This window comes from Phyllobates terribilis, unplaced genomic scaffold (genome assembly GCF_046119375.1).
Source record: "Phyllobates terribilis strain yellow unplaced genomic scaffold, ASM4611937v1 Scaffold_1__5_contigs__length_1240528914, whole genome shotgun sequence".
NCBI classification, from domain to species: Eukaryota; Metazoa; Chordata; class Amphibia; order Anura; family Dendrobatidae; genus Phyllobates; species Phyllobates terribilis.
Genome location: NW_027362761.1, coordinates 565,833,028 through 565,977,206, shown reverse-complemented (window position 1 = coordinate 565,977,206; position 144,179 = coordinate 565,833,028). Strand labels below are relative to the sequence as shown.

At 45.8% G+C, this 144,179-nt stretch overlaps 2 protein-coding genes across 2 annotated transcripts; both read right to left on the bottom strand.

Moving 5' to 3' along the window:
- Positions 1–24,135: 24,135 nt before the first annotated feature.
- Positions 24,136–68,975, bottom strand: CPLX4 (complexin 4). The gene is made up of 3 exons (XM_073655089.1): positions 68,696–68,975; positions 30,896–30,983; positions 24,136–24,896 (listed from the first exon to the last, which is right to left on the bottom strand). Exons 1-3 carry the CDS (start codon positions 68,860–68,862, stop codon positions 24,669–24,671), a joined length of 483 nt encoding a protein of 160 aa, XP_073511190.1. The 5' UTR covers positions 68,863–68,975; the 3' UTR covers positions 24,136–24,668.
- Positions 68,976–90,792: 21,817 nt separating this feature from the next.
- LMAN1 (lectin, mannose binding 1) lies at positions 90,793–141,660 on the bottom strand. The gene is made up of 13 exons (XM_073680759.1): positions 141,394–141,660; positions 135,842–135,996; positions 135,197–135,304; positions 122,038–122,099; positions 121,628–121,727; positions 121,408–121,531; positions 119,622–119,680; positions 118,433–118,565; positions 117,066–117,256; positions 116,741–116,811; positions 103,990–104,137; positions 101,099–101,214; positions 90,793–91,356 (listed from the first exon to the last, which is right to left on the bottom strand). Exons 1-13 carry the CDS (start codon positions 141,590–141,592, stop codon positions 91,320–91,322), a joined length of 1,503 nt encoding a protein of 500 aa, XP_073536860.1. The 5' UTR covers positions 141,593–141,660; the 3' UTR covers positions 90,793–91,319.
- Between the last annotated feature and the right edge of the window lie 2,519 nt (positions 141,661–144,179).

Below are 144,179 nucleotides of genomic sequence, written 5' to 3'. Positions count from 1 at the left end.
CGTCTCCTTGTAATTGTTTATCTGGTAGCCATGCAGTTTATTCAAGTAGTGCCTGATTGTTGTGATCATAACTATCATCATCTACTGAATTTTGTATTCTTCATTTTCATTCTGGGTTGTATCATCAGTTATCCATATGTCTGTCCCCACTTTCTACTCTCTAGTAACATATGCTATTCCTTGGTATTGTCATTGTGCTGTACGGTGCACACCACCATCGAAAGCAGCAATTACGGTCATGGACAGTACATGTCTTTCATGACCCCTTGGGTCATTGCTTTGAATTGCGACGATGCAGTCCTGCAAGTGGGCCATGTAGTGACACCTCCACGGGTGGGGACTAAGTCTGGCTCCATCACCTCCTTCACCTTTTCCTCAATGGAAATCTCACCATGCCCAAGAGCAAAAAGGCAGACCATTGCATCAAATGTCACGCTTGAAGACACCTTGTCAACAACAACAGGGTAACTTGGTAAGCAACAAAGCCAGAAACATTGTGGCTAAAATGCATTTGGGAATAGTAACCCATGCTCGCTGCATGGTGCCCATCCTCAATCTGATCATGCAACATTTATTAAAAAAATATATCCGCTTCTAGAAGGTGGTGATCATTTCCAGGAGAGCGTGCAACCATTTTGACATGATGAAGAGCGGCCTTCAGAATTTGCAGCGATAGATCAGTTTAAATGATCACCATCTGATTTGCCACATTGCAACCTGATGAAATTCAATGGTACATATGTTGGAGCACCTGTACGAGCAACGTAAGGCGGTAGCTGGTTATATCACAGAGCTTGTGTTGCCTTGAGATAAACCATTGTCAGGTGATGAGGGAAGAGTGTCGCTCGCTTAGACCCTTTAAAGTGGCTGCAAAATTTGGTAGTAGGGACAATTGTGGCATTTCCACTAATAATTATATTGGAATAAATGCTGAAAGGGGTGCAACATGGGTAGGAGGAAAAAATGCACATTTCAAACTCTCTCATTGCCGTGGGTCTGTTGGGCTTCATGGTGCTTCCCATTGCTTTTTCATTAGCCGCAATGCATAGAGCTACCCCTGCTTTTTTCATGGGTCTTTCTTTGGGATGTGTTGGGGAGGAAAATTTAGATATTCTATTGCTGCACTACAAAAAAAAATGTTTTATCACAACTTAAAAATAAGCCATTGATTGCATAATTACTTATTTACTATCTTTATCATTTTTGCTACAAATTAGGATATCATGGGCATTGACTGGTATGAATTCCTCAGACAAGTCCATGAACAAAACTGAGCACAAATAGCTGTGGCAAGACGATTCACTCGGCTGCATTCGGAAGTAGACACAGGAACGGTTTCGTCTGCAGGTTTATTATGCCAGCATAAAGCACTGCAGACTTCAGCAAAAATAAACTCAGCCTTGCTGGCATAAAGGTAAAACAAAAGACAAATAGTAACACAGTATGTGTGCGGGTTCGCCCTGCACCAATTTACAGCACCTTCAACTCCTCCTGAGCTGAAGTTACACAGCCTGGAGACTTGTCTCTCCAGACTCACCAACAACAGAAAAAAAACAGGACTGAGCATTTAAACTTCCTCAGCCACACCTTGAGGGGAGGTATGGTGAATGACATCCCTCCCGTCACTATGTCATTCACACCAAACCACTCCCTTCACAATGATGAGTTAAACCCCCAACATATAACATGCTGGAGAGTAGTTGTAAGTTCAGTTCACTAAGGCTAGTAGCCGTAACGAAACATACCTTACCTCACATATAACACCAGTGACTCTAACACATGGCTTAGATTTAAACCCCCAAAAAAAAGATCATTATTTTATTTATTGTCATCTCATTTTTTTTTTTTTTTTTTTAAAAAGTGGATTTTCGGGTGTTGAAGGATCTAAATTTCCCCGGCAGGCACCTAAACAAGATTTGGCACAAAAAGCAAAAATCATTTGCAAAAATAATCCATGCCATCCATGATTATTAGTTTCTTTACTGTCATCCTCAATTTTCTAGAAAATTTTCCATTAAATGGTGTGAAATTTCCAGATAGTCTCCTGTGCAGTATGGGCACAAAAGGCTTATATTTTTTTCAACAAAAATCCATTGCTTGCACGATTATTAGTTTCTTTACCATCATCTTCATTTTTGGTAAAAAAAAGTGTGGTCAAAGTTGTTTCATGTAAACCAACCCTCAAAATACAAGAGGGTAATCCCTCTGTCTGGTATATAGGTTCAACCTCCAGTGGAGACAAGGCTTCTTTACCATAAGAACTATTCATTTGTGGAGCATCCGACCTCAGGAATGGGAACAGCGGGAACCATCAATGGTTTCAAGAAGGGCTTAGATGCTTACTTAGATAGGTACATGTGTAAAATTCTTATTCTGAATGTTGTTCCACATTTGTGATCAGGAAGGAAAAACTTGCTCTTTAGGACAGACTGGATCACGCATATTGGATGTACCTATACTTCTGTGAGGAGGTGGCCACTTACTAAAGGCTATTGGGCCAATGCATGTAGAGCGGAATTCACGGCTCTAAGGGATGCAGACTTTTTCCAGCATGGAGCATCGGTTCCATTGATCTTATTGTTGTGTTTTATTAGAGATTTGCTTGCTTGTCAGTTTAAGTGCACTAATTTCACCTGGAAAGTGTTGAGCTGCAGGAATCAATGTTTACGTTCAGTGACAGTAAACAGAGGAAGACGTGCGGGTTGGATCTTATGTATACATAAGGCCAAACATAAGATTGGTAAAGGTAAAGATAAAAGCAATCATTCCATTACTCTCGTCAGTGTCTTTCTCCCAGTCATTAGTCCCATTTTGTGGATGGGGGAAGAAGTAGACCCAGTGGAGCCATCATCACAATGGATCTCAAATGCAGTCCCAGGTGATGGGCTCAGCCTGAGGAAATTACCTCCATCAATTCACAGTTAGCTTTGGGAGGGGTGTTTCCCTAAAGCTCAATTCCGGGGGAAGGCGCAGCTTGGGGTGTAGGACACTGACGAGGAAATGGTGAGGTTGTTACTGGCTGGAGCTGGATACATGTGCTTTGGTCATGATATCCATCGTCTGGAGGAACATAGGCTGTGACTGCAGACTATACCGGTGGGAGATATCAAAAGCTGTGGGCCATAAAAAGTTGGGAGACAGTGGGTATCACCAGGTACGAGGGCAGTGGATCTACCGATCCCCGGTTGGGAACTTGTGGACTGAGGGCATTGTATTTTGGCCATCTACCTGGAGTTGCTATATGACCGTGGATGGAAGAAATAAAACTAATTGCATCGTTAACCTGTTTAAGTAATTATTCCAACCCATAACCTTAGATCTTCACAACCTCAATCCCTTTTGAAGGCTAAAATTAAAGTTAGTCCTGACAGATGGCTTAAGTCTTGTGAGTTTTACAGTCTAAATGTTGGTAAGTATGAGACAGCACTTTTTTTTAGCAGTTTTTGCTCATTATCATTAAACTTTAAGAATCGACTGTAGTTGACTGGGTGAGATGTCTTTGGAGCAGAACTTTCTGATTCTCTTTGTAGAGATCCATCAGATGTAGGGAGTGTTTGGGCTCCATACACATTACATAGGTATTGGTTGAATGATTGTTTGGCCGACAGCTATCTCTCCCGAGTCTCCAATGCACAGGAACGCTTGGCTCATTGGGGCACTCCTTTGTTCTCTATAAGAGACCTTCTGCTAGACCCCTCTGGTGATGGCATATGTCTCTGGCAAACAAAAGGATCGGCTATTGAAATTCAAAGGGCCGGATTCTTCAGTCTCCGGACATCACCTAAGGGTGCAGTCAGACTGACGCATTACTCACGTGAGGAACGCATCGCAGTCCTCAGACTGGCAGCCAGCTCTCCTGACCTGAGCGTGACAGCATGTTTTTCTATGTAGCTGTCACTCTAAGGTCGGGAGAGACGATGGCCAGTCCGAGGTTTGCGATGCAATCCTCACGCAAGTATTATTGGTGTCTCATTGCTCCTTAAGAGAGGGAGCTAGGAGGCTTCCATATATATTAGACTGTCTACCAATCCCACCTATATTGGCAGGTTCGACCAACTTTTGTCTAATTTTTTATGGGGTATGCTCTTTGATTACTTTTTTATGTGGATTTTGAGATGGATCTGCTTCATAATCCATGTAATAAAACTCAGAGTGATACAGATGACTTCGTACACTTGCTGGATATCCACAAGAAGAATCAGAACATTTTTCCATGGGCCTCCAGCTTTCTCGTCCATGTTGGATGCAGAGTGCACTTTTTAAGTGACGTTCCCTACCACTATGACAGATCCTTTTCATTCTTATCTTTCCCTGACCTCCATCACAGCATACAGCATTTTTTTTTTCAATATATAACCTGGTCTGGGATTTAACCTTGGACTGATATTTCTTCTTTTCTACTGTTTCATGCACACTTCTGTTGTGTAAGAATATCAGGCATTGATCTTCTGTTCACAAGGGCGATCTTTTGGTATCCTGAATCTCAGGGTCACAACATACAGGACGTATACAGAACAATCTGTATTGAGTGTTGAATAATATTTAAGCATTTGCTGAGTGATGTACAGAATGCCCGCATTATTCACCAACCGTGACAAAGTGACCTTTACCCATTGTGTCCTCCCATTATTTTCTCCCCTGTATTATTAACACTGGGATTATCAATAAACAAGTAGCGTCCTGACAATAAATGGAAAAAATGTCATCAAATTCCCTTTGATACTGAGGTATGTGGAGCAGCAAATACTTTCCACCTTGTTGACATGACGTTTTGTTAAATGTATATTATGTGAATACAAACCCCAATCTTCAGATCAGATCCTTCATAAAGGACATATAGATTGGAAATCAATTGTATTCATCAAAATCGACTCTAAGTATTTATGTTAGAAGAATTGACTAAAGCATTTCCTTAAGAAAAATAAGAAGTCCCCTGCCTAAAACTTCTTTTCACTATTTTGCAATTCGCCACTGTTTAACCCCTTCCCGTCTAAGCCAGTTTTTACCTTCTTGACCAGGCTAAATTTTTCCATTCTGACATGTGGTAATAATAACTCTACAACGCTTCTACACATCCCAGTGATCCTGAGATTGATTTTTCGTGACACATTGTACTTTATGTTAGTGGTTAAATTTAGGTTTATACGATTTGGGTTATTTATGAAAATATCTAAAAGTTGACAACAGTCATACTGCACAAAATACCTTATAAATAACATTTACCACATGTCTACTTCACATCAGCATCAACAGGTTTTTTTTCTTTTGTTAGGATGTTGGAAGAGTTAAGTTAAGAGAAGGAGAGAGTGAGAGATGAAAGCTTCATAGTTGGATATTGTAGGATAGAGCTTGTAGTTTGAGGGTCTGATCTTTGGTCACTGTTTAAGGGGGTTGGTCTGGGGTCTGTATTTAATTAGAGGGCCTGGTCTGTATTTAATTAGGGGGTTTAGTCTGGGGTCTGTATTTTTGGGCTGGGGTCTGTATTTATTTTGGGGGTTTGGTCTGAGTTCTGTATTTAGTAGGGGGTTTGGTCTGGGATCTGTATATATTTTAGGGGGTTTAGCCTGGGATCTGTATTTAATTAAAGGGCCTAGTTTGAGGTCTGTATATATTTAGGGGGTTTGTTCTGGGTTCTGTATTTATTAAGGAGTTTAGTCGCTGGTCTGTATTTACCTAGGGGGTTTGGTGTGGGGTCTGTATTTAATTAGAGGGCCTGGTTTGCGGTCTGTATTTAATTAGAGGGCATGGTCTGGGGTATGTTTTTAACTAGGGGGTTTGGTCTGGGGTCTGCATTTAACTAGGGGGTTTGGTGTGGGGTCTGTATTTAATTAGAGGGCCTGGTTTGGGGTCTGTGTTTAATTAGAGTTCGTCCTCTGGGGTCTGTATTTAAAGAGTGGGTTTGGTCTGAGGTCTGTATTTATTTAGGGGATTTGGTCCGGGGTCTATATTTAATTAGAGGGCCTGGTTTGGGGTGTGTATTTATATACAGGATCTGAATTAGGGTTAATATTTATTTAAATGATTGCGTGTGTCTTTTATTTATTGGGTTTGATGATCCAGAGAGTCTGGGCACTGAATTAATTTAGTAGTCTGGGGTCTATATATATTTTGGGATTAGACAGGGGTTTATATTTATTTAAAAGTTCTAGAGTCTCAATTTATTTAGGATCCTGGCCTGGGGTTTGTATTTATTTAATGGGTCTGGTCTAAAGCCTGATTTGTTTAGGGGGTCTGGTCTAGGGTTTATATTTTATTTAGGAAGCCAGATCAGGAGGTTTGTATTTATTTAAGGAGTCTGTATTTATTATTTAGTGGTCTGGGGTCTGTTTTTATTTAGGTGGTCTGCTCTAGGATCTGTATTTATAAGCTCCAGAATCTAAATTTATGCAATAGGTCTGGGGTCTGTATATACTTAGAGGGTCTATATTTTTTTTAGGGGTTATGGTTCAGGGTCTGTATTATTTAGAGTGTTTGGTCTGGGGTGTTTTTATGTGGTCGGCTCTACATTCATCTATTCATTTATGCAGTCTGGGGTCTGTATTATGTAGAAAGTGTGGTGTCTTTTTTTTATTTAAGTTGTCTGCTGTAGGGTCTGTATTTTTTTAGGGGGTCTGGTCTGTAATCTTTATTTATTTAGAAGGTCTGGAGTCTAAATTTATATATAGGTCTAGAGTCTGTCTGTATTTATTTAGGGGTCTGTATTAATATAAAGGGTCTTGCCTGGGTTCTGTAAATATTTAGGTGGTCTGGTATTTGTGGGTGTCTGATGTCTGTGTCTTTTTGGGGTGTAATGAATGGGGTCATGTGCGTTACATATCATTGATACCCCTTAGGTTTGAGAAAGTTCCATATAAACATCTGCAAATCTCTCTGAATCTCACCTACTTCACTTCTCTGAATCTCACCGACGTCACTTCTCCAAAGTTGGCAAGTATAGCATAGGGATATCTGAATTATACCATATATCTTCCAAATTTAAGAGAACAGCAGGGGCGTAATGACCATTGTCGCAACTGTTGCAACTAGGCCCGTGCGGGTGGGGGGCTCGCCGACGTCTGCACTGGATGAACATTCTCGGATGCACATTCAGCTGAAGTGTATTGTGGCGCAGAGACCCGTTGGGTCCATGTGCAGCAATACTCGCTGTCAGCCAATCAGAGGCCAGCAGCTGACTTCGGCATGCACGTGACTGAGGGCGCATGGCAGTGACGTCATGCGCTCCCGTCACTTGCATACTGAAATCAACTGCCGGCCTCAGAAGAGTACGCTGCATGGCGGGGGAGCGGAGGGAAGGTGAGTATAATGGTTTATTTTTTTCTATGCATTAAAGAACAGTGGCAGAACGGGGAACATATACCAGGAAGGGGGATATATATACCAGGATGGGGGATATATATATAGCAGGATTGAGGGCATATATATATAAGGATGGGGCCAGGATGACATATATACCAGGATGGAGGACATTATATATATATATATATATATATATATATATATATATATATATATATATATTCCAGGATGGGGGGCCCCGGTCCAAATCTTGTATTGGGGTCCATCAGACTCTAGTTACACCACTGGAGAAGAGGACAAGGTTTTCCATGAATTTCCTAATTCAATGTTTGCAAATGGGCTGATGCTGATTCCTCTTATACGTGGCATAATTAGGGTTAAATGTACGTTTCCGCACTCCTCACCGTAGGTTGTGTCCTGTCGATGGCAGTTCATTAAGGTGAACGGGTCACAATTGTTACATACTGTATGTAGTTGCGCTCGTTAGACGCATCACTTCATTTGAAAGGGATTAATGGGGTTTAGTTGTTAATCACTTTTGGCTAATCCCCCAGACACCTATTATGGAGCCAGTTCTACCTCTCCACCATTGTTACTAAGCAACACCTGTGTACCAGGCCCCCCTGACAATGTGATCAACGTACGTATACAAATGTGAGCTGACACCGTGAGGTGGAGCATCACTCCTACCATCCGCAGGAATTAGGTAAGCAGGTTCCTATAGTTTAGTAGGGGATTGCATAAGGTAAAGGGGCACCGATAACACGTGTCTAACATTACACATATGCATTTTATAAAGTGAAAAATCAGTCCAGGAGGAGAAAGAAGCAGATTTCTCTGTTCAGATATATTACAAAGTTTATTTTCATGTGTACTATTGATTCTTGAAATAAAAATTAAAATGACAACTACTCTCACCATCAAAATTAAAATTCTCCAGTCTTACCTAATTTTGCCAGGAAAAAAATCAATTAGCCGCAACTTAATAGTATTACAGAGCCACAAATTGCCCTGGAAAGATGTATATAACACTTGGAGGTCTCTTGACACTATATCCGTCCCCTTTCATGCTCTTTAAAGGGGATCTTTCACTATTTTTTTTTATTTAAACGTAGTATCCCCTCCAGTTGCCGCTTCTCCAATGATTCTGGGACAGTTTTTCTTTTTCTTCTGTGTTCCATGGTTCCAAAGTTATGCCTCCTGGAAATAAATATGAAAATTTTGCCTTCAACCAACTGGGCGTATTCCACAGAACTTCTCTGTGGGACTTTGCTTTTTCTCCTCTGACACTGGCCAATCAAAACACGGCCCAGAGAAGTTATGTGATATACGCCCAGTTGGCTGAAGGGCTGTGGAACAGAGGGGCACAGAACAAAAAGGAAAAATGTTCCAGAATTAGTAGAGCAGCAACATTTGGAGGAAATACTAAATATTCAGTCTAAGACCCTCTTTAATGGAAAATCCAGCCATGGATAAGGGTGAGCGGATGACAACTGGTGGTAACCCAACAGCTTGATTAATAACACACTGCATCGTCAGAATTTTATCGTTTTTTAAAATTAAAAATCGTTCCTAAAATGATTCATGTATGGGGGGGGCAGATGCCAGCCGTGCTTGGTTGTAGGGATTCATTTGCTTTGATAGGCATTAGTCATTAGACCTTAGGTAGCATTCATACAGGCACTGCAGTTTTGGTCCAAACATGTGCAGTTTTTAATGCCTTCCACAGGTTGCACAGCACCAAAACAACAAAATCATGAACATAAATCCCTAGCGTTGTCCAGGTGCTAACAGTATATAACCTGATTACTTCAGACACCGCTGAGATAGCCCCAGTTCGGTCAAACAAAACCTCTATCATTCATAGCAACCACTGAAACTTGCAGTTTCGTGTACATTGCCTGTGGAGACTCTTTTCAAGGAGATTCTGGCTTCTTTCTTTGTTCAACTTCAAGACCCATCCAGTCTGCTCAGACTCCCCAGCAGACTGACTCAGAACACCTAGCCTGTTTATATACAGAGCTAGCCAGGTGTACTAATCAAAGCCTGCAGAGCTAGGATTTAACCCAAGCCTATCTGGCATTGCTAAATGGAATACACGGAATAAGTCATGGCTTTTTAGCAAGCAGTGGTCCAAAAATTATCCTTTTTTTGGGGAGTAGCAACAGATTTGATATTTGAAAACTAAAAAATCAATGGCTTGTTTTCACTTAGCTGTCAAAAAAAGATTAATTATTCCTTTTGTGGAGTAGACAAGTTTGATGTTTCAGCTGTGGCCCTTTGACAAATTTTTTTTTAAGGTTGCAGTAAAAGGTTTGTTACATTGTTTTTCTTGCCTACACCAAAAACAATTAAAAAAATGATAATGAAGAAATAGCTTTTTTCAGTGACTTGTGACAAGAATATTGAAATTTTTTTGTGTATCTGTGGCACCCCTGCGGGTTCAGTCGCCACAGAGGTACTGCATCTCACCCAGAGGTGTGGTATCTCACTCTCAGGTAAGGATAGAGTGCTGCCCGGGACCCTAACACCTGCATCCAACACTACACTACTCCAGACCAGCAGGAGGGGCAAGATGCGTTGCTTTCCTGCTGAGACCTGTCCCTGGCTGGAGTGGGGGGAACCAAGAGAGGGGGAACCATGTAGTGGGTGTGGGTGAAGAATGTAAATCAGTGGAGCACTTGTTAGGGATAGTATAAAGAGGGAAACCATCTTGGGTGTGTAGCCAGTCAGTCGGTGGAGTCTGAGAGGAGAAGCAGAGGGAGCAGGAGCTCTGCTCAGGATGAGGAGGGCCTAGCCAGTAAGGCCAAGGACAGACTGAGGAGGAGAGGAGCAGGAGGAAGGCTTCAGGAAAGAAGAAGGGATCCCAGGGGTACGGGAAGTGCTGGAGGCCACCCGAGCGGTGGGAGCAAATGGAGGCCCGGAACATGGCGGCCAAAACCCGGGCCCGCAAGGCAAGGTCAACTACCCCCATTCCCCGTCTGGAGGGGATAGTGGTGAAGTTCGACCTGGACGCCGTGTGGGGCTTCGTCAGGGAGCCGCAGACGGATTGGGACGTCTTTGTCAATCGGCGGGACGTCGAGCCCCATCTCCAACAGGGGCATCCTGGCCGAGACCTCTACCCCAGTGACCGTGTCACCTTTACCCGACACAAGGGAGAGCGCGGGTGGTATGCCCTCCAGGTGTACAGAGTGGTGAAGGAGAGAAAGGACATGCCCCCACAGTACGAGGCTGATGACCCGGCTGGGTCAACCTGTAGAAACCAGGAGTTCCCCTGGAGGGAGCTCCAATGTTAAACTGTTTTAGTGAACTGAACTGTATATAGTTACCCGGAAGGGTATAGCAGAGACACTGCAAGTTTGAGAAAAAGTTTAATGGTTTTTGTGTGCATAATTACCCGGTAAGGGTACCAAAAAAAACCTGACAGGCTGAGAACTGTGAACAGCCAAAAACTTTACTGTAAATAGTTGCACTTCTTAAAGTGCCCCTTATTGGTTTTATACAACAAGACTGACCTCAGAACAAAAACCCGTTTGACGTGGCTGAAGACGTGGTCCAACACCTGGATCACCTATGCCCTGCAGCCACGCCCAGGGCCTACGTTGAAGGTTTTCGGACGGGTCCCTCATGTTGCACAGATTGCACCTGGTTTGGTGGAATGGACAACTGGTTACAGATGACGCTGTAACCTGTTGAGAATGTTTTATGTGAAGAATGTTTTATATGTGTGAAGAGGGAAAATGTGTTCTTTAAAACGTTTTATATAGTAACCTGCAACGTTTAAGTAATGTGCCTCCCATAAAGGGAAGAAAAGTTGTTTGAAAATTCTTCTATGTGATGCATCTAAAAATTGTATGTCTAAAATGTGGTTTTTACTCTGTTCCAGCCCGTGGACGTGCTGTGTTTTACCAGAGGGGTATGTTGCGCTCCTGCGGGTTCAGTCGCCACAGAGGTACTGCATCTCACCCAGAGGTGTGGTATCTCACTCTCAGGTAAGGATAGAGTGCTGACCGGGACTAGAGATGAGCGGTGTTCGACTAGAACTGTTCGCCAATCTCAAATTCGAGCTGTTTTGGGCGGTGTTCGAGTTGTTCGACGAACCCGAACGATTTGCAAAAAATTCGGCTGTTCGAGGTTATGTTCGATAACTGTTCGTGCACCAAAAGCGTGTCCTGCATGTCTGGCGCTATTTAGAGCACCAATCATGCAGGGATTGTCTGCCACTCACTGTAATGCCACAGCCATGGTGGTTGTGGCATTACAGTGATTGCCCAAATCGATGGGAACAGTGCCAACAGTGAAACATGAAAAGCCGGCAATTCAGCAGCGGCATACACCTGTACCCGACAATTTAGAACCGAAAGAATAGAGCTTCACACATAGATTAGATAGATATAAACATGTCAGCCACATATATACGAAGTACAGTGAAAGTGCTGCTTACTGTACTTGTCATTTAGCGTAAAGGATTTATCAAAAAAAATAATAGTGTTTTCATGCACCGTCTCTTTAAAAAAGCCGGCCGGCAATTCAGCAGCGGTACCCGACAATTTAGAATAGAAGGAATAGAGAATCACACATAGATTAGATAGATAGAAACATGTCAGTCACATATATAAGAAGTGCAGTGACAGTGTTGATTACTGTACTTGTCATTTAGTGTAAAGGATTTATTTAAAAAAATAATAGTGTTTTCATGCACTGTCTCTTTAAAAAAGCCGGCCGGCAATTCAGCAGCGGTACCCGACAATTTATAACAGACAGAATAGAGCATCATACATAGATTAGATAGATAGAAACATGTCAGCCACATATATACGAAGTACAGTGACAGTGTTGCTTACTGTACTTGTCATTTAGCGTAAAGGATTTATCAAAAAAAATAATAGTGTTTTCATGCACCGTCTCTTTAAAAAAGCCGGCCGGCAATTCAGCATCTGTACCCGACAATTTATAACAGACAGAATAGAGCATCATACATAGATTAGATAGATAGAAACATGTCAGTCACATATATATGAAGTACAGTGATAGTGTTGGTTACAGTACTTGTCATTTAGTATTAAAATAAAGGATTTATTATTAAAAAAATTGGCGTGGGGTTCCCCTTAATTTTAGGCTCTAGCGGAGGTTAAGCAGACGACTGGGGCAGATGTTTGAAGCCTGGGAAGGGGGTAATACCCACGGAGCTTCCCAGTCTACTAATATCAGCCCCCAGCTGAATACATAGCCTTTACTAGCTATTAAAATGGGGGACCCCCCCAAAAAAATGACGTGGGGTCCCCCCTAATTTAATAGCTAGCAAAGGCTAGGCAGACAGCTGGGGGCTGATATTAATAGCCCAGGAAGGGAGCCATGAATATTGGCCCCCTCCCAGGCTAGAAACACCAGCCGTCAGCCGCCCCAGAAATGGCGCATTCATAGGATGCGCCAATTCTGGCACTTAGCCTCGCTCTTCCACGCTGCCCTGGTGCGGTGGCAGGGGGTAATAGGGTTGGGGTTGATGTCAGCTTATAATGCCAGCTGACATCAAGCCCAGGTTAGTAATGGAGAGGCGTCTATAAGACACCCCCATTACTAACCCCATAGTCAAAGTTAAAAAAACACAAACACCCAGAATAAAGTCCTTTAATTGAAATAAAGACACAATCCTTTATTGTTCTAAATTAAACCATACTTACCGTCATGCCCATTCCAGCTGAAGCCAACGATCTCCTGCAATAAAAGAAAAATAATAAAGCAACCTCATCCTTACCTTTCCATGGTTCCCACGACAGCTTCAGCTCTGCTACATCGAGATGACAGGCTGGACCGCAGCAGAACGCTGCCATCCAGCCTCTCATCCCGCAGACACTGAGAAGCGCAGGCATGCTTGCGCTGCTCAGCGTCTCTCTGTGACGACATCCAGATGAGCCGAGTTCATGTCCAATGAACTCGGCTCACCTCATGCACGTCACTGACAGCGTGGGAAAATTCTCAAGCTAAAGCGGTGAGTGCAGGAGAATTCTCCCACGCTGTCAGTGACGTGCATAAGGTGAGCTCATGTTCAATGAACTCAGCTCACCTCCTGCACGTCACTGACAGCGTGGGAGAATTCTCCTGCACTCAGCGCTTCAGCGTGAGAATTCTCCCGCTGAAGCGCTGAGTGCAGGAGAATTTTCCCACGCTGTCAGTGACGTGCATAAGGTGAGCTCATGTCCAATGAACTCAGCTCACCTCCTGCACGTCACTGACAGCGTGGGAGAATTCTCCTGCACTCAGCGCTTCAGTGTGAGAATTCTCCCACGCTGAAGCGCTGAGTGCAGGAGAATTTCCCCACGCTGTCAGTGACGTGCATGAGGTGAGCCGATTTCATTGGACATTAACTCGGCTCATCTGGATGCCCTCACAGAGAGACACTGTGGAGCGCAAGCAAGCCTGCGCTTCTCAGTGTCTGCGGGATGACAGGCTGGATGGCAGCGTTCTGCTGCGGTCCAGCCTGTCATCTCGATGTAGCAGAGCTGAAGCTGTCATGGGAACCATGGAAAGGTAAGGATGATGTTGCTTTATTATTTTTCTTTTATTTCAGGAGATCGTTGGCTTCAGCTGGAATGGGCGTGATGGTAAGTATGGTTTAATTTAGAACAATAAAGAATTGTGTGTTTATTTCAATTAAAGGACTTTTTTCTGGGTGTTGTGTTTTTTTTAAATACTTTACTAGAAATTCATGGTGGTCATGTCTAATATTGGCGTGACCCCATGAATTTCGGGCTTAGGGCCAGCTGATAATGCCAAGCTGGCCCTAACCCCTTTATTACCCAGTGAGCCACCGCATCAGGGCCCTGGATGAGTTGGGTACAGCGCCAGAAGATGGCGCTTCTATGAACGCGCCATTTTCCGGGGTGGCTGCGGACTGCAATTTGCAGCGGGGGTGGCCCAGAAAGCTTGGGCCTCCCTGCGCTGCGGATTCCAGCCCCCAGCTGCCTAGTTGTACCTGGCTGGACACAAAAACAGGGCGAAGCCCCATGTCAATTTTCTTTAAATTATTTCATGAAATAATTAAGAAAAAAAGGGCTTCCCTATATTGTTGTGTCCGGCCAGGTACAAATAGGCAGCTGGTGGTTGGGGGCAGCCCGTTCCTGCCTGCTGTACCTGGCTGGACACAAATATAGTGCGAAGCCCCACGTCAATTTTTTTTAAATTATTTCATGAATTTCCTGAAATAATTTAAAAAAATTGAAGTGGGGCTTCGCACTATATTTGTGTCCAGCCAGGTACAGCAGGCAGGAACGGGCTGCCCCCATCCACCAGCTGCCTATTTGTACCTGGCCGGACACAACAATATAGGGAAGCCCTTTTTTTCTTAATTATTTCATGAATTTCATGAAATAATTAAAAAAAATTGAAGTGGGGCTTCGCACTATATTTGTGTCCAGCCAGGTACAGCAGGCAGGAACGGGCTGCCCCCATCCACCAGCTGCCTATTTGTACCTGGCCGGACACAACAATATAGGGAAGCCCTTTTTTTCTTAATTATTTCATGAATTTCATGAAATAATTAAAAAAAAAGTACGTGGGGCTTCGCCCTATTTTTGTGTCCAGCCAGGTACAACTAGGCAGCTGGGGGCTGGAATCTGCAGCGCAGGGAGGCCCAAGCTTTCTGGGCTCCCCCCGCTACAAATTGCAGTCCGCAACCACCCCGGAAAATGGCGCGTTCATAGAAGCGCCATCTTCTGGCGCTGTACCCAACTCATCCAGGGCCCTGGTGCGGTGGCTCACTGGGTAATAAAGGGGATAGGGCCAGCTTGGTATTATCAGCTGGCCCCAAGCCCAAAATTCATGGGGTCACGCCAGTATTAGACATGACCGCCATGAATTTCTAGTAAAGTATTTAAAAAAAACACAACACCCAGAATAAAGTCCTTTAATTGAAATAAAGACACAATTCTTTATTGTTCTAAATTAAACCATACTTACCATCACACCCATTCCAGCTGAAGCCAACGATCTCCTGCAATAAAAGAAAAATAATAAACCAACCTCATCCTTACCTTTCCATGGTTCCCACGACAGCTTCAGCTCTGCTACATCGAGATGACTGGCTGGACCGCAGCAGAACGCTGCCATCCAGTCTGTCATCCCGCAGACACTGAGAAGCGCAGGCATGCTTGCGCTCCTCACTGTCTCGCTGTGACGGCATCCAGATGAGCCGAGGTCATGTCCAATGAACTCGGCTCACCTCATGCACGTCACTGACAGCGTGGGAAAATTCTCACGCTGAAGTGCTGAGTGCAGGAGAATTCTCCCACGCTGTCAGTGATGTGCATGAGGTGAGCTCATGTCCAATGAACTCAGCTCACCTCCTGCACGTCACTGACAGCGTGGGAAAATTCTCCTGCAATCAGCGCTTCAGCGTGAGAATTTTCCCACGCTGTCAGTGACGTGCATGAGGTGAGCCGAGTTCATTGGACATGAACTCGGCTCATCTGGATGTCGTCACAGAGAGACGCTGAGCAGCGCAAGCAAGCCTGCGCTTCTCAGTGTCTGCGGGATGACAGGCTGGATGGCAGCGTTCTGCTGCGGTCCAGCCTGTCATCTCGATGTAGCAGAGCTGAAGCTGTCGTGGGAACCATGGAAAGGTAAGGATGAGGTTGCTTTATTATTTTTCTTTTATTGCAGGAGATCGTTGGCTTCAGCTGGAATGGGCGTGATGGTAAGTATGGTTTAATTTAGAACAATAAAGGATTGTGTCTTTATTTCAATTAAAGGACTTTATTCTGGGTGTTTGTGTTTTTTTTAACTTTGACTATGGGGTTAGTAATGGGGGTGTCTTATAGACGCCTCTCCATTACTAACCTGGGCTTGATGTCAGCTGGCATTATAAGCTGACATCAACCCCAACCCTATTACCCCCTGCCACCGCACCAGGGCAGCGTGGAAGAGCGAGGCTAAGTGCCAGAATTGGCGCATCCTATGAATGCGCCATTTCTGGGGCGGCTGACGGCTGGTGTTTCTAGCCTGGGAGGGGGCCAATATTCATGGCTCCCTTCCTGGGCTATTAATATCAGCCCCCAGCTGTCTGCCTAGCCTTTGCTAGCTATTAAATTAGGGGGGACCCCACGTCATTTTTTTTGGGGGGTCCCCCATTTTAATAGCTAGTAAAGGCTATGTATTCAGCTGGGGGCTGATATTAGTAGCCTGGGAAGCTCCGTGGGTATTACCCCCTTCCCAGGCTTCAAACATCTGCCCCAGCCGTCTGCTTAGCCTCCGCTAGAGCCTAAAATTAAGGGGAACCCCACGCCAATTTTTTTAATAATAAATCCTTTATTTTAATACTAAATGACAAGTACAGTAACCAACACTATAACTGTACTTCATATATATGTGACTGACATGTTTCTATCTATCTAATCTATGTGTGATGCTCTATCTTTCTGTTCTAAATTGTCGGGTACAGATGCTGAATTGCCGGCCGGCTTTTTTAAAGAGACGGTGCATGAAAACACTAATATTTTTTTTAATAAATCCTTTACACTAAATGACAAGTGCAGTAAGCAACACTATCACTGTACTTATTATATATGTGACTGACATGTTTCTATCTATCTAATCTATGTGTGAAGCTCTATTCTTTCTGTTCTAAATTGTCGGGTACAGATGCTGAATTGCCGGCCGGCTTTTTTAAAGAGACGGTGCATGAAAACACTAATATTTTTTTTAATAAATCCTTTACACTAAATGACAAGTGCAGTAACCAACACTGTCACTGTGCTTCTTATATGTGTGACTGACATGTTTCTATCTATCTAATCTATGTGTGATGCTCTATTCCTTCTTGTCTAAATTGTCGGGTACCGGTGTATGCCGCTGCTGAATTTGCCGGCCGGCTTTTTTAAAGAGAGTGTCTTCTGAGCAGTTTGTCAGCTTTTGGACACCTTTGCAGGTGTTTTCTATGTGTTTCTATGTGTTTTTGTTTGCCTGCCATTGGTTTTAACGGTGTTCGACGGTGTTCTAAGGTGTTCGACGAACAGTTCGACGAACAGTTCCTCGAACATCCCGGTGTTCGACGAACCGAACCGAACCCGAACACTACGGGGGTGGCTCAACACTACCCGGGACCCTAACACCTGCATCCAACACTACACTACTCCAGACCAGCAGGAGGGGCAAGATGCGTTGCTTTCCTGCTGAGACCTGTCGCTGGCTGGAGTGGGGGGAACCAAGAGAGGGGGAACCATGTAGTGGGTGTGGGTGGAGGAAGTAAATCAGTGGAGCACTTGTTAGGGATAGTATAAAGAGGGAAACCATCTTGGGTGTGTAGCCAGTCAGTCGGTGGAGTCTGAGAGGAGAAGCAGAGGGAGCAGGAGATCTGCAGGAGCTCTGCTTAGGAAGAGGAGGGCCTAGCCAGCGAGGCCCAGGACAGACTGAGGAGGAGAGGAGCAGGAGGAAGGCTCCAGGAAAGAAGAAGGGATCCCAGGGGTACAGGCAGGGAGGCCACCCGTACCCCCGAATCTGCCAGGTGGTGGAGGGATCGAGCCGCAGAGGGTACCGGCCCCTAATCAGTGAGAATTACAAAGTTCAACTGGAAACCAGAGGCTTCTGTACTTTCAGGGAGTAGTTGCCACATCCGCACTCAAGTCGCCAAAAAGGTAACCATATAGGATCCAGGGAACTCCAGGTTGCCCAGAAAGATCCAAGGATACTGGCTTGGGACATTGTTTGGCGAGGCGTAGGGCAAGAAGGGTGAGGGCCAGTGCAGGAAGACGGCTGAGAAGGGCATAAAGGACAGGGTCCTGTCAGGCACTCTTGAAGCACCTGGGAGTTTGCTGAACCCCTGCCTGGTGAACGCAGCACGGCGTGGGAGGTCGTAATCCGGAAAGTGCAACCTGAGGAACTTAACAACTGTGAGTAAACTCTGAAGACTGCACCCCACTGTCTCTGTCAATTATTATTGCTGCGCCATCACCCCCTGTACTACATAGCAACATCTTTAACATCTACACTGCCCTGGAGCTAAGCTCTGCCTGTGGAGAGCTAAACCAACTCTGCTGCACCGACATCAGCTCCAGAGGATCTGCTCCGCAGCGGCGACTCTATATAGCCGCATACCACAGGTGGCGTCACAAACTGTATATAAAAAACTATAAATCCCCTTTAAATAATATCCGCCTTTTGATTGACCGCCCTGGGTAACGGACCGGGTCACCGCTACTGTGACATCTCCCCTAGCAATGACCGGCCCGGCACCGAGTACCCCACGGCCCAGGGGGCGCGTCATATCAGAGCTGTAAGATGTCCATTTGTGTAAGGACATCAACACTGGCAGCAAAAGAACAGTATCACACACAGTGGACAGTCAGGTAGATCATTGGCATCAGTCATAATGTAGCGCCCCGAGGGTTCGGCCACTACAGGGGTATTGCACCTCTGCCAGAGGTGTGGTATTCCACTCCCGGGTAAGGATGGAGTATGGACCAGGGCTCAGTTAGCTGCATACACACACTCACCCCATTTCCGAGGGACAGCTGAACGGTGCTCCCACTAGACAGAAGTGCAGGCACGACCGACTATGTCCCTGGCTGGAGTGGGGAGGTGGGTGGAATACCCAGTGCTGTAGGGGCAGATAGGGGTTGGTTCCTGAGCGTAGGAAGGAGCCCATTGGTTGCTGGTCACCTGGGCTCATGGTCAGAGGGAGGTATATAAGGTGGGCACCATCTTAGCTCTGGGAAGTTCAGTCTGTTCAGTCAGTGAGAGGAGAAGACCGGGAGTGGAGGCTCTGTAGGAGCTCCACTCAGGAGCGGGCCTAGAGAGAGGCCGAGGAAGAGAGAGTGGAAGAGAGAGAGAGGAGGTGAAAGGGAGCTGTGATTACGTCTCATCCCAGCTCCACGAGAAAGGAACAGAAAGGAACAGGAAGGAACAGAAAAGGAGAAGAAGAGACAGAGAAACAGAACGGCTCAGGAACAAGAAGGTGGAAGGGACCCTAAGAACCCACGAGAATACAGGGTGAAGGGTCAGGCAGATTAAGGGTGCTGGATCCCAAGTTGGTGGAGGAGAAACTACCCTCAGCCAAAGACCGGACGTCGTGCTAGGAAGGCACCATATAGGACAGCGGAGAACGGGGCCCATATTTACCCGCACAAGTCTGCGGCAGCTGGACAAAAGTGGGTCACTGGTGAGGCAGGCCAGAGAAAGGAAAGAAGGGGGTCCTGTGCCATATTCCTGAGCTGCCTGGGAGTTGACCGAGCCCCTCACCTGGTGGACGCAGCACGGCTCAGGCGGTCAGTACCTGTACAGAAGTGACCCGGAGTACCTGAACTGTGAGTAAAAGACATTGGACTGCAGTACGTTGTCTGTGTGCTCTTTCGCTCCTCCAGCACTAACGGTACTGGGACTCTCACCACCATCACTCCCACCATCCACTACACTGCCGTGGGGCCGCACTCTTCCCGTGGGGAGTCACACCATCCCAGCTGCATACATCATCGGCCCCAGCGGTCTGCCCTGCAGCGGCGGTTCCTAATAACCGCAATCCACGGGTGGCGTAGTCGGACATTATCTAAAACATCTAAAAGACTGCCACTGGTCTGACCACCCTGAGCCACGGGACCGGGTCGCCACTGCTACCCCCATCGTCTCCCTATTGCCCGGTTCCGAGTGCCCCACGTCTCAGGGGGCGAGTCAATAACCTTGGGTAAAATGATCATGGCTGCAGAGGATGCAGCAATGACTGGGCCTGTGGAGTCAGACGGCCACCAACACCAGAGTGGATTTCAGCTGAAGTTATGTCCTCAGACGCACATGCAGTTAAAATGTATTGCGGTGCACAGAGCCACTGGCCCCCTGCACAGCAATTGCTGTACCTGCCAATCAGAGGCCGGCAGCTGATGTTGGCATGCCAATCGTGCATGGCGCATGACATCACTGCCCTGCACTGCCGAGCCCTCCTACACTGTCTACGGGGTAAAGGACATCAAGCGTCATGGGAACAGGAAGAAGTAAAAAGAATAGAACAATTATTTGCTTTTGTTTTTTTTAATGTGTTTGAAAAGAATGCCAGGATGGTGTACATTATTAAAGCAAGGGACCAGGATGGAGGACAGTACTATAGAAAGGGACCAGGATGGGGAACAGTACAATAGGAAGGGACCAGGATGGGGGACAGTATTACAGGAAGAGACCAGGATGGAGGACAATATTATAGGAAGGGACCAGGATGGAGGACAGTATTGTAGGAAGGGACCAGGATGGAGGACAGTATTATAGGAAGGGACCAGGATGGAGGACAGTATTGTAGGAAGGGACCAGGATGGGGAACAGTATTATAGGAAGGGGCTAGGATGGGGAACAGTACTATAGGAAGGGACCAGGATGAAGGACAGTATTGTAGGAAGGGACCAGGATGGGGGACAGTATTACAGGAAGAGACCAGGATGGAGGACAGTATTATAGGAAGGGACCAGGATGGAGGACAGTATTGTAGGAAGGGACCAGGATGGGGAACAGTATTATAGGAAGGGACTAGGATGGGGAACAGTACTATAGGAAGGGACCAGGATGAAGGACAGTATTGTAGGAAGGGACCAGGATGGGGGATAGTACTATAGGAAGGGACCAGGATGGAGGACAGTATTACAGGAAGGACCCAGGATGGGGAACAGTTTTATAGGAAGGGACCAGGACAGGGTACATTATTACAGGAAGGGGCCCTGTTTCACATATGGTATGTGCTTTTTATACTGCAATGTAGTTTTTTTTCTTTCTCCAAATATAACGCTTCTCATTTAAACGAAAAAGCTCTATTTTGCTTTCATCCATCCACAAAACATTGTTCTAATAGCCTTCTGGCTTGTCAAGATGATCTTCAGCAAATTGCAGATGGGCAGCAGTATTCCTTTTTGGAGAGCAGTGGCTTTCTCGTCACAATCCTGACATGTACATCGTTGTTGTACAGTGCCTCCTGATGGTGGATTCATGCACATGAACATTAGCTAATGTGAGCGAGGCCTTTAGTTGCTTAGAGGTTACCTTGGGTTCCTTTGTGACCTCGTTGATATAATATATCTTGTTCTTGAAGTGATATTTGCTGGGTGACAAATCCTAGGGAGTGTAATAATGATGTTGAATTTATATGTGTGCATTATCTGTCTTACTGTAGAGTGTTGGGAGTCCAAATGCTTTAGAGGTTGTTTTGTTCCTCTTCCAGTCTAATGAACATCAAATAAAGTTTCTTCTAAGGTCCTCAGACATCTCTTTTGTTTGTGCTATGATGTGCTTCCACAAACATGTTGTGAAGATCAGACATTGTTGTTAAATAAAACAGGTCACACCATCATACCTGATTGTCATTCCATTGATTAAAAACACCAGACTCTAATTTTACCTTATTATTATTATTGTTTGCTAATCTAAGACTATGTGCCCACGATGCAGAAATGCTCCGGATTTTTCCTGAGCGTTTCTGCATCTCCCTGGCAGAAAAAACGCATGCGGATTGTACATGTGGATTGTACATGCGGATTGTACATGTGGATTGTACATGCAGATTGTACATGCGGATTGTACATGTGGATTGTACATGCGGATTGTACATGCGGATTGTACATGCGTTTTCCTGCCAGGGACTTGGGGATGTGAAGAGTTCTTCACTTGCATTTCCGCATGCGGGTTGTCAAGCGCTTTCCAAGCAATTTTAGCATCACTTGGAAAGTGCTTGACAACTTGGTCACACTATATAAATCCATGCAACCGGCATGGATTTATATAGTGTGACCGTAAAAGAATAGTACCTGGGTTTGGAGAAGAGGAGACTCTCCTCCGGACCCGAGTACCATAGTATCTGTAAAAAAAAGAATAAAATAAAAAATATACATTATACTTACCTTTTGATGGCCCCCGGTGTCCTTATCGATCCGTCCTGGTTGCCGGCAGCTCACGGTGGACTAAAAGGACCTGCCATGACGTCATTTAGTCATGTGACGGGTCACGCGACCACCGACGTCAGCCGTCGCGTGACCCGTCACATGACTAAATGATGTCACCGTCATCAGAAGGTAAGTATAATGTATATTTTTTATTTTATTCTTTTTTTTACAGGTACTATGGTACCCGGGTCCGGAGCAGAGTCTCCTGTCCTCCACACCCGGGTACCATCCGCACATTGAAACGCATGGAATGCGCATGTACAGATGCAGTGATGCGGAATCCATGCGTTCCAATGCAAGTCAATGGCGGTGAAAACACCGCGATTCTGCAAAATAATTGGTAGTGCTGCGGATTTTTCCGCAATGATAATCCGCAGCGGAAATTTACGCTATCATTAGGGAACATGGCAGGCCTTCTACCATGCGTTTTTTAAGCGTTTGGCTATGTGCCCACACTGCGGAAATGAAGCAGAAATTTTCTGCTTCATTTCTGCATGTCCTCTCCCGGATAAACGCATGCGGAATTCCGAACGCGTTTATCGTGCATTTATCGCGTGATTTCCACATGCGGAATGGCCTTGCGTTTTTTATTGCACTGCAAAGGCAATTCCGCTTGCGGAAACGCAAAATTAATGAACATGCTGCGGATTTTTTCCCGCAGCAAAAACGCTGCGGAAAAATCCGCAGCATGGGCATTGAACTTGCGTAATCACATTGAGGACCATGGGGGGCGGATTACATAGCGTTTCACAAGCGTTTACGCTGCGGAAATTCCACAGCATATCCGCTTGAAAAATGCTACGTGGGCACATACCCTTTCTGCAGCGGAATTGCCGCTGTGAAAACGCTTAAGCGCATAGTGGGCACACAGCCTCACGATTCATTTATATTTGAAACTCAAAGGCATGGGATGTTGGATCAATTTCCTAAATAAAAAATACCACAATGTCTAATATTTTTCATTCATTTATTTAATTTCTCTTTAACTATTTTTGAGACTTTTGTGAAAATCTGATGTAGTTTTATAGCAAATTTATGCAAAAATATGGAAAATACTGAAGGGTTCACAAACTTTTAAGCACCACTGTGTACATACATTACATTACTTATCTTGTACTGATCCTGAGTTACAACCTGTATTATACTCCAGAGCTGCACTCACTATTCTGCTGGTGCAGTCACTGTGTACATACATTACATTACTGATCCTGAGATACATCCTGTAATATACTCCAGAGCTGCACTCACTATTCTGCTGGTGCAGTCACTGTGTACATACATCACATTACAGATCTTGTACTGATCCTGAGTTACATCCTGTATTATACTCCAGAGCTGCGCTCACTATTCTGCTGGTGGAGTCTCTGTGTACATACATTACATTGCTTATCCTGTACAGATCCTGAGTTACATCCTGTATTATACCCCAGAGCTGCGCTCACTATTCTGCTGGTGGAGTCTCTGTGTACATACATTACATTGCTTATCCTGTACAGATCCTGAGTTACATCCTGTATTATACCCCAGAGCTGCGCTCACTATTCTGCTGGTGCAGTCACTGTTTACATACATTACATTACTGATCCTGAGATACATCCTGTAATATACTCCAGAGCTGCACTCACTATTCTGCTGGTGCAGTCACTGTGTACATACATTACATTACTGATCCTGTACTGATCCTGAGTTACATCCTGTATTATACTCCAGAGCTGCACTCACTATTCTGCTGGTGGAGTCACTGTGTACATACATTATTTATTATGCTAATACAGAATTGTGAGTGAAGCTCTGATTGATCGATTATTATAACATAATAGATTGGTACAAGTGAGAGGTGTTTTCCTTCTCCGGCTATCGATGTGCTGCCTGCAGTGATATTAGAATACACATACATGGATGTTCCCTCATCTTTTTTCAGGTCACATGACCAGCTCACTTTGGACAATGGCCGACTAGAAAAGAAGCGCGTAGTTCTCCTCTGGACGACTCAACATGTCCGTCAATTATACAGATAGATGACCTATTGGCTCCAGTAGGCGCCATGCAATGCTCTATTTCTGCTCTAGAGGGAAATGTGGACTTTCTGACTGTTTCCCCCCTGCAATGACAAAAATTTTTGTCACTAAGACTCCAGTGATTAGCTTAAACCTCTTAAATGAAACAAGTAAAGTTGTAATGAAAGGGACTGTCCAAGATAACAAAAACATGGTTACTTTCTTCCAGAAGCAGTGCCTATGGGTTAAGTCTGGTACTGCAGCTTTTTTCCCCTGATTGCTTATGAGGTGCAGTACCACACATAGCCTGTAAACAGGTGTGGCGCTAGTTTAAAACAAATAAACAGTCAAGTTTTTCTACTCATATAACTTAGTGCTGCTCAACAATTCCCACATAGTCCTGGTAGGAGAGTTGTCGGCATCAGGTTCTCCATCCATTGGCTCCATATTACAAGCGATACAGTTCCTCCCGCAGCTACATCACACTGCACTTCTCTTCAGCCGCTTGCTTCATTTCTGTGAATGTCGCTGATGCCTTTTCTTTAAGTGTATCCATGTCCATATTCTGAATATTTTGCATTTGACCAATAAACGAGCCTTTCTCCTCCTCTTCTACTTGATCTTCGGCCACCATCTTCTGGAGCTCCTCGGGAAGCTCGATATCATCTCCGGCCATCTGTATCTGATTATCGTCCTTCTCACTCTAGGAAAATAATAGCACAGACATTAATAGCGATTCCAAGACAGATCAGTTGTGATCTGCAGGAAGGATCTAAGCACAATATTTCTGTGTTGCCACCATAGAGCAAATCCGAAGAAATTACCCACGGTATCATATTTTTGTGTTCATTTTTTTTGTTAATTTTGGTAATTTTTTTTTTAACAAAACAGCAGTAGCCACCCACAAGGGACCCCATTTTTCAAACTACACCCCTCATGAACTTTATCTGGGTTTGAAGTGTCCTTTTCGGACCCACAGGTCCTTCATGAAAGTTCATAATATTGGGACGAAAATGTTGGTTTAGCCTAAAATTTTTCCCTTTCATGAGGGAAAGCACTATTTGACTTTTAGAGTGCAATTTTGGGAGGAAATGATTGTGGACGCCACTTAAAGATCTGAAACCCCCCTAAGTGACCCCACTTCGGAAACTACACTGTTTAAGAAATTCATCTAGGGGTGTAGTAAGTATTTTGAACCCAAAGGTGCTTCACATAACTTTATAATGCTGGACCACGGAAAAGAAAAATGTTGTTTTCGCCCCCAAATTTTTTATTTTCACTGGTGGTAATAGGCAATTTCTCCCAAATGTGGCAATACTTTATATGTGGTTGGAAACTACTGTGTGTGCTCACAGGTGGTCTCGAAAGGACAAAATCACTATTTGGCTTTTGGAGCCTAAATTTGGCAGTAACAGTTTGTGGCTGCCTCTTGCAGAGCCCCGGAGGAGCAAGGACATAAGAAAACCCACAAAATGGCCCATTTTGGAAAGATGGCTTTATTATTATTTCGTTATATTCATATTTTAAATATGAAGGTTTGTTTGTTTGCAGGATGTGTTGACATTTTTAGTAAAACTGTAAAATATTATACAGTATATATATATATATTTATATACAGATTTTTCTGTATTTTCATGACTATGAAAATTGGACATTCACACTGAAGGCATCAAAACTATGAATTAACACATGTGGAATTATATACTTAACAAAAAAGTGTGAAACAACTGAAAATATGTCTTATATTCTAGGTTCTTCAAAGTAGCCACCTTTTGCTTTGATGACTGCTTTGCACACTCTTGGCATTCTCTTGATGAGCTTCAAGAGGTAGTCACCGGAAATGGTCTTCCAACAATCTTGAAGGAGTTCCCAGAGATGCTTAGCACTTGTTGGCCCTTTTGCCTTCACTCTGCGGTCCAGCTCACCCCAAACCATCTCGAGTGGGTTCAGGTCTGGTAACTGTGGAGGCTAGGTCATCTGGCGTAGCATCCCATCACTCTTCCTCTTGGTCAAATAGCCCTTACACAGCCTGGAGGTGTGTTTGGGGTCATTGTCCTGTTGAAAAATAAATGATGGTCCAACTAAACGCAAACTGGATGGAATAGCATGCCGCTGCAAGATGCTGTGGTAGCCATGCTGGTTCAGTATGCCCTCAATTTTGAATAAATCCCCAACAGTGTCACCAGCAAAGCACCCCACACCATCACACCTCCTCCTCCATGCTTCACGGTGGGAACCAGGCATGTAGAGTCCATCCGTTCACCTTTTCTGCGTCGCACAAAGACACGGTGGTTGGAACCAAAGACCTCAAATTTGGACTCATCAGACCAAAGCACAGATTTCCACTGGTCTAATGTCCATTCCTTGTGTTCTTTAGCCCAAACAAGTCTCTTCTGCTTGTTGCCTGTCCTTAGCAGTGGTTTCCTAGCAGCTATTTTACCATGATGGCCTGCTGCACAAAGTCTCCTCTTAACAGTTGTTGTAGAGATGTGTCTGCTGCTAGAACTCTGTGTGGCATTGACCTGGTCTCTAGTCTGTGCTGCTGTTAACCTGCAATTTCTGTGGCTGGTGACTCGGATAAACTTATCCTCAGAAGCAGAGGTGACTCTTGGTCTTCCTTTCCTGGGGCGGTCCTCATGTGAGCCAGTTTCTTTGTAGCGCTTGATGGTTTTTGCAACTGCACTTGGGGACACTTTCAAAGTTTGCCCAATTTTTCAGACTGACTGACCTTCATTTCTTAAAGTAATGATGGCCACTCGTTTTTCTTTACTTAGCTGCTTTTTTCTTGCCATAATTGAAATTATAACAGTCTATTCAGTAGGACTATCAGCTGTATATCCACCTGACTTCTGCACAACACAACTGATGGTCCCAACCCCATTTATAAGGCAAGAAATCCCACTTATTAAACCTGACAGGGCACACCTGTGACGTGAAAACCATTTCCGGTGACTACCTCTTGAAGCTCATCAAGAGAATGCCAAGAGTGTGCAAAGCAGTCATCAAAGCAAAAGGTGGCTACTTTGAAGAACCTAGAATATAAGACATATTTTCAGTTGTTTCACACTTTTTTTGTTAGGTATATAATTCCACATGTGTTAATTCATAGTTTTGATGCCTTCAGTGTGAATGTACAATTTTCATAGTCATGAAAATACAGAAAAATCTTTAAATGAGAAGGTGTGTCCAAACTTTTGGTCTGTACTGTATATATACATATATATATATATATATATATATATATATATATATATATGACCTTTTGATCCTTTTTTATTAGATTTCATGTCATTGGTGCGTTTTTGTGTTTTTTTTAATGGTATTCATCGTACAAATTAAATAATAGGACGAAATTATGTGTACTTTATTTTGTTCACTTTTATTATTACAAAAAAAGTCGTTTGTAGTTGCAAATCATTTTTCTGTATTTTTTTTTTTACTTTGTTTACTTTTTTCATATTTTTACAAATTTCACCATGTTCACCATACAGTAAAACTAATCTGGCAATATGATTCCCCAGGTCAGTACGAGTACGCAGATACCAAACATCAATAGTTTTTCTTTTATTTAAATGGTAAAAAAAATTGTAAATTAGTAAAAAAAAAATTAATTTTGCTTGTGTCTTCAATTTCCGAGACCCATAGCTGTATCATTTTTGGGATCTGGGGCTGGGTGGGGACTTATTTTATGCACCCTGAGCTGATGTTTTTACTGATACAATTTTGGGGTAGATACAATGTTTTGATCGCTTCTAATTGCATTTTATTGCAATGTTGCAGCAACCAAAAACGTAACTCTTGCTTTTTGATTTTTTTCTCGTCATGCTGTTTGCCAGATTAATTTACTTTATATTTTGATAGATCGGACTTTTAAGTTGCTATAAAACGTGGGACCTGAACAATTGAAAATGGGCTTTATAAGCTAGACATCCCTTTTAAGTCTTTTTTTTTTCTGATATAAATCCTATTCAGCCATGTTATTCATTTATTTAGTACCAGTAAAAGTTTGGACACCACTGTTCATGCAATGGTTTCCTTGGTCTTGTTGGAATGTGCACATTGTAGATTCAGAATGAAGGCAGCAAAACTACAAACTAATACATATGGAAACAAGAAGTAAAGAAATACGTGTGACACAACCCAGAATATGTTAGGCTGCGTGCACACGATGCGTTTTTCATGTGTTTATGCTGCGGAATTTCCGCAGCGGAATTTCCGCAGCGGAAACGCATCAAAAACGCATGGTAATCCGCACCCCATAGTCCCCAATGGCATTCCGCAATGTCAATGCACATGCTGCGGATTTTTCCGCAGCGTTTCTGCAGCGCTCATAAATCCGCAGCATGTTCATTAATTTTGCGGAAGCGCCGCCATTGAGACGCATAGAATCTGTGTCTGTACATTTGTACAAGCGGATTATATGTGGTTCAATGTGCGTATGGTACCCAAGTCTGGAGGAGAGAAGACTCTCATCCAGACCTGGGTACCATAGAAACTGTAAAAAAAAGAATAAAATAATAAATAAAGTTTATATTCACCTGTCCGACGGCCCCAGCAGCGCTTCTCCTTCCAGGACCTGAGATGACGTCGCGGTTATGTGACCGCAGGCTGTCTCGCGAGATGCCGGCAAGCCAGGAAGGAACCAGGAAGGAGCGCGACAGCACACGCGGCGGCATCGGAGGTAAGTATAGCTTTATTTTTTTATTTTTACGGTCACACTATATAAATCCATGCCGGTTGCATGGATTTATATAGTGTGACCTAGTTGTCAAGCACTTTCCAAGTGATGCTATCGCCTGGAAAGTGCTTGTCAGTCCGCATGCGGAAACATGCGTTAACGCATGTGGGTACGCATGTGAATCCGCATGTATTCTGCAGGAAAAACGCATGCACGATCTGCATGCGTTTTTTCTGCCAGGGAGATGCAGAAATGCTGCAGAAATTTTCTGCTTCATTTCTGCATCGTGGGCACATAGCCTTACACCTTAGGCCACTCACAGTAAACCCTTTTACGCTGATGACTTTACAGCCCCATTGTTTCAAGCAGCTTCATCAGGTCGTCACCTGGAATGGCTTCCAACAGACCTGAAGGATTTTGCAAAAGTGCTGAGGACTCTGTCCAACAAATTCCATCTCTCTTGCATTGAGGTTGGGTGATTGTGGAGGCCATGTCATCTGAGCAGCCTTCACCCTTCCCGTTCTTGGTCACATCACCCTTACATTGCCTGGAGGTCTATATTGGGTCATTGTACTGTTGCCACACAAATCATAGTCCCACTAAGAGAAAACCAGATAGGATGGCGGATGCTGCCGAACTCTGTGGTAGCCCTGTTGGGTAAGGGCACCTTGAATTTGATATAAATCACAATGTCACCAACAATGCACCCCCACACCATCACACCTCCCTCTCCATTTTTCATGGTGGGTACCACACATGTAGAAACCATCTGCTCATCTTTTCTGCCTCTCACAATGTGGCACTTAGTACAAAATATCTCAAACTTTGACTCATCAGACTAAAGTACAAATTTCTACTGTTCTAATGTCCAGTCCTTGTGATGCCTGGCCCCCCCAAAAAATCTCTTCTACTTCCTCAGTCCTCAGTAATTGCTTCTTTGCAGCAATTCAACTATAAAGGCCGCTCAACGCAGTGTCCTCTGGACAGTTGATGTTGAGAAGTTACTGATACTTGATGTCTGTACATAAGTTGTGAAGGCTGTTATCTGAGGTGCTGTCAACTAGTGCTTTCTAAGGTTGGTAACTCTGATGAACTTATCCTCTGCAGCAGAGGTCATACTAGATCTTTCTTTCTTGGGGCAGTCTTGAAAAGAGCCAGCTGATTGATGGTTTTCATGACTACACTTTAGGATAGCTTTAGGATTCTAGCAATTTTCTGGATTCACTGACCTTCATAAATTTACTTAATTGAGTGGTTCTTGCCATATTCTGCCTTTGAACAGTTGTGAAATAGAGCACAGGACTGTAGCGATCTATGACCAATACTATCTCAGCAAAACAAACCCGATGGTCGCAAACATTTCTGAAGGCCGTAATTCCACAACTGAACTCTTGACAAGGCATACCTGTTCATTGGAAGCCTTTCCAGGCATTGATTCGATGACATTACTTAAGGGATGCCAAAGGGGTATAAAGCTGTCATCAGAGTAATAAGGGGGTAAAATTAGGAATCTAAGGTTTAACACACATTCTGATTTGTTTCACACATGTTTCTTTACTTTTTGTTGTGATATGTGTTGCTTTGTGGCTTTGCTGCCTTCAGACTGAATCTACAATGTGCACATCCCAATAAGAACAAAAAGAACCATTGCATGAACAGGTGTGTCCGAACTTTTGACCAGGGCTGTATGTTTGTAGAAAAGGGGACAAAGAACATGATCATTGGTAGAAATCTACTCTGACTTTTCCAAACTTCTGAACACCTTATCTACCTATCTAAATGATTTGTTAGAAAGTTATCACCAATCCCGAAAACTGGAGATAAGTTAATGTGTCTTGTTAATGGGCAGGTTTTGTCAGAATATACATTTTTTGGAATATTCCATATAAACTCTGGTCAGATATTGTCATACAGTTATTACTGTGAAACATTTATGATATCACCATAGATTTTAAAAAAAAATGTTGCCACAAAGCAGGAACAATAAGGTCTCCATTTAAGCCTTGACTAAATTACTACCATACCTGTGGTAATCTGTATTTTCCCCTTAAATGTACCCGCAGGGTGGCTCTCTCTGCTTTTTTCTGAATAAACTTGGCATCTCTTTCCATCCTGCAAAAAATATGAAAAATATTGGTCATATTCACAGAAAATGATTTTTATATTTTCTTTGAAGCAGTAATGTGACATCGCTGTGTGTATTATCCCTGTACTGTGACATCGCTGTGTGTATTATCCCTGTACTGTGACATCACTGTGTGTATTATCCCTGTACTGTGACATCACTGTGTGTATTATCTCTGTACTGTGACATCGCTGTGTGTATTATCCCTGTACTGTGACATCACTGTGTGTATTATCCCTGTACTGTGACATCACTGTGTGTATTATCTCTGTACTGTGACATCACTGTGTGTATTATCCCTGTACTGTGACATCACTGTGTGTATTATCCCTGTACTGTGACATCACTGTGTGTATTATCCCTGTATTGTGACATCACTGCGTGTATTATCCCTGTACTGTGACATCACTGCGTGTATTATCTCTGTACTGTGACATCACTGTGTGTATTATCTCTGTATTGTGACATCACTGTGTGTATTATCCCTGTACTGTGACATCACTGTGTGTATTACCCCTGTACTGTGACATCACTGTGTGCATTATCCCTGTACTGTGACATCACTGTGTGTATTATCCCTGTACTGTGACATCACTGTGTATATTATTCCTGTGCTGTGACATCACTGTGTGTATTATCCCAGTACTGTGACATCACTGTGTGTATTATCCCTGTACTGTGACATCACTGTGTGTATTATCCCTATACTGTGACATCACTGCGTGTATTATCCCTGTACTGTGACATCACTGTGTATATTATTCCTGTGCTGTGACATCACTGCGTGTATTATCCCAGTACTGTGACATCACTGTGTGTATTATCCCTGTACTGTGACATCACTGTGTGTATTATTCCTGTGCTGTGACATCACTGCGTGTATTATCCCAGTACTGTGACATCACTGTGTGTATTATCCCTGTACTGTGACATCACTGTGTGTATTATCCTTGTGCTGTGACATCACTGCGTATATTATCCCTGTGCTGTGACATCACTGCGTGTATTATCCTTGTGCTGTGACATCACTGCGTATATTATCCCTGTGCTGTGACATCACTGTGTGTATTATCCTTGTGCTGTGACATCACTGTGTGTATTATCCTTGTGCTGTGACATCACTGCGTATATTATCCCTGTGCTGTGACATCACTGCGTGTATTATCCCTGTACTGTGACATCACTGTTTGTATTATCCCTGTACTGTGACATCACTGTGTATATTATCCCTGTACTGTGACATCACTGTGTGTATTATCCCTGTACTGTGACATCACAGTGTGTATTATCCCTGTACTGTGACATCACTGTGTGTATTATCCCTGTACTGTGACATCACTGTGTGTATTATCTCTGCACTTTGACATCACTATGTGTATTATCCCTGTACTGTGACATCACTGTGTGTATTATCTCTGTACTGTGACATCACTGTGTGTATTATCCCTGTACTGTGACATCGCTGTGTGTATTATGTCTGTACTGTGACATCACTGTGTGTATTATCTCTTTACTGTGACATCACTACGTGTTTATCCCTGTACTGTGACATCACTGTGTGTATTATCCATGTACTGTGACATCACTGTGTATTATCTCTGTACTGTGACACAACTGTGTGTATTATCCCTGTACTGTGACATCACTGCGTGTATTATCCCTGTACTGTGACATCACTGTGTGCATTATCCATGCACTGTGACATCACTGTGTATTATCCCTGTACTGTGACATCACTGTGTATTATCCCTGTACTGTGACATCACTGTGTGTATTATCCCTGTACTGTGACATCACTGTGTATTATCCCTGTACTGTGACATCACTGTGTGTATAATCCCTGTACTGTGACATCACTGTGTGTATTATCTCTGTACTGTGACATCACTGTGTGTATTATCTCTGTACTGTGACATCACTATGTGTATTATCTCTGTACTGTGACATCACTGTGGGTATTATCCCTGTACTGTGACATCACTGCATGTATTATCTCTGTACTGTGACATCACTGTGTTTATTATCTCTATATTGTGACATCACTGTTATTATCCTTTTTCTGTGACATCCCCATGTTTATTTTCTCTGTACTGTGAAATATCTGTGCTTATTTTCATTAGTGTTCTGGTTCTCAGATTTGAAAAGGAATTGATGGAGGTTTTCGAAGCTTCTCCTAGAAAACATTCAGTGAAAAACAGATAACACTAGGATACTATCTGGGTGCTTGCTGAGTTTTTCATGGACTCATACATAGGCTTACATTGATGAGTTTGATATGTGATGCACATCAAAAAGGTCTTGTCTCCATTTTTTTAATGAATACTCAGACATGTGAACAACCCCGTGGATTATAATAGAAATGTATACCTTCCAACTTTGAAAGACCAGACATATACTGTGGCACTCATGGTGCCATAACAGTTTTTATGTTACGTCACTTCCCTAACCTCACACTGTCCTTTATATGCACTCTCAAAGAAGTATTGCTATTAGTGAAGCACACAGTAAAATACCCTTTGCGTGCCCCCACACATTACTCACCAGTGCAGCACACACTATGATGAATCTACAGCCCTCCAAAGTACACCCCCCCCACACAGTGTGATGCCCCCTCAGTCCACCACACATTACTATCTCACACACAGTAGGATGTCCTCACAGCAAGATGCTCCTCACAGCCCACCACACACCACACAATAACCCACGCACAGTATGATGCCCCACAGTTCACCACCCACAGTACATTCCCCCAAAGTATGATGCCTCCACAGCCCACCACACACAGTAAGATGCCTCTAAAGCCCACCACACACAGTAAAATGCCTCCACAGCCCACCACACACAGTATGATACCCCCACAGCCCACCACACACAGTATGATGCCCCCACAGCCCACCACACACAGTATGATGCTCCCACAGTCCACCACACACAGTATGATGCCCCCCAGCCCAGCACACACAATACATTCCCCCAAAGAAGGATGCCCCTACAGCCCACCACACACTGTATGTTCCCCCGTATGCAGTATGATGCCCTCCCACAAAGTATGAAGGCCGCAGTACATTGATTTCACAAAGATTGATGCCCATCTCAGTCCCCCACACACATAGTAGGATTCTCCCACAATGCATTCCCACTGACCTCAGCAATATGTCCCCACAGCCCCGTCACACAATATGATGACCCCTCACATAATATATTCCCCCACAAACATACAATATGATGACCCCCACATAACACATTCCACCACAAACAGTATGCTGTCCTCCCACAAACTAAGATGCCTACAGTGCATTCCCCCCAAACATTACAATGCCCCCCACAGCCTCCCTACATGTAATGATTCCCACCATAGCCCCCACCTAACGAATTATGATGCCCCCAGACAAGCACCACACTTTCCTGTCAAATCCCTGCTCGTTGCTCCTGTGTTGAGTCCTGGTCTCTGCTGCAAGTCTCAATATTTTGCACACAACGTCATTTCCAGGCAGGTGAAGCAGACAAATATTTCAAGAGGAAGACACTTCAGGAAATACCTTTGTTTTTTTTTCCCCTGAAACATTTTTTTTTTTCATTATTTTTTTTTTTTGTCTATTTCTGAGCGCTTCATTGATGTTTTTGGCCTTTGGCTATTTTTTTTTTCCAGAATATTCACAACATTTATTTATTTAACTCCATTAAACAATGAAGAAACTAAAGATTATTAAAGCAAAAATGCTGCCAAAATGGTCAAAGAGATGCCCGGGCGTCTTCTGAGCCTTGCCATTGACTTATACAATAAAGTATAAAGTGTTTTCAGTGCGGAAAATACCTGAAGAATGGTCGGGTCACTTCTGCTTGGCATCTTTGGAAACCTGAAGTGGTTAAAAAACGCTTGAAAGCCTGAACATGTGAACAGCAAGTTGTTTTTACATTGAAATATGTGTTTGTCTACTGTACTACTGTGTTCCTGCCCATGAAGTCACCAATCATGTGTAATATAGTGTGAATAATACTATGTGTCTTTTACATATATTGTGTCATGTGAAATGTGAACTATGTCTTGCGGTTTTAGTGCATATTGTTATTTAGACTGTGATATGGTAATACGTATAGTGCTGGTCTTGTAAGATATAGATTAGGTATTAGGACATAGGGTAGATAGTGACTATAGGGTAAGCATTATAAGTATACTATATTTAGTGCATAGAGTGTAATAAGTATTGCTAGTACAATATGCAGAGTTGCACCAGGAATTCCCTAAAAAGTGAAGATAAGTGGTATATTACATAGTTAAAGTTTGGGACTAGCCCATAGTAGGAGGGACAAGCCCCAGTAAAAAGGGACTGCTTCCTGATAGTGTCGGATCGGTGATCACTTATTTATCGTTTGGGTCCGAATATTGAAAAACGCACCTATCGGAATAAGTTTTATCCCTGACAAGACACTTATCCCCATCTTAAAATGCAACGGCAGGTGGGACATCTGACAGCAGCTCCATTCATTCTCTTTGGGGCTTCCAGAAAAAAAACAAGAACAGCCACTGAGGGAATGAATGGATCAGTGGTTAAGTCGCACATGAGCTCCAATCTAATGGGGATAAAAGCTCCATATTCTACCAATCGGTGCGGGTCCCAGCAGTCAGACCCCACTAATCAATAATTTATCACATGTCTTGCGGAGAGGTGATTACTTGTTTTCCCTGGAGAACCCCTGTAAGAGCATCTTGTTCCAAGTATTTAATAACTAATGGAAATAAAGAATCTTCTCCTAATTAATATCAGAGAGAACAAATGACCGCCATACACAACACAATCCACTATACCAACATCAATAGTAATATGTAGGCCAATAGTACTGGCCTACATATTACCACCACATAGTGACCAAGTAATACCACATACAAGGAAGAAATGCCACCACATCGTGACCAGACCACATATTACCACCACATAGTGACCGAATAATACCACATACAAGGGAGAAATACCACCATACCGTGACCAGACCAGTTATTAACAGCATATAGCGTTCAAATAATTCCCCATCATTTCTCTCCCCCACCTCCATCATTGCTCTCCCCACCTTCTCCAACATTGTCATATCTCCCCCACCTTCTCCATCATTGTTATATCTCCCCCACCTCCTCCATTATTGTCATATCTCCTCCATCATTGCCATATCTCCCCCAGCTCCTCCATCATCATTGCCATATCTCTCCCACCTCCTCCATCATTATTGCCATATCTCCCCCCACCACCTCCTCCATCATCATTGCCATATCTTCCCCCACCACCTCCTCCATCATTGCCACATCTCCCCAACCACCTCCTTCATCATCATTGCCATATCTCCCCACCACCTCCTCCATCATCATTGCCATATCTCCCCCACCTCCTCCATCACCAGTTCAATGTCTCCCACCTCCTCCATCACCAATTCCATGTCATATCTCCGCCCACCTGCTTCATCATCATTGCCATATCTCCCCCACCTGCTCCATCATCATTGCCATATCTCCCCCACCTCCTTTATCATCATTGCCATATCTCCCCCACCTCCTCCATCACCAGTTCCATGTCTCCCCCACCTCCTCCATTACCAGTGCCATGTCATATCTCCCCCCACCTCCTCCATCACCATTCCATGCATATCTCCCCCTACCTCCTCCATCACCATGCCATGCATATCTTCCCCCCACCTTCTCCATCACCATGCCATGCATATCTCCCCCCACCTTCTCCATCACCATGCCATGCATATCTCCCACCACCTCCTCTATCACCATGCAATATCTCTCCTACCTCCCCCATTGCCATGCCATATCTTCCCCCGCCTCCTCCATCATCATTGCCATGCCATATCTCCCCCCACCTCCTCCATCACCATGCCATATCTCCCCCCACCTCCTCCATCACCATTGCCATGTCATATCTCCCCCCACCTCCTCCATCACCATGCCATATCTCCCCTCACCTCCTCCATCACCATTGCCATGTCATATCTCCCCCAACCTCCTCCATCACCATGCCATATCTCCCTCCACCTCCCCCATTGCCATGCCATATCTCCCCCACCTCCTCCATCACCACTTCTCTCCCTCATCTCTCTCCACCTCCTCCATCACCATTACCCTCCCTCATCTCCCCCACCTCCTCATCACCATTGCTCTCTATCATCTCCCCCCACCATCACCATCGCTCTCCCTCATCTCCCTCCACCATCACCATTGCTCTCCCTCATCTCCCCCCACCTCCTCCATCACCAGTTCCATGTCTCCCTCACCTCCTCCATTACCAGTGCCATGTCATATCTCCCCCCACCTCCTCCATCACCATGCCATGCATATCTCCCCCTACCTCCTCCATCACCATGCCATGCATATCTTCCCCCACCTCCTCCATCACCATGCCATGCATATCTCCCCCACCTCCTCTATCACCATGCAATATTTCCCCCACCTCCCCCATTGCCATGCCATATCTCCCCCATCTCCTCCATCATCACTGCTCTCCCTCATCTCTCTCCACCTCCTCCATCACCATTACCCTCCCTCATCTCCCCCCACCTCCTCATCACCATTGCTCTCTATCATATCCCCCCACCATCACCATCGCTCTCCCTCATCTCCCCCCACCATCACCATTGCTCTCCCTCATCTTCCCCACCTCCTCCATCACCACTGCTCTCACTCTTCTTCCCCCACCTCCTCCATCACCCATTGCTCTCCCTCATCTCCCCCCACCTCCTCCTTCACCATTGCTTTCCCTCATCTCCCCCCACCTCCTCCATTACCATTGCTCTCCCTCATCTCCCCCCACTATCACCATTGCTCTCCTTCATCTCCTCCCACCTCCTCCATCACCATTGCTCTCCCTCATCTCCCCTCACCTCCTCCATCACCATTGATATCCCTCATCTCCCCCCACCTTCTCCATCATCATTGTTCTCCCTCTTCTCCCCCACCTCCTCCATCACCATTGCTCTCCCTCATCCCTCAGTGTGGAGTATTATCGGCCAGGAAGATAAGGACTGGATAGAAGCCTGTCATAGAGATCATCTCCCTCATCACACCCTTCCCCCCTCCATCTCCATGCAGGATAAAGAATGCTGTGTACTATTGAGTCCTTATGAAGGAAAAGCCTGCGGTTGTGTATGCATTAAAACTGTGCTGTACTGTGCTACCGGATAATAGACTGTGTACTGCTGTGCTGCAAAGGAGACTGTACTGTTATTACTGGAGCCTGTTGCTCAAAGAGACATTTGCATTGCACTGGCCGTGCCTCATTAAATGTTACTGTTCTACCGTTTATGAAGACTCTTGTCAGATGTGTCTGGTCAGCAACTGAATCTATCGTGTGCCTGAGAGAAGCTGCAGCCTATGGTCGCTCTGAGTAACGGTTCCCCCAGGATTCCAATGAATTCATGTAACCGGTCATCTGAACTTAGGCAGCGTGCGTGTAACAAGTACTTTGTCAGCACATGAAGTGACATCACATGCTAATTTGGGAAAAGCTAGTTCGTCACCAATCAGAGCAAGGCTTTAGATGTCCGCCCACTTCTCCTCACGGTCGTCTTTCTGGTAGTCAGGCTGTATGCTCAAGTAGTGTCTGGTCATTGTCATAATAACCATCTTTTCATAACCTTCCTTACTCTTTTTCCTATTCCTTCATTGCATCGTCAGTTAGCCATGTGTGTGTCCAGGAAACATGCATCCAGTTGTCCAGTTGTATGGACATGTCCAAGTTAGCCACAATCACTGCTTTACCACATGAATTGTACTGCTTTTTGTGTGTAACAGCAGGTGACAATACTCCTGAAGAACCCGGGAAGGTTTATCATTAGTGCGAGAAGGCTGTCACCTACTTCCAGACGGGACCATGCAGAACTAATCGGAGCAGAAAGAGTTGGAGGGGGGATGAGTTCAAATGTGACACCCAATAAGGTGCCATTGATGATGAAGTCCCCAAATATAAAGGGTCTGCGCACCAAACTGGAGTGGCTTTTAGCATCAAGAGAGAGAGAGGTGCAAACGTGCACAAGAGAAGATGCTGCAGTCGGAGTGACAAGCCTCAGCGCGAAGCGTGTGCCAGCAGGGTACTGGCCGCTTGCAGACAAAACCCAGATGGCACCAAGTGAGATCCAGAGCCCCGACTATGCAATTCAAGATTCAGAGCCAAAACAACACCATTCAAGAGCCGCAACGCAGCCCCCTTCTACCCAGACCTGGGAGACACTCATCGTCGGTCAGGCACGGAAGATCAGTGAGGAGACTCTGCCCAGAAGAGGATTCCTGTGGTAGTGGAAAGAAGACATGAGTGAGCCGTGCCATTGCTTCCAGCACTGACGTATGGTACAGGTGTTGACCTGGGCAAAGACAACAGATAGGGTGGGGGTCAATTGGAGCAAAGGAGGATCAACGTGCTTTGGTAGACTTTCTTAGGAGGACTTGCGGCCTAGCAGGAAAACCTTCAGGAGGAGCCAACGTAGTAGCTCCCATAGGAATAGGTGTATCACCCCTGTAAGAGGCACACAAGCATAATCCCTAAGAGACTTCTCTGTCATTCAAATTGAATGCTAAGATTTATTATGTGTTGCATATTGTATAACTTACTGGTGATTACTGTTCCACACTGTTTAACTGTTTTCTAACTACTGTAAACTACTGTAAACTACTCCGCCATATCGGAGGAAATAAATAGCTCATTGACTGTTCCCGCTTCGTGTCCATCTGTGTGTTGCATCCGGTCACTTGCTTTACATTTGGCGTAGTCGGCAAGCTGATACAGTTACACTCTGGGGCAGAGCTGAGAGACTCGATGTCCCTGCACTGCCATGTGGCCGCTATGGGGCCCTTGAGCAGGAGGGTGGGGGGCCCCCGGTGCCAGCATCGTGCCCCGCACGCGTCACCACATGTTCAATGATGAGAGAAGGAGCGCGACACTCCCTCTCCCATCAGTCCCCCTCTGCGTCTGACTTGACTGATGCAGACACTGACCGGGCGCTATGACGTCATCACTTGACACCCTCTGTCCTGAGATGTGAGGGTGCTCATAACAGTGTGGGGAACGAGGAGAAGTAAGTATTGTATATTTTTTTTTTTTTTATGGGGAGTGCATAATACTATAGAGGCCTATGGGGGTGCATTATACTATATAGAGTCAGCCTATGGTGGTGCATTATACTATATAGAGTCTGTCCATGGGGGGTGCATTATACTATATAGTGTCTGGCCATGGGGGGTGCATTATACTATATAAAGTCTGCCTATGAGGGTGCAATATACTATATAGGGTCTGCCTATGGGGGTGCATTATACTATATAGTGTCTGCCTATGAGTGTGCATTATAGTATATAGAATCTGCCTACAGGGGTGCATTATAATATATAGAGTCTGTCCATGTGGGTGCATTATACTGTATAGAGTCTGCCTATGGGGGTGCATTATACTATATAGAGTCTGCCTATGGGGAGTGCATTATAGTATATAGAGGCCTATGGGAGTGCATTATACTATAGAGGCCTATGGGGGTGCATTATACTATATAGAGTCTTCCTATGGGAGTGCATTATACTATATAGAGGCCTATGAAAGTGCATTATACTATATAAAGTCTTCCTATGGGGGTGCATTATACAATATAGAGTCTGCCTATGAGAGTACATTATACTATATAGAGGCCTATGGGAGAGAATTTTACTATATAGAGGCCCATGTGAGTGCATTATACTATATAGAGTCTGCCTATGGGGGGTGCATTATACTATATAAAGTCTGCCCATGGGGGTGCATTATATTATATAGAGGCCTATGGGAGTACAATATACTATAGAGGTCTATGGGGATGCAATATACTATATAGAGGCCTATGGGGAGTGCAATATACTATAGAGGTCTATGGGAGTGCATTATACTCTATAGAGACCTATGGGAGTGCATTATACTCTATAGAGACCTATGGGAAGTGCATTATACTATATAGAGTCTGCCTATGGGAGTGCATTATACTATAGAGGTCTATGGAGGTGCATTATACTATATACAGTCTGCCTATGTGAGTGCATTATACTATATAGAGGCCTATGGGAGTACATTATACTATAGAGGCCTATGGGGGTGCATAATACTATATAGAGTCAGTCTATGGGGGTGCATTATACTATATACAGTCTGCCCATGGGGGGTGCATTATACTATATATAATCTGCCCATGGGGGGTGCTTTATACTATATAGAGTCTGCCTATGGGGGTGCATTATACTATATAGAGTCTGCCATGGGGGTGCATTATACTATATAGAGTCTGCCTATGGGAGTGCATTATAGTATATAGAGGCCTATGGGAGTGCATTATACTATAGAGGCCTATGGGGGTGCATTATACTATATAGAGTCTTCCTATGGGGGTGCATTATACTATATAGAGGCCTATGGGAGTGCATTATACTATATAGAGTCTTCCTATGGGGGTGCATTATACTATATAGAGTCTGTCTATGAGAGTGCATTATACTATATAGAGGCCTATGGGAGTGTATTATACTATATAGAGGCCTATGGGGGTGCATTTTACTATAGAGGCCTAAATGAGTGCATTATACTATATAGAATCTGCCTATGGGGGTGCATTATACTATATAGAGGCCTATGGGAGTGCAATATACTATAGAGGTCTATGGGAGTGAATTATACTCTATAGAGACCTATGGGGAGTGCATTATACAACCTCTGGCAAAAATTATGGAATCACCGGGCTCGAAGGATATTCATTCAGTTGTTTAATGTTGTTGAAAAAAAGCAGATCACAGACATGGCACAAAGCTAAAGTCATTTCAAATGACAACTTTAGGGCTTTCAGAAACACTAAAAGAAATCAAGATTAAAAATGTGGTACTCAGTAAGGGTAATTTTTTTCAGACCAAGCAGAGGGAAAAAATTATGGAATCACTCAATTATGAGGAAAAAATTATGGAATCACCCTGTAAATTTTCATTTCCAAAACTAACACCTGCATCAAATTAAATCTGATCGCTAGTCTGCATCTAAAAGGGAGTGATCACACCTTGGAGAGCTGTTGCACCAAGTGGACTGACATGAATCATGGCTCCAACAGGAGAGATGTCAATTGAAACAAAGGAGAGGATTATCAAACTCTTAAAAGAAGGTAAATCATCACGCAATGTTGCAAAAGATGTTGGTTGTTCACAGTCAGCTGTGTCTAAAATCTGGACCAAATACAAACAACATGGGAAGGTTGTCAAAGGCAAACATACTGGTAGACCAAGGAAGACATCAAAGCGTCAAGACCAGAAACTTAAAGCAATATGTCTCCAAAACAGGAAATGCACAACAAAAAATGAGGAATGAATGGGAGGAAACTGGAGTCAATGTCTGTAACCAAACTGTAAGAAACCGCCTAAAGGAAATGGGATTTACATACAGAAAAGCTAAACATAAGCCATCATTAACACCTAAACAGAAAAAAACAAGGTTACAGTGGACTAAGGAAAAGCAGTCGTGGACTGTGGATGACTGGATGAAAGTCATATTCAGTGATAAATCGCAAATCTGCATTGGGCAAGGTGATGATGCTGGAACTTTTGTTTGGTGCCGTTCCAATGAGATTTATAAAGATGACTACATGAAGAGAACATGCACATTTCAACAGTCATGGATGATATGGGGCTGCATGTCAGGTAAAGACACTGGGGAGATGGCTGTCATTACATCTTCAATAAATGCCCAAGTTTACATTGATATTTTGGACAGTTTTCTTATCCCATCAATTGAAAGGATGTTTGGGGATGATGACATCATTTTTCAAGATGATAATGCATCCTCCCATAGAGCAAAAACTGTGAAAACATTCCTTGAAAGAAGACACATAAGGTCAATGTCATGGCCTGCAAATAGTCCGGATCTCAATCCAATTGAAAATGTTTGGTGGAAGTTGAAGAAAATGGTCCATGACAAGGCTCCAACCTGCGAAGCTGATCTGGCAACAGCAATCAGAGAAAGTTGGAGCCAGATTGATGAAGAGTACTGTTTGTCGCTCATTAAGTCCATGCCTCAGAGACTGCAAGCTGTTATTAAAGCCAGAGGTGGTGCAACAAAATACTGGTGATGTATTGGAGTGTTCTTTTGTGTGTTTGTTTTCCATGATTCCATAATTTTTTCCTCAGAATTGAGTGATTCCATATTTTTTTCCCTCTGCTTGGTCTGAAAAAAATTACTCTTACTGAGTACCACATTTTTAATCTTGATTTCTTTTAGTGTTTCTTAAAGCCCTAAAGTTGCCATTTGAAATTGCTTTAGTTTTGTGCCATGTCTGTGATCTTCTTTTTTTCAACAACATTAAACAACTGAATGAACATCCTCCGAGCCCGGTGATTCCATAATTTTTGCCAGGGGTTGTACTATATACAGGTCTATGGGAGTGCATTATACTATAGAGGTCTATGGGGGTGCATTATACTATATAGAGACCTATGGGAGTGCATTATACTATATAGAGACCTATGGGAGTGCATTATATTATATAGAGGCCTATGGGAGTGCATTATACTATAGAGGTCTATGGGGGTGCATTTTACTATATAAAGGCCTATGGGAGTACATTATACTATTGAGGCCTATGGGGTGCATTATACTATATAGAGTCTGCCTATGGGGGTGTATTATACTATATATTGTCTTCCTAGGGGAGTGCATTATACTTTATAGAGGCCTATGGGAGTGCAGTATACTATAGAGGTCTATGGGGGTTCATTTTACTATATAAAGGCCTATGGGAGTGCATTATACTATAGAGGCCTATGGGGTTGCATTATACTATATAGAGTCTGTCTATGGGGGTGTATTATACTATATATTGTCTTCCTAGGGGAGTGCATTATACTATAGAGGCCTATGGGGGTGCATTTTACTATTTAAAGGCCTATGGGAGTGCATTATACTATAGAGGCCTATGGGAGTGCATTATATTATATAGAGTATGCCCATGGGGATGCATTATACTATATAGAGTCTGTCTATGGGGGTGCATTATACTATATAGAGGTCTATGGGAGTGCATTATACTATAGAGGTGTATGGGGGTGCATTATACTATATAGAGGCAAATGGGGGTGCATTATACTATATAGAGGCCTATGGGGTGCATTATACTATAGGGAGGTCTATGGAGAGTGTATTATACTGTATAGAGGCCTATGGGGAGTGCATTTTACTACATAGAGGCCTATGGGGAGTGCATTATACTATATTGAGGCTATTTAGGCGGCCATCATACAGTGTGGGGATTACAATGAGGACCATCATACAGTGTGGGAGATAATGTTGGGTCTTTGTATAGTGTGGGGGCCATTATACAGTGTTGGAGCCATCAGTTTGGGAATACTAAGGGGTCAGTATATTGTGTGTGGGTACTATACAGTGAGGGGGCATTATACTGTGTGTAAGAGAGCATCATAATGTGTGGAGGAGAGACTCAGGACATTTTTAAATGTTAAGTGGGCACTTATTGTTATAGGGGAACTCAGGCTATTTTGGCTGTCAAAAGGGCACAAAGAGGGCATTATTACTTTCTAGGGGGCAAAATGAGGGCACTTTTTTCTACGGCACTTGCACACGGCATTACTATATTGTAGAGGTTTGTTTTACCATCTAGAGGGCACACACTAGGTGCAGTAATAGGGACACATGGCAGCAGCGGCTCAATATTGGGGTATCAGCAGGATGAGGCGTTTGTGCAGGTTGGGAATAGATGGGGACGGTGCCTGAAATGTAAGGAGTCAAATGTGTCTTTGTTGTAATCTCTGCAGATGAGTCCTGGATGGAGAAGTTGTCATGTCGGTCTGGGCCAGATGGAAAAGACAGGAAAAATGAATGACTCCACCAGAAAGAACGTCATCTGTAAGTCACCATCTATAACTGTACTGTAATCTCTTATATGTTCTGCAGGACGGGCATCTATCAATATATGGTCACCAAATGGCAGTAATATCAGTGTTGATCTTTGTATAGAGATTATTTTCAGTAACAGCGCGGTCATCTTCTGAGGTTCTCCTACATCCACTATTAGGGTGCACCACCGTAGTTGTAATCAGGGTTACCTGGTTAGGGATTCACTGACTGAGGACCAATAACTCATAACAGCCGGGAGGCTGAGTTTAATGGGCAACGTATTCGCTGCTTGATGGACACGGGGTCCCAGGTGACCACTATGTCTGAAGAGTACTTTCAGATCCACTTTCCTGAAGTCACCTGCTCCAAGAAGGAGCCAACCATTCGACTAGTGGCGGCCAACTAATTGCCCATTCGAGTGGCCGGAGTAATGTGGATGTCTGTATAGGTGTGCGGAAAAGAGCCGGGCTGAAACGGGATAGTGTTGGTAAAGGGTTCCCGAGGAGGTGAGCCCATCGTGACATTGGGGGTGAATGTGTTGAAGGAAGCAGGGCAGTTCCTGGATGGTGGCCCAGACAGAAACAGTTGGACTCATGCCACTCATGACCAAGCCAGCAAGAAAGTGTTCCAGCAGTTTGTGAGGGTCAGTCAAATTCAGAAGTTTCCCGCTGCTTCCCAGCGCCTCTGCAAAGCTATGGTGACTTTACCTGCAGGGCAAACTGTACTTACCATGCCAGTACTGGTTCATGTACAGTATCATTAGAAGGAGTGGATATCCAAATTTAACCTATAGAAGGGGATGAAGCGATGTCCGGACTATTGGTTGCTCGTATCCAAGCCACTGTTCAGCAGGGACGCGTACCCGTGCGTTGCATAAATTTGAGCAGAGCAAGCCTGCAGTTAATGTCACAGCAAGCAGTGGCACAAGTTTACATGATGCCAGAAAATCTCACCAGGGCCGATGCTGTAGAATTAATGCCTGTGGAGGGAGACCCGTGGACCCTGTCCGTATCACTCGATGGTCAAAAGGATAGAGATGAGCCATGAGCCGGCTGCCACCTTTTAGAACAAATGGAGGCCAACCTCACGGAATTCTCCCCGAAGCAGGTAGGGCAGGTTGAACAGTTGTTGCATCGATATCGACGAGTGTTTGCACAATGCGAATATGACTTTGGACGCACCCAGGCCATACAGGAAAAGATCTCAATGGTGACCAGAGCCCCCATTTGAGAGAGATATCAGCAAATCCCACCTCAGATGTACCAAGTGAAAGAACTGCTGTTGCACATGCTATGTAATGGAGTGATGCGCAAAAGCCAAAACCCCTGGGCGGCACCCATTGTGTTATTTCAAAAGAAAGATGGTACGCTGAAGGTCTGAGTAGACTACCGATGGCTGAATGCTTGCACCGTGCGAGACTCCTACCTCTTACCCAGTATTGAGGAATCCCTGTCCGCTTTGGGAAAGGTCAAGTACTTCTTCCTCGATCTAGCCAGCGGCTACTGGCAGGTTCTGGTGGCTGCCAAAGACTGCCTTCATCCTCCGTATGGGCCTTTTTGGATTTAGCCAGATGCCTTTTGGGCTGACAAATGCATCAGGGATGTTCCAGCGCCTGATGGAAAGATGCTTGGGGGATCCAAATTTTGAAGCGACCCTGATATACCTTGATGACATTATCATCTACTCGCCCACGTTCGAAGACCATCTTATCCACATAAAACAGGTGTTGGTCCACTTTGGAGACACAGGCTAAAAGTCAAACCCTGGAAGTGTCACCTGTTTCAATGGGAGATTGAATATCTGGTGCACACTGTTTCCAGCGCCAGAGTCTACCCCACCACGGAGAAGGTGGCCGCAGTGCAAAAATGGCCCACTTCTATCAACTTGAGAGAACTAAGAGCATTCCTGGGGCTGGCTGGGTACTACCCCAGATTTATCAAAAACTTCGCTAAAATCGCGCCACCATTTAACGAGTTGCTAAGGGGAATCTCAGGGGTAGCCAAGCGGCAGCCAATCCAGTGGGGTCCTAAGCAAGAAGAAGCCTTCCAGACATTGAAAATGGCGTGGATGGATGCTCCCATTTTAGCCTACACTGATTTCTCTCAGCCCTTCGTTCCGTACACCAACTGGAGCCTATATAGGGGCAGTGCTGGCCCAAGTGCAGGAAGGGAGAGAAAGGTTGATCGCCTACGCCATCCTTTCACTGAGGGACTCTGAAAAGAACCCAGGATAATTACAGTTCATTCAAGCTGGAGTTGCTGGCGTTGGTATGGGCTATGACCGAAAAATTTGCAGAATACCTGTCACTATCGGGCATGCATGTGCAGACGGATAATAATCCCCGGGCTCACCTGGAGAATGCAAAACTGGGTGCCCTGGAGCAAAGATGGGTCGCGAGAATATTCAAGCATCGGTATAAAATTTCCTACCGGTCCAAATCCTTGAACACGCATGCGGATGCTCTGTCCCGAGTCACTCAAGCAGGACCAAAGAGACATAGATGAAAAACTGGAGGGTGACGAGATTCCAGATTTCAGGCAGCTGGCCCCAGCTGTAACCACTGCCCAAGAGTCTGGAGGAGAATCCAGACCCACCCAGATCCTGGGCCGTACCAGGGATGAGTGGGTACATCTGCAGCAGTCTGACCCTGAATTAGTGGAACTGGGAAAATGGGTCACTCTGGGACAGAGACCCGACCAGGAGGAAAGGACGACTCTACCAGCAAATACCCTGCAAATCTTGGGCCAATGGGAAAAGCTCTTCATTAGAGATGATTTACTATGTTGAAGGATCCAGCTCCCTTGAGAATTTGATGTCACCTGACAAATGGTGGTACCAGAGGGGTTTGTGGTGCAGCTAGCCAAAGATGCCCACTTTGGTGCTGAAAAGACCTTTCGATGGTTGCAGGGGCTGTTGTATTGGCATCAGTTGCAACAGGTGGTCGAAGACATCTGCCGAAGTTGTTGATGATGCAAGCTGAACAAATCTTCAGAACAGAGGGCTCCTATCCAAGCCATCTGAATCTCCGCACCCTCGGAGGTGTTGATAACTGACTACCTGATGATCGGGATGTCTCACAGTGATATGAGTATTGCTTGGTGATGACTGACCACTTCACCAAGTTCGCGGTGGTGACCCCAACTCAGGACCAGACAGCAGAAGCACAGGCCAGAGCCATCTGCTGAGACTTCATTTGCATGTATGGATGCCCAAAAAAGATTAATTCAGATCAAGGGGTCTGCTTCTAAGGAAGGGTAATGGGGGAGCTACACCGTCTCTACAGAATTGATAAGTCTTAAACCACTCCACATTTCCCGCAGGGGAATGGGGCCTGTGTACGCTTCAATCGGAAGTTGATAAAGATGTTGCAAACCTTGGAAGAAGAAAAGAAGATGAAGTGGCCCAAATTCATCTCCAAGTTGGTGTGGATCTGCAATAATCAAGTCCATGCGACTAATGGCTAGACGCCATATATGCTGCTGTTTGGGTGGAATGGACAGGAGATTACTGAGCTAGAGCTCAATCCGGAAAATGTCTGACAGGGGAGCAGTCCGAGTACTTGGGTCTGAGAGCACCGACACAGACTCCAGACAGTGAGTTATCTGGTCGAGCATAAGTCTCGAGAGGTGTAACATCTGGACCTGCCCCCGATGCCGGATGAACTGCTCCATCCAGGAGACCGTGTGCCAGTGTGGGCCAAGTAAGAGAAAAAAAGGAAAAGCGCGCTGTGTGAAGGACCGAGTGGACCAGTTAAAATGAGGACAGCCAAAGGGCCACTCACCTACTGGAGTTGTGCACTCCTGCACAACCCCGGTGACTGCCAGAAGGTAGAGGGATGGTGGTTCTCGCCGCACGATGGGGACCGGTGTGCTCACCACGTGCTGCGAACCGCTGTCTGTACTGCTGATTCCGGGTTCCTGGTCGTGGACCATGTGACTGGCCGCAGACCACGTGACTCAAGGCTGAGTGAGCGTCACCGCAGGTCCTTTGGAGTTAGGGAGGGCGGCTGCGGTACAGCAGGTCCTCAATTGGTTAGGTGGGGAATTGTAGGGATGATTAGCATGTGATCAACCACTGCTCCTGCCGCTATCCCTATAGGAGGGAATTAAAATGTCAATATATGAGGAGAACAAAAGCGGTCTATGGAGCACTGGATTGATCACTAGGAAACACTAGGTACTAGAGATGAGCGTTGTTCGACTCGAACTGTTCGCCAATCTCAAATTCAAGCTGTTTTGGGCGGTGTTCGAGCCGTTCGGCGAACACGAACGATTTGAGAAAAATTCGGCTGTTCGAGGTTATGTTCGATAACTGTTCGTGCACCAAAATCATAACTGGCTTTTTTCTCAGTAATGATGAAAATTAATGTTAATACGCAGTTTGAGTGTACAACGGGGCGGGGGGAGGGGCAGGGGATGGATCTCTGCAGGAATAATGAAGATCTCCATTTTTTTTTCTCTTTCCCGCATTTACAATGGGGAGGTGCAATCTGTCAGCCTATCAGCAGCGCACACACGGAGCGAAGTGCTTTTTTTCACACAAGCAAGGGCATGTGTCATTGGCAGTGTATGTCACATGTCCTTGCCCTATAAGACCAAGCCATTTTCCCCGTCGCCACCATTTTCTCACTGCTGCAGCTGCGTGTTAGACGGCACCGCTGTTGCTGTGTGCGCTATACCTTGTTAATTTCAAGCCAATTTTCGCACAAATCTACAGATAGCTTGGGAGTAGGGAATAGTTGTGATTGCAGTCCTTTTAAGGACTAGGTTACAGCATTTCCTACGACATTTATCAGGCAGGTCTGTGCTCTTAAATAGATAGATTGTGGGAGTAAAGACTAATTGTAATTGCAGTCCTTTTCAGGACTAGGTTACATCAGTTCCTATCAGTTTTTGCCAGGCAGGTCTGTGCCAGTGCTGTGCAAGTTTTTTTCACAGCATTTGGCTGAATCTAGCAAAGCTAATCCTTTTTGGCCTATTGCAGATTGTGTTAGTCAGTGGAGTAGCCTATCTGTGTTGCAAGATATACCACCTGTGTATAGAATACCAATTTTTTTACTGCACCTAGTGAAGTAAAATCTTTTGGGCATAGCATCATTCTATTAGTCCATCTATACTGACCTCCATCAGGTTGCAAATTGAATATAATTTTTTTCTGCATCTAGCTCTGAAAAAATATTTGGGCTTCTAGCAGTGTGTGGGACTTGTTCTATTAGTCCATCTATACTGACCTCCATCAGGTTGCAAACTGAATATATTTTTTTTCTGCATCTACCTCTGAAAAAATATTGGGCTTCTAGCAGTGTGTGGGACTTTCTCTATTAGTCCATCTATACTGACCTCCATCAGGTTGCAAATTAAAAATAATTTTTTGTCTGCATCTAGCTCTGAAAAAATATTTGGCCTTCTAGCAGTGTGTGGGACTTTCTCTATTAGTCCATCTATACTGACCTCCATCAGGTTGCAAAATGAATATATTTTTTTCTGCATCTACCTCTGAAAAAATATTGGGCTTCTAGCAGTGTGTGGGACTTTCTCTATTAGTCCATCTATACTGACCTCCATCAGGTTGCAAATTAAAAATAATTTTTTGTCTGCATCTAGCTCTGAAAAAATATTTGGCCTTCTAGCAGTGTGTGGGACTTTCTCTATTAGTCCATCTATACTGACCTCCATCAGGTTGCAAACTGAATATATTTTTTTTCTGCATCTACCTCTGAAAAAATATTGGGCTTCTAGCTGTGTGTGGGACTTGTTCTATTAATCCATCTATACAGACCTCCATCAGGTTGCAAACTGAATATATATTTTTTCTGCATCTACCTCTGAAAAAATATTGGGCTTCTAGCTGTGTGTGGGACTTGTTCTATTAATCCATCTATACAGACCTCCATCAGGTTGCAAACTGAATATAATTTTTTTCTGCATCTACCTCTGAAAAAATATTTGGGCTTCTAGCTGTGTGTGGGACTTGTTCTATTAATCCATCTATACAGACCTCCATCAGGTTGCAAACTGAATATAATTTTTTTCTGCATCTACCTCTGAAAAAATATTTGGGCTTCTAGCAGTGTGTGGGACTTGTTCTATTAGTCCATCTATACTGACCTCCATCAGGTTGCAAACTGAATATAATTATTTTCTGCATCTAGCTCTGAAAAAATATTTGGCCTTCTAGCAGTGTGTGGGACTTTCTCTATTAGTCCATCTATACTGACCTCCATCAGGTTGCAAATTAAAAATAATTTTTTGTCTGCATCTGGCTCTGAAAAAATATTTGGCCTTCTAGCAGTGTGTGGGACTTGTTCTATTAATCCATCTATACTGACCTCCATCAGGTTGCAAACTGAATATATTTTTTTTCTGCATCTACCTCTGAAAAAATATTTGGGCTTCTAGCAGTGTGTGGGACTTGTTCTATTAGTCCATCTATACTGACCTCCATCAGGTTGCAAACTGAATATATTTTTTTTCTGCATCTACCTCTGAAAAAATATTTGGGCTTCTAGCAGTGTGTAGGACTTGTTCTATTAGTCCATCTATACTGACCTCCATCAGGTTGCAAACTGAATACAATTTTTTTCTGCATCTACCTCTGAAAAAATATTTGGGCTTCTAGCTGTGTGTGGGACTTGTTCTATTAGTCCATCTATACTGACCTCCATCAGGTTGCAAATTGAATATAATTTTTTTCTGCATCTAACCCAGCCAATAGTTTTGGCCTAATACCACAGTTTGGCCACTCAGCTCTGCTCGGTTCCCATCCATTGTTTTTTTGTGCAAACAACTCCAGAGTTGTGAATTAGTTAACCACCAAAATGAGTGGAAAAAGGCCTGCTGCTGGTGGAAAGGGGAATAGGCGTGTTGGGAAGGGGAAAAAAGGTTGTGTCCGTGGGGTAGGTGTTAAAGCAACAGTAACATCTGCAGAAGAAAGACCATCTTCCAGCCAAACTAAAATGTCTACTTCTTTTAGCGGACAATGTGATAAGATCCCTTTCTTACGGCCACGCCAATCGCTACAAATTCCAGATGAGGCACAAAAACAGCAGGTGCTTCAACGGATATCAAGTGCTCCTTTAAGTGGGCTCTCCTCCACATCAACTTCAACATCACAAATACTCCAGTCCTCAAAGGTGTCACCCCAATCGCACTTGCTTCCTCACAGCTCCCAAATCTCCAGCTGCCCGTCTGAGTATGAGGTAGAACAGATGGTTGAGTCTGCAGAGCTGTTTACTCATACTATAGCCTGGGAATCAGAGGTCGACTCCAGCGCTTCTGTGAATCCAGACGAGGAAATGATCTGCACTGATGCCCAGAATCTTTATGAGTGGGATCCAGGACCAGACGCAGAAGGTTCTGACCATAATGTAGACCCTCATTCCCAAACTGTAACTCCTGTTGGTGGAGACAATGAGGAAGACGATGATGAGACTCAAATACCTGATTGGAGCGACAACTTTAGTTTTTTGTCAGGGCAGGAACAGGTTGGCTCTGAGGACGACGGGTGTGATAACGCACAGGGTGATGATGATGAGGTTGGAGATCCCACTTACTGTCAACCCACAGTCAGCCAAGAGATGAGGTCAGCAGAGGAGGTAGAGGAGGATGCTAGTGACGACGAGGTCAGGTTGCGCCTTCCTGGACAGAGACGTAGTACTGGAAGCACGTCAACAACTGCATCCTCAAACACAACTCTGCCTCTCACCACAAGTCGTGGTGGCTCTTCAGGTCGCATGGGTGCTAAGCCTTGCATAGCCTGGGCATTTTTTCAGATCGATAAAGATGACCCAACTCGTGTTATCTGTAACATTTGTCAGCAAAAGCTAAGTAGAGGCCAAAAAATACATAGTTTGAGTACTTCATGCATGAACCGGCACATGGACATGAAGCATAAGTTGCAGTGGGAAGCTCAGTGTGCTACACGGCGGCCTAGACGGCCGGGCCAACCACCGTCTACCATATCTTGTGCATCCGCGGCCTCTTCATCCTCTGTGACTGGGGGGACAGCAGTCACACCTGTTTTGGGGCGCAGACCTGCCACCTCTTTACCCGCAACAGCCAGCGTGATTGGCAGGTCATCATTTTCTTTGGAGGTGGTAACACCAGCTGGTGTTGAGCTCTGTCCGACATCGATAGCACCACCTTTGGATCAAGGCAACCTAACATGTCCCCCTGCATCTTCCTCACAGACCGGCAGTTTGCCGGGGACACCCTTATCAACCCCGTCTAAGCACAATAGCCAGCCCTTGGTCCCTCAGATGTGGACAAGTAAAAGACCATTTCCTCCTAGCCATGAGAAAGCTAAGAGGTTGAATTTCACCATCTGCAAGCTCTTGGCTACAGAAATGCTGCCTTTCCGCCTGGTGGACACAGAGGATTTTCGAGACCTTATGTCCGTCGCAGTGCCCCAGTACCAGATGCTCAGTCGGCACTACTTCTCAAAGAAAGGTGTGCCTGCGCTCCACCAGCATGTCGCACACAACATCACCGCTTCTTTGAGAAACTCTGTGTGTGACAGGGTGCATTTCACCATAGACACTTGGACGAGTAGGCATGGACAGGGGCGTTACATGTCGCTGACTGGGCACTGGGTAACTATGGTGACAGCAGGACAAGGGGCTGCTGTCCAAGTCTTGCCGTCCCCACGAGTTGTGCGTCAATCCTCTTTATGTCAAAGTTCCTCCACTGCTTCTGCCTCCTCAACCTCCTCTCGGTCTTCCACCTGCACCAAAAGCCTGTCTGGTCATGCCACAAGCTTTCTAACTGCGCAGAAGGGATCCTGCACACCTCCTTACTATGCTGGCAGTAGGGCTCAACGTCATCAGGCGGTTTTTACTTTGAAATGTCTGGGAAATGTGAGTCACACAGCTGAGGAGTTGTGGTCAGCTCTGGAGAACCAATTTCATGAATGGTTGTCTCCACTGGACCTGAAACCAGGGAAGGCCGTGTGCGACAATGCTGCAAACCTGGGTGCGGCCCTTCGCCGGGGCAATGTCACACACGTGCCTTGTATGGCTCACATGTTGAACCTGGTTGTCCAGCAATTTTTAGCCCACTATCCCAGACTAGATGGCCTTCTGCAGAGGGCACGGTCGCTGTGTGCTCACTTCCGCCGTTCGCATCCCGCAGCTCAGCGACTTACATCTCTACAGAAGTCGTTGGGCCTGCCACTTCACCGGCTAAAATGCGATGTGCCTACCCGGTGGAATTCAACTCTGCACATGTTGCAGCGACTGTGGCAGCACCGACAAGCCCTGGTGCAATACGTTCTGACGTATAGCCTGGGCCAACGAGATCCAGAGGTGGGGCAAATCACGCTGGAGGAGTGGTCTCAGATCAGGGACCTATGCACCCTTCTGCACAGTTTTGAAATGGCGACGAAGATGTTTAGTGCTGACGATGCCATTATCAGCATGACTATTCCGGTGATTTACATGCTGGAGCTCATGTTAAACAGAATTCGGAGTCAGGTGGTGGCACAAGAGGAGGTGGAGGAAGTAGAGGAGGAGGAGTTGTATGCGGAAGGGCTAACATCTGCAAGGTCCAGACGGTCGGCAGCACCAAGGCGGCAGGCATGTGAGGGTGGGGGAGATGGTTTTACCAGGGCGCATGGTAGCAGCCAAACTAGTGAGGAAGGTGCAGGAGCCCAGGAAGAAGTGGAGGACGAACTGATGGAAGACTCATCAGATGAGGGAGACCTTGATCACATTTCTGTTGTGCGAGGTTGGGGGGAGAGGACAGAGGAAGGAAGCATGATTGTTACCTCGCCACCAATACAACAGGGACTTGGTGCTCCTGGATGCGCAACACACATGAGTGCCTTCTTGCTGCACTACCTGCAACATGACCCTCGAATTGTGAGAATTAGAAATAATCCTGACTACTGGGTTGCCACACTGTTAGATCCCCGGTACAAAAGTAAATTTGCAGAAATTATTCATGCCATAGAAAGGGATGCACGCATGCAGGAGTATCAGCAGAGACTGTTGCAGAATCTTACATGTGCTTTTCCACAAAACACCAGTGGTGCACGTAGTGAATCTCACAGTTCCAACTTGCCAACCGTGGGACCGTCAAGTGTTCAGCACTCAAACCGTAACAGAACCACAGTATCTGCTGGTAACATCAATTTTGCGGAATCATTTCACCACTTTTTTAGCCCATCCTTTGCAAGGCCACAGGAGACAAGAAGTCTGACACATAGTCAACGCCTAGAGACGATGGTACAGGAGTATCTCCAAGTAAACATTGAAGCCATGACTGTGTCACTGGACCCTTGCTCTTTTTGGGCTTCCAATCTGGATAAATGGCCGGAGCTAGCCACTTACGCCTTGGAGATCTTGTCATGTCCCGCAGCCAGCGTTCTGTCTGAACGTGTGTTCAGCGCTGCTGGTGGTGTGCTGACAGATAAGCGCACGCGGCTCTCCACTGATAATGTAGACAGACTCACGTTCATAAAGATGAACAAATCATGGATCCGAAACGACTTTTCTACCCCTGTGTCATCCTGGGGAGAGTAAAAGCTTGATGATTGGTTAAAATCACCCTACCAACCGTTTTAAGCTTTCAAATTACTAATCATGTTTATCTGTATCTTGGCTGGAAAATAATTTGGGCTTTGTAGCAGTGTGCAGCACTGATTCTATTAGGCCATCTATAATAAGCTCCACCAGATTTAAAATTACTAATCATGTTTATCTGTATCTTGACTGGAAAATAATTTGGGCTTTGTAGCAGTGTGCAGTGCTGATTCTATTAGGCCATCTATACTAAGCTCCACCAGATTTAAAATTAATAATAATTTTTAGCTGCATCTAGCCCGGAAAATAATTTTGGGGCTCCGAGATGCGCAAGACACATAAGTGCCTTCTTGCTGCACTACCTGCAACATGACCCTCATATTGTCAGAATTCGAAGTAATCATGACTACTGGGTTGCCACACTCTTAGATCCCCCAAACTTTTCGATCAACCTTTTCATTTTAATAAAGACCAAAAAAATGGTCATTTTTTAAATTATAAGCATTAGCAGGTTATTAGAAACTGAAATCAAACAGTTTTCAACTCAAAACTTTATTCTAGGTGATGTTACATTTTCACATAGGACCCCTTGTTCGAAAGGAGCTTCTGAACTCTCTCGTCCATTGAATTTGTCAGGTTTTGGATGGTTTCTGCTTCAATTGTTTTGCATGAGGACAGAATACCCTCCCAGAGCTGTTGCTTAGATGTGAACTGCCTCCCGCCATCATAGACACTCCTTTTGATGATGCTCCAGAGGTTCTCAATGGGGTAGAGGTCAGGGGAGCATGGGGGTCACACCATAAGTTTGTCCCCTTTTATGCCCATATCAGCCAGAGATGCAGATGTTTTATGTGCAGCATGAGATGGTGCATTATCATGCAAAAAAATTATCTTGCTGTGAAATACACGGTTCTTCTTCTTGAACCATGGCAGGAAGTGCTGTTTGAGAAAATCCACATACATTATGGAGTTCATCTTTAGCGCCTTCAGGGATCCTAAAGGGGCCGACAATCTCTCTCCCCATGATTCCAGCCCAAAACATTACTCCACCTCCTCCTTGTTGGCGCTGTAGCCGTGTTTGCGTGGGGTGTCCATCAACCAGCCATCCTCCACTCCATCCATCTGGACCATCGAGCGCTGCACGGCACTCATCCGTGAACAAAACAGTTTTGAAATCAGTCTTCATGTAATGTTTGGCCCACTGGAGCCGTTTCTGCTTGTGTGAAGTGGATAGAGGAGGTCGACAGGATGGCGTATGCACAGCTGCAAACCTCTGAAGGACCCTGCATCTTGTTGTTCGGGGGACGTTGGAGGCACCAGCAGCTTCAAAAACTTGTTTGCTGCTATGACATGGCTTTTTTGCCGCTGCTCTTTTAACCTGACGTAATTGCCTGTAGGAAAGAGTCCTCAATTTGCCCTTATCAGCACGCACACGTGTGTACTGTGAATCAGCTACATACTTCTTGATTGCCAAGACACTTCATCCTGATCATCGCACAATGTTGATTGTAGTCATGCCTTGAGCTAAACACTCCACAATTTGTTGCTTCTCAGCAGCCGACACATCCTTTTTCTTTCCCATTTTGGCAGAAAATGTAGGCTGCTTAATAATGTGAGACAGCCTTCTTAAGTAGTCTTGCCTTTCATTGGACACACCTGCCAAACTAATTAGCACAGGTGTCTGCAATTGCTTACAGTGATATAAAGAGCCCTGACACACATCACCATCAATGAGTTTAACTGACAAACAAACAAATTCTTCCCTTATCACTCCTAAACACTTTTTGCATAATAATTTGGAACACAGTGTACATGTGCTTTTCCACAAAACACCAGTGGTTCACGTAGTGAATCTTACAGTTCTAACTTGCCAACCGTGGTCTGTATGGAGTTGTTCAATAAAGGGCCCAAAATTAAGATAACATAGATGGGAGAGGTCTCTATGAATAGGAATTCCTAAGTATTTGATACCCTGTGAGGGCCAGGCAAAGGGAAAGTTGGACTGGATGGAATCCTATATGGATTTGGGGAGGGAGACATCGAGGGCCTCAGACTTCGCTGCATTGATTTTAAAATTTGACCATGTAACAAAGTGATCTATTTCAGCCATAACAGCATGGATGGATATATGTGATTGAGTGATATATACTAGGACATCATCAGCAAATAGAGAGCACTTGTACTCGGTGCCTCCCACCTCAATCCACCTAATATTGGGGTTATGGCGAATTGATGAGAGCAGGTGCTCCGTCACTAGGATGTATAAGAGAGGGGACAGAGGACATCCCTGCCTTGTCCCATTGGTGATTGTGAAAGGTGATGAAAATGTTCTGATGCACCCCCTGGGCCTTGGGACACCCGGAGCCGGACCCTTTTTGGTGGATGCTGGTGGTTGTAGTCTTCGTGGCACCGACCCGGTTCCGTGGCTCAGGGTGGTCAAACCAGTGGCGGAACTATTTATGTGGTTTTGATGTTTAAATGTCCGACTATGCCACCCGTGGATTGCGGTCAGAGTGAACCGCCGCTGCAGGGCAGACCGCTGAGGCTGGTGTTGTGGGTGCAGCAGAGCGTAGCATAACTCCCCACGGGAGGAGTATAGCCTCAGGGCAGTGTATGCGGAGGATGGGGGTGATGGTGCAGGGCAGCAGCAGTAACGACACGGAGTCAGTGATGCAGTCCAGGGCCTTTACTCACAGTTCTTATTATCCAGACCACGTCTGCAGGTAACGGCTGCCCACGTCGTACTGTGCTCACCAGGTGAGGGGCTCAGACAACTCCCAGATAACTTTGGAGCGCTTCACAGGACCCCCTTTGTGTGTCCTTTGTCTGGCCTTTCTTACCAACCCTTCTATCCGGCTGCCTCGGGCCTCCTCTTGGTAAACTTGGCGCAAGTTTCCCTGACCCTATGTGGTGCCTTCCTAGCGGGTGTAGCGAGGGGCTGCGCCACATAAAATGTCACAGCCTCCGGTTTCTAGCTGAGGGTCGTTTCCTGCCTCCACTAGTTTCGGAGACCGGTCTCCCCCTTTGGCCTGACCCCTCCACGCAGGTGGATTCGGGCGTGCGGTGGCGACTCGCCCGTCCGCACCCCTGGGATCCCTTCATTCCTCGTTCCTGGAGCCTTCTCCGCTCCTCTTCCTTCCTTCTCCCTCTTCCAGGCCTGGGCTTCTGTTACTAGGCCCGCCTCCGGAGCAGAGCTCATGCAGAGCCCCTGCTCCCTGCCACTTCTGCTCAGACTTCTCTGCACTGAACTAAGATGGTGCCCACCTTTTATACTCCCTTCTCAATGCACCCAGGAACTGCTTCCTCCCTGCTCCTGCACTACAGGGTTCCCCTTCCTCAGTGTTCCCTCCCCCCACTCCAGCCAGGGACAGGGACTGTCGTGCCCATCTCAGAGGCATATTGGTCGCCCTGCCCCACGGCAATGTGGTGTAATGCATGCAGGTGTCGGGTCCTGATCCACACTCCATCCTTACCTGAGAGTGAGATATCACACCTCTGGGTGAGGTGCAATACCTCTGTAGCAACCGAGCCCTCAGGGTGCTACAGTTCCATTTATCTTCAGCCTAGGTGACGCATTGTGATACAGGGCCATGATTTTGGCTATAAAAGGGTCCCCTAGACCCCTACCCCAAGCTTTTTAAGAGAATCATATATGGCGTGCCAGGAGACTCTATGGAATGCTTTCTCAGCATCCAACGAGAGTATCTAATTACAAATTTTTAACTGCATCTAGCCCAGGAAATACTTTGTGCCTAGTAGCAGTGTCTGCTAGTCAGCGGATTATCCCGGCTGTTAAGCAAGCTACACCACCTGTAGTTTGGACACTTAATTTTTTCAAAGGAAATGCTTCGGGACCACGGGATACTCAGTGAAGAGCATCAGGAGGCACCCCAAGGCATAGGGGCTGGGACTGGCAGTAGGATGCCTTGCGGTGGACAGCCGAGCTCGAGCCTTATAAAAGCTTTTTAACTGCAGCAGCTTTAGTGGACGCTACTGGAGCTGGAATTACCGCGGCTGCTGGCATGAGACTTGCCCTCCAATAGATCCTTGTAAATGGATTTAAAGTGTATTCATTCAAATTAGAGAGACAATTTAAATTAAAAAGCTTAGAGCTGCCTCCACCACAGGGGGGCTCGCTCGACCCACCAGCGGACAGGCACCAGTATTGGGAGAGGGGGGCTGGCCGTCAGGGTTCACCGCGGCTCTGGCACAAACCCGGCGACACGGAGGTGGCACGGGCAGGAGCGGACTGTACGTGTCGGCTTCTCACTTTTTGGATTTTAGAAGGGCATGACATGCCTATATCTGTGTCTCCCCCTCCTTTTACTCCTCCACCTCTTTTATTTTCGCATGACTATATGTACTTGTCACTTTTCCATGTGTTAGTTATGTCTTCTGAGCAGTTTGTCAGCTTTTGGACACCTTTGAAGGTGTTTTCTATGTGTTTCTATGTGTTTTTGTTTGCCTGCCATTGGTTTTAACGGTGTTCGAAGGTGTTCGACGAACAGTTCGACGAACAGTTCGGCGAACACACGGGTGTTCGACGAACCGAACCGAACTCGAACACTACGGGGGTGGCTCAACACTACTAGGTACCACCTGATGAAGATAGTTTAGCTATCGAAACGCGTTGTGGAGAGGGCTTATGGTTTTAGCCCCAATTCTGTTTCCAAGTGATCAATCCAGCGCTCCATAGACCGCTTTTGTTCTCCTCATATATTGCCAGTGTGGGCCAAGTGGCTAAAGAATAAGCTGGATCACTGCGGGAAGCAGTGAGGAGAATTCACCCAGATAACTCAGTCTAAGATGTTCTGCCTGAGGGCGACGAGGGAGTGCCACCTCAAGTGTTACATCAGAATATGCTCCAGCCCTGTTCTTCTGAAACAGAGGGGTCTACCGAAACGAGGTCCCCGGGAGAACTGTCTGATAACACCCAAAGAGAAGCCCTTGGAGATGAGGACTGGATCGCTGTGGCTTTAGGACCACTGGAGTTGCCGATACCACTGTTGAAGAGGACAGAGAATGAACCAGAGGACGACCTACAGTCCCAGGTGACTGGACCTCCAAATGCCCCAGAAACAACTACGCAGGAGGAACTCCGAAGGACCAAATGCATAGGATGAATTAGTTTGGGAACAGATACAGCAGAAAACCCGGAAATGCGTGTGACTGTTGGCTGAAATTGGGCTACACTTTGGAAAACTTCAAACCCTCAGAGATCCCATTCGCCCTAGGACTAGCGAGCTAAAAGGGAGGACGAATGTAAGAGGAGAAGACAATACTCCTTAAGAACCCCCTGCGAGGTGTATCATTAGTGCAAGAAGGCTGCCAGCTACTGTCCAGACGGGACCATGCAGAACTAACCAGAACAAGAAGAGTTGCAGGGCGGATGAGTTCAAATGCGACACCCAGCCAAGTGCCATTGATGACAAAGTTCCAGAATATAAAGGGGTGCAAACTGGAGCAAGTTTTGGCGCCGAGAGAGAAAGGTGCAGACGAGCACAAGAAGACGCTGCAGCCAGAGTGACAAGCCTCAGCGGGAAGTGTGTCCCAGCAGGGTGTTGACCGCTTGCAGACGACACCCAGGCGGCACCAAGTGAGAGACAGAGCCCCAACTTCGCCGGTCAAGACCATAAGACCCGATCTACGCCGGTCAAGATCCAGAGCCCAGACAATGCCAGTCAAGAGCCGGAGCCCAGCCCCCTTCTCAGACCTGGAAAACACCCGCCGTTGGTCAACAACCGAAGATCCGTGAGGAGATTCCACCCAGAAGAGGACGCCTGTGGTGAAAGGAAGATACGAGTGAGCCGGCCCATTGCTTTAAGCAATACGTTACAGGGGTTGACCTGGGCAAGGACAACAGGTAAGGTGGGGGTGAGTTAGAACGAAGAAGGCTCAACGTGCTTTGGTAGACATTGTTAGGACTTGCGGCCTACCAGGAAAACCCAGTGACCCCTTTTAGGGCCATTGCTTCAGGAGGAGCCTACGTAGTAGCTCACCCCTGTCAGAGGGACACAAGCATAATCCCTAAGAGACTTCTCTGTCATTCAAATTGAACTCGAAGATTTATTTTGTGTTCCGTATTGTATAACTTACTGGTAATCACTCTTTCATACTGTTTAACTGTTTGGTAACCACTGTAAATTCCCGCCATATTAGAGGAAATAAATAGCTCATTGACTGTTCCCGCCTCGCGTCCATCTGTGTGTTGCATCTGGTCACCTGCTTTACATGTGAAATGATGGTTTGCGCTTAGGAAAATACCTAGCAGAAATTATTTTTTTTTAAGAAGGCCACCTCTGCCTTGTAGTATTACAGGACTATAGGACTTCGCCTCGGAAATTATATTTAACTGCATCAACACCAGCAATTATGGTGAGGGAACTTTCCATGACTTTTATGGCGCCTATGCATCTCCCACACAATGGATATCTTCCACCCCCCAAGAGCAACAGGACAGAATGTTGTATGAAATATCACACTGGATGGCTCCTGGTCAACTACAACTGGACAACTTAGTACTCGACAATTTAATAGGCTTGGTCTATCTATTGCTGCTTATGGCCATGTGCCCAATAGATAGTAAAGGTCTAATATTAAGCCTAGTGGTCATAGTGGAAAATGCAATATCAAAATGTTTTAGAAACATATTTTACCCATAAACCTGATTAAAACAATAGCTCATTATCTGATGACAGTTTCCCTTTACATTACAGCACCATCTGGGCAGAGCCCAGGTTCTCCCTCGTTGTTTTCCCAGCAATAAAGAGAAGTGATTGTTAAGTGCTGGAACAGATTACGAGTTTAGCGTATGTACTCAAGTTGTGTTTAACTTTCTTCTCAAGTTTTTATTTGCACAAACAATATGTAGAGTTTATGCCAAGTCTTTCAATGTTTAACCATAAACTGTGTGCACGGCTCCAACCTGTATTTAACATTGTATAGTATTGCAGGCACAACAGTGTTTCGCTGTGGCTCATAGAAGGTGGTCATGAGTATTAACTGGCCATGGGAGGGAATAAGGATTAGGACAAAAATGAAACCGACCTAACTGGTAATACAAAGCATGTAAGTAGCAATTCATCATATTAATCACATTATCCAATTTCTTAAGGCAAAGTCTGGAAACCAAGAGTCCTTAATGAAGGGCTTCTTCAGGAGGATCACATTATACGAATAGCCAATATTCTAATATGCCAGCGTTTCCTAGCCCTGTTTTCGGAGCGATAAACTTTCCAACATTTGGTGAAATGTAGCTTGTCCATAGAGGATGTAAGAATATGTAGGACCCAATGTCTCATGCTATGTCCAGAGTCAGAGATGTGGCTTCCATCGTAGTAGGTAAAACAGACTCTAAGGTGATCAATAAATGACCAGAACTCACTTTTTTTCTAATATTGAAAGATCAATGGCTTCCCCTTCACCATAGGTATACCCATCTGAGCACCCCAAATATTCCACTTATAAAAATTTCTTAAAATTACAGAAAGTGTAAAGGGAACATGACAGCGGATGCATGGTGCCCGATCCATGGGCAGCATACAGTACAGACCAAAAGTTTGGACACACCTTCTCATTTAAAGATTTTTCTGTATTTTCATGACTATGAAAATTGTACATTCACACTGAAGGCATCAAAACTATGAATTAACACATGTGGAATTATATACTTAACAAAAAAGTGTGACACAACTGAAAATATGTCTTATATTCCAGGTTCTTCAAAGTAGCCACCTTTTGCTTTGATGACTGCTTTGTACACTCTTGGCATTCTCTTGATGAGCTTCAAGAGGTAGTCACCGGAAATAGTCTTCCAACAATCTTGAAGGAGTTCCCAGAGATGCTTAGCACTTGTTGGCCCTTTTGCCTTCACTCTGCGGTCCAGTTCACCCCAAACCATCTCGATTGGGTTCAGGTCTGGTGACTGTGGAGGCCAGGTCATCTGACGTAGCACCCCATCACTCTCCTTCTTGGTCAAATAGCCCTTACACTGCCTGGAGGTGTTTTTGGGGTCATTATCCTGTTGAAAAATAAATGATGGTCCAACTAAACGCAAACCGGATGGAATAGCATGCCGCTGCAAGATGCTGTGGTAGCCATGCTGGTTCAGTATGCCTTCAATTTTGAATAAATCCCCAACAGTGTCACCAGCAAAGCACCCCCACACCATCACACCTCCTCCTCCATGCTTCACGGTGGGAACCAGGCATGTAGAGTCCATCTGTTCACAAAGACACGGTGGTTGGAACCAAAGATCTCAAATTTGGACTCATCAGACCAAAGCACAGATTTCCATTGGTCTAATGTCCATTCCTTGTGTTCTTTAGCCCAAACAAGTCTCTTCTGCTTGTTGCCTGTCCTTAGCAGTGGTTTCCTAGCAGCTATTTTACCATGAAGGCCTGCTGCACAAAGTCTTAACAGTTGTTGAAGAGATGTGTCTGCTGCTAGAACTCTGTGTGGCATTGACCTGGTCTCTAATCTGAGCTGCTGTTAACCTGCGATTTCTGAGGCTGGTGACTCGGATAAACTTATCCTCAGAAGCAGATGTGACTCTTGGTCTTCCTTTCCTGGGGCGGTCCTCATGTGAGCCAGTTTCTTTGTAGTGCTTGATGGTTTTTGCAACTGCACTTGGGGACACATTCAAAGTTTGCCCAATTTTTCGGACTGACTGACCTTCATTTCTTAAAGTAATGATGGCCACTCATTTTTCTTTACTTAGCTGCTTTTTTCTTGCCATAATACAAATTCTAACAGTCTATTCAGTAGGACTATCAGCTGTGTATCCACCAGACTTCTGTACAGCACAACTGATGATCCCAACCCCATTTATAAGGCAAGAAATCCCACTTATTAAACCTGACAGGGCACACCTGTGAAGTGAAAACCATTTCCGGTGACTACCTCTTGAAGCTCATCAAGAGAATGCCAAGAGTGTGCAAAGCAGTCATCAAAGCAAAAGGTGGCTACTTTGAAGAACCTAGAATATAAGACATATTTTCAGTTGTTTCACACTTTTTTGTTAAGTATATAATTCCACATGTGTTAATTCATAGTTTTGATGCCTTCAGTGTGAATGTACAATTTTCATAGTCATGAAAATACAGAAAAATCTTTAAATGAGAAGGTGTGTCCAAACTTTTGGTCTGTACTGTATATCAGGGCACTGGCTGCATGATTTCAGTTTGACTCTAAAAAGCTGTTGCACTTTAGAGAAAAACATACTTTAAAAGTCGCCAAATACTAAGACATGTGGGTGACTAGCCAGACAGGGAGATCCTCGTTGGTTTGTTCCCACTCACTGTCCTAGAATGCCAAGTCTCTTCCTGCATGTGTGTGTATAGGGAGAGACCTGTCAGTCATTGTCAGCGGCCGGGAGAAGCTGCGAGGGACCAGCCTGTCCAACTAGTGTCCAGTGCGGCTCAGTCCCCGCCTGTCCGCCTAGTTTCAGTGTGGCTCAGTCCCTGCCTGTCCGACTAGTGTCCTGTGTGACTTGGCCCCCAACTGTCCAACTAATGTCTAGTGTGGCTTGGTCCCCGCCTGTCTGACTAGTGTGGCTCAGTCCCCGCCTGTCTGACTAGTGTCAAGTGTGGCTCGGTCCCTGCCTGTCCGACTAGTGTCCAGTGTGGCTCAGTGCCCAACTGTCCAACTAATGTATAGTGTGGCTCGGTCCCCGACTGTCCGACTAGTGTGGCTCGGTCCCCGCCTGTCCGACTAGTGTCCAGTGTGGCTCGGTCCCTGCCTGTCCGACTAGTGTCCAGTGTGGCTCGGTCCCTGCCTGTCCGACTAGTGTCCAGTGTGGCTCGGTCCTCGCCTGTCCGACTAGTGTCCAGTGTGGCTCGGTCCCCGCCTGTCAGACTAGTGTCCAGTGTGGCTCGGTCCCCGCCTGTCCGACTAGTGTCCAGTGCGGCTCGATCCCTGCGTGTCCGACTAGTATCCAGTGTGGCTCAGTGCCCACCTGTCCAACTAGTGTCCAGTGTGGCTCGGTCCTCGCCTGTCCGACTAGTGTCCAGTGTGGCTCGGTCCCCGCCTGTCAGACTAGTGTCCAGTGTGGCTCGGTCCCCGCCTGTCCGACTAGTGTCCAGTGCGGCTCGATCCCTGCGTGTCCGACTAGTATCCAGTGTGGCTCAGTGCCCACCTGTCCAACTAGTGTCCAGTGTGGCTCGGTCCCTGCCTGTCTGACTAGTGTCCAGTGTGGCTCGGTCCCCGCCTGTCCGACTAGTGTCCAGTGCGGCTCGATCCCTGCGTGTCCGACTAGTATCCAGTGTGGCTCAGTGCCCACCTGTCCAACTAGTGTCCAGTGTGGCTCGGTCCCTGCCTGTCTGACTAGTGTCCAGTGTGGCTCGGTCCCTGCCTGTCTGACTAGTGTCCAGTGTGGCTCGGTCCCTGCCTGTCCGACTAGTATCCAGTGTGGCTCGGTCCCTGCCTGTCCGACTTGTGTCCAGTGTGGCTCGGTCCCTGCCTGTCCGACTAGTGTCCAGTGTGGCTCGGTCCCTGCCTGTCCGACTAGTGTCCAGTGTGGCTTGGTCCCTGCCTGTCCGGCTAGTGTCCAGTGTGGCTCGGTCCCTGCCTGTCTGACTAGTATCCAGTGTGGCTCAGTGCCCGCCTGTCCAACTAGTGTCCAGTGTGGCTCGGTCTCCAACTGTCCAACTGGTGTCCAGTGTGGCTCGGTCCCCGCCTATCTGACTAGTATCCAGTGCGGCTCGGTCCTTGCCTGTCTGAATAGTGTCCAGTGTGGCTCATTCCCTGCCTGTCCGCCTAGAGTCCAGTGTGGCTCGGTCCCTGCCTGCCCGACTAGTGGCCAGTGTGGCTCGGTCCCTGCCTGTCCGACTAGTATTCAGTGTGGCTCGGTCCCTGCCTGTCCAACTAGTGTCCAGTGTGGCTCATTCCCTGCCTGTCCGACTAGTGTCCAGTGTGGCTCGTTCCCTGCCTGTCTGACTAGTGTCCAGTGTGGCTCGTTCCCTGCCTGTCCGACTAGTGTCCAGTGTGGCTCGTTCCCTGCCTGTCCGACTAGTGTCCAGAGTGGCTCGGCCCTGGTGGCTTCTAAAGTATATTTCAGAGTCAAACATACTGTATATGGCTGAAATCATACAGCCAGTGTCTGATACATGCTCCCCAATCCATGAGCAGCATGTATCAGCTGTGAGGTCCCTTTAAGCCCAAATATTCAGACATGTTAAAATGCACCCTACCTATCAGTTGGCTTTACTCCACATGATTGGGGTCAATATGCTCCTCAGACCTTCACATTACCCAATCCTCAGTCACCAATTATGTGGCCAGAAATTTCTAACCAATAGCACTAAAATGGAATGTGTCTGTACAAAACGACTGACCAAACCAAGCACCGTTGTTCGGTGTTCCCTTGAAGTGGCCAAACAGCTCAGGTAAACCCAGAGCTGTCAATCAAGAAAGATGAGGGTGGAGATGAAAGCAACTAGGTAGGAAGGAGCACAGAACTACTGGAATATGCCAATGGTACACCAATCACCTGTGCTTGGTTTGAACAGTCATTTTGTGCTAACAGATTCTCTTTAGGCTAGCTTGTGTACACCTATTGTATAATGTACCTGATCCTTCTTATAGGGAAACTGTCACCAGATGTTTGCCACATAATTTGAGAGCAACATGATGTAGGGGCAGAGAGCCTGATTCCAATAATGAGTTACTTACTGGGTTGCTTGCTGTAGTTGAATAAAACCATTGTTTTATCAGGAGGAGATTATCATTAGAGGACTAGTCCTCCATATTCATGAGCTTTGTATAACTCCACCCACAGCACTGATTGGCAGCTTTCTGCCTATGCACAGTGTACACAGAAAGCAGCCAATCAGTTGTATGGGCGGGGTTATACAGAGCTCAGCATTCAGAGAACTGCTATTTCTGCAGCAGAGAAAACAGGAATTTTAGCAAAACTGCAGCGAGCAGCCTAGTAAGTGACACATCGCTGGAATCAGGGTCTCAGCTCCTACATCATGATGATATCAGATGGGGTAGTAAAGACCTGGCGACAGATGTTAATAGCCCCCCTATTCTAGGTACTGCTAAAAACTGAGGCTCGCTTATATGGCTGGTTGCTTAAGCACTCAGTATAGGCTCAGACATCACCATAGCTTCCAAAATTTGTATCCTCATTTATGGGACATTCAAGGGACAGTCCTTAAAACAATGGGACGGTTAGTGGATATGGGTCACTACTAATCCCATATGGCTCAGCAGGTCTACAGTACTGTAAGGCCACATACAGACGTGCATTCTTAATGTATGAGTGTTTTTATTGGATACAACATGTACCCATTACAGTAAATGGCTCTGTTCACATATATATATTTTTTTTTACCTGCAAAAAAAAAAAATGGAGTCACCCATTTTTGATCCTAGTCGTGGATCAGACTGACCTATTTAAATCAATGGATCCGTTAAAAAATAAAAAAACGGACGTACTTCATGTTCGTGTGTCTTTTCAGTGATGTGCTTTACTGTTTATTGGGTAAGGGGAACTGGGAAATATTTCTTTTATTCTTCTTATTGTATAAGACAAGAATGGATGATGGTAAAAACGGACGAACCGGATCCAGCGCACTGATGAAAAATGGTTATTTTTATTTATTCTTCCATGCAAAATAAAATGAAATCAATATTGGAATGGGTCTTTTTTGCCCCCCGTTGTGTTCCACCACCCCCCTAGTGTCAGTATCAGAACGGTCTGCCCTCCCTCCATTATTTAGGCCCTATATCAGTGCTGCTTCTTACAGACTGGTGGATACTAAATAATAATAATATATGTAACCAGAAGTAATATCAAGTGTTAATATAAATATATAGAATTTATTTCTATATTATATAGATTCTTAGCTCTACTTATGCCGATGTAGCAGAGATGATTTTTTTTTTTCTCCATGTATGTATCATATAAAAATTTCACTTACAGTCCAAAGTAATCCATCAGTACTGTATATGCATCGAGTGACAAACTCATCTCAGTACCGGCAGCTTTCTGGCAATTGATTCATTGTAAGGTGCAAATCTCAGCTCATTTGGAATTTTTAATGCAACTGTAAAATTATTATTGGCGGTAATTAGGACGGAGCAACGATTCTAAAAATGACTTTCAATATTTTGGATGTAAAATTCTATTATTTGTTTCCAATAAATCCGATGACACAGAATTAATACAGGTGATAGCAATTATTTTGATTGTATCATGCAGATGTAGTAAAGCTAATTTTTTTTATGACAAACTCAGCTCTGCTACACCTTGCCTCTCTGACATTCATACATAGCTGGTACTCACTTCTCCTCCACCAGTTGCCTCTGATACTCCTCATACTCCTCACGGGTCATTCCCTGGGCGGCTGCCGGGTCAGACTCATTCCCTCCTTCTGTCTTCTCCTCTTTCGATTCTCCAAATCCAAAATTTTTCATGGGGTTGCCCACCATGCTCTTGATTAAAAATGCCATGTCGCTGCCTATCCCACCATACGAAGAAGCCCAGATGGAAGAGGACTAGAGTGTATGAAGCCAGGCAGCATGCAGCAGTACCAGCTGGTCAAGGGCACACTGTTACCGTGGACTATATGCCAAAAATGGTTTGTCAGCCATAATCTGGATTAGCGGGTGAACTGCTCCGGACCGAGGCAGATGGTTCAGATTACTTCAAAAATCATTAGACGCAGCTGCCTACTTCCCATATTAATACCTTAAGCTAATTTCCAAACAAAGTGTATGATACAGAAGATGGAATATTAGAAAGGGTGAAAAATAAAAATAAATTCTTAAAATTAAAATTCAAAGTAATAAAATTATTAAAATAAAATTAGAGTTACCCTAGATTTAACTCATCCATGAACAGCGCCACTCCTGTCTACAGGTTGTGTCTGGCATTGCAACTCAACTCCATTGAAGTGATTAAGCAATGAGCTGCAATACTACACACAACCTGTGTAGCGGGGTGTTGCTGTTTTAGGACAAGGTGTCCATATTTTTCAAGATCAGTGCCGTTTATGGTGGGAGTTGTAGTTTTGCATCACAAGGAGAACAACAAGTTGGATACCAATGCTTCATTTAGATAATATGTGATATGTTGGTCAGTCTCGTTGGAATGTGGGGCAAAGACATCAAGCCGTCCACCGCTTTTTCTGCCCAGCTCTGTTCTCTGGAACCAATCACGTTGGATCTGTGAGGAAGCTTTTGGCTCCATGTTATGCACCATGTAGGCTGCAAATTTCTACCTAGTAGTGATGAGCGAACGCGCTCACCACTGCTCGGTACTCGCCCGAGCATCACTGTGCTCGACGAGCTCGGCGAGTATTTCCGGGTTGCTCGGGCGGGTGCTCGGGAGCTCGGGTCCCCTCCCTGCATGTTTGGCGCACTTTAGAGAGCCAATGAACATGCAGGGATTGTCTGCCATGCTCTGTAATGCCGTAGCCATGTTGGTTGTGGGCATTACAGTGATTGGCTGGCCGCACAGCGTCATCAGGTGTATATAAGACGGGGCGCCGCCATGCTCGTCATAGTGTAACCCAGAAACAGGCAGAGTAGGGAGAGTTGCTGCTGAGTCAGGGAGAGATTGGCTTATTTATAGTTAGTATAGATATTCCACAACATATATTTATCTATATCCATCTGAACTAACAGTCCTTCTGAGGACTAATCCAGCTGCATATAATCAGTGCTAGGCAGGCAGGCAGTGTATGTCGCAGACTGCAGTGTATGATACAGCACAAGTGGGTCCATTGAACGTCCTGTCTGCTGCTGCTGTAATAATTACAGGTATTTCTAGACATAGCCCCAGATATCAGGGGCCAGGACAATTTATTTTTTATCTTAATACTGGTTATTTGCTTAGAAAGCAATCCAGAGTACACCATTTTTCTGCTCACTGCAGAATAAAGCCAGATCTGTTCCATATTACAGCGATAAAAATCCAGAAATTTGAACTGAACGTGGAAAATATTGGCCTCCTTTTCCATTCTGATGCAGTGTGTCGGTGAAGCTATTCTAGCCTACAATTTAAAACCATGGTTCTCTGTCAGACATATCACCTAAAAGACTGTTCAAAAATCAGACATTTCTTCCATTTTCAATCCATTGCAGTGTGTCGGTGAAGCTATTCACACTACTTCTTCGTGTAGAATAATATTAGTAAATTACAGGCTTGCTATTTAAAATTGTGGTTTTCTGTCAGACATATCACATATATAGTGGTGGCCAAAAGTATTGGCACCCCTGCAATTCTGTCAGATAATACTCAGTTTCTTCCTGAAAATGATTGCAATCACAAATTCTTTGGTATTATTATCTTCATTTAATTTGCTTGCAAGGAAAAAACACAGAAGAGAATGAAGCAAAAATCAAATCATTGATCATTTCACACAAAACTCCAAAAATGGGCCAAACAAAAGTATTGGCACCCTCAGCCTAATACTTGGTTGCACAACCTTTAGCCAAAATAACTGCGAACCACCACTTCCGGTAAACATCAATGAGTTTCTTACAATGCTCTGCTGGAATTGTAGACCATTCTTCTTTGGCAAACTGCTCCAGGTCCCTGATATTTGAAGGGTGCCTTCTCCAAACTGCCATTTTGAGATCTCTCCACAGGTGTTCTATGGGATTCAGGTCTGGACTCATTGCTGGCCACTTTAGAAGTCTCCAGTGCTTTCTCTCAAACCATTTTATAGTGCTTTTGGAAGTGTGTTTTGGGTCATTGTCCTGCTGGAAGACCCATGACCTCTGAGGGAGACCCAGCTTTCTCACACTGGGCCCTACATTATGCTGCAAAATTTGTTGGTAGTCTTCAGTCTTCATAATGCCATGCACACGGTCAAGCAGTCCAGTGCCAGAGGGAGGAAAGCAACCCCAAAACATCAGGGAACCTCCGCCATGTTTGACTGTAGGGACCGTGTTCTTTTCTTTGAATGCCTCTTTTTTTTTCCTGTACACTCTATGTTGATGCTTTTTCCCAAAAAGCTCTACTTTTGTCTCATCTGACCAGAGAACATTCTTCCAAAACGTTTTAGGCTTTCTCAGGTAAGTTTTGGCAAACTCCAGCCTGGCTTTTTTATGTCTCAGGGTAAGAAGTGGGGTCTTCCTGGGTATCCTACCATACAGTCCCTTTTCATTCAGACGCCGACGGATAGTACGGGTTGACACTGTTGTACCCTCGGACTGCAGGGCAGCTTGAACTTGTTTGGATGTTAGTTGAGGTTCTTTATCCACCATCCGCACAATCTTGCGTTGAAATCTCTCATCAATTTTTCTTTTCCGTCCACATCTAGGGAGGTTAGCCACAGTTCCATGGGCTTTAAACTTCTTGATGACATTGCGCACGGAAGACACAGGAACATTCAGGTCTTTGGAGATGGACTTGTAGCCTTGAGATTGCTCATGCTTCCTCACAATTTGGTTTCTCAAGTCCTCAGACAGTTCTTTGGTCTTCCTTCTTTTCTCCATGCTCAATGTGGTACACACAAGGACACAGGACAGAGGTTGAGTCAACTTTAATCCATGTTAACTGGCTGCAAGTGTGATTTAGTTATTGCCAACACCTGTTAGGTGCCACAGGTAAGTTACAGGTGCTGTTAATTACACGTATTAGAGAAGCATCACATGATTTTTCAAACAGTGCCAATACTTTTGTCCACCCCCTTCTTTAGATTTGGTGTGGAATTATATCCAATTTGGCTTTAGGACAATTCTTTTTGTGTTTTTTCATTGAAGACAAATTTAATGAAGATAATAATACCAAAGAATTTGTGATTGCAATCATTTTCAGGAAGAAGCTGAGTATTATCTGACAGAATTGCAGGGGTGCCAATACTTTTGGCCACCACTGTAACTGCATACCAAAATCAGCCATTTCTCGTGAACGTGGAAAATATTGTCCTCCATATAAAATGGGCAAGGTGAGTGGCAACAGACGGGGAAGTGGACGTGATGGTGATGGTGCATGCAGAGGCTGAGGACGTGGCCGTGGGCAAGGTGAATTTGTGCCACAACAAACACTCACATCTTGTCGCTCAACCTTCCTGTCCTAATTACTAGGGGACCGCAGAGCACCACTATTGAACACAGAGCATTGTGAAAAGGTTATTGGTTGGATAGCAGATAATGCTTCCAGTCACTTGACCACCACCACCTACACCGTGCGGTCAAGTCTCAGTAGCCGTGAGTCTGGACCGCATATTCCTCACCCTGATCCTCCTTCCTCCCACCATACAGAGTGCCCGGAGACAACTGATCCCACACTTGGACACTCAAAAGAGCTGTTCACTTTTCCATTTGCAGATTCGGGCCTCTCGCCCGGCCAGCTTCAAACAACGACGGTGGTAAAGTGCAATTACTGTTCCAAGAGGTGGATGATGATAATGAGACACAATTGCCAGAAAGTCAGAAGGCTTACCAGGGTGCGGAAGTGGAAGACAAGGTGGTGGATGATATAGTAACTGATCCTACTTGGCAGGGGGACATGCAGAGCGAGGACAGCAGCGCACAGGGGGAGGGAGGCGTAGCACCACAACACTCAGGAAGAAGCAGTGCGGTGGCCGCAGGCACAAGGCAGGAAAGCATCCTCGTAACATCAACACTAGTGTTGAGCGAGCATGCTCGACACTGCTCGGTACTCGCCCGAGCATCTTACTACTCAGGATGTTCGGCGGGCACCGAGCATTTCCGGGTTACTCGGGCGGGAGCTCGGGTCTCCGCCCTGCATATTTGGCGCTCTTTACAGAGCCAATGAACATGCAGGGATTGCCAGCCAGTCACTGTAATGCTGCAACCATGTTGGTTGTGGGCATTACAGTGATTGGCTGGCCGCACATCTTCACCTCGAGTATTTAAAACCGGGCGCCGCCATCTTGGACACAGTCGCTCCAGATCAGACAGTGTAGAGAGGGTGCTGCTGAGCTAGGGAGAGATTTATACTGCGAAATAGGTAGTGTGGGATCTCTAAAGCCTGCTAAATCAAACAAACAGTCCTTCTGAGGACTAATATCCATCCCAGAAATCAGGCAGGCAGGCTGTATAGGAGACGCAGTGGTTATACCAGCAAACACTGCATTACAGTCCTGTGTGCTCCTGCTGCTCAAATTGCTAGACTTAGCCCCAGGTCTCAGGGGCCAGGAAAATCCTTTTTTTTTCATCTAAATCCTCTTTTTTTTTTTTTTTTTCCTCAGTCAGACTGTACAAATACCCATCACAGGAAAACAGTTTCAGTTTCGTTTTTGAACGTTTTATTGTGAGCCCGTAAAAGTGGCTTAATACCTCTGACCACGTTGTTGACAGCAGTGACCTGGGGGTCAGAAATGCTTCCTGGGGCGATCCCCATGCTGTCCCCATGTCATTTGAGCACTGTCATTATAGTTTTGGGCACTTTTTAGGCTTTCTACAGACTGCCGGGGGTGCCGCCGCAAAAATGCTCGGGTCTCCCATAGACTAACATTGGGTTCATTGCTCGGGTCGAGCACCTGAGTATCACGGTGAGCTCGGCCCGAGCTTCGAGCACCCGAGCATTTTAGTGCTCGCTCAACACTAGTCAACACGACGGAAGTTATCCCACTAACAATTTAAAGAGACATAGTACAGGGCCACAGTAACGACAAATTCCCATTAGAAAGGAGAGAGTCTCCCATAGTGTTGGCCTATGCAGTGAATGCAAGGGCTGCCAAAAATTTGGAGGCATTTCAATGCCCCTTGGAAGAGACGTGGAGGAGGGCCTCATAAAAAAATGTTCCCATTAGAAAGGAGCGGGCCTCCTATACTTGTAATGCCCATGCACTAAGTGTATGGGCTGCTCAAAAAAATAAAAGGAACACTTAAACAACAGGATATAACTCCAAGTAGATCAAACGTCTGTGAAATCAAACTGTCCACTTAGGAAGCAACACTGATTGACAATCAATTTCATATGCTGTTGTGCAAATGGAATAGACAATAGATGGAAATTATTGGCAGTTATTAAGACACACTCAATAAAGGAGTGGTTCTGCAGGTGGGGACCACAGACCACATCTCAGTACCAATGCTTTCTGGCTGATGTTTTGGTTATTTTTGAATGTTGGTTGTGCTTTCACACTCATGGTAGCATGAGATGGACTCTACAACCCACAGAAGTTGCTCAGGTAGTGCAGCTCATCCAGGATGGCACATCAATGCGAGCCGTGGCAAGAAGGTTTGCCGTGTCGGTCAGCGTAGTGTCCAGAGGCTGGAGGTGCTACCATGAGACAGGCCAGTACACCAGGAGACGTGGAGTGGGCTGTAGGAGGGCAACAACCCAGCAGCAGGACCGCTACCTCCGCCTTTGTGCAAGGAGGAACAGGAGGAGCACTGCCAGAGCCCTGCAAAATGACCTCCAGCAGGCCACAAATGTGTATGTGTCTGCACAAACGGTAAGAAACAGACTCCATGAGGGTGGTATGAGGGCCCGACGTCCACAGATGGGGGTTGTACCCACAGCCCAACGCCATGCAAGACGCTTGGCATTTGCTACAGAACACCAGGATTGGCAAAGTCGCCACTGGTGCCCTGTGCTCTTCATAGATGAAAGCAGGTTCACACTGAGCACATGAGACAGATGTGACAGAGTCTGGAGACGCCATGGAGAGCGATCTGCTGCCTGCAACATCCTTCAGCATTACCGGTTTGGAAGTGGGTCAGTAATGGTGTGGAGTGGCATTTCTTTGGAGGGCCGCACAGCCCTCCATGTGCTCGCCAGAGGTAGCCTGACTACCATTAGGCATCGAGATGAGATCCTCAGACCCCTTGTGAGACCATATGCTGGGGCGGTTGGCCCTGGGTTCCTCCTAATGCAGGACAATGCCAGACCTCATGTGGCTGGAGTGTGTCAGCAGTTCCTGCAAGATGAAGGCATTGACTGGCCCGCCCGTTCCCCAGACCTGAATCCGATTGAGCACATCTGGGACATCATGTCTCGCTCCGTCCACCAATGTCACGTTGCACCACAGACTGTCCAGGAGTTGGCGGATGCTTTAGTCCAGGTCTCGGAGGAGATCCCACAGGAGACCATCCGCAACCTCATCAGGAGCATGTCCAGGCGTTGTAGGGAGGTCATACAGGCACGTGGAGACCACACACAATACTGAGCCTCATTTTGACTTGTTTTAAGGACATTACATCAAAGTTGGATCAGCCTGAAGTGTGTTTTTCCACTTTAATTTTGGGGGTGACTCCAAATCCAGGCCTCCATCGGTTAATAAATTTGATTTCCATTGATGATTTTGGTGTGATTTTGTTGTCAGCACATTCAACTTTGTACAGAACAAAGTATTCAATGAAAATATTTCATTCATTCAGATCTAGGATGTGTTATTTGAGTGTTCCCTTTATTTTTTTGAGCAGTGTACATTCACATCAGCTATATTATCAATGTGTGCAATAACTAAGTAGCCACAGATTATTGACATCAGCCAAGGGGAGGGAAAAAATAGGCAGTCGGATCGGCAGTCGTCGATGGACCACATCCTCTCCTTGACGCGGTACATCGACGACATATTACTGATCTGGCAGGGCTCTGCTCAACAGTTAGAAACTTTTATATCTGGTTTAAACGATAATGACCTTAATGTCCATATCACATACCAATATGATCCTAATAAGGTGGTTTTTCTAGATGTTACGCTTAGGAGAGATAGCGAGAACATAATACAGACCAATATATACAGGAAGCCCACGTCTACTAACATGCTCCTGCATGCATCATCTTCACTCCCAAAACATATGGTCCAATCTGTTCCCGTGGGGCAGTTCCTGCATCTTCGCAGGATCTGCTCCACTGATCAAGATTTTGAAAATCAGGCCCTAGACCTAAAAAATAGGCTTTATGATAGAGGGTATAGTCATAGAATGATCAAGAGAGCATATCACAGGGCCAAGTATTCATCTCGTCAGAATCTCCTGTACGGCCCCCGTACCACCAAGGATGGTGACTTGGTGAGATTTATAACGAAATTTCACTCACAAGCTCCTGCAATGAGGGAAGCATTATGTAAAGCATGGCCAATTTTGAAGGCAGACCCAATAGTCTCTAAATTTATACCAGAGACACCTGCCATTGTGTTCAGACATTCTAGGAATCTTTGTGACCAGCTTGTTAGAAGCCATTTTGCGGGTGAATCTATAGTGACATTTTTGGATGGTACCGCTAGGAAATGTGGATGCGTTCCGTGTGGACGCTGCGTGGCCTGTCCTAATGTAGAACGCTGTACTGATTTTTCCGATTCTAGCGGTTCTACTAACTATAAGATTAAAAAACACATCACATGTCTATCGAAAAATGTAGTATATTATGCTACATGCCCATGTGGGTTAACTTATGTTGGACTCACGACACGCTAGCTTAAAATACGTGTAAGGGAACACGTCTTGGGCATAATTGTGGCAGCGGAGCACACGGACGCATCCACCCTGAAAATGATCCCACCGCACTTTAAATTATACCATCAGAGAAATGCTAACTTACTAAGGGTGAGAGGAATTGATTCGATCGAGGTGGGCATTCGTGGTGGACCGATATCCCAACGCCTTACCCAACTGGAGTCCAGGTGGATATGGACCTTGAACACCGCCCATCCGGCAGGGCTGAATGAGAATTTGAGCTTCGCGCAATTTTTGGGATCAACAGTTATATAAGAGCCTAGATCTTTGCCCACATCACTAATGTTCATTGACATGTGTTGATTTTATTACTTTTTAACTTGTTTTTATTTTTAGAAGGTCTTTCGGTCCTGTGGCACTTACCTTGACTATGTCGATACTCATCTTCTGTTTTTCTGGAATTCTTCTTTGCTGCAATGATGTTATCCATCCCATCCTTCGACTCAAAAGGAAGACTATATAATCTTGTGTGTAATACAGTGTGACACTGTGTTGTATATTCTCATATATATATATATATATATATATATATATAATTATCAGTTGCAGGCATTTAAGCACTCTTGTAGGCCTCCATTTTTCATGAATGGGTAGTCTCCCCCGATGTGGGGAGCCTTTATGATGTGGGAGGCTCATATCTATACAGTTGACATTTTTTGAGGTAACTAATTTCTCTCTGTAGATTGAATATATAATTCGTGTACACCAGTTAGTTATGTTCGGGGCTTGCCTCCCCTTTTGGTCCCTTGCATTGTTTAGGAGGGTTTACCCATTTTATTATTAGACAAAATATATATAATATATAGTTGTCCATTTTTTATTTATTTTTTCCCTCCCCTTGGCTGATGTCAATAATCTGTGGCTACTTAGCTGATAATATAGCTGATGTGAATGCATATACCTACCTTTGGTTAACAATGTTTACAAGATCTATGCATATATACTGGCTCTCCATTATCTCTTCCTTAGCTACAGCAATTGGATGTCATTTGTGGCCAGCACGCATGCGCGCCATGGTCCTGGCACCTCCGCTGGACACACTTCCTTTAAATACATGCTGTCTCTATGTACTCATTGCCCCTTGAGAAAGGCCCATGCCGAAACGCGCGTCGGGGTTAAGCGAACAGATCTGGCTTCTGACATATTGCTATACAGGTATTTTACCAACACCTTACATGTCTCGTTTTGGTTCTAGATAACAATGTGGATGCACAAAAGTACATTATTTTTCCGGTTATAGCATACCAGTGACTGATTACTTGTTACCAAAGCATATGTGTTATTAAATAGATATTGTCATCCTTTAGATACATTTATGGTTGCCATGTGCACTTCCACCTAGTCTACCTGTGTGCTCTCTTTTTTCATATGGCAATTGCTGCTGATGTTTTTATTCCACTCTAATCTGCTTGTAATTTTAAATAATAAAGTCTATTTTTGCATACTATGGACGCTATTATCATTATTTAGGTGACGTAGTCATCTCTCCCCCTATTGTCATGTAAGACGATTCGTCTTGTAGATAGTCCTAAATCTGACAGCCATTAATACTATATACATGAACATGTTTAGTGTTTATTTATACACCTGGCTGATTTCTGTTAGTTATCTTGATTCTGCCTGATATCTCTGTAGATGGATTAGTCCTCAGAAGGACTGTTTGTTAAGATGGATGTGTGTAATGTACGGTTTTTCTCTCTACACTACCTAATACACAAGCAAATCTCTCCCTGATGCAGCAGCTCCTCTCCCTACTCTGCCTGATTCCGGAGTGACTGTGACGAGCATGGCGGCGCCAGGTCTGATATAGACTTGATGACGCTGTGCGGCCAGCCAATCAATGTAATGCCGCAACCACCATGGCTGCGGCATTACAGTGAGTGGCAGGCAATCACTGCATGTTGATTGGCGCTCTAAAGAGCGCCAAACAAGCAGGGAGGAGACCCGAGCTCCCGCCGAGAAACCCCGGAAATACTCGGTGAGCGCCAAGCATCTCGAGCAGTGAGATGCTCGGGCGAGTACCGAGCAGTAGCGAGCATGCTCGCTCATCACTACTGGCAACATGATTATTCATGTCAGTACAATGTCAGGCATACCAAACACATATAGTTTTTTTTTAATTATTTTAGAGGTGAAGAAAAATTTGTAAAAAAATAAAAATAAAAATTTTGCTCGATGGGGCATTTTGGGGTAGATATAACATTTGATTGCTTATTATGTTTTTTTGTTTGCAGAGTAGTATCTGCCCAAAAAAAAGAAGTTCCGGAGTTTCAATATGTTTTCCTCATTAAGAGGTTTATTGGTAGGGTTAATAAATTTTATAATTTTATAGATCGGACTTTTACAGACGCAGAGATCCCGAGTATATATATTTTTTGTCTTTATTTTTAATGTGGGAAAAGGACAGGGGAATGTAATTTCTGTTTTATCATTTCTTTTTACTTTATATTTTCATTTTCTTAGAGACCTTGCGATCATTCAATCACTTATACTATATACAGAAATACCACTCACATTTGTTAGAGGCAGATGATGGCTTGCGTAACACATCCATCATCTGCCGGGAATTGGGTAGGCTCAGCATTTGAGCTCTTGTAACACAGCCATCATCTGCTGGGAATTGGGTAGGCTCAGCCTCTGAGCTCGTATAACTCAGCCATCAATTGCTGGGAATTCGGTGGCTCAGGGTCTGAGCTTGCGTAACAGAATAATCATCTGCCGGGAATTGGGTAGGTTCAGCCTTTGAGCTCTTGTAACACAGCCATCATCTTCCGGTAATTGGGTAGATTCAGCCTTTGAGCTTGCGCAACACATCCATCATCTGCCGGGAAATGGGTATGCTCAGCCTCTGAGCTTGCGTGACACAGCCATCAATTGCTGGGAATTGAGTAGGCTCAGCCTATGAGCTTGCATAACACAGTCATCATCTGCCAGGAATTGGATAGGCTCAGCCTTTGAGCTCTCGTAACACAGCCATCATCTGATGGGAATTGGGTATGCTCAGCCTTCGAGCTCTCGTAACACAGCCATCATCTGCCGGGAATTGGGTATGCTCAGCCTCTGAGCTTGCGTAACACAGTCATCATCTGCCAGGAATTGGGTAGGCTCAGCCTTCGAGCTCTCGTAACACAGCCATCATCTGCTGGGAATTGGGTAGGCTCAGCCTCTGAGGTCGCGCCATACACCCGCTCCCGACTTGCACTGCACATGTATGGCAAATGTCGGGAAAGTGTTAATGGATATATAGACTAGAGTCAAGCTAAATAATTTGTGCTGGCCCGGGTAGGGCAAGTAAAGCTTCATTTTTTTTATTTTACGCAGCACTAAGATTTAAAGGGAAAAAAATTAAAGTGAAAGAAGACAATCGCTTTAAACTAAGTGCGTCTTAATGGTCCCTCACTAATTAATTAGTTTATGGGATCATCTGTTAATTCACCCAGTGGAGATCAATTCTGAACAAGAAGATTTTTTTTTTTCTTTTAAATTTGGCTGTAGTGGTACGAAGCCTTGTCCTTGTTGCAGGATTTGTGCCGCCCTTTGCCACGTTATATTCAATTTTAATTTTGGGAAAAATATTGACAAATGTAATTAATTCTACAACAATTTTTAATTTCAATTAGTGGGCAATATGCCAAACCCCAGGGCTACCCGGACCTGGGATTTCCTGTGACAAAAACAGGCCGCCTTTCTCTTATTTCTGTTGTAAGGATCCATCCACACCAGAAGGAAATTGTAATCTGGATGGAATCTGAATTTTGAAGGCTAAAATGTACAGTAAAAAAAATAAAGTTAATATAAAATGCCCACAGCAGGACAATGTCCGAGCAGCATTTCGATGTGAGTTGTTAAAGTGTTATCCACTTTATCTTGGATTTTTCAGCCTCAAAAGAATCTCTAGAGTCCAGTGTGTGGCTAAGTGCATATGGAGTCTTTTTTAAAGAGTTTTCAAAGCAGAAACTCCAAGTTTTGGAGAAGGATTTGGAAAATTTCTGGCCAGTTCCCACTCAGGGGAAACATACCTACAACGTCCTTTAGATGTTTTCCGAGTTTTTTCCAGGCGAAGTCACTTCAGGAAGAAGCCGGCGTCTTTTTTTCCCTGAAGTGGTTCTGCCGGGAGTTCTGCTGACCTTTACGCGGTGCTGACGTCTTTTTCCTTCTATCTTCATTGAGAGGGCAGCTGACTTCAGAGCAGAAGCCGCCCCAAAAATAAATGTGTTACTTATTTTAACTGCTCAACGGTTTCCAAACACTAAAGTGGTTAAAAGAAGTGATAAAATATTGAACATGTGCACAGCAATATTGTTTTTGCTTTGCTGTGCATTATGTTAATTTTTTTGCAGAGCTTTTTCCTGCGGATTCCGGATGAATTCCCTCTAAAAAGGTCATGGTGTCCACATACCCAATCTGTTCCAAAAACTCCTAAAAAACTGCAGTGTACACATAGCCTTTAAGAGGTTTTCATTGCAGTTGCGATTTTTGAAGCATTTTGTTACCAATTGCATTTTTTGCAGCTTTTTGATTTCATTGATGCCGCTCCACTTGGAATCCACACCAAAGATCTGCATCTTGATAGAGGGGCACCAGCAGGGGTCTTGCTGAAGGTCCTCCTGACTGCCATCTTGGTACTCCTGCAAAGCTCAACGACAGGCTGGGCGTCATAGCGGACCATGATTTACATCTGCATCTACTGCAACCCTATGTCCTTTGACAGAAAAACAAAAACACTACAGGACTCGGAAAATGGTGACACAAACCAAAAACTTTTAGCTTTACAAAGTTTTTTTTCACCACTTAATAAAAAAGACTATGGTATTGCTGTAATCACACTGGCCTGGAAAATTGTGTTTCCAGATCCCTTTTACTGTACTATGAACACTGCAAAAATCACACAAAAAAGCAGTGACAAAAAGATTTTCAATTTTTCAACTCACTTGAAATTTTTTGCCATTTTTTTGGTACATTAAATGGTAAAACGAATGGTGTCATTCAAACTACAACTCGTCCCACAAAAAATAAAAAACATTGCACGGCTATTAAGGCAGATAAAGTTATTGCTCCTCGAAGAAGAGGAGGAAAAATGTTTTGCGCAAAAAAGAAAAATTGCCAAGGTAAGGGGGTTACCAACAATGTGGATTTCCCATTTAAATAAAAAAGAAGTGTTTTCACAGAGTATTTGAAGAGGCTTTTGATGTGAATTTTGGAGCAGATTCTGCTTCAAAAGTCACATGAAAAGACGTAGTTACTTACCGGTAACGGAATTTCTCAGAGCCCATGACGGCACCACGGAGAGAGGGGATCCGCACTTCAAGGACAGGAAGCCTACAGATAAAAAGGGCGGCACCTCTCTTCCGCATCAGTTGTTTATAGAGCACAGAGAGGACCCCCAGGTTAGTAACACAAAGTTTAACATTTTTAAAGAGTTTACCAGGCACACCTCGTGACTACGTATAAGTAACAAATAAGTGTGTACACCCATGCGTGAAGGGAGGGAATGTACGGGTGCCGTCATGGCCTCTGAGAAATCCTGTTACCGGTAAGTAACTACCTCTTTCTCCTTCCCCCCATGACGGCACCACGGAGAGAATTGCAGAGAAGTGTTGTTTAGGGAGGGACCACCGCTTCCAGAACCCTTCTACCAAAAGTAAGGTCTGAAGAAGAGGTTAGATCCAGCTGGTAGTGTTTAAAGAATGTAGAAGGGGAAGACCAGGTTGCAGCTCTACATATCTGTTCTATTGAAGCGTGGGCTTTTTCCGCCCAGGAGGCTGCTACTGCCCTTGTCGAGTGAGCTTATAGATTCTCCGGCCCGGTTTCCCCGCTTGACGAGTATGCCAGGGAGATGGAGTCTCTTATCCATCTTGCCAGTGTGCCCTTGGAAGCTTTTTGTCCCTTCAAAGGTCCCTGGAGGCACACAAAGAGAGCCCTATCCTTCCTACACTCCCGTGTGGCCTTTAAGTATTGGATAATGCATCTTCTGACGTCTAAGGTGTGTAGGTCTTTTTCCCCCCTGTTCTTAGGATTAGGGCAAAAGGAAGGGAGGGTGACCTCCTGCGATCTATGAAAGTGTGATCCCACCTTAGGAAGGTTTGCTGGGTCAGTCCTAAGCGTCACCCTGTCCTCCAGGATTTGCGTGAAGGGGGGCCCTGCTGATAGAGCTTGTATGTCGCTAACTCTTCGTGCCGATGTGAGAGCTACTACGAGTGACGTCTTAAGAGATAGGGTTTTTAGAGAAGCATCCGCTAAAGGTTCTGTAAGGCCTAAGTTTAAGTCCCAAAGAAGAGTATTCTGGGAGGGGATGGGCCTAGACCTGGATGATACCTTGATGAATCTAGAATTTCACCTATTTCTGGCCAGGTCGCAGTTGTATAGGGCTCCTAATGCCGCAACTTGAACTTTCAGTGTGCTTGTGGCCAGACCCCGTTCTAACCCCCTTTGTAGAAACTCTAAGATGGAAGTAATGGGGGCCTCCCCTTATACCTTAGAACCTGAATATGAAAGGAATATTTTCCAGGTTTTACCGTAAAGTCTGGTGGTTACGGGTTTCCTACTCTGTAGTAGAGTGGAGATCAAATTTGGGGAAAAACCTCTATCCCTTAAGAGCGTCCTCTCAAAATCCAGGCCGTCATGTGTAGATTTGCTACCTGAGGATGGAGGACCGGTCCCTGGAAAAGGAAATCCTGGATTTCCGGAAGAACCCAGGGGTCGGAGGTGGATATTATCCTCAGCCAGGAAAACTAGGGCCTCTTTGGCCAGAAGGGGGCTATCAAAATTACGTTTGCCCTGTCTTCCCTGACTTTCCTCAGAACTGCCGGAATTAGTGCGATGGGGGGGAAAGGCATAGGCTAGCTGGTGGTTCCATGGGATTGTAAATGCATCTAGTGCTGCTGGGTTCCCCTAGGGGTTTATTGAGCAGAATGTCTACTTTTTTGTTCTGCCAGTTGGCGAATAAGGCTATGGAAGGGTATCCCCACATTTCCGTGAGTTGGTTGAACACTAACTGATTCAGCTTCCATTCGCCCTGCCTCAGCTGGGTTCGGCTCAGGAAGTCTACTCTGAGATTTTCTGTTCCTTTTATGTGGAGTGCAGACAGAAAACCTATGGCAGTTTTTTTTTTTACCATAGGTTTTTTTACCCCCTGTGTAATGAAATGCACGAGTTAGAGCTATGTGCACACAACATCATTTTGACTGCAGAGCCGCCGAGGTTTTTGAAGCATCTTTTTAATATTTCCCGTCTTTGCCACCAGCATCATTTCCCTATTGTTTCCACTATAAAAAGCAGGCGGCTTCCAAAAGAAGCAGCGCAAAGAATGATCATATCACTTCTTTTTACCACTTCACTGTTTCCCACCCTTGATGCTGGTAAAATAAGTAACAAAACACTGAACATGTGCACAACAATGTCGCTTTTTCATTGCTGCGCATTACACTCATGTTTTGAAGAGTTTTTTCAAGCAACATCCGCCTGAAAAAGACGTCATGTGCACATACCATTAGGGTATTTTTACATGCAGTTTATTTAGAGGAGGAAAATCTGGAAGTGGTTTTTAAAGAGAAACCGTAGTCAGAAATTCATGCAGTTTTTTTCAACGCGTTATCCAGATCTGAAGCGGTTTTTATAGTTGTCCCCCCCCATATAATTTTTTGCAGCTTTTTAACTTTGGAGTGGATCTTATGAGGAATTTGCATCAAAGAAGTGACATGACACTTTTTTTTTTTTCCTAGGGCAAGGTTTTCAAAACGTCATTGGTGAAAAAAAAAATTCTGTATGAACAGCATTATACTGTAGATCTCCAAGTACGTGTCCTATCAGTGGCTTTCATGGATAGAACACAACCATTATAATTTATGGAGCAGTTCACGTCTGTTTTTTTTTTTTTTTTTTAGGACCAAATAAGGGCAAAAAAAAAAAAAAAAAACCACAAAAGACACCTCCGTTTTTTGACCAGTGAAACCCATGGAGAGGGCACGGGTGGTATCAGGGTGCAGTCCATATGTCTTACAGGATTAACATTGCAAACGTTATTTTTTCTGAATTCTTTTCTAGCACTTTTTCTGAAAACTCAAATCAGCATTTTGCAGCAGGAGCATATGCACGCGCTCTCACGGCTACAGCTGGGAACACTCTTACGACGTGGCTTTTGCCTGCTGCGCACGCTCGGCCTTGGATATAATGTGTTGCAAAGCACATTTCTAAAAAAGCAAGAAGTGGGACACTAAGTAGCCATTCGCCTGCGGACTCGTCAGGGCATGTGCTGAACCACCAGTGCAATCAGCTTAATCAGGATCTCTAGGAGAACTAGATTTAGAGCCGCAGCAGAGGCGGAGTTCTCCTTAATTCCATCATTTGCATTAGTTGCTTTCTAATTAAATTACTCGCTGGTCCCAGAAAGTTGCGGATATTCTGTAATCCCGGATTATCAGCGATCATTTCAAAGAAATTAACTCTCCTTATGAAATCAACACAAGCCGAGGCAAACAAATGGATTGTTCTCGCTGGTCAACAACGCGCTTAATCCTGGAAGTGATTCTATGGATTCGTTAGTAACGTCTTAATATCGAGCCGTGCGGTCTCCGAATTACGGTCTTCCCTCTACGCAGCAGAATCATTCTCAAAAGGATCTGTAGAATGTCCTGATTACTTTTTTGAGACCTTTGCATTGTGCGGTTCCTCTGTTATTCTTCCTGGAAACAGAATTATATCAACGTATTCCTCTTGTCATTAGGGAAACCTGGTACAGCCAGCACCGATTGAACAGGGACACACCATCGATAAGGGCAATGGCATCTCCCACTTCTCAGTTTAGGCCACGGCCCAACTACCAGTATTCGATCAGTATCGTTTCTCAGGAGTGGGAGCCAAAACCAGGTGAGGAACAATCAGAGAAAAGGTGTAATAGAAACAAGTCACCAATTCTGCATTTATCACCCACTCCTGGTTTTGGCTCCCACTCCGGAGAAAAAGTACTGACCAAAAACTGACCGAATACTGATAGTGGGGCTGTGGCCTTAGTCGTACATTTCCAGGAGAAATAACAGGAACATTGCAAAACGGAGCACAAAATAATAAAAAAAAATACAGAATTCCCATTTTGTGGATGAGGCCACTAGGAGAGAGAGCAAGCGAGAGACAGTCAGCGAGAGAGACAGAGAGCAAATGCAAGAGCGAGACAGAGCAAATGCGAGAGCGAGACACAGAGCAAATGCGAGAGCGAGACACAGAGCAAATGCAAGAGCGCGAGAGAAAGCAAGCGAGAATGAGCAAGGCAGAAAGAACGAGACAAAGCGCAAGAGAGAGCGATAGAGCTGGACAGAAAGAGCGAGACAGAGCGAGCGCGAAAGAGCACGAGCGAGACTGGGAGCAAATGCGAGAGAGCGAGCGAGCACGAGTCTCCATTATCTTCAATGGGGTTCGGTTTGAAGTCTGTCTGGGAACAGAACCCGAACTTTCACCGGTCTGCCCATCCCCCAAGCAGAAACAAGAAATCATCAAATTGTAAACTTTTGTATATAATTTTCAAACGCATAGAATGTTTGCAATATTGTGCATTTGGGCTCATATACCATGAAGGGCACAAGCCACTGTGATAAAATATAATCAGTAGGGTTAGCCTAACAGATGGGGGGAGAATGACAGCAAGATCAGATTACAGTTCTCACCATAGACCTGCATATGAGCTGTATACATAACAGGAGATTTTTATTTAAGGACTTTTGAAAAAAATTTTTTATTGTAGATGCACTGGTACACTTAAAGGGGGGTTTGACTATTCAGATGTTTCATGCTATTTTATTATCTGTGACTTTATTGTTCTCTTATATTCCCTAGAACACAATACCTATTTTTTTTTTTTGCACAAAGACTAACTTGCGACATTTTACTCTCTATATATCTCTCTCTCTCTCTCTCTCTATATCTCTCTCTCTCTCTCTCTCTATATATATCTCTCTCTCTCTCTATATATATATCTCTCTCTCTCTCTCTATATATATCTCTATATATATATCTCTCTCTATATATCTCTCTCTCTATATATATATATATATAAACAAAATAAAAAAGGAACAAAACGCACAAAGACAGGAACAAAGAATCTTTGAACATGGGAAAAATTCATCAACCCACATACGACATTTTGAAAAACTGGGCCCAAAAAGTGACAGTGAACAAGCCCAAGAGAAAGTGGAAGTGTCACTTAAATGAAAAAAAGGCAAATGATGAATCGGCCCCTTAGCGCGTTCTCACAAGGTGGGAGAATGACATCCGTTATGTGTAAGACGCTCGCTCTGTCCACACTGGTGTTTGAGTCCTAAAAAGGTCACATAAAAGTGACTGGATCGGTCATGGCTACGATTACAGAATACATGTCGCCGAAACAAAAGAAACAAACCCTGAATCAAATTCATCATTTCATGGATTTATTATTTTTTTGGTTAAAAAAAAACACAAAGAAAACAAAAAGGGAAACAAAACAACTCAAAAACATTTTGCCATATTTTTTTTTTCCGGTTCATCGCAGTTCTACGCCGTCCTACTCCTGTAACACTGGTTGTATTGATCAATGGCAAAGATTCAGAATAATACAAACAGGTGCATTATATGTGGAGATCACAAAACAAGTACATGGATGAGAGATTTATTACCCTCCGTCCTAAACGGAGATTTAAGTGTAAAACGAGAAGTCAGAAAGAAGAATTGCCAAATTTATCACAGTGGTGTCCGCATACAATAAATTTGGCGCACTTTCCTAGATATGTTAGATCGACCTTTTTTCTAGTGCCGCCTTTTAATGTATTGAACAGAAACCAGTATACACTGGGAAGAGCTCCTAGCGTGGACTGTAAAACACACAAAGCGTCACACAGTGTGCATTTTTGCTCAGGCCATCCCCCTTGTATTTCTTGCAGCAAACACCGATGTGATACAATTGTTACAACTTGCCTATTTAGCCATCAGTTCAAACTTTCCAGCTGCAATTTGCTGATCAGTATGGTTCCAGCTGTTGTAACCTGACTGTTTAGCTTTTAAGGATAAATCATATCTGCACTAATGCAAGTGTTTTTTTTTTCTACTTTTGCAGATCACTTGATGCAGTTTATTCTAGAATTTCAGGTCTTTGGTTTGTTCGCGCTCATTCTTAAAGGGACCAGCAGCTTTAAACAGTTGTTTTCTTAAAGGAACATTCAATGTAAAATGCGTTATAAAGCAAGACGGTGCAGGATATGGGGATTCTCCGTTAAACTCGCTAAATACATTTTATCTATAAAGGCCCATGTGCACAGTTAGATTTCAGCCCATACACAAGCACTGGTCGACTATGTACAAGTCAACCTGCGATCACTCATCAGCGTGATTACACGGGCCGATGATTCGGAACCTGCCCCAAAATAACTGCAGGAGTGGGCGATCATCTATTGTGTAGAAGGGCCTCCCAACTCTCACCCCACGAAAGATATTGGGGAAGATGACCCCTCAATACGCTGCACATAACCTTTATCAGGTACTGCAGGACACTCCTTATTCTGCACTTCCAACAAGGACAAACCGCTTTCCAAAACACAAACCACCCCGATGCAATCCACTGATCATCTAGCTGTTGTAACCTTGGTTAATCAGCTCTCAGCTAGTATTACATGGCACATAGTCCACCAATAAGGGTGTATACTGAGCACTCCTTTAAAGGGGGTATCCAGCTAGAACAACACTGCTTTCCAAGATTCAAACCGTTCCACGGCAATTTCCTGATCATTATGCTTCCAGCTGTTGTAACCTGATAAATGAAGTATTTCATGGCACCTGCGGACACCAAAGCGGTTTTCATTGTTTGCAGCGGGAGAAATGTGGCAGTACAACCTCGATGAGGTCAATTGTACATCGCGGGTCACATGGCGAGAAGTTGCCCTCCGAGGACACTGCCATCAGCCCCCTATTCGTAACAGAAAATGGTAGTGTGATCAGAGGTGTGGCAAAAGGTTCAAGAAAGTACCCAGACCCTCTTAAGATCATCACACAAGGAAGGGTACGGCTTCTAATGTAAAGAACCAAGAAAACGAATATCAAGTTACATTACAACATGGATGCATACAACAGAGATTTTCACCTGCAAAGTCATAACACACAGCATATTGTGATTAATTCAATCCAACATTAGAAGAAAACATGGCAGGTTTCACAGCGCCCCAGCTGTGAACAGGTCGTGCATGGTATTGCAGCTCAGCCACACATACAGCTATGCTGTACATTTTCTACAGTGGTAAGAAGGTGGAGCTACCCAGTTTTCAGAAAATGAGGTGAAATGTATGATAATTAAGGCAGCGTTATATGAGACATACAGACGTCTAGCCTATACTTCCATGACAGAAGTCAATATTACATTGTTAGTGGGGAGGACCCCTATACATCCGAAAAAGAATCCCAGCAGCATGGATGTATTGTGTCATACGAGGTGTACATATATACATTCTAATACAAAGGTTCACATCCCCTGCGCAGATAGAGAGTTACATGAGAAAATTCTGCAGCCACCACTAGAGGGAGCTCACTGCATACTGTGTTACAATTTAGTTCAATGTATAATGTGTATGCAACAAGCTCCCCCTAGTGGTGTCTGCAAAAATGTTATTTAATGCTATGTCAGGGTCCCAACTGCTAATGAAATTTTGTACATTTATTTAGAAAGAAAAAAAATGGTATTCACATTAAAGGGAGTCTGAAACACCCCCCCTGTAAATACAAGTTATATGAGGTTATAAAGTAGACTTGGCCCTGATGAAAAGCACACATTAAGTGCATTAGTCATTGCATTAGTTTACAGAAAACTATGTTTAATCAGTATACAAATTAGGGTGCTTGATGCACTTTTGGGTGGTCTTGCACTCCGTGCACCTTTCTGTCCCCGGATTTAACAGACACTCTGTCCATAAGCCGGTTCATTATAGACATGCGAGCGAGCAAGCACTCCGACCCTGGAATAGTTCGTATGAGCACGTATGATGCCAATTCAGGGGGCAAAACAGTGAACTGAGCACCCCAATTTGCAAATTTTATTAAAATGGTGTTTTCTGGACACTAAAGGGACGGGTTAATCCTTTATAGGGGCCAAGTCCTCTATATGACACTAGTTTAATTTGTGATTCAGAGGGGAGGTACGAGTGACAAAACTCATTTTAAAAGGTCAAATCAAAATTAAAAACCTACATCTGTGCAGATCTCGTCCTCGACCCATGGTAGTAGTAATTTAGATACTGGACTTTTATGGCAGTAAAACATGCGGTGGGCATAAACAGATCTTTTTGTGACACTCTTGACTTATCCTCTTTAAAGGGTTCTCCTTAAGTTGAAAAAATTGGGTTAGTTTCTGCCCTCATTTTATTCCCACTGCTCCCCTGAATATTCGGTTTTTCTTCTTTTTTAAATCCGCCATACGGTTCCAGAGATATGGGCCATTTCCTTTGGCGATAATTTTTCCTAGGAGGCGTGTCTACCTGGGTAATTATGCACAGCAGTCAAAAGACACGCCCCCAAGGAATCCCGTGAGCCACACCCACTTAGCAAAGATCTTAAATACTAAATAAAAAAAGCCTATATCTCTGGTACCGTAAGGTGGATTTAAAATAAAAAAACAAAAAACAATACTTAGGGGAGCAGGTGGGTTAAAATAAGAGTTAAAACTGCCCACTTTTGACCTGCTAACAAATCCTCTAAGTACGAGTATAATGGCGGATACGACTGCAGAGCACCAAGCAGCTGTATCCACTGAGTACATAAATTTTCCCATATTTTTTTAAAGTTCCTTAAGATTTTTGCCTAGTTCTTGGCACAGGTATCCCGGGTACACAACTGGTAAAGATTTGGAGACAGCAATACTTTTGCTTTATTAATACTGGACTTAAAGGGTTTATTATAAATAAAATTGCTAAATCATGGGGTTAAAAAGAAAAAAAAGTAACACTGCAATATAAACTTTAGGCCTTGTGCCTAGCGCTGTATCATGGATTTAAAAAAAAAAAAAAAAAAAATTTAAAGTTACAATTTTTTCTATTCCATGACTAACAATGTTATTTAAAAAAAAACCTCTATAAAATCTGAGAGTGGTTTACTTCAATCATATCATTTAAAAAAAAAACACACCCAACTTAATTAGAAATTACCATTAAAATAAGCACATTTTGGGTAATTTTTCTTTTTTTTTTAGGATGAAGCAGGGGAAAAATTAAAACATTTTGCCCTGAGTCATAACAGACAAAATAAAAAAAACAGACCAAAAAAAATAAAAAATAACTGGATGCGAGATGGCGGTGTTGTCCCATGGATGAATTTTAAAAAATAGATTAAAAAATAAAATATATTCCTCTTTTCCTCCCGTCCTCGCCTCTTTGGCCGTCCTTCAGTAAACAGAAGTTCTCTCTTTTCCTTTCCTCAAAAAAATTCAATAACTTAATCTAGGCGAGCAATACTAAAAAAAAAGTCCCTCATGTACTAACAGGCCAGGCAGAGCGCGGTGATCGCATACGGAGTGACGCCGATCATCAAAAGAATTTCTTGGCCGCCGCTTCTTGTTGACTTCTGCAAATAAAAAGGAGAGAAGATGATGAAACTGGAAGACGTCTTGTATTTGTCACAAAGTGAGATGCGAGGAAGACAAACTGTGTGCCCCCTGCACCAGCCGCAATGTACAAACCTAGACCCCAACTTTGCACTGAAGCATCAAAGGAGCATGAAAAAGCCCCAGTGACCCCCCACTCATTGTTTGCCCGAGACGGCTGTTATCAGGGAACTAAGTGTTCATGCATCTAAAGATTTCACACTGATCCTTTTGCAATGAGTCCGTCTGTTGCGTTTTTGCAGTGCACATTTCTCGCAAAACCTGAAGGGTTTCCTGATGTCAGCAAAGTGAATGATAGTTTTGAAATCTCATGACTTTATTTTTTTTATTTATTTATTTTTTTTTTTTACACATTTTTTCATAGCGCCCTAAATGTTTTTTCTACACATTGCATATTAAAAATAACAGGGGTTTTATCAAAAGTGTCTTAAAAGACATCACTTTATGGCAAAAATTGTGACAAACGTCCAAAAATGGCGCAGACAACAATACATTTGTCAGAACTCATTGAGCATGCAAGATGGTATCCTTACATCACTTATGCTGAGGGGGCGAGAGGCAAAGAGAGAGAGAGCGAGCGAGGGGCAAAAAGAGAGCGAGCGAGGGGCAAAAAGAGAGCGAGCGAGGGGCAAAAAGAGAGCGAGCGAGGGGCAAAAAGAGAGAGAGCGAGCGAGCGGCAAAAAGAGCGAGCGAGGGGCAAAAAGAGAGCGAGCGAGGGGCAAAAAGAGAGCGAGCGAGGGGCAAAAAGAGAGCGAGCGAGGGGCAAAAAGAGAGCGAGCGGCAAAAAGAGCGAGCGGCAAAAAGAGAGCGAGCGAGGGGCAAAAAGAGAGGTGCAAAAAGAGAGAGAGGGGTGCAAAAAGAGAGAGAGGGGTGCAAAAAGAGAGAGAGGGGTGCAAAAAGAGAGAGAGAGGGGCAAAAAGAGAGAGAGAGAGCGAGAGAGGGGCAAAAAGAGAGAGAGAGCGAGAGAGGGGCAAAAAGAGAGAGAGCGAGAGAGGGGCAAAAAGAGAGCGAGCGAGAGAGGGGCAAAAAGAGAGAGAGCGAGCGAGAGAGGGGCAAAAAGAGAGAGAGCGAGCGAGAGAGGGGCAAAAAGAGAGAGAGCGAGAGAGGGGCAAAAAGAGAGAGCGAGAGAGGGGCAAAAAGAGAGAGAGCGAGAGAGGGGCAAAAAGAGAGAGAGCGAGAGAGGGGCAAAAAGAGAGAGAGCGAGAGAGGGGCAAAAAGAGAGAGAGCGAGAGAGGGGCAAAAAGAGAGAGAGCGAGAGAGGGGCAAAAAGAGAGAGAGAGAGAGGGGGGCAAAAAGAGAGAGAGGGGCGCAAAAAGAGAGAGAGAGGGGCGCAAAAAGAGAGAGAGAGGGGCGCAAAAAGAGAGAGAGAGGGGCGCAAAAAGAGAGAGAGAGGGGCGCAAAAAGAGAGAGAGAGGGGCGCAAAAAGAGAGAGAGAGGGGCGCAAAAAGAGAGAGAGAGGGGCGCAAAGAGAGAGAGGCGCAAAAAGAGAGAGGGGCGCAAAAAGAGAGAGAGGCGCAAAAAGAGAGAGAGGCGCAAAAAGAGAGAGGCGCAAAAAGAGAGAGGCGCAAAAAGAGAGAGAGAGGCGCAAAAAGAGAGAGGGGCGCAAAAAGAGAGAGAGGGGCGCAAAAAGAGAGAGAGAGGGGCGCAAAAAGAGAGAGAGAGGGGCGCAAAAAGAAAGAGAGAGGGGCGCAAAAAGAGAGAGAGGGGCGCAAAAAGAGAGAGGGGCGCAAAAAGAGAGAGGGGCGCAAAAAGAGAGCGAGAGAGGCGCAAAAAGAGAGCGAGGCGCAAAAAGAGAGAGCGAGGCGCAAAAAGAGAGAGAGGCGCAAAAAGAGAGAGAGGCGCAAAAAGAGAGAGGCGCAAAAAGAGAGAGAGAGGCGCAAAAAGAGAGAGAGGCGCAAAAAGAGAGAGAGGTGCAAAAAGAGAGAGAGAGGCGCAAAAAGAAAGAGAGAGGGGCGCAAAAAGAAAGAGAGAGGGGCGCAAAAAGAAAGAGGGGCGCAAAAAGAGAGAGGCGCAAAAAGAGAGAGAGAGGCGCAAAAAGAGAGAGGCGCAAAAAGAGAGAGAGGCGCAAAAAGAGAGAGAGGCGCAAAAAGAGAGAGCGAGGCGCAAAAAGAGAGAGAGAGGGGCGCAAAAAGAGAGAGAGGGGCGCAAAAAGAGAGAGAGAGGGGCGCAAAAAGAGAGAGAGAGGGGCGCAAAAAGAGAGAGAGAGGGGCGCAAAAAGAGAGAGGCGCAAAAAGAGAGAGAGGTGCAAAAAGAGAGAGGCGCAAAAAGAGAGAGGCGCAAAAAGAGAGAGAGAGGCGCAAAAAGAGAGAGAGAGGCGCAAAAAGAGAGAGGCGCAAAAAGAGAGAGGCGCAAAAAGAGAGAGGCGCAAAAAGAGAGAGAGAGGCGCAAAAAGAGAGAGAGAGGTGCAAAGAGAGAGAGAGGGGCGCAAAAAGAAAGAGAGAGGGGCGCAAAAAGAGAGAGAGGGGCGCAAAAAGAGAGAGAGAGGCGCAAAAAGAGAGAGCGAGGCGCAAAAAGAGAGAGCGAGGCGCAAAAAGAGAGAGCGAGGCGCAAAAAGAGAGAGAGAGGCGCAAAAAGAGAGAGAGAGGCGCAAAAAGAGAGAGGCGCAAAAAGAGAGAGAGAGGCGCAAAAAGAGAGAGAGAGGCGCAAAAAGAGAGAGGCGCAAAAAGAGAGAGAGGGGCGCAAAAAGAGAGAGAGGGGCGCAAAAAGAGAGAGAGGGGCGCAAAAAGAGAGAGAGGGGCGCAAAAAGAGAGAGAGGGGCGCAAAAAGAGAGAGAGAGGCGCAAAAAGAAAGAGAGAGGCGCAAAAAGAGAGAGAGAGGCGCAAAAAGAGAGAGAGAGGCGCAAAAAGAGAGAGAGAGGCGCAAAAAGAGAGAGAGAGGCGCAAAAAGAGAGAGAGAGGCGCAAAAAGAGAGAGAGAGGCGCAAAAAGAGAGAGAGGGGCGCAAAAAGAAAGAGAGAGGCGCAAAAAGAGAGAGAGGCGCAAAAAGAGAGAGCGAGAGCGAGGCGCAAAAAGAGAGAGAGAGGCGCAAAAAGAGAGAGGCGCAAAAAGAGAGAGCGAGAGCGAGGCGCAAAAAGAGAGAGCGAGAGAGGGGCAAAAAGAGAGAGAGCGAGAGAGGGGCAAAAAGAGAGAGAGCGAGAGAGGGGCAAAAAGAGAGAGAGCGAGAGAGGGGCAAAAAGAGAGAGAGCGAGAGAGGGGCAAAAAGAGAGAGAGCGAGAGAGGGGCAAAAAGAGAGAGAGAGAGGGGGGCGCAAAAAGAGAGAGAGAGGGGGGCGCAAAAAGAGAGAGAGAGAGGGGGGCGCAAAAAGAGAGAGAGAGAGGGGGGCGCAAAAAGAGAGAGAGAGAGGGGGGCGCAAAAAGAGAGAGAGAGAGGGGGGCGCAAAAAGAGAGAGAGAGAGGGGGGCGCAAAAAGAGAGAGAGAGAGGGGGGCGCAAAAAGAGAGAGAGAGAGGGGGGCGCAAAAAGAGAGAGAGAGGCGCAAAAAGAGAGAGAGAGGCGCAAAAAGAGAGAGAGAGGCGCAAAAAGAGAGAGAGAGGCGCAAAAAGAGAGAGAGAGGCGCAAAAAGAGAGAGAGAGGCGCAAAAAGAGAGAGAGAGGCACAAAAAGAGAGAGAGAGGCAAAAAGAGCGCGAGAGAGGGGCAAAAAGAGAGCGGGGCAAAAAGAGAGCGGGGCAAAAAGAGAGCGGGGCAAAAAGAGAGCGGGGCAAAAAGAGAGCGGGGCAAAAAGAGAGCGGGGCAAAAAGAGAGCGGGGCAAAAAGAGAGCGGGGCAAAAAGAGAGCGGGGCAAAAAGAGAGCGGCAAAAAGAGAGAGGGGCAAAAAGAGAGAGGGGCAAAAAGAGAGAGGGGCAAAAAGAGAGAGGGGCAAAAAGAGAGAGAGAGGGGCGCAAAAAGAGAGAGAGAGGGGCGCAAAAAGAGAGAGAGGGGCGCAAAAAGAGAGAGAGAGGGGCGCAAAAAGAGAGAGAGAGGGGCGCAAAAAGAGAGAGAGGCGCAAAAAGAGAGCGAGGCGCAAAAAGAGAGCGAGGCGCAAAAAGAGAGCGAGGCGCAAAAAGAGAGCGAGAGGCAAAAAGAGAGCGAGAGGCAAAAAGAGAGCGAGAGGCAAAAAGAGAGCGAGAGGCAAAAAGAGAGCGAGAGGCAAAAAGAGAGCGAGAGGCAAAAAGAGAGCGAGAGGCAAAAAGAGAGCGAGAGGCAAAAAGAGAGCGAGAGGCAAAAAGAGAGCGAGAGGCAAAAAGAGAGCGAGAGGCAAAAAGAGAGCGAGAGGCAAAAAGAGAGCGAGAGGCAAAAAGAGAGCGAGGCGCAAAAAGAGAGCGAGGCGCAAAAAGAGAGCGAGGCGCAAAAAGAGAGCGAGGCGCAAAAAGAGAGCGAGGCGCAAAAAGAGAGCGAGGCGCAAAAAGAGAGCGAGGCGCAAAAAGAGAGCGAGGCGCAAAAAGAGAGCGAGGCGCAAAAAGAGAGCGAGGCGCAAAAAGAGCGAGGCGCAAAAAGAGCGAGGCGCAAAAAGAGAGCGAGGCGCAAAAAGAGAGCGAGGCGCAAAAAGAGAGCGAGGCGCAAAAAGAGAGCGAGGCGCAAAAAGAGAGCGAGGCGCAAAAAGAGAGCGAGGCGCAAAAAGAGAGCGAGGCGCAAAAAGAGAGCGAGGCGCAAAAAGAGAGCGAGGCGCAAAAAGAGAGCGAGGCGCAAAAAGAGAGCGAGGCGCAAAAAGAGAGCGAGGCGCAAAAAGAGAGCGAGGCGCAAAAAGAGAGCGAGGCGCAAAAAGAGAGCGAGGCGCAAAAAGAGAGCGAGGCGCAAAAAGAGAGCGAGGCGCAAAAAGAGAGCAAGGCGCAAAAAGAGAGCGAGGCGCAAAAAGAGCGAGGCGCAAAAAGAGAGCGAGGCGCAAAAAGAGAGCGAGGCGCAAAAAGAGAGCGAGGCGCAAAAAGAGAGCGAGGCGCAAAAAGAGAGCGAGGCGCAAAAAGAGAGCGAGAGGCAAAAAGAGAGCGAGGCGCAAAAAGAGAGCGAGAGGCAAAAAGAGAGCGAGAGGCAAAAAGAGAGCGAGAGGCAAAAAGAGAGCGAGAGGCAAAAAGAGAGCGAGAGGCAAAAAGAGAGCGAGAGGCAAAAAGAGAGCGAGAGGCAAAAAGAGAGCGAGAGGCAAAAAGAGAGCGAGAGGCAAAAAGAGAGCGAGAGGCAAAAAGAGAGCGAGAGGCAAAAAGAGATAGGAAAAGAAAGCAAGGAAGCAAAATGGCCCACTTACATACCCTACCGAAATGGAATATATTTTACTCACTTATATGGCTCCATTAATTCCTCAGCGCTTTACAGACACTAGCATCACTGTCCCCATTGGGGCTCACAATCTACATTGCCCATCAGTATGTCTTTGGTGTGGGAGGAAACCCACGCAAACATGGGGAGAACATACAAACTCCTTGCAGATGTTGTCCTTGGTGGGATTTGAACCCAGGACCCCAGCGCTGCAAGGCTGTAATGCTAACCACTGAGCCACCGTGCTGCATATATTTGGCACACTCTACCTATAAGCGCAATTTTCTTTAGAATGTTTCAGAGCATGTTGCTTTAAAAAGACTGTCCACTTTAATAATTACAAACAAAAAGCCATAATCGCCTCACTGATCGCCCGTTCCTCTCGATCCCGTCATTCTCCACTCCCTGATGCCGGAGACAGGAACATGTGACCAATAAAAGCCAATCAGTGGTGGGAGGTTGGGGGGGGGGGGGGTGGCCCTCACTGCGGAAAGTGGTCGGCATTTTTTGTCTCTCGAGAATAGCCAGGAAGCAGAAAATGAGGGTGAATCCAAGAGGCGGTGATGGATCATGAGTGCTGGCTAATTGGTGAAATACGTGCATTTTCTTTTATTTATTTTTTAGGTCATTCTGAGCCTTCAAACCCATTCCAGACATCCACCGGACGCAAATGCGGGTGATAGGTTACCATTGCCGCAATCTTTGCCTGCGGCAGGGCTCTGAGGTAAATTGCTAATTTACCAATGTACCACAATACTAAAGCATTCAGTTTTAATTCTCAAATAAGCTTAATATTTATGGGTTTTATGAAATTAAAAAAAAAAAAATCCTCGCAGGGGGGTGGGATAATAAAAACTACAAAGTGTATACATTATCGCAGTAATTGTACCGACTGGTTACCAGGTAATTTTTACTGCACTATGAACGTTACAAAAACAAACCTTTTCATTTTTTCTCCATTTTTCAGTGCATCCTACGGTAAAATTATGCTATTTCCCCTGAAACAATATAATGGTATAATATCTCTGCTTGCTGTATCTGTCCATCTGCTGCTATTTCCCCTGAAACAATTTAATATCCTCCACTTCCTACTAACTTCCATCTTCCCCATCCATCTCACCTCCTCCTCAGAACAGTTCCTCAACATTCAATCCTGTGTCTCCAAACACAGACAGCCACCTCATGCTCTCTCCTGCTAACACTTTCTCCGCTCCTCCTCACTGCCTGCGATATCTCTCCAAATCTCACCCCCCGCCACCGCATCCCCACAGTCACTTCTACCTCTCATCCACAATCTATCACACATTTCCGCAACCTTTCTAACATTATACCCATCCGCCAAGTCCCCGCTTCCCCAGTCCCTCTAACAGGAGCCCTATGGAACGCTCACTCTGTCTGCAACAAACTTTCCTACATTTATGATCTTTTCATTACTAACCAACTTTCCTTCCTCGGCATCACCGAAACCTGGCACACAGCCTCTCCAGCTGCACTTTCGTAAGGTAGATTCCACCTTTCCCACATCTCCCGCCCCAGCTGCAACCATGGGGGAGGAGTTGGTTAACTGCTCCCCCAAACTGCCTCTTCTCTCCAACCACGGCCGCCCTCCGTTACTCTCCTCTCTTTTGAGGTGCACTATGTGCGCATCTACTCCCCCTCTAACTGGCTGTCATTAACCGCCCCCAGGGCTGGCCACCACTTTCTTAGGCCACGTCACCACCTGGCTGCTTCATTTCCTTTCCGCTGACATCCCCACTACCATGGGCAACTTCAACATCCCCATAGACACTTCCCACTCATCTGTCTCTAAGCTTCTATCCCTCACCTCCTCCTTCGGCCTTGCTCAAATGGTCTTCCGCAGCCACTCACAAAGATGGCCACACTCTGGACCCGCCTCTGTTCCCTATCTAACCTCTCTAACTCAACTCTCCCTCTGTCTGTCCACAACTTACTTACATTCTCTTCCCTCTACAGGAGCACAATCCCCACTCCACAAACTTGCACACCCTCGCAGAAACCTCAAACACCTTGACCTACACTCACTCTCTGAATCCCTTCTCCCTCTTACAAACACAAGTTCCTTACACAATACAGATGCTGCTGCCGCTTTACATACCACCACAACAGCTGCAGCTCTCGATTCGATCGCCCCTTTCACACATACTAAAGCTCGCACAATCAATAGGCAACCCTGGCACACCAACCTGACTCAAGAACTGAGACAGGCTTCCAGGGTTAAAGAGTGGAGATGGAAAAGGTCCCACTCCAATGAGCACTTCATCGCATTCAAACAGTCCCTCGCTATTTACAAGTCCACACTCACTGCAGCAAAACAAGCATACTTCTCACTCTCATATCCTCTCTGTTTCACAACCTTAAACAGCTATTAAACACCTTCAATTCTCTCCTTCATCCCCCAAAGCCTCCTCTCATCTCAGCTGAAGACTTTGCCCCATTCTTCAAGCAGAAGATTAACACCATCAAATAAAGATGTTGCCTAAAGTCCCCACAGCCCCTCCTCATATCTACTCAACCCTCTTCCTCCAACACCAGCTTCTCCACCATTATAGAAGATCAAGTTTCCTCTCTACTCTCCAAATCACACCTTAATACCTGTGAACTTGACCCAATTCCGTCCCATCTCATCCCTAACCTTACCACAGTCTTCATCCCATCCCTAACCCACCTCTTCAACCTGTCATTAACAACTGGTGTCTTCCCCTCATGTTTCAAACATGATTCAATCACACCCATCCTCAAAAAGCCCTCCCTTGACTCATCCGCTGTGTCTAGCTATCGCCCCATATCACTTCTCCCCTGTGCCTCAAAACTACTGGAACTTATCCACTTGGAACGGTCCTCCCACCTCTCCTCCTGCTCCCTCTTTCACCGCTTACAATCTGGCTTCCGACCACATCACTCCACTGAAACTGTCCTGACTTAAGTCACCAGCGACCTACCGACTGCCAAATCCAAGTGCCACTACTCTGTCCTTCTTCTCCTGGAACGGTCATCTGCCTTCAACACAGTGGACCATTCCCTCTTACTACAGACTCTCTCATCTCTTGGCATCACAGATTTGGCCTCATCTTGGATATCCTCGTTCCTAACAGACCGGACATTCAGTGTCTCCCACTCTCACACCACCTCCCCATCTCACCCCCTATATGTCGGTGTCCCCCAGGGTTCAGTTCTCGGAACCCTGCTCTTCTCCATCTACACCTTCGGCCTGGGAGAGCTCAGAGTCTCATGGCTTTCAGTATCACCTCTATGCTGATGACACACAGATCTACCTCTCTGGACCTGATGTCACCTCCTTACTAACCAGAATCCCACAATGTCTGTCCGCTATCTCATCCTTCTTCTCTGCTAGATTTCTAAAACTTAACATGGACAAAACAGAATTCATCATCTCCCTCCCCCACCCCCCATCTCACTCAACCCCTACCCCATTTGACCCATCTATCAAAGTTAATGGCTGCCCACTCTCCCCAGTCCCGCAAGCTTGGTGCCTCGGGGTAATCCTGGACTCGGATCTCTCTTCAAGCCACATATCCAAGCCCTTTCCACTTCCTGCCGACTCCAACTCAAAAATACCTCCCGGATCCGCACATTCCTCAATCCCAGTTCAAAATCCTAACCTTGGCATACAAAGCCATTCACAACCTGTCTCCTCCATATATCTCTGACCTAGTCTCCCAGTACATACCTGCACGCAACCTCCGATCCTCACAAGATCTCCTTCTCTACTCCCCTCTTATCTCCTCTTCCCTCAATCCCATTCAGGATTTCTCCCGTGCTTCCTCCCTACTCTGGAACTCTCTATCCCAACATATCAGACTCTTGCCTACGTGGAAACCTTCAAAAGGAACCTGAAGACCCACCTCTTCCGACAAGCCTACAACCTGCAGTAACCAATGCTCCACCATACCGCTGCACGACCAGCTCTACCCTCACCTACTGTATCCTCAACCATCCCTTGTAGATTGTGAGCCCTCGTGGGCAGGGTCCTCTTTTCTCCTGTTAAAGTCAGTGACTTGTATTGTTCAAGATTATTGTAATTGTTTTTGCCATGTATAACCCCTTTTTCACATGTAAAGCGCCATGGAATAAATGGTGCAATAATAATAATATTATTTCAAAACTACAAATTACGATAAAAAACCCCCAAAAACCCAGGGCAAAAAAAACATAAAAATTTAAATGGTGAAAGGAAAAAAATAAAAAAAAACCACAACAAACGAAAATAGGCCCAGTCAGGAAGGGGTTATAGAATGGCTGAATCCGGCATGCCCTTTAATATCGACGCGGTTGGACCCCCGCATTGCCCCACATACATTTTTCTCAGGGAGTCGGTTAGAAACCAATTCAAGGACAGCGATGTAAAAAGCTGGAGATTCGTAGAGACATACATCATCACATCATTAGAAGACAATGTATCTCTCGCTTCCTTCTCTGACTACAGGAATGTGCGGCACTCACTTGTACATGATGTAACCGATGAATAATACGCTCTGCACAGCTACGAACATCAAGAAGTGCGCTGTGGACAGACATGAGGGAGAGGGGATTTCAGGGCATTTCTGTTTTTCGTGAGGCTAGGGAAAAAAAAATGCAAGAATACAGTGAAAAACTGTAAAAAACAGAATGACATAACTTATTCATTAATGCGATATTATAGTCCAGAGCTGCAATCACAATGGTGCTGTCATCAGAGCCCAAATCTGCCAGGATGAACCCTGGAGTATAATACAAGATGTAACTCAGGAAAAGTAATGTAATGTATGTACACAGTGACTGCACCAGCAGAATAGTGAGTACAGCTCTGGAGTATAATACAGGATGTAACTCAGGATCAGTAATGTAATGTCTGTATGCAGTGACTACTCCAGCAGAATACTGAGTGCAGCTCTGGAGTATAATACAGGATGTTACTCAGGATCAGTACAGGATAAGTAATGTATGTACACAGTGACTGCACCAGCAGAATAGTGAGTGCAGCTCTGGAGTATAATACAGGATGTTACTCAGGATCAGTACAGGATAAGTAATGTATGTACACAGTGACTGCACCAGCAGAATAGTGAGTACAGCTCTGGAGTATAATACAGGATGTAACTCAGGATCAGTAATGTAATGTCTGTATGCAGTGACTGCTCCAGCAGAATAGTGAGTGCAGCTCTGGAGTATAATACAGGATGTAACTCAGGATCAGTACAGGATAAGTAATGTATGTACACTGACTCCACCAGCAGAATAGTGAGTGCAGCTCTGGAGTATAATACAGGATGTAACTCAGGATCAGTACAGGATCAGTAATGTAATGTATGTACACAGTGACTGCACCAGCAGAATAGTGAGTGCAGCTCTGGAGTATAATACAGGATGTAACTCAGGATCAGTACAGGATAAGTAATGTATGTACACTGACTCCACCAGCAGAATAGTGAGTGCAGCTCTGGAGTATAATACAGGATGTTACTCAGGATCAGTACAGGATAAGTAATGTATGTACACAGTGACTGCACCAGCAGAATAGTGAGTACAGCTCTGGAGTATAATACAGGATGTAACTCAGGATCAGTAATGTAATGTCTGTATGCAGTGACTGCTCCAGCAGAATAGTGAGTGCAGCTCTGGAGTATAATACAGGATGTAACTCAGGATCAGTACAGGATAAGTAATGTATGTACACTGACTCCACCAGCAGAATAGTGAGTGCAGCTCTGGAGTATAATACAGGATGTAACTCAGGATCAGTACAGGATCAGTAATGTAATGTATGTACACAGTGACTGCACCAGCAGAATAGTGAGTGCAGCTCTGGAGTATAATACAGGATGTAACTCAGGATCAGTACAGGATAAGTAATGTATGTACACTGACTCCACCAGCAGAATAGTGAGTGCAGCTCTGGAGTATAATACAGGATGTAACTCAGGATCAGCACAGGATCAGTAATGTAATGTATGTACATAGTGACTGCACCAGCAGAATAGTGAGTGCAGCTCTGGAGTATAATACAGGATGTTACTCAGGATCAGTACAGGATAAGTAATGTATGTACACAGTGACTGCACCAGCAGAATAGTGAGTACAGCTCTGGAGTATAATACAGGATGTAACTCAGGATCAGTAATGTAATGTCTGTATGCAGTGACTGCTCCAGCAGAATAGTGAGTGCAGCTCTGGAGTATAATACAGGATGTAACTCAGGATCAGTACAGGATAAGTAATGTATGTACACTGACTCCACCAGCAGAATAGTGAGTGCAGCTCTGGAGTATAATACAGGATGTAACTCAGGATCAGTACAGGATCAGTAATGTAATGTATGTACACAGTGACTGCACCAGAATAGTGAGTGCAGCTCTGGAGTATAATACAGGATGTAACTCAGGATCAGTACAGGATAAGTAATGTATGTACACTGACTGCACCAGCAGAATAGTGAGTGCAGCTCTGGAGTATAATACAGGATGTTACTCAGGATCAGTACAGGATAAGTAATGTATGTACACAGTGACTGCACCAGCAGAATAGTGAGTACAGCTCTGGAGTATAATACAGGATGTAACTCAGGATCAGTAATGTAATGTCTGTATGCAGTGACTGCTCCAGCAGAATAGTGAGTGCAGCTCTGGAGTATAATACAGGATGTAACTCAGGATCAGTACAGGATAAGTAATGTATGTACACTGACTCCACCAGCAGAATAGTGAGTGCAGCTCTGGAGTATAATACAGGATGTAACTCAGGATCAGTACAGGATCAGTAATGTAATGTATGTACACAGTGACTGCACCAGCAGAATAGTGAGTGCAGCTCTGGAGTATAATACAGGATGTAACTCAGGATCAGTACAGGATAAGTAATGTATGTACACTGACTCCACCAGCAGAATAGTGAGTGCAGCTCTGGAGTATAATACAGGATGTAACTCAGGATCAGCACAGGATCAGTAATGTAATGTATGTACATAGTGACTGCACCAGCAGAATAGTGAGTGCAGCTCTGGAGTATAAAACAGGATGTAACTCAGGATCAGCACAGGATAAGTAATGTAATGTATGTACACAGTGACTGCACAAGCAGAATAGTGAGTGCAGCTCTGGAGTATAATACAGGATGTAACTCAGGATCAGTACAGGATAAGTAATGTATTGTATGTACACAGTGACTCCACCAGCAGAATAGTGAGTGCAGCTCTGGAGTATAATACAGGATGTAACTCAGGATTAGTACCGGATCTGTAATGGACAGAATTAGTATGGCCATCAGTCTAGCAAGGAGAGCTGTAATTATTCATTATGCCTTATTACTGTGGAGTTACTTTCCCTACAGTGTAAATGGAGAGGAAACAATATGATTACCAGGTTCTTCTGTACTAGAGACTCAATGTCCCTTTTCACCAGATGGAGATGTTCTTTGATGTCATTGAAGTGCTGCGTGTTCTCGTAGCCGGCAGCGCCCCCGTGCTGATTCCCAGACGCCAGTCTTAAAGTTTCACTCATTGAATTCCTTAAGGAAAATAAAAAGTCATTTTAATGTTCAATGTGCACTTTACAGCATTTTCTTGAAGGTGTCGGCCGCCATAACAGATTACCTACTCACAAATTAAAAATTGAAGACAAGTGTCAGATCGATGGGGAGTCCGAGCACTTAAAGGTGTTGCCCGGGCAAACTAGAACCGGGATGTGCAAAAAATAAACTCAGACATGACTGGCAGCCATCTGGATCCAGGGCAGGCTGGTCTCTGGTCTGCCCATAGACGTGAAGCGGCAATGTCCCGGTACCCCCTCCCCCAGCTGTCGGACAGCTACGGTCCATTATTGACTCAAACGGTCAGGTGACTTAGCAGCGGGTCATCATAAAACATCCAATGATGCGCTGTTCAAGTTACCTGACCGCTGCAGCTAATCACAGGCTGGCTGTTGAGTAACAGAGGTATCGCTGCTTCCTGTCTCTGTACAGACCAAGGAGCAGCCTGCGCTGGATCCAGTTTGTAACAACGAATTTTATTTATTTTTTTACTTAATGTGGTATTCTCAGCTCAAAGATCCTATTCCAATATGTAGAAGGAGTAATAATAATAATAATATTAGCAAACACCTCCAAAGAGAAATGTAGTATAGTTCTTCTGATTAGCTATGTCGCTTACCCCATCTGCAGGGCATTGTAGCAGCTTAGGTATCCATGGTTCCGATCACTGGTATAGTGACCGTCAGTTAGCTGTTAGTGGTCGTAACCATGGATACCTAAGCTACTGTAAAGTCCTGCGCAAGGGGAAAGCGACATAGCTAATCAGAAGAACTACACTACATTTCTAATTGGAGATATATTTTAATAATATTCTTACACCCATTACATATTGGGACGCGATATCACAGATGGTAATACTCTTTTAAGCCACCAACTGGGCAAAAGTTTGATTTTGCCCAAACAACCCCTTTAAACGCTCACTTTCCAACAGAATCGTGAAGTTGCACATATATAATTTTTTTTTTTTATGTATTATAATATAAGATATATATATATATATATATATATATATATATATATATATATATATATATATATATATATATATATATGACGACGCATGTGCAGAGCTGCGCTGGACATGCACATGATTAAATCATTGCTTCATGTAAATGAGGGACTCCCATCAGTCGGACCCCCTAGCGACCACATAATTACCACTTATAGCTGTGGGTAGGTGATCATTTGTAATAGTGGGTGAACCCTAAAGTGAATCCCCCCCCCCCCCCTTTTAGCACCAAATTCCCTGCTCAGGCAGGAAGAGGTGAATAGTCATTTCTGACTGGGAGCTAAGGTGTTAAGTGGGCGGGGCCTTGCCAACTTCAAAAACAATGTATCAATCTGAGCCACACCCCTGGAAAAATTATGGAGGTAAAATGGATGCCTCCAGGGAAATAAAAAAAAGTATATTATCTATATATATATATATATTTTTTTTTTTACATTTTCCAGATGACTGTGCAAGTCAGAAAATAGTAAAATCTAGCTCTTTATTTAATTTTTTTTTTTTTTTAATTAATTTAATATCCCTTTAAAATAACCAGGACTGACTAAAGTGTTCTAAATCTAGGACTTTTATTTATTGTGTGGCTTTCTATCATTTTTTGCAGTCCTCAGAGAAGGGAACGGCTTCTTTTCCTTTTGTGTAACAGCCCTAAAAAAAGAGACGTCTTATTGAGAAAACGTAAAGCTTTTCCAAAAGAAATTAATACAGTTGTGCAAGAAATGAAGAGGCTTAAGGATAAGGAAAGATTTAGGGCTAAGGTCCAAGATTACATTGAACATAAGAGAAACTCATTTCCCATATGTGCTCTTCTAGCGCTGGAATATTGGAGCCCTGGTTTGTTTGTTTTTTTGGGGGGTTTTTTCCTCCCTTTCATTTTGTTGTTCCTACAGAAGAAAAAAAAAAAAAAATCTAATTAAAATCCAGTCTGTGTTTCTGTAGTCGGCCGTTTACAGATCTGTAACGTGATCGGATCAGCCGGCGCGGACATGCTGCTTAATCAATATGCCTGTATCACTCAGCCGTCCTGTGATGCCACAATTTATTTATTTATTTATTTTTTTGCTGGTTTGTTTCAAAAGAAGATTAAAAAGGTCTGTAACGGGAATATTTATCATCAGGAGGATTTTTATTTTAATCCCTTTTCTACTTCTGGCAAAAGACACAAAGGAAAGAAAAAAATATATATATCCCCAGAAACGGAATTCAGTCCTAAAACCCTCATTCGCCAAAACAATAAAAGGTAATGAACGCGGGGGGAATAAGAGGAGCTGCCGGCGATAAAGAGACAAAGACTGGAAGCCTCTGGAGATTTTTTACCAAAATTATTAAAAAAAAAATAAAAAAAATAGAATATCTTTTTAACAGTTAAAGATGTTAAAAAAAAAAGTCTAAATATTTAAAAAATGAGATAATAAAAAAATAAAATAAGTAACCTTAGGTTCCAGCACTGTTGCTGCAGTGGACCCCACTGGTCTTTATTTGCTTTTTCTGCAGTGATGATGTCATGTACATCCATGTGATACTTGCAGCCAATCAAGCATCACCACAGAGGCCAGCGATTGGCTGCAGCAGTCACATGTGTGCGTGATATCATCAAAGACTGACAGGTACTAGTGTGGGATCAGTTGGCTTTTTTTTTTTATTGTAATCTCCTTTATTAGTACATTAAGCATTAACACTATGATTAATGACATCCTATCCTCTAGGGCCTCTGCCCGTCACCAGAATCCTAAGGTCCTTTAGCGGATTTCCTCCAGAGCAGCGCTCCTGGACACTCTGTGTTGGGAAGTGTTACACAGACCCATTCATGTGACGGCATGTAAACACTGACTTTATGGAAAGAACCACGGGCGATGAATGTAGCGGTAGCACACGTGGATAGGTGAGAACGTGCTGAGTTATATAGAAAGTAAATGAGGGAAAAGTGTTACATTAAGGTTTAGATTACAAAGTCGGAACCTAAAGCTTAAATAAAAGCTGCATTTTACTGGTGTGGGCCAGTATTAAGATAAATATGAATGGTGTCTTTCAGGAACAGCGCCACACCTGTCCTCAGGTCATGTCTGGTATAACAGCTGAACTTAATTCAAGTGAATGAGGCGGAGCTGCAATACTACACACAACCTACAGACAAGGGTGGCGATGTTTTTAGAAAAGAGCAGCCACTTCAAAGAGCTGATCGTGGGGGTGTTGGACCCTACTAATATAATACTAACAGCTGAAGAACATTTATCACTAATCCGCAATGTATGATCAGTCTAACCGCACGGACCACTACAGACCCAAAGAGAGAGAGAGTGTCACCACTAGATATGAGCGAGCTAATTTTCAGGACCCCCGGACTACCGTAGTGGCCTCTGGGACCCCCAGACAATTGACGTGGCCACCGGACATAAGCCCTGTGTACCGCCGCCCCCCCGGCCAGCATCTATGGCACCTTTTCTGATTTTTAGACCTGGCGCAACATCATCCAGAAATGATGCCAGGTCTAGTAATAAGAAGAGGCGTGAGCGATGCCGGTAGGTGGGACGTGCAAGTCTCCCGATCAGCAACTTGGACTACCGACATAGCCGCTGGACCAAAGTACTGCCATCAAGTCACAGCCACCCATCCCATAGACTGTGAATGTCCTAAAAGTAGTTATCCATGTGTGCAGCATTTATGGTCAATGCGATCTGCTGGAAAAAGCAGGATATGTGACAGCACATATAAAAAAATAAATAAAAATAAAATAGGATAATATCACAATAATAATAATGTCTATTGGAAAAATTGTATAATTTCTTATCATAAATTAAAGAATAATATTAAAAATATAGAAAAGTCGCCTTTTTCATTTCATCCATGCAGAAAAGTCCCACTGTAAGTCGTGCAAATGATCAGGGCCACATGACATCTATAGGATCGTGAAGCTTAGAAGATATTTACATGGTGAGATTGGCAATAGGCTTCATGCCCGGATTTAAGGGTAATACGTAAATCCTCGGAGAAGCATATTAGATATTAACTGCTATTATTAAATCTTAAACAAGGCAGGAAAACATGCGGCTCCGGAAGATATTCAGCAATCTGTGCGAGGAAATTACTTCACGAGAGAAATGAGCATCCTCTTACATGCTTATGTGCTGCTCGCAGTCATGACTTTATCCCCCCCCCAAAAAAAAATGCCCAGAAACCACGTCCTAATCTGGCCGGAGCATATTAAGAAGAGTTTAAAGGAAATATTAAATAAGAGACGAGACCTTAAAAACGGGTAAATCGAATTTGCTCACTTGGAATAAAAGATTTGGAAAGAATATTAAAAGCAAAAGCTGCGCTGCTAGAAAACAAAACTATGATAATCTTCAGCGCCCAGCTGACCCAGATAGTGACAGGAGAAGCCAATGGTCACGCCGCTGCCACTGTAGCCGATATATCACTATGTGAATTCATCACTGTGTGCGGGGGAAGGAGGATACTTTGCAACTTTGTCTATTACACATCATTTACTTCTGCCACAATTGTCCATAAATGTCCTCAGTTCCTTTGAAATTATAGGGCTATTCCCATCATCATGGAGGGATATTGTCGGAGAGTACGTGTAATAACGAGCATTTTTGCAATTTACTGCTTATTCAAATTTGCAGCTGTTCTTGAGATATTAACACTTTTCTTTTCAGCTTGTTGCTTAGGAGACCGACCACCGCTGCCGTCAAGCTTGTAAGCAGAGTGGAAGCGGAGGAAACAGCGTTCCTTGGCCATCTTAAAAAAAAAAAAAAAAAAAGTGCTTACAAGCTAAACAGAAAAGAGCTTGTAAACACTGCACATGTTCTGCTGTCTAGCAGCGGTGGTCGGTCTCCAAAGCAACGAGTTGTAAAAAAATATATATATATTTTAAGAATGGCTGAAAATTTTAATAGACCAGTGAAAGGCAAAATTGTAATGCCAGACAAAACCTGTGACCAGGCGTGGAGCTGTTTTAAAGAGAAAGCAACTGTGTGATAACTTGACAAGTTGGGATAACCCTTTATATCATTGGACAACTAAATTTAGTTTAGAGGGATTTTTGGTACTCACCGTAAAATCTCTCTTTCTTGGAGCCTTCATTGGGGGACACAGGACCATGGGTGTATGCTGCTGTCGCTAGGAGGTTGACACTAGGCAAAAAAAGAAAATAGCTCCTCCTCCGCAGTATGCACCCGCCTGCGGGCACCAAGCTCACCAGTTAGTGGCTTAAGCAGTAGGAGAAACATAGAACAATTAACTATGCAATGCCCAAAGGGGCACAACTGTGAAAACTAAATTAGATGCCCAACAGGGCCAATTGGACATATGCTCAAAATCAGGGTGGGTGCTGTGTCCCCCAATGAAGGCTCCAAGAAAGATTTTACGGTGAGTTCCAAAAATCCCTCTTTCTTTATCGCTTCATTGGGAGACACAGGACCATGGGACGTCCCAAAGCAGTTCCTAGGGTGGGAGAACAAAAGATTGCCAGATTGTAGGTCTGACTGCGGGCAACCGCCGCCTGCAGAACCTTCCGTCCAAGACTGGCATCAGCCGAGGAATAAGTGTGGACCTTGTAAAGCCCTGAAAAGGTGTGGAGTGAAGACCAAGTTGAGACCTTACAGATCTGAGAAGCTGAAGCCTGATAGCGAACAGCCCAAGAGGCCCCCACCACCGGGGTGGAGTAAGCCCTTACCCCCGGAGGGGGAGGTCTGTCCGAGACGCGATATGCCTCCAACATGGTCGAGCGTATCCAACGGGCGATGAAGGAAGGCCCTTGCGACGCCCTTCAGGGATGACAAACCGGGCGTCCGAAAGCCGAAGGGAAGCCGTTCTAGAAAGGTACACACGTAAAGCTCTGACCAGGTCCAGTTTGTGCAGGGATTTCTCCCGTGGGTGCACTGGGGCCGGGCAGAAGGAAGGCAAAACAATGTCCTCATTGATGTGGAAAGAGGAGACTACTTTCAGCAAAAAGGAAGGCACCGGCCCGAGCACTACCTTGTCTTGATGGAAGACCAGAAAGGGTGACCGACATGAGAGGGCTGAGAGCTCTGCAACCCTCCTAATAGAGGTAACAGCCACCAGAAAAGCCACCTTCCAGGAGAGAAGAGAGGCTGAGATGTCCTGAATGGGTTCAAAAGGGGGCTGTTGGAGGACGCTTAGGACCATATTAAGGTCCCATGGATCCACCGGGGGGAGATAAGGCGGCGCCAGGTGAGCCACCCCTTGTAGAAACGTCTTGACCTGAGGACGGAAAGCCAAATTACGCTGGAATAGGATGGACAAGGCCGAAACTTGGCCTTTGAGAGTGCTTAGAGAGAGTCCCGCTTCCAGACCAGACTGAAGAAAGGCCAAAATGACCGGTAACGAAAAGAACATGAGCGCTAGCAGATCTTTCTCGCAGTGACGAAAAAAGGCTCTCCAGGTTCTGTGGTATATGCACGAGGTTGCGGGTTTTCTGGCACTAATTGGGGTCTGGATGACGTTGTCCGCAAAACCCGCCTTCAACACTGCGGCCTCAATGGCCATGCCATTAAATTCAGAGAACGAAAACTCTGGTGAAGAATAGGCCCCTGAGAGAGGAGGTCCGGACAGTCTGGTAGTCTCCAGGGGGAGTCGAAGAGCAGGTTTACTAGATCTGCGTACCAGAAACATCTGGGCCAATCCGGGGCTACTAGAATTACCGGTACTCCTTCTGGCTTGATCTTTTGGACGACTCGAGGGATCAATGGCAGAGGGGGAAAAAGATAGGACAGCTGGAACTGAGACCATGATATGACTAGCGCGTCTTGAGCGATCGTAAGGGGATCGCGGGACCGGGCTACAAAGGATGGAACCTTGTGGTTTAACAGAGACGCCATGAGGTCGACGTCCGGCGTGCCCCATCGTAAGCAAATCTGATGGAACACCTCGGGATGAAGAGGCCATTCTCCTGAGGCAAGGCACTGTCGACTGAGGAAGTCGGCCGCACAATTGTCGACCCCCGGAATGTGGATTGCTCAGATTGCCGGAACTGTATTCTCGGCCCAAACTAGCACTCTTGCCACCTCTTTCAAGACAGACTTGCTGCGCGTTCCTCCCTGACGGTTTATGTACGCCACAGCCGTGGCGTTGTCCGATTGTACGCGGACTGGGAACCCTGCAAGAATATCCTGCCAGTGACGCCACGCAAGGTAAATTGCCCTCATCTCCAAGATATTGATCGGTAGGGAGACTTCGTGGGGACTCCACCGGCCCTGCACCGTGAGGTGAAGAAAGACTGCCCCCAGCCGATGAGGCTGGCATCGGTCTTGACCACCTGCCAACAAAGCGGTAGGATTGACCTCCTGGGTCTGAAAGAAGAGGGGCTAGTCCACCATATTAATGACCTCACATGAAGAGGTAACCTGATGCGTCGATCTAGAGACGACGGGTTCTTGTCCCATGCCGACAGAAGGGCCAGTTGAAGAGGCTGGGTATGGAACTGGGCAAACGGCACTGCTTCCATAGCTGCCACCATTTTTCCCAAGACACTCATGCATAGGCGAAGAAAGTGTGTACTTGGGTTGGAAAGAAAGTGGATCTCAGACGGAGAGAGTTTATCTTTTCCCTCGGGAGAAGGATCCGGGCATGGGTCGTGTCAAACTGCATCCCTATAAAAGTTACGCGTTGAGATGGGGCCAGGGAGGATTTGTCTGTGTTGATCAGCCAGCCTAACCGAGAGAGCGTGTTCAAGGTGATCTGGAGACTGTGGAGACAGTCCCTGAACGTGGGACCCTTGATCTATAGGTCGTCGAGGTAGGGGATAATTACAATCCCCCTGGCTCGTAGAATGGCCATGACCGTTGCCATTACCTTCGTGAAAACCCTCGTGGCAGAGGCAAGCCCGAAGGGGAGAGAAGTGAACTGGTAATGTGCATTCTGGAAGGCAAATCGAAGGAACTTCTGATGTGGTGCGCAGATTGGGATGTGAAGATAAGCATCCTGAATGTCCACTGAACATAGATATTCCTCGGCTTCCATCGAGGCGATTACCGACCTGAGGGACTCCATTCTGAAGTGCCGGATGCGTACCTGTCGGTTTAGTTGTTTGAGGTCCAGGATCGGACATAGTGAGGCATCCTTTTTTGGAACAACGAAAAGATTGGAGTAAAAACAGGAAAACCTTTCCTGAAGGGGGACTGGAACTATGACTGCTGAGCGCAGAAGGGAGGCAATGGCCTGAAGGAAACCGGGAAGCAGAGATGGATGCGGGGGACGGGACCTGAGAAATCGTGTTCCTGGCATGGCGTTGAATTCAATCTTGTAGCTGGAGGTCACAATCTCCTTGACCCAGGCGTCTACTATTGCCGAGACCCAAGAGTCTTGGAACAGAAGTAGACGGCTGCCCACCCTGGGAGAAGACCCAGGTGGGAGTGACCCGTCATGCTGAGGAAAATCTGTTGGATCGTAATCGGGATCCAGACGGCTTGGAAGAGCGACCCTTTGGGCGCCAGTTGGGAGTGGGCCTAAAGGTAGGCTTAGGTCTCTCTTGCTGTGCTGGGGTATGGTCCTGTTGAGAGGAAGGGCCCGGTTGAGCGAACTGACGAAAGGACCGGAACGTCTCCTAGGAAAGGGGCATTTAGGTCTCGGCTGGGGAAGGGAAGTGCTCTTGCCCCCAGTGGCATCAGAAATGATCTGGTCTAACTTAGACCCAAACAGCCTGGAGCCTTGAAAAGGGAGATTTGTTAGTGATTTTTTGGAGGCCGGGTCAGCGTTCCAAGCCTTCAGCCAAAGAATTCTACGTATAGCAATGATATTGCTAGAGACGCGGGCTGAACAGGCAGCGGCGTCAAGGGACACCGAGAGCAGATATTTCTCTGCGTGGGCGATCTGATCCGCTAGGTCAGCCAGATCATATGGCGAAGCCCCAGTTAGGATGCCCTGCCTAAGCTGTTTGGCCCATGCAGATACTGCTTTTGATACCCAAGTTGAGGCGAAGGAAGGACACAGGGAGGTGCCAGCAGCCTTGAAGGCTAACTTAGCCAAGGCCTCAACCTGTCTATCCGTAGTGTCCTTGAGGGAGGAACAGTCTGGAAGAGACAACACCGTCTTGGCCAAGAGAAGAGAGAAAGGAGGATCCACAGATGGGGACTCCGTCCATTTTCTGACCAAGATCATGGTTAAACGGGTATAGCATGTCTAACAGTTTCTTTCCAGTGAAGCGCTTTTCTGGATGCTCCCACTGTTTCTGAAAGACACCGTCAAATTCTGTATGGTTAGAAAAGGTGCGAGCCGGGCGCTTAATTCTCTTGAAGGAACCAGTAGTCCTGAGAAGGGCTCTCGTCCTCTTTAACATGCAGGGTCTAATTGACGGCCGATATAAGGCTGTCAACCATGTCAGATCCAGAGTCAGAATGTGATGCCATGTCAGATTCCGGAGCGACCTCTGGGGAAGAGGTGTGAGATGCAGGGAGCATTTTGGAGTCTGGAGAGCTGGAAGACGAACTTGTGCGAGTCCGTTTATGAGAACGTGCTCCAAGTCTGTCCTTGGGAGGAGGGGGCAGGGGTGCCTGTGAATCGTCCGTGGGAATGTTCCGAGCACTGGTGGCCGTGGATAACATAGGTAAGCGTTCTAGGACCTGCACCAGAGATTGAGTTACCTTGGTGAGGTCAGAGACAGACTGGGACATAGCAACAGCCCACTCCGGAGGAGGGAGTTACTTCGTCCTGGGCGGCAGGGGGGTCTTGGGGTGCCAGCATGGTGGGAGGCTTGCAGGTCGAGCAGAAAGCTGTTGTCAGATCCGCGGGCCACTTAGTACTGCAAAGAGCACAGGCGTAGTATGTGACTGTGTGAGCGGGACAGACAGACAGAGAGCTCCCTGGGTTTGGGCATATGTGCCTTTCCAGGAATACTGCAGAGGAGGGAGCCTGTGGGTAGGAAAGGTGTGTGTTGGTGCCGGGGCAGGACCTACCCGGCCTGGAATATCCACAGTCCAGTATCCCCCGTCGGAAACTCCGCAGCTGAGGCTGAAGGTCGCGGTAGGAGGTGCGGTGCTGAAGCTGGCAGGCAGAGAGGTGCCGCTGGAGCCAGGAACAGAGAACAGCGTAGAGGGGCAGGGCAGGAGCAGAGCGTGCTATCCTGAGTGACTTAGGGGAGCGGAGGCTCTGATAGGTGGAAAGAATGGGAGCGGGCTTAAGAACCCAACCGCTGATAGGTCTCCGGGATAACTATGGGCGTGGTGGACGCATCACTTAGCTCCTTGGCTCTGATTGGCCGATTGCCGGAGGGAGCATGTACCCACCGGTAAGTGGAACGCCCCACCCGAAACGCCCCCCCCCACTACGCAGAAAGCGCGGGCAGAATTGCCGTGCAAAGAAAAGGAGGAGGGGGGAACGCCATGTTGCGGGGGGCGCCATGAAGATGTGAGGAGAGGGGGCGTGGCCAGGGAAGCGCTGCTGTAAGTAAGCGTTGTGGTGTCCATATCCAGTGATCTGGGCCTGGGGGGCTGCAGTTGTAAGGCAGCAGGAGTGGGAGGGATTGTACCTGTGTTTGAGGTCCCGATACCTCTTCTTCCTCTCCCCTTCTGAGGATGGTCACAGGAGGTCCTCCGTGGATAGGGGAGGATCCCGGCTCTTCCTCCTTCCCGCACTGACCGGTACTGGACAGTGCAGGAGACGGTGTCGAACCCAGAGTCTGGGGGAAGGTCATCCACAGGGACCACCGTCTCCCTCCCAGGCCGCTCCGAGGAAGGGGCTGGGGTGGGGAATAGGCAAGGACTGGCCACCGGGAATCACCCTGAGACACCTGGAGGTGACAGGGGATAGGTCCTGCCCAGCGGGTCCGAGAGTGGGCGATGTGGGGATAGCCACATTGCTCTCGTGGTCGCTTGAGAATGGGGATAACGGGACGCAGTGTTCCCTGTTAGCCCTGAAGAGCTGTATCTGAAAAATAAAGAAGAAACATTAATAAAACACAACAGGGTTGGATCAGTTCGGATCCAGCCTACCTCCTACAGACACTAAGCTTAAACTGGTGAGCTTGGTGCCCGCAGGCGGGTGCATACTGCGGAGGAGGAGCTATTTTCTTTTTTTGCCTAGTGTCAACCTCCTAGCGACAACAGCATACACCCATGGTCCTGTGTACCCCAATGAAGGGATAAAGAAAAAGGGGTTGTCCACCTTTTGGGACATTTTTTTTTTTTTTACTTATATGCATGTATTTGGTGCTAAAAATCATTTTTGTAAATGGGTTTCACAAAAAATGTTTCACCGCTTGGCTTTTATAGCTTGTGTATTGCTGGCTGCAGAATGAGTTCACTGACCATCTGTCAGCGAGCTCATTCTGGAGGTCTAACGGGAGAGTTTGTAACTTTTTATCTATCCTTTTTCTGAGCTCCTCTCAGCTGATTTATGACCACAGACCACATCAAAGTTGAATATGCAGAGAAACAAAGAGCCTGTATAAGCCAAACGGTGCAACATTTTTTTTAATGAAACCCAAATGCAAAAAAAAGATTTTTATAGCTTCAAGCACATGTATTTGATTAAAAAAAAAAAAAAAAAAAGTGAACCACGCCTCTAAAGCATATGAGCCTTATAAGGGGGGGTCCTAAGCCAGTAGAAGTTTTGGAAGAGTCCAGACTTATGGAAAAAAGTTAACATGTCAACGCAGAGCGAATGCTATAAAAATAGAGCTCAGAAGACAATGCCGGAACTTCTATTTTTTTACCCCAAAAATCAAATTCTATCTACCCCAAAATGGTGCAAAAATAAAAAAAAATAAATTCACCTCGCCCTGCAAATACAAACCATAAAGTTACGCAAAAAAATAAAAAATTATGGCTCTCAGAACGCTGTAATGAAAGAAAAAAAACACTAAAACATTGTGTCCTCAAGCACCAAGGAGCTTGGGGAGCTTTTACACATTACATTTTTAGTCGTACTTTTAAAAAATAAATATAAAATTGTATACGTACCTCCAGACATATTTTTTTAATAAAAGCATGTATTTTAATCATAGTTGTAATCGGCAGCATGATTGTTTCAGGTAAGACTATTACTTTACACATTTCACCGGTTTTTTCTTTTTTTTATTGAAGAATTTGACAAGGAATTTTTTTTTTTTTTTTTTTCTAAAAGGAACAGATAAAACACTGATTGTATCAGCAGGAGGTTATCAACTAGAGGACAAGTAAACCTGCTACCATGTAGTCCTCCATATTCATGACCTCTGTCCCCACCACTGATTGGCAGTTTTCTGCCTATATACAGTGACCACAGAAAGCGACCAATCAGTGGTGTGGGCGGGGTTATACAGAGCTCAGCATTCAGAGAACTGCTAGGTCTGCAGCAGAGAAAACAGGGATTGTGTCACAACTGCTGCATAAAGTACAGCAAGTGGTACATTGCTGAAATCAGGGTCTCAGCCCCTACATCATGCTGCTCTTAGATGGAGTAGCAAAATGTGGTGACAAATTCCCTTTAAAAAGGGATATCCATTCTTGAGATAGAAGAGTGTGCCGGATGGGACACTGGAGGGTCTCCTGGAAACATCCAGGTATTTAAAAAAAAAAAAAAAAAAAACATACAGACAATCAAGTCCCCATTTATTTAAAAAAAAAAACATCCCCTACCTCATTTCACTGACATGTTTGAACACTTCCCTCTGACCACTGAGTAAAGCTTCCAGTTCCTGTTGAGAAGCCTAAAAGGGAGCAAAAAAAAAAAAAAGAGTTTATAGAGAGGAATTTACACTATGAAATAAGTCTCAAAATACAAAGAAGTCTCACTTTTGAGATTTTTTATTTGACTCTTATTGTACTTTTTGTCTTTCACTATATTAAAAATGCAAAAAAAAAAATGCAAAAAAAAAAAAGGCCCTACAGATCCCCACATGGTGGTTATTAATTTCTCCATTAAAGGTCCAGGCTATGCTATTGGCCAGAAGGTGCCCTGTACCTGCGGGACGTTTCCACCTGCAGCCGCCCTCTTGGCGATCTCCTCGGTCACAGCGTTCACGTATCGTCGCTGCTCATCCAGTATCATGTCCAGTTGCCGGTTCAGTTGCTTGATTTCAAGGTGGATTCGGTTCTGACCTTCGAAGATTTGTCTGAGCTCCCGGTCATTTACAGATTCAAACATGTCATCCTCTATAAAAAAAAAAATTATATAATATATATATATCAGTCAGGTTCACAATTTAAAAATAATTTTTCTAATTTTTTTTCCTGAAGTCCAAAGACAAATTGAACAAAAGTATATCGTTATGGACTTTCTAAATTGTAGCATTCTGTCAGCACTATAGGTACTGGAATGCCTTTTCCCTCACATCCCAACATGAATTTCAGTGGGTTGCCTGTCCTGAATTAACAGCATTCCACTCTCTGGTACGCCTGTGTGCAGTGGGACATTCACATGCTATTATATTGTGTCCTTAATTTCACAGCAATATTTGCAGTGCCCAAAATCCCTGCGAAGTCAAGGCCTCGAAGGGCTTGTCCACTGCAACACAACATGCTGAATAAAAGTTAAAATAACAAAATAATAATAATACTATTAGAGGGTGGCCAGTAGTGAACAACCCATTTTTGGGAAATAAAAAAAAAAGTGTTTAGACTTAAAAAATATATATATTTTAAACTGATATACAGTGGGTGAAATAAGTATTGAACATGTCACCAATTTTCCACTTCTGGATTATGGCCCCCCAACAGGCCTTTCTGGAACCTTCAAAAGTTTTGAAATTCTTCTGTAATCAATGCCATCAGTATGTTTTGCAACAATAAGGTTGTGAAGGTCTTGAGACAGCTCACTGGTTTTACCCATCATGAGAGGTTTCTTGTGTGGCACCTTGGTAATGAGACATCTTTTTATAGGCCATCAGTTGAACCAGCTGATATTATTTGTCACTAAGTGACAGGATTTCTTTCTAATTACTGACAGATTTCAGCTGATGTCAGGACTTTCTATGGCATTTTGCTCCTCTCTTTCTTCATGTGTTCAATACTTTTTCCCGGTGTCATTTCTAATTATTACACAGTTTATGGACATCTACGATGATTTCTTTGCCAGTGTGGATTGTGTGGGCTGTTACCGACATCTGGTGAGAATTTCATGATAATAGCACCTTTAAAACTAGATTTACTTAGAAATTTGGTGACGTGTTCAATGTTTTTTTTTCACCTGCTGTATGCAACATTAGGTTAGATCTTTGTGTGTTTTATTTAGAATTATGCCAAAATAAACTTTGTCATAAACTAAAACTAATGTGAGATGCCAGAGTGGAATAAAACCACACAAACGCCCTGAAGCCATTGTACACATACCTGGGTGATCCTTCAACTCTGGGTGGTCTTTATTGTAGTCGTCTTTCCTTTTTTCCAGCTCTTGTTGAAAGTTGTCAAACTCCTCCTGGTACTTGTCCTTCTCTTCTTTGGGAATCTCTCCATCTGGAGGGGGCTGAATGACGACAGGGTTACATTCCCGTACTACAAGCCCCGTCTGCTGATCTTATCAGAACTCAATGGTTTCAGGAACAACTACAGAGAGAAACCCTCCTGATAGTGTAACACGCCTTATTAAAAAATGCCAATAACCAAACAGTATAAAAATATACAAAGGAAAAAAAAAACAACACAAAATTACTTTTTATATGGGAGATTGTATCGAAAATACAGTACAATGCTAGTTAGAGGAGTTTTTATAAAACCTTGGTGCATTTAGAGGGGAATTGCAAAATATCAAAATATTTTACGTAACTCTTTATGGAAGGAATAAAAAAAACAAACAAACATTAATCAGCCATGTAAACCATTACAGCCTCACTTCATTGGTCTCCGTTTACATGGCGACATCCAAATGACCACTGCAGCCAATCACTGGTCTCATTAGTGATGCCGCTACTTATGGCAGGTGACGGCTTTGGCTGGCGATTACCTTACTGGCTCATGCCTTACAGCCAAATAAGAACTAGTGGGGACCACTGGAGCGGCATTGCTGGAGGAGTGGGGGTTTACATCTTTTTTATTATTATTTTAATCAATACAGGAGTTCCTACAACAAACTTATGCCGCATTCAGACATCCGCGTGTCACGGACTGAGCATGAATAGTGATGCACGGACTGTCTATAGAGGGTCTCCTATCCCAAGATTGACAGCCTCACTGACAGACGAGGCAGTCAGAAGACCCATGGACGGTCAGTGTATGATGGTCTGGGCTCGGACTGTGACACATGGATGTGTGAATGCGGCATAAGCTGATAGATGATGATCCTGAGCCGGGAAGTCGCCCCGCGCCATGTCCATTGACCTTAATGGGGGTTCATACACAGTGCCCTCCAGACTGAACACCCTCCTTAATTTGATAGCACTAGCAGAGTATTATACATCCGATTATAGGTGTAATTCAGGATTGGGTGGATTCTACACGTCAGACCCCATTGATTATATGGTGGCACATCCTAGCGCTTATAACCTTATTATATCCTGGACAACTCCCTTTAAGAGCAGCTTACGGTTGTTTTGCCCGGCTCTGTCAGCTGGAAAGTGAGAAACGACAGCACATCATGGTCATCTGGAAAAGAAAAAAATAATATTGGAATAAGGACAACACATATAAGAGAAAGACTGGGCTTCTCACAGAAGCAGGGACAACATTAAGCAGTGGTACTAATCATATCGGGGGGGGGAGGACTTGGGTACAGCACCATACAAAGATATAATACTTGGATTTTAGGTTCCCTGTCAGGAGGTCGGGACCCTCGTTTAGTGATGAAGATGTGTATATGTGGCCTTAGGATGTTACTTAAAAGCTGAGCACATGGCAAAAGCAACAGCCGGGATCTGAGAGCTTTCATATCTCGGCTGTTTAAAGGGAACCTATTGTTTTAATTTGTTGTGTATATTAATTGGTGTAGTGTCTCGGGGACCCCCACCACGCACATATCGCTCACAACACTGATGTGACGTGCCGACTTCTGCAGCAGTTCTTGGCCCGTGCACAGAGCGGTGTATGAAATGAGGAGTAAGTCTATGCGTCTGTACACACAATGCATCACCTCTACGCTCTGTGCATGGTCTCCTGCAGCACCTGAGCGCTGCATGCAGAAGGCCGAGCACCAGAGCAGGGTTTTGAGTAAAAGGTGGTGGTTTTAGGACCTCCACCCCAATTATATCTAGCGTATATTAAAAATAAATAAATAAAAAAAAATAAATCAATGAAAAGAGTAGGCACACCTTAAACGTTTTGGATGCAGTGGTCAATAGCATCTAATGCAGGGATGTCAATCTCAAATATACAGGGGGCCAAAATTAAACATTTGGATAAGTTATTAAAAAGTTGGATAAGCCAATCTTGATATTTATTATGGGTCCGTTATGAGTTATTCTGTACGGAGGACCATGTGGGGCCCGGTTATTCTGTATGGAGGACCATGTGGGGCCCGGTTATTCTGTATGGAGGACCATGTGGGGCCCGGTTATTCTGTATGGAGGACCATGTGGGGCCCGGTTATTCTGTATGGAGGACCATGTGGGGCCTGGTTATTCTGTATGGAGGACCATGTGGGGCCCGGTTATTCGGTATGGAGGACCATGTGGGGCCCGGTTATTCGGTATGGAGGACCATGTGGGGCCCATTATAATGTATGGAGGACAATGTGGGGCCCGGTTATTCGGTATGGAGGACCATGTGGGGCCCGGTTATTCTGTATGGAGGACAATGTGGGGCCCGGTTATTCTGTATGGAGGACAATGTGGGGCCCGGTTATTCTGTATGGAGGACCATGTGGGGCCCGGTTATTCTGTATGGAGGACCATGTGGGGCCCGGTTATTCTGTATGGAGGACCATGTGGGGCCCGGTTATTCTGTTTGGAGGACCATGTGGGGCCCGGTTATTCTGTATGGAGGACCATGTGGGGCCCGGTTATTCTGTATGGAGGACCATGTGGGGCCCGGTTATTCTGTATGGAGGACCATGTGGGGCCCCACAGTCCTCCATACAGTATAATGCGGCCCATTATCCAGCATGCCGGTATAATTGAAAAGCGTCGTGGGCCAAATATGATCACTCTGCAGGACAAATTTGGCCCCCAGAATAGAGTTTGACATGTGTGATCTAATGGGTTAGGTGTTTCTTCTGTATACCAGTTGGAAGGATTGCGATGGCAGTCGTGGGGTGTGACAATGGTTCCAGGTCTGCCATAGGCAAAGACTAACAATGTGCAATAATGGCTGGAAATAATACAAGCACGAAACGAGAGGGCTGTGCACTGTCAGCGTTCAGTGAGAGCAGCGCTAACCTGCCAGGCCTCCGGTGGCTGCAGAAATCCCAAAGAAACCCTGCTGGGGCAGGATCATGTTGTCCACTTTGGCACAGAATTCATAGTCCTCCCTGTCGGGGGTGAAGCCGTTGTTAATCATTACCTAGGAAAACAAAGCAGATACAGAGTGGTCAAGGAAAAAGATTAAAAAATTAGCAAATGCAGTGAGTCACGGATACGGATCAGGCGGGGGGCTCACCGTCAGTGTTTTCTTGTAGTAGGTGATCCTGGCCCGTACTGGGTATGGCTTGTTACGGAAGTCCCTCTGACAGGAGGCCAGCGCTTGTGTCGCACCGTCACTGCGAACAGCAGAAAACCATGTACAGAGCTGAGAGCGCCAACATCAGTAAGAAGCCCGCTGTGCCATCACTCAGCGCGAACATTCCCGTATAAGAGAGGACGGCATGTTACTAGGGTATGTCACCACTGTACAATCACGGGGTGGGGGTCTCATCCTTCCCACCCCCCCCCCATACTATGAATGAAGGGGCCGCAGCTGTAATTCAAAGTCGAGTCTCCTTCACTTGGTGGCGCCACTGTGCAGGGGGAGGACTACACAGGCATTGCTCTATTCAAGTGAAAATCCCAAATCTGAAGGGGTGTACTTACTTTTGATGGTCATATAAAAGTTTTCCATTATTGCCCACAACCAAAATTGCTGGATTGTTTTTCTAAAGAAAAGAAATAATTAAAAAAGTGTCCGATAAATTGTATACAGGGATTCAGGTTTAATACAGAAGAAACTCAGGTAAGAGAAACATCTGATGATAGGCATGCAGACCTTTCCATAAATAAGCAGCAGAATAGCGAGTGCAGCTCTGGAGTATAATACAGGATGTAACTCAGGATCAGTACAGGATTAGTAATGTAATGTATGTACACAGTGACTGCATCAGCAGAATAGGGAGTGCAGCTCTGGAGTATAATACAGGATGTAACTCAGGATTAGCAATGTAATGTATGTACACAGTGACTGCACCAGCAGAATATTGAGTGCAGCTCTGATCAGCTGTTGCTCACTGTGGTGATTGCGGGTGTGGTGGCTGCAGATCCTGCTGTGCGCTCCAGCTCTCCTGAGAACCAACACCTCTCCACCTGGGGATCTGCTCTCTCTCCTACCCAGGGAGGGAGAGGGTTTCCTGGGATGAGTGATGGAGCCAAGTCCCAGGCTTCTGCTTCCCGAACCAGGCCGGAGGGGGGCAGAAGAAACCAGCAACCAGCCTGCACATCGGAGGACTCGGGGGTGAGACGCTCCACCAGAAGTCGCAGCAATGTGGCTCCTACTCACCTCGGGACTGTGGAGACTCCTAGAAGCCGCAAGGCTTCCAACATGGAGGAAAAGCCTGACAGCGCGCATGATGGTGCTCCTTCCGGAGGAAAACTGAGTGCTCACAGAGGTGAGGCCGACCTCACTGAGGGGGGTTGGGGGCTGCAGGGACCCCGGGAGTCTGTGTCCACCTATGCCTCCCAGGTCATGATCCACCTCCGTGAGTATGAAGATGCAAGTAAGCTCGTCAGGAGGCTTCGGGAGGAGCTGCGCTGCACGAGCGCCAAAGCTGCAGGTGCCTCCAAATCGAGGAAGGCTAAACTCCAGGAGGAAGTAAAGAGGCTCACCAGCGAGATTCATGAGCTGGAACTAAGGAAAGCTATCATTAGAGAAGAGAATGTTCCTTTTAAAGGAAAAACTAGTTAATGAAGACCGCTTCAGAGAAATGGCTGATACCAGAGAGCAAAGGCAGATGGGGCTGCAGCCTGAGAGCCAGGTGGATGATGAGAGTGATAATGACCAGCAGCAAGCCCCACCTGGCAGCCTGCAAAGTCACCCGCAGGCCACGTGCAGCATGCTCCCTGCAGGACAGGCAACAATGGCATCCGGTCACAGTTCTGCCGGCTCTGGGGAGGACAGTGACAGCAGCGGCCAGGGAGGGGCGCTAATGGCAGAAATAAAGCTCCTGAAGTCCCCAGTGTGCCTCCAAAACTTCCATCTTGATGACGATCTACCAGAAGAGGCACCTGGGGGCCACAAAAAGGCTAAGAAGACCAAGCCAAAGCTGCAGGAAGCGGTTAGCTATCTATATGCCCCCTCCCGGTACCCCCTGAGTCGACGGCAGGATCAGCTCGCTGTATAAGCCCCGTTGCCCAGCCCAGCCCGGGTTCTGCTGTGGATCCGGTGCAAAGGCGCGGGGAGATTACAGAGCGTGGTAGTGAGGCGCAGAGCTCCGTCTCTGCTTGTAGTAGCGGGGACGCAGCAGGAGGTGCATCAGCCGAGAGGCTGGACAGTGAGGGCGGCCCGGCGGCTGGCGTTCTGTCAGGCCACGATGCTGTGGTGCGCTCCTCAGTGGGAGGGGGGAGCAGCCTGGTGTCGGGGGCAGCTCCGGTAGCCTCGGCGCCTCTGAATGCTGGTGCCGCTGATCACTTAGGTGAGAAGCGGCGGCAGTGTGAGGGGGCTGCTGAGGCTGAGAGTTCCAGTCCTCCCACAAAAGTGTTATTTTGTGTTGGCGCCGCTGGTCAGGAAGATCCTGATGCTAAAGATCAGCGGCGCCTCTCTACAAATGCAAAACAGCGGAAATTACCGACTGATGATGTGGAGGGCACACATAAGACCAGGGGTGAGGTCGCCTCCAGTTCTATGGAGGTGACCGAGCCCCTTGTGCCTGATGATGCTGAGGTCAAAATGTCATCCACCATTGTTACTGGTCCAGCAGGAATGAATGTGGTGGTGGGTGTGAATGAGGCCAATTCATTGTCCAGTGGTGTGGTTGCTGGTTTGGTGGAGGGTGAGATGGAGGTGGGTAATGGTGATGCTGTTGGGGCTGATGTAGTCACTGGTCCGGTTGCCCCCCCGGTGGTGGCAACACCTGTCCAGAGTTATGCCAGTGTCACCGCCGGGGCAAATAGGGCATCCTCCTCGTCTCCGGGCTTTGGGGACGGCATGTTGCAACGGTGCCTTCTGAAGGCTCTAAAGAAGGGGGAGAGATCACTAATGGTAGAGGGTCGAGAGGTTGATCTATTCTTCTGGATAGAGGAACATGGCCTTGGGGCCTTCCGAGAGCAAAAAGGGGGGGATACAGTGTGGTCCCTCCCAACAGCCGGGCCAGGCGGTGTGCGTAGGAATGTGGTCCGTCTTCGGTGGAGGGGCAGTGATGCATGTCCTCCAAGGTCTAAAGTTGTGGAGCTCCTGCTGAGGATGGGATTCAAGGCTATTGACATCTACGCCTTGATACATCCCTATTCCACGCCTGAGTTTGATGTCAGCTTTGTTCGGCCGGAGGGGCTTGAGCTCTTCTGGACGAATTATGAGTTGGCAAAAAATGAGCCCAGCTGGCGAGACTTTGACATTCAGGTGGTGTCTCGCCAAAACCAAATCAAGAAAGTGACCATGATGACTCGTAACGAGTCGCTTTCTTGTTATGACATCATGACGTGGCTTGGTCGGTATGGAGAGGTGGTGGAGATGCCAAAGAAAAACCGCGATGAGTTTGGTATCTGGTCAGGGGCCTGGACGTTTATGGTAAAACTTAAGCGTTCAGGTGGTACGGTTGCCCGCATTCCATTATCTGCCTTCCTGGGTAGGGATCGTATCCTGGTCTTCTACCAGGGGCAACCGAAGCTCTGTCACAGGTGCGGCGACCCCACACACTCCAGTGCAAACTGCACCGTGCAGAAATGTGCGTTGTGTGGGGGTGTCGGCCATCTTGCTGCCTCTTGGGTGGAGATTAGGTGCCACCTGTGTGGTGAGTTAGGTCACCCATTCAGCCGTTGTCCTCTCTCCTTCGCTAATGCAGTCGAGACCCCGGTAGGAGAAAGCCGTGAGGCCGATTCTGCAGGGGAGGGGACTAGCAGGGGTGGGGGAGCTGAGGGGCCAGGGAAGAAAAGCAATAAAAAGACGCCTGCCCAGCTGAGGCGTCTAGACAAGAACAGACAGGAGAGGGAGCGGGGCGAGCCCCAGACTACCGGGGAGGCCCCTGTCCTGGATGCCAGTCTTGCTGCTGAGGCCCCGAGGGATGATGAGTTGGATGAGGAGGTCAGGAGGATCCACAGGGAGGAAACTGCCTCTGCCTCAGAATCCTCCCATTATGAAAGTATGGATGAGGATAATAAGCGGTGGCTAGAGGACAAGCGTAAGCTCGGCACCAAAAAGAAGAGAAAGAAGGGAGTCGAAACATCTTCTCCCGCTCTGACCAAGGTACCTAAGGAAGGTAAAACTGACTCCTCTGGTTGGTCTTTCTAACCGGTTCCAAGCCCTTGATAACATCTCTTCCTCTGAGGAGGAGGCAGAGGGTGAGGTTCCGGCTTCGGCAGAGCTTACAGGGGGCGCCGAGTCTCCTTCTCCTGGGGATGTAAGGTCCTTGGGGGGAGGGACTGGCCCAGAGTCCAGAGACAAGGACGAAAAAAGAAGGAAAAATGTGGGAATGGACACATCTGTATCATTAAAGAGGGGGAAGGATTCCTCGTCTGAGGCAGAGGATAAGGGGAGTGGGAAGAAGAAAGCCATCTAACTCAATCACCAATGATGGCGGTACCCACTCCGTTGACACTGGCGTCCATTAATGTCGCCAGCATTAAGTCAAATATGGCTAGATTTGCGGCCTTTGATTTTCTCAGCCGGGTTGAAGCGGACATTTTCTTTTTGCAAGAGACCAGGCTGCCAAATATAGCAGAGGTGTTTAAAACAAAGAGGGAGTGGAGACTCGGGTCCTCCTATTGGTCTCTTGCGGCCGAGCCGTATAGCGGAGTGGCGGTCCTTTTTACCACACCGGTAGAATGCCGACGGGTTATTGAGTTAGAAATGGGGAGGTGCCTGATATTAGATGTCCTCATGAAGGGACAGGAGCTTCGGCTCATTAACATCTATGGTCCCCAATCTAAGTGGGACCGGAAGGGTCTCTTTATGAGGATTAAGCCCAACCTTTTTACGAGTCGGCAGGTCGTTTTTGGAGGGGACTTCAACACTGTCACGAGGCTCCGGGATAGAGGAGGTTCCAGAGACAAGCTGACTTATGATAGCGTCGCCCTTAATAGTATAGCTAGTGAGGCTCGTCTGGTGGATGTCCACATCCGGCACACCGCAGGCCATGAGGGGTTCACCTATCATAGAGGTAACTGTAGGTCCAGGATAGACAGGTTTTATTTAAAGGAGGAAGCAGTCTCTTCAGCAGTATCTGTTGTTGAGGTGGAGTTCTCCGATCACTGTTTGATTTTGTTTTCTCTGAATGTTACAGAGACCCCCCGGGATGGAAAGAGACTTTTGGAGGCTCAATTCGTCTCTCTTGGAAGAAGAGGAGATAAGACAGTCCTTTGAGGATTTTCTTCAGAGCCAGGTACCCTTACTGGATCTTTGTAGCAGTAAGTCAGAGTGGTGGGAGATGTTCAAGAAAAGGGTGGCGAGATGCTTCGCCAGCTCTCGAGCCTCAGGAGCCTGGACAGGTACCGCCTGTATCAGGGCCTGAAGAGGAAACTCAAGCATCTTGTCTCAACTGGAGTCAGCCGCGAAGAGATCTCCAGAGTGAAATCTTTGCTAATGAGGTGTCAGTATGATAGACACGCATCCTTGGTTTTTGAGAGAGATTATGGGAAGTAAAGCTCGCCCAACTCTTACAGAAACTGCAAGATGTCAGTGAATAGTAAAGTTGTTACAGGACTCGTTGACACTGCGGGGTCCCTGAAAAGAATCAGATCAGGGATCCCGGAGGACGTCAGATCCTTCTACTCGCACCTCTTGGGGAAGAGGGATCTTGATTGGGATGAGATGTCGGATTTTCTGGCTGAAGTCGTCCCCGAACCAGGGGTAGCCCCTCTCTTGGCGTTTTGAGATGATGAGGGAAGAGGAAGTTAAGTTGGCGATTGAAGGGCTTGCCCTAAAGAAATCTCCCGGTCCAGATGGCTTAACATCTGAATTCTATAAGACCTTTAAGGACGCCTTGGTTCCCCTCTTGACTGAGGTATTCAATGAGTGTCTTTCCTCGGGCACTCTGCCAAAGTTAATGAGGAGGTCTGCCCTGATCATCTTGTCAAAGGGTAAGGACTCATCTTGCATTGAGAATTGGCGTCCCATAGCGCTTCTCAATGCAGACAGGAAGGTTTTGGCAAAGGTGCGGTTTAATCGGCTGGTGAAATTTGTGCCCCGACTCCTTTCGGGAGCCCAGCATTGCTCTGTTCCGGGCCGCAGTACAATTAGTGCTGTACTCTGTGTCCAAGAGGCGGTGGAGCAGGGTAGGGCTGGCCACTGGAAGGGGTACATGCTGTCATTGGACCAGGCAAAAGCGTTTGATCGGTTAATCATCAGTACCTCTGGTCTGTTCTTCTGAGGTATGGCCTGCCGGGGGGGATTTGTTGATTGTCTTAAGACCTTGTACGCTGGGGCAGAGTTTCTCGCTTGTGAACGGTTGGATTGGCAGCTCTTTTGAGGTTGGGTGTGGTGTTCGCCAGGGTTGTCCCTTGAGCCCGCTGCTGTACGTGTTTGCGATTGACCCACTTCTTAGGAGGGTGGAGCGTGGACCGTTGGCAGCACCGGAAGCCACTCCGAGAGTGGTGGCGTATGCCGATGACGTCACCATTTTTGTTTCCTCTGATGGGGAGGCAGAATGGCTGATGTTAGAGGTAAATCGCTACTCGGAGGCATCCGGGTCCAAGATCAGCCGGGATAAGTGAGAGAGTCTCTGGCTGGGAGGAGGAGATTCTGGTTTTGATCTCCCGGACACCCTTCCAGGACCTAAAGTCTCTGCAAAAGTTCTTGGCATCGAATTAGGCCAGGGGGATTACCCCAAACAAAATTGGGACAGGAGGCTGGAGATCGCCACTCAGAAGGTGAACCAATGGAAGGGTTGGTCTTTGACCCTAAGGGAAAGGGTAAACCTGATTAAAACCTACCTGCTCCCTTTGCTGATCTATCTGGGCAGTGTGTGCATCTGGCCGGAGCCTCTCTGAACTCGGGTCTACAGTTTGTTCTTCCAACTGTTATGGGGGAATAGACTGAACCTGGTCAAGAGGGAGGTTACTTAGCGTACGAGGAGACTAGGAGGGTTGGGTATGGTCACCTCTGTGGTATTCCTTGTGAATACCATCATTAAGATCAATATTGCAAACCTCTGGAAAGAGAGGGCTCCTCCGTGGGTATTCTCCTGTAGGGGATGGTTTCAGCCTTTCTTCCAGGAATGGGAGACAAGAGGGCAAGTGAAAGATCTACGCACACCGCATGGACATCTCCCGGCTTACGCTACCATGGTTCTGAAGGTAATTCGCCGGTGGGGTCTGGGAATGTGGGAGGTCAGGACTCTGCCAAAGAAGCTCCTTGACAAAAGGGTTCTGTTGACCCATTTTCAGAGGCCTCTGGCGCTCAGGGATTGCCCAAGTCGGGATCTTGGGGTGGGTCTGCATCTTTTGAATTCTATCAGGATCCCCTCGAAGTTTTGGGACTTGGCTTGGCGCTGCTTCCATGGGAAACTGTGTGTGAGGGACAATCTGAAGTGTAGGAGCTCTGAGGACAGGAACTAGAAAGCATGGACCACTTCCTGCTTCGTTGTCCCTTTAACACAGAGGTGTACAACAGGGTGGGCGCCTCCATTGGCTGGCCGGTCTCTCTTATGTGGAATGGGCCGATGGAGCATTCGGAGACCTGGGTGGTCGGGACCGCTGCACCTTATTTCTAGTTAGCACAGTGGTTAGGTACCACAAGTGGAACGCACGGTGCTTGGTATCGACGCAACGGAAAATCCTCCCAATGGACGATGTGTTTAGGACCATACTCGGTGACCTAGTGAAGGTACGTTCTCTGGAGTATGAGAGACTGGGTACACGGAGGGCCGCTCTCCTCTGGAGGGGCTTTTCTTTTAGTGCGCCCTAGTCTGGTCATCTCCTCTCCTGGTGGTGGGCTGCTGCCGACACCATAGATTTTTGTTTTGTTTTGATCAGTAGACAGTGATGTAGGGCAGCAGGCGTCGAACTCGGGTTTTGTCAGTTGTGGTTATTGTATTGTTCGTTTCTGTATATATTGTATATAAGGATATGGGTGTGGGTGTAGGTGTTAGGTTGGGTGGTGGGAAAAGGGGGGAAGGTGAGTTCATCTTGTGGGACACTGATTATTTGGGTGAAAGACTGGCACTGGCTGATCTGGCCTATAGACGTTGGACATGGACTGAGGCATGAGACGCAGGACCAGCTCTCAGGTCAGTGCCGGGGAGGGACTGGTGGGCTCGAGTGTGGGGTGTTTTGTTTTGTATAGCTAGTATTTATTTTATATTATTTATATAAAAAAAAAAAAAAAAAAAGTGTATATATATATATATATATATATATATATATATATATATATATATATATATATATATATATATATATATATATATATATATATATATATATATATATATATATATATATATATATATATATATACATATATATATATATATATACACAGAGAGTTTGTATATAATTTTGTCGGCTATTGTTTATTTTACTTATTATATTGTTATTATTTTGTTTGGTAACCGGATCAGATGTCATAGTGTAAGTAGTTGTTATTCCGCATATATGTATAATGTGTGTGAGGAGAGAGGGAGAAGCTGGACCAGTTCATTACATTGTTTATTTTGTAGTTATTAATTGTTATGTTTCTGTTATTATTGTTATGTTTTTCATTTTTGTAATAAAAAGATCTACAGGATGTAACTCAGGATCAGTACAGGATCAGTAATGTAATGTATGTACACAGTGACTGCACCAGCAGAATAGTGAGTGCAGCTCTGGAGTATAATACAGGATGTAACTCAGGATCAGTACAGGATAAGTAATGTAATGTATGTACACAGTGACTGCACCAGCAGAATAGTGAGTGCAGCTCTGGAGTATAATACAGGATGTAACTCAGGATCAGTAATGTATGTACACAGTGACTCCATCAGCAGAATAGTGAGTGCAGCTCTGCAGTATAATACAGGATATAACTCAGGATCAGTAATGTAATGTATGTACACAGTGACTGCACCAGCAGAATAGTGAGTGCAGCTCTGGAGTATAATACAGAATGTAACTCAGGATCAGTACAGGATAAGTAATGTAATGTATGTACACAGTGACTGCACCAGCAGAATAGTGAGTGCAGCTCTGGAGTATAATACAGGATGTAACTCAGGATCAGTACAGGATAAGTAATGTAATGTATGTACACAGTGACTGCACCAGCAGAATAGTGAGTGCAGCTCTGGAGTATAATACAGAATGTAACTCAGCATCAGTACAGGATAAGTAATGTAATGTATGTACACAGTGACTGCACCAGCAGAATAGTGAGTGCAGCTCTGGAGTATAATACAGAATGTAACTCAGGATCAGTACAGGATAAGTAATGTAATGTATGTACACAGTGACTGCACCAGCAGAATAGTGAGTGCAGCTCTGGAGTATAATACAGAATGTAACTCAGCATCAGTACAGGATAAGTAATGTAATGTATGTACACAGTGACTGCACCAGCAGAATAGTGAGTGCAGCTCTGGAGTATAATACAGGATGTAACTCAGGATCAGTACAGGATAAGTAATGTAATGTATGTACACAGTGACTGCACCAGCAGAATAGTGAGTGCAGCTCTGGAGTATAATACAGGATGTAACTCAGGATCAGTACAGGATAAGTAATGTAATGTATGTACACAGTGACTGCACCAGCAGAATAGTGAGTGCAGCTCTGGAGTATAATACAGGATGTAACTCAGCATCAGTACAGGATAAGTAATGTAATGTATGTACACAGTGACTGCACCAGCAGAATAGTGAGTGCAGCTCTGGAGTATAATACAGAATGTAACTCAGGATCAGTACAGGATAAGTAATGTAATGTATGTACACAGTGACTGCACCAGCAGAATAGTGAGTGCAGCTCTGGAGTATAATACAGGATGTAACTCAGGATCAGTAATGTATGTACACAGTGACTCCATCAGCAGAATAGTGAGTGCAGCTCTGCAGTATAATACAGGATGTAACTCAGGATCAGTAATGTAATGTATGTACACAGTGACTGCACCAGCAGAATAGTGAGTGCAGCTCTGGAGTATAATACAGAATGTAACTCAGGATCAGTACAGGATAAGTAATGTAATGTATGTACACAGTGACTGCACCAGCAGAATAGTGAGTGCAGCTCTGGAGTATAATACAGGATGTAACTCAGGATCAGTAATGTAATGTACACAGTGACTGCACCAGCAGAATAGTGAGTGCAGCTCTGGAGTATAATACAAGAGGTAACTCAGGATCAGTACGGGATAAGTAATGTAACAGTTTTCAACAAAGTGTAAAGGTGAATGTACGCTTTAGACTAATTTTCTGTCCCACAAAAAGGATCACACATTATAGAAATTATCTACAAGAATGACTATAAATAATCACTGAAAGTATTAACTTGCTGGTCACCTGGTTGAAGACTTCATGGTGGAAATATCTGATGTGTTGCTTCAACGACATTGTGTAAAGAACTTGTCACTCCCTACAGCAATGGTGGAAAGATGAACACAGAGCGCTGTCAGGCTGTACTGATGGCCGCTTGCGGCTGATGTCAACTGGTTGCTGGTATGTGTAACTATGTCACTTCTAATATGTGGGTAACAGGGATTTTTTTTCCCCACAGGTTAAACGAACTCAAAATGTCCTCATCCAGGCAGCTTTGTTACCAGACACGAGATTCACTGAATGCTGCAACTAAATAATGACTCACAACCATTTATTTTTGGCCTACATAAATCAAAAATTCTGTGCATTTTAATTTAATATTTATAGACAGAAGTAAATAAAAGTCTGGATGTCTGCTGCCGCCACTAGGGGGCGCTCAGGTGCTCATTGTTTAGAGTTTCAAAGTTTAAAAACTTTTTGCAGCAAAGTCTGAACCGCCTCAAACTACGGAAATCAGTAAATAGCTCAAACAGATGCAGATTACAAATCCGGCATTTTTATGTTTTACTTGTCTGCATGTCTCTGCTGTGAGCCTTCAAAGGGATGGATGCATAGAAAGGACTGCTAATAAAACGTATACTGGAAAGGAGCCCATCAGCATCAAGAAAAACTCCATACCCCTTCAAAAAAGGGGTAAAACAAATTCATTGACAAATAATAAAGTTCTTAGATCTGAAAGCTCAGAACACAAAGTACAGAAGGAGACAATGGCAGCTCGTGAAATGTTGATGTCACCATGCCAGCCCCTCAGGATATTGAGCTAAACACTGGTTTGTTCCAAACTTGCCCAACCTGAAATCACTAAGAGCAAAATAGCGACATGTCCCAAAAAAACTGCATCCAATGGTTACACTGGAAAAATCCATAAAAAACTGATGTGACAAAACTGCGTTTATTCTTAATTATGCCATATGAGCCCACATTAGCTATTGTTCATAGGAGCCTGAACATTGTCTTGTAGATTAAATTGATGTTTGTTGAATGACTGCTGTTTAGCTATTGTATCAGTCCCTACAACTTAATTGTTCTGCTATCCTTGAGGGACAAAGGCGCAGGTTAATTGATCAATCGATGTTTGTTAATTTGGTGAATGCCTGCTGACTACATATTGTATCAGTCCCTGCAGCTTATTGTTCTGCAAGCACTGAAGGACAAAATATGTAGGTTAATTGAACAATAAGAGATGACCTCCTCCCACCTCCCCACAGACCTGTGGATAATGGCCTGAAGGACAGCTGTGGGTATAAAAAGGATCTCTCTCCTTATACAGGACAGTAGCCAAGGCACCATCCATGGCTTCAACCAGAAGAATTTGATCCACTGCCCATTACTGAACCCATGGAGACGTTTGGAGAACCCAGGTTGGGACAATCCGGTCACCTGGCCACATACCTCAATGTATTGTCAGCTTCCTAAGCTTGTCGCTACATCCCCTCTGTGGGTGCCCGCCAAAAGCAGGGTGCTACTAGTTATGGTAGCTGGCCCTATAAGCCCCAAAGTCGCAGATGTTCAAAGTCCCGGCGAGCCAGTGGAAGGGTTGCTGGGACTGTATTATATGTTATTGACTGTTGGTGATCCAATAAAGTATCACCCCATTGTGTTACCCTCACCCTGTGTTGTCTGAGTAGTATTATGCCCATGGGAAAGGAGTACGGGTGTTCAGTGGCATGAGCCCTGGTCCATGCTGTCTTTCTAAAGATAGCCAGGCCAGTGGACGAGAGCACCCACTGACCCTTGTGTCTCCACAGTACCCAAATGACTTCAGTCCATTTTATCTCATCCTCCATGGATCCAGATAAAATTATTGGAATTGAAAAAATATATATATATGAAAATTACTACATTTTCTTTTAAACAACATAGAACTGAAATAAAAAGAACAAATTTACAAATACACAAGTAAAATGATAATTACAGCCGAATAATAGTAACTCTCTCCCCCCACCCCCCTTTACCAATCATTCCCAGGTGTCGCAAGCATTGTTTGTTATCTTTATTGCAATATACCTACGGTAATTCCAGAGGGTGGCATGAGACTGTGCATTGTATGTTAGAGCGCACACAATTCTCTATATTTACCAGTAACCATCTTTTCAGTTAGCATAACTATTACTCTGTCCTGTAACGGGGAAGTTGTTGCCAAACCGGGAAAATTTAACTTAGGAGTCCACAATTTTTCATATTTACCATAAGCTCCTTTCTTTTGGTAAATAAAATGTTCACATATTATAACAGAGTTGACCTTATTAAGGATATATATTTTTAAATTTACAGAAGGAAAGAAAATTGAATTACCTAAAGCCTAAGTTACATTCTATATTATACTCCAGAGCTGCACTCACTATTCTGCTGGTGCAGTCACTGTGTACATACATTACTGATCCTGAGTTACATCCTGTATTATACCCCAGAGCTGCACTCACTATTCTGCTGGTGCAGTCACTGTGTACATACATTGCATTACTGATCCTGAGTTACATCCTGTATTATACTCCAGAGCTGCACTCACTATTCTGCTGGTGCAGTCACTGTGTACATACATTACATTACTGATCCTGTACTGATTCTGAGTTACATCCTGTATTATACTCCAGAGCTGCACTCACTATTCTGCTGGTGGAGTCACTGTGTACATACATTACATTACTGATCCTGTACTGATTCTGAGTTACATCCTGTATTATACTCCAGAGCTGCACTCACTATTCTGCTGGTGCAGTCACTGTGTACATACATTACATTACTGATCCTGAGTTACATCCTGTATTATACTCCAGAGCTGCGCTCTCATTAAAGGATACATAAGTCAGAGTCACAACATACAAGTCACAGATGGATAGTAAGTGCAGAAGGGGTTACACTGTGACGGCAGCACTGGTATAACACAGCTCACAGAAAAAAAGAGGTATACTATAGGGGCAGTGATCACCTTACAATAAAGATCATATACTCAATTTAGAAAAATACATCAATATTTTATTAGGATAAATACAGACACAAAATCATTTAAAACATAAGTAAAAACTCAGTGAAAACCCTCACTGATGAGAGCCCATCCACTACAGAAACACATAAATGCAACACATCAAAAACCTGTATGAATACCTGCTGTTTTTTTTAAGCACTGGTATAACAGCCATTTCTTATGTGGAAACATCGGCTAATCTGACGCCATTATAAGCATTTACACATCTCACTGCACACCGGATAATGGCGGTGCGACGCTCTGATGCAAATCTCCGGAGCTGAGCACACAGATCAGTGTGTACTTTGGAACGAGTGAAGAAATTAAATCAAAGTGCAGAAAGTAATCCTACCTTCCCGTCGTTGTCAAATGAGTCGAAGAAAATACCAACACCGTTCCAAGAGTCAGCCGATCCGTACACATTGCCAGCCAGCCCCTGGGCCGCCGTGTACCAAATGGCCTAAGAGAGAAAGATGGCGTGTTATGGGGGTGTATGACAGGCATGGAGCTGCAGGTATATTACACCCATCTCTAAACTATACAAAGTCCAAAATCCTGCACCCCCCACATCTAAAGCCACTGACAATTGGGTGTCTCCCTCTTAAACAGGAATGTACTTAAAAACATACACTAGAGGCTTATGGAAGCCATAGAAAGAGGTCCTTGAGGCCCCCTCTAGAGTAGGGTGATGATTCATAAGTAGAGGGTCCCCAAAATAAATAGGACCTTGCTGTCAACCCCACATTCATCACTCAGGTCCAGGAAGCCGAGATACATGGAGTTGTTAATGAGGTCCACTGTAGAGGCCCAACCCAACGCCGAGGCCCGGCCAGGCCAGGCCCGGCCCGGCCCAACCCAATGCCTTTGTTATTTTGCCACTCCATGTCATGTAGGCATCCAGAGACTACCTTGCTAACAGCTCCTCATATCTCCACTTGTAGGACCTCCATGAAATCAATGATAAAACATATTCTCTATGACAATTCATAAAACCCACCAGGCCATCAGCGCCGATTCTTCCACGTCCCGTTACCCGGAAAGTTACTTCTAGTTCCCAGTTCTCGAAACTTGAGGTGGATTTCGTCCAGACCGAACCTTTCTGACTTTTCAGAGAAGGAGCTATCCTAATCTGGTCCGCACTGGGGATGGCATCTAAAACGGAAGTCATATAGTTCATCGATAAGTGATAATGGTGAGCCATTTAATGAAATGAGACAATTTCTATACAGCTCTTATGAACACATACATCTCTGTGGTAACAACCAAGCCCTGTATCATCTAATCCTGATCTAATTAGACAACATTTAGGCTATCATCCATTGATGAATTGACACAGGCCGAACATACGCTCCTAAGAACGCTTGTTTCCTGATAATCGTCTGGTCTAAAGAGGCTGTCAATCCCCCGAACAATCGTTTTAAGATTGCTTAAAAGTCATTATTCTTGGCAGCACATCGTCCTGTGTAAACAAGACATGTGCTGCTGAGAACAATGACATTGTATGTGCACACACCAATCTATCACCAATCGTTCTTTACACAGAACAGGCTAATAAACCACCGATGGATCAGAAAACAAGTAGTCGATCGCCTGTTTAATCACGCAAACTGGGCGGTGTAAACTCGCCCTTACCAAGAAGTATGATAGAAAAAAACCTTACACTGCAGAACCAGACTACACAGGGTTAGTTTGTAGTCTGTTTCCATGGAAATGCATACACAAATCAAGAATCTTACTTTGCTTTTTTTTATGCTTCCTTAAAGTATAACAACAAAAATCAAAGTGAAAAAAATATACCGTAACGCCACTCACCTTTTCTTAAGACACCTGAATGGCAATTTGCAGTTTCGCATGACAAATATTGCTACACATTGGCCATTCGATGAATTAGAAAGGCTGGTTACCTGTACTAATGGCTTAAAGGGATTGTCCACTTTGTGACAATTTTGCCAAAATGAGCCACAGGTTAGAGATCACTTGTTTTCTCTGAGGTCATTATGGTTCAATACAAGCCTAAGAGCGTTGGTGAGGGGTGTGGAGGACCTCTCCTGTGGGTGGATAATAGGTTTTACAAAGGAATATCAAAATAATGACCGCAAGGAGGGCCAGCGATTCCTAAGCTGTGGCTAGAGTCACAGACTATATAAATGCAGGTCAGGCATTCAGTAATGCTATATTGTAGCTGCAGTCTTCAGGGGGATTCTTCGCCAGCGGGGTCAGCTGCAATATAGCGTACGGTGATATCTGTGACTCCAGGTTTCCACCATCACTTCCTGCTGACAAAGTTCACTAAGTTGCACAGTACAAATATTAGCACAGGGTTCACAGCTGCACCAGCTACAAGGCCACATCAGCAGGAGATCCTGGGGGGGGACTGAAACGCGACGTGTCACTCACTGGTCAGGGGGGCAGACTACACAGAATTGTAACAAATCCCAAAATGCAAAGGAGCCTGATTGGAAGATTTTTTTTTTTAAAGTAACCTCCGTGTGTTGTTTGTTAATGTTTTTAGGCAAAAAATTCATGAAACTGGAGCACACGCGGATCACGAATTTTGTGTAGTCAAAGATGGTCTTTTGTTGCCGTTTTCAATAGTTTTTGCAACTTTTTAAGAGCAAAAAAAAGTCACAAGAACTGCAGAAAAATTTCTGGTGTATCACAAATCACTCCGATGTGGTGAGGAAAGGGGACAGTCACGACAAATTGAGCAACTTTTAGAAAAGTCACAAATGATGAATTAGACAAACATCTGGAAAACACTAAATGTAAAGATATAAAACAAATAGGAAAACACAAAGTAGACTTCAAAAAAGGCAGAAATGCAATAATGATTCAGGTGCAAAAACGTTATAGCTCTTAAAAGGAGACGAGGGAAACTCAAGAAGGGGCCGCTGGGAATCTGCCACCTTCTCATAAACCTGAAGCCGGATAGGACTTTTTTTGATTTGAGCTGTAGCTGTAAATAAATAAGGCGGTGGAATATGTTGCAGCCCGTGGAGGGGGGAGGGGGGATGCATGGGCAGTATACCCGTGCACACCTGTAGATCAGGTCTTTAGAACACGTGGGTGACCCCCTGTGAGCCGTGATAGCAGGGAAAAAGCTGTCACCAGCTCTCCCGGCACCACAGCACTCTCGAGGTCAGCAGCATAGCACCCTCAGGGGCCAGCAGCATGGCATTGGAGCGGCCCAGCGCGGCAATGGAGCGGCCCAGCACCCTCGGGCAAGCAGAGCAGCACTGGAGCGGCGCAGCGCAGCACCCTCGAGCAAGCAGCGCAGCACTGGAGCGGCACAGCGCAGCACAGCACCCTCGGGCCACCAGCACAGCAGCTTTGGAGCAGCACAGCGCCCTCGGGCCACCAGCACAGCAGCTTTGGAGCAGCACAGCGCCCTCGGGCCACCAGCACAGCAGCTCTGGAGCAGCACAGCGCCCTCGGGCCACCAGCACAGCAGCTCTGGAGCAGCACAGCGCCCTCGGGCCACCAGCACAGCAGCTTTGGAGCAGCACAGCGCCCTCGGGCCACCAGCACAGCAGCTTTGGAGCAGCACAGCGCCCTCGGGCCACCAGCACAGCAGCTTTGGAGCAGCACAGCGCCCTCGGGCCACCAGCACAGCAGCTTTGGAGCAGCACAGCGCCCTCGGGCCACCAGCACAGCAGCTTTGGAGCAGCACAGCGCCCTCGGGCCACCAGCACAGCAGCTTTGGAGCAGCACAGCGCCCTCGGGCCACCAGCGCAGCAGCTTTGGAGCAGCACAGCGCCCTCGGGCCACCAGCGCAGCAGCTTTGGAGCAGCACAGCGCCCTCGGGCCACCAGCGCAGCAGCTTTGGAGCAGCACAGCGCCCTCGGGCCACCAGCGCAGCAGCTTTGGAGCAGCACAGCGCCCTCGGGCCACCAGCGCAGCAGCTTTGGAGCAGCACAGCGCCCTCGGGCCACCAGCGCAGCAGCTTTGGAGCAGCACAGCGCCCTCGGGCCACCAGCGCAGCAGCTTTGGAGCAGCACAGCGCCCTCGGGCCACCAGCGCAGCAGCTTTGGAGCAGCACAGCGCCCTCGGGCCACCAGCGCAGCAGCTTTGGAGCAGCACAGCGCCCTCGGGCCACCAGCGCAGCAGTTTTGGAGCAGCACAGCGCCCTCGGGCCACCAGCGCAGCAGTTTTGGAGCAGCACAGCGCCCTCGGGCCACCAGCGCAGCAGTTTTGGAGCAGCACAGCGCCCTCGGGCCACCAGCGCAGCAGTTTTGGAGCAGCACAGCGCCCTCGGGCCACCAGCGCAGCAGTTTTGGAGCAGCACAGCGCCCTCGGGCCACCAGCACAGCAGTTTTGGAGCAGCACAGCGCCCTCGGGCCACCAGCACAGCAGTTTTGGAGCAGCACAGCGCCCTCGGGCCACCAGCACAGCAGTTTTGGAGCAGCACAGCGCCCTCGGGCCACCAGCACAGCAGTTTTGGAGCAGCACAGCGCCCTCGGGCCACCAGCACAGCAGTTTTGGAGCAGCACAGCGCCCTCGGGCCACCAGCACAGCAGTTTTGGAGCAGCACAGCGCCCTCGGGCCACCAGCACAGCAGTTTTGGAGCAGCACAGCGCCCTCGGGCCACCAGCACAGCAGTTTTGGAGCAGCACAGCGCCCTCGGGCCACCAGCACAGCAGTTTTGGAGCAGCACAGCGCCCTCGGGCCACCAGCGCAGCAGTTTTGGAGCAGCACAGCGCCCTCGGGCCACCAGCGCAGCAGTTTTGGAGCAGCACAGCGCCCTCGGGCCACCAGCGCAGCAGTTTTGGAGCAGCACAGCGCCCTCGGGCCACCAGCGCAGCAGTTTTGGAGCAGCACAGCGCCCTCGGGCCACCAGCGCAGCAGTTTTGGAGCAGCACAGCGCCCTCGGGCCACCAGCGCAGCAGTTTTGGAGCAGCACAGCGCCCTCGGGCCACCAGCGCAGCAGTTTTGGAGCAGCACAGCGCCCTCGGGCCACCAGCACAGCAGTTTTGGAGCAGCACAGCGCCCTCGGGCCACCAGCACAGCAGTTTTGGAGCAGCACAGCGCCCTCGGGCCACCAGCACAGCAGTTTTGGAGCAGCACAGCGCCCTCGGGCCACCAGCACAGCAGTTTTGGAGCAGCACAGCGCCCTCGGGCCACCAGCACAGCAGTTTTGGAGCAGCACAGCGCCCTCGGGCCACCAGCACAGCAGTTTTGGAGCAGCACAGCGCCCTCGGGCCACCAGCACAGCAGTTTTGGAGCAGCACAGCGCCCTCGGGCCACCAGCACAGTAGTTTGGGAGCAGCACAGCACCCTCGGGCCACCAGCACAGTAGTTTGGGAGCAGCACAGCACCCTCGGGCCACCAGCACAGTAGTTTGGGATCAGCACAGCGCCCTCGGGCCACCAGCACAGCAGTTTTGGAGCAGCACAGCGCCCTCGGGCCACCAGCACAGTAGTTTTGGAGCAGCACAGCGCCCTCGGGCCACCAGCACAGCAGTTTTGGAGCAGCACAGCGCCCTCGGGCCACCAGCACAGTAGTTTTGGAGCAGCACAGCGCCCTCGGGCCACCAGCACAGCAGTTTTGGAGCAGCACAGCGCCCTCGGGCCACCAGCACAGCAGTTTTGGAGCAGCACAGCGCCCTCGGGCCACCAGCGCAGCAGTTTTGGAGCAGCACAGCGCCCTCGGGCCACCAGCGCAGCAGTTTTGGAGCAGCACAGCGCCCTCGGGCCACCAGCGCAGCAGTTTTGGAGCAGCACAGCGCCCTCGGGCCACCAGCGCAGCAGTTTTGGAGCAGCACAGCGCCCTCGGGCCACCAGCGCAGCAGTTTTGGAGCAGCACAGCGCCCTCGGGCCACCAGCGCAGCAGTTTTGGAGCAGCACAGCGCCCTCGGGCCACCAGCACAGCAGTTTTGGAGCAGCACAGCGCCCTCGGGCCACCAGCACAGCAGTTTTGGAGCAGCACAGCGCCCTCGGGCCACCAGCACAGCAGTTTTGGAGCAGCACAGCGCCCTCGGGCCACCAGCACAGCAGTTTTGGAGCAGCACAGCGCCCTCGGGCCACCAGCACAGCAGTTTTGGAGCAGCACAGCGCCCTCGGGCCACCAGCACAGCAGTTTTGGAGCAGCACAGCGCCCTCGGGCCACCAGCACAGTAGTTTGGGAGCAGCACAGCACCCTCGGGCCACCAGCACAGTAGTTTGGGATCAGCACAGCGCCCTCGGGCCACCAGCACAGCAGTTTTGGAGCAGCACAGCGCCCTCGGGCCACCAGCACAGTAGTTTTGGAGCAGCACAGCGCCCTCGGGCCACCAGCACAGTAGTTTTGGAGCAGCACAGCGCCCTCGGGCCACCAGCACAGCAGTTTTGGAGCAGCACAGCGCCCTCGGGCCACCAGCACAGTAGTTTTGGAGCAGCACAGCGCCCTCGGGCCACCAGCACAGTAGTTTTGGAGCAGCACAGCGCCCTCGGGCCACCAGCACAGTAGTTTTGGAGCAGCACAGCGCTATGCTGCAATCACCGGGAGATGTGAGACGAGTTCTGTAACTTTCCCTAGAAGTTGCTACATACCCGCCCCCGGGCTGATACTTACTGCCGGTGTGGAGCCAGAAAGGCACCGTCCCGTCCCCCAGCACCAGGTAGGGGCCCTTGAAGCTGTACTTATACTCGAACCTGCGCTGAGGAGCCGCCTGTTCCCCCTCAGTCCGGGCGCCGCTCAGCGAGCACAGGAGCAGGACCGAGCACAGGCCGGAGAGCGCCCGGTGATGCTGCCGCTGAATGGACATCGCCATCTTGGATTCTGCTGACGTAGCGGCGACCGGAGAGAACCCGCAGAGCCAACAGGGCGCTCCCCCATTGGCCGGCGGCGGGACCGGTGGGCGGGGCCAAAAGCGTTGCCTAGCTGACTGCATAGTGACGCCGGGATGAGGTGGTCCTCCGGACATAGGGGTCGCTGTGAGCTGAGCAGCGCAATTAGGCCCTGACGTGTTCTACATAGTGATACATTCTAGAATCTACGGATGAAAGAAGCTAGAAGGGTCTTAAAGGGACAGTACAAATTGGTGGGTCATTAAAGGTGTCATCTAGTTTATCAAATGTTTTTAATAACACCATTCATTTTAAAAAGCGGGAAAAAATTCAAAGTGCGGAAAAATAGCAAAAAAAAAAAAAAAAAGTACTCTGCAATTGTTTTTTGGGTTTTTTATTTGCAGTGTTGATTTTATGGTAAAAATGATCAGGAAATATGATTCTCCAGGTCAGTACGATTACGCAGATACCAAACATGTCGAGTTTTTGCTTTATTTAAAGGGTGGGGAAAAAAATGCAGAACTTTCTAAAAAGAAAAATGAATTTTTTTTCGCTTGTGTCACCATTTTCCAAGAGTGGTAATGATTAGTGATGAGCAAGCATGCTCGCCACTGCCCGGTACTCGCCCGAGCATCTCAGTACTCGCCCGAGCATCTCAGTACTCGCCCGAGCATCTCAGTACTCGCCCGAGCATCTCAGTACTCGCCCGAGTACTTGCGCGATGCTCGGGCGGGAGCTCGGGTCCCCGTGCTGCATGTTTGACGCTATTTAGAGCACCAATCATAGAGGGATTGTCTGCCAATCACTGTAATGTCACAGCCATGGTGGTTGTAGCATTACAGTGATTGCCCAAATCGATGGGAACTGTGCTCACAGTGAAATATGAAAAGCCGGCAATTCATCAGCGGCATACACCGGTACCCGACAATTTAGAACAGAAAGAATAGAGCTTCACACATAGATTAGATAGATAGAAACATGTCAGTCACATATATATGAAGTACAGTGACAGTGTTGATTACTGTACTTGTCATTTAGTGGTAAAGGATTTATAAAAAAAAAAATTGGCGTGAGGTTCCCCGTAATTTTAGTCTCTAGCAGAGGTTAAGCAGACGGCTGGGGCAGATGTTTGAAGCCTGGGAAAGGTGCCTGCGCTTCTCAGTGTCTGCGGCATGACAGGCTGGATGGCAACTTTCGGCTGCGATACAGCCTGTCATGTGAATGTAGCAGAGCTGGAGCCGTCCTGGGAACCATGGAAAGGTAAGGATGAGGTTGGTTTATTATTTTTCTTTTATTGCAGAAGACATTGGCTTCAGCTGGAATGGGCGTGATGGTAAGTATGGTTTAATTTAGAACATTAAAGAATTGTGTGTTTATTTCAATTAAAGGACTTTTTTCTGGGTGTTGTGTTTTTTTAAATACTTTACTAGAAATTCATGGTGGTCATGTCTAATATTGGCGTGACCCCATGAATTTCGGGCTTAGGGCCAGCTGATAATACCAAGCTGGCCCTAACCCCTTTATTACCCAGTGAGCCACCGCACCAGGGCCCTGGATGAGTTGGGTACAGCGCCAGAAGATGGCGCTTCTATGAACGCGCCATTTTCTGGGGTGGCTGCGGACTGCAATTTGCAGCGGGGGGGGGCCAGAAAGCTTGGGCCTTCCTGCGCTGCGGATTCCAGCCCCCAGTTGCCTAGATGTACCTGGCTGGACACAAAAATAGGGCGAAGCCATACGTCAATTTTTAAAAAATTATTTCATGAATTTCATGAAATAATTTAAAAAACAAATACGTGGGTCTTCGCCCTATTTTTGTGTCCAGCCAGGTACAACTAGGCAGCTTGGGGCTGGAATCCGCAGCGCAGGGAGGCCCAAGCTTCTGGGCCCCGCCTGCTGCAAATTGCAGTCCGCAGCCACCCCAGAAAATGGCGCGTTCATAGAAGCACCATCTTCTGGCGCTGTACCCAACTCACCCAGGGCCCTGGTTCAATGAACTTAGCTCACCTCATGCACGTCATTGACAGCGTGGGAGAATTCTCCTGCGCTTGCCGTCAGCGCAGGAGAATTCTCTCACGCTCACTGCATGCGCAGGAGAATACTCCCACGTTGTCAGTGACGTGCATGAGGTGAGCTGAGTTCATTGGACATGAACTCGGCTCATCTGGATGCCGTCACAGCCAGACACTGAGGAGCGCAAGCATGCCTGCGCTTCTCAGTGTCTGCTGCATGGCAGCTTTCGGCTGCGATCCAGCCTGTCATGTGAATGTAGCAGAGCTGGAGCCGTCCTGGGAACCATGAAAAGGAAGGATGAGGTTGGTTTATTATTTTATTTTTATTGGAGGAGATTGTTGGCTTCAGCTGGAATGGGCGTGATGGTAAGTATGGTTTAATTTAGAACATTAAAGAATTGTGTGTTTATTTCAATTAAAGGACTTTATTCTGGGTGTTTGTGTTTTTTTTAACTTTGACTATGGGGTTAGTAATGGGGGTGTCTTATTATATTACTAACTTGGGCTTGATGTCAGCTGGCATTATAAGCTGACATCAACCCCAACCCTATTATCCCACTGC

Bases quoted from the DNA above. Each gene is read 5' to 3' on its own strand.
- CPLX4 (XM_073655089.1), bottom strand. From the start codon at position 68,862: ATGGCATTTTTAATCAAGAGCATGGTGGGCAACCCCATGAAAAATTTT. The intron at 30,984-68,695 runs GTGAGTACCAGC...TATTTTTTGCAG, and splicing joins AGGCAACTGGTGGAGGAGAA to GATGGAAAGAGATGCCAAGT. The intron at 24,897-30,895 runs GTATGGTAGTAA...TTATTTTCCTAG, and splicing joins GAAAATACAGATTACCACAG to AGTGAGAAGGACGATAATCA.
- LMAN1 (XM_073680759.1), bottom strand. From the start codon at position 141,592: ATGGCGATGTCCATTCAGCGGCAGCATCACCGGGCGCTCTCCGGCCTG. The intron at 135,997-141,393 runs GTAAGTATCAGC...CTTCCGTTTTAG, and splicing joins TTTCTGGCTCCACACCGGCA to ATGCCATCCCCAGTGCGGAC. The intron at 91,357-101,098 runs GTGAGTGCCGCA...TTTTATTTGCAG, and splicing joins ATCGGTTACATCATGTACAA to AAGTCAACAAGAAGCGGCGG.